This window comes from Phyllobates terribilis, unplaced genomic scaffold (assembly GCF_046119375.1).
Source record: "Phyllobates terribilis strain yellow unplaced genomic scaffold, ASM4611937v1 Scaffold_10__3_contigs__length_209671492, whole genome shotgun sequence".
Classification (NCBI taxonomy): Eukaryota; Metazoa; Chordata; class Amphibia; order Anura; family Dendrobatidae; genus Phyllobates; species Phyllobates terribilis.
Genome location: NW_027362770.1, coordinates 147,990,072 through 148,099,120, shown reverse-complemented (window position 1 = coordinate 148,099,120; position 109,049 = coordinate 147,990,072). Strand labels below are relative to the sequence as shown.

Sequence of the window (109,049 nt, the reverse complement as noted above, 5' to 3'; positions counted from 1 at the left end):
ACTGCACCATACTGTTCCAGTGATCGGGATCATTTCTTATTTATGGTCTGTACCGAGGGGGGAAGTGTCAGACTTTAGTGAGTGAGCAGCGCCCCCTAGGTTAAAAAAAATCATTAAAAATTGGTTTTAATAAAATCTCTACTACTGTATATCAGATTAAAAAAAAATCTTAATTAATGGCTCCAGTCTTATTTACTTAAAGTGGCATTAATGAAAAAAATCAATGGGGTGGGATATAAAACGACGACTGGCGAGGGTCCGATGGCAGCGAGCCCCACAGATCCCGAGTGCCCCAGTCCCATAATAAAGTGGTCACATACACGGGCATAAAGCAATAAGGTCTACAGAAAAAAATAAGGAACAGGCCGCTTGGTTGTTTTCCCATAGACAGGCGTGCACAACCATTTATTGGGATCATGCATCTCCATTCAAGGAATTGATAGTAGCCCCCCAATAATAGGACCCCACTAACCCTAGATTCATAGCGTACTGTCTCTAGGAGGAAAAGCATTACACGGGGTGTTTAGGATGTGATCTCACCAAGAATAGACAGAAGACGACCCTGCCGATGTAATGATGGAAACACTAATACAAGTCAGTGCATTATATTATAGGCTGGTAAAGAAAAAGCAGCCAATGGCGCCCTCTTGTGGCCATTATTGGAACCTGTAAAATTAGTTCACAATTTCCAAGTAAAGACTAAATTAAAGGCGGTAACAATTATGTTTATTTATTCACTTTTTTTAATAGGGATATGTGATTTAAACTTTAGAATTAATTTATGAAGTCCAGGCACAAGCAGCCACGGGGGGGGGGGGGGGTTTAGAGGACCGTGTGAATTCGGTAGTCAGTAATCGACAGCAGCATCTGAAATGGTTAAACAGCAGCGATCTGAGCTAGCTCCGGTTGCTGCTGGCTGCATAACACAGCCGGTGTCCGCTCCGTACACCAGTACTTGACCTATGACGTTGATATTATACATAGGTTTAGGCTTAACTCTGGATTCAAGAAGCAGAGCTGTAATGTAAAGCATGGGGGGTGGGGGGACTATAGAATAAAAGCCAAAAAAAGTGAATTTAACAATAGCGTAACACTGCACGATCATGTAATCACTGGCTAGACATGCCGTATCATCAGTGTTTCTCATCAGGACTGCTGGAATTGCCGGCGGTCAGATCTAATATGCCTAAAATGTGTTCAATATCCCAGCAGCGCCCCCACAGAAGAAATCTGGTATTACACCGTGCCCATTAAAATCGGTACTTTCATTAGCTGACCTGACTGCCGGACCCACCTTGAATATAATGGCGATGGGGATGTCTTCGGACAAGGTGTTGTGCTTCAGGTAGAATCGGCCCTGTTTCACCACCAGGTTGGTTCTGCTCTTCTTCTCGTGGGTAGAGCTGCACAAGACGGAGAGAAAATACAATAAAGACTAATGCGGAACAAAAAACACTAAAATCCAGAGATTTCCTCAATAGACAAGCACCTTAAAGGCAAGAAATTTACCACCCACGGAGAAGAGCAGTGTGGACTCTTCTCCACCATGGCTGGTGTGAAGCTGCGCCCTCAGATCACATGCACACTAGTGTTAGCGAAGAAGGAGGTGAGTGAAGAAGTGCCGGGAGTGATTTGTGATCTGGCTCCTGTTAATCAGACCCCATAAAACAAGATTGTTACGCACATGTCCCGGATCCGGGCTTTGCTTCTCTCACCCCGATCCGCTAAATTCTGTGGAGCTCCACGTCAGGCTTTGCAGATGGCCCAATGTGACGTTCTGCCTGCCTCTATATAAGGCTCAACAAGACACACACCTGTGTATTGGGGTTAAGACTTCAGCGCTACTAAGGCCCCGTCACACTTCGCGATGCTGCATAGATCCCGACAACGATACGACCTGTCAGGGATCGTTGCTGCGTCGCTATGTGGTCGCTGGTGAGCTGTCAAACAGGCAGGCTCACCAACGATCAGGGGAGCAGCGACATCGTGGAAAGAATCTTTCCACGATGTCCTGCTCCTGGTTACCAGCCTGCTGAAGCAGGAGCAGGCTGGTAACCATGATAAACATCGGGTTACTAGGAGCGCGTGTGCCCCTAGTAACCCGATGTTTAACATGGTTACCAGCCTGATCGCTGCTCCCGCTGGTCACACACAGCGATGTGTGCTGACCAGCGGGAGAGCAACGACCAAAAAAGGACAGGACACTTTGCAGCGATCAGCGACCTCACAGCAGGGGCCTGATCGCTGCAAAGTGTCACACACAGCGACATCGCTGGTAAGGTCGCTGTTGCGTCACCAAAACCGTGACACATAGCAGCGATCTCGCTATTTGAGACGGGGGCTTAAGACTCATTTTGTGGGTACACCATGACCTGCTCTGCTGGCTGTATGTGGTCTTCTGGGCGTCTCCTGCCTGCGGTTTACAGCTTTCCAGCTGCCTGTCCATATAGTCTTCTGGGCGTCTCCTGCCTGCAGTTTACAGCTTTCCAGCTGCCTGTCCATGGTCTTCTGGGCGACTCCTACCTGCGGTTTACAGCTTTCGAGCTGCCTGTGACTCGCCCCCTGGGCCGTGGGGCACTCGGATCCGGGCAATAGGGAGACGATGGGGGTAGTAGTGGCGACCCGGTTCCGTGGCTCAGGGTGGTCAGGCCAATGGTAGTCTGCTATGCGCTATTGATAATGTCCGACTACGCCACCCGTGGATTGCGGTTATTAGGAACCGCCGCTGCATGCAGACCGCTGGGGCTGACGAGGTGTGCAGCTAGGGTAGTGTGACTCCCCACGGGAAGAGTGCGGCCCCAGGGCAGTATAATGGATGGTGGGAGTGATGGTGGTGAGAGTCCCAGTACCGGTAGTGCTGGAGGCGCGAAGGAGCACACAGACAATAGGTTGCAGTCCAGGGTCTTTACTGAAACAGGTAAACTGACCCATAAACAGTCCCAGCTAGGAGGGGACCTGGATGTCTGAGAGCAACGGGGAAATTGGCCCTGGTCAGGGTGAGGGTGTAGGCCTACCGTGCTTTCTGAGCTCCTTCTGGCTATCTCCTCGTTATAGGATAACAGCCCACGTTTCCAAGCTTTCCGTGTATTCTCGCCTGTATGGCCTGCGACGTGGGTTCCTTTCTGCTCCCAGCCTTGTACTGCTTTACTGGTCCCTTCGGTTGTGGCAGGGCCTCCAGGCTTCTTAGGCCAAGGAATATACAGTCCCTTGCGGACTGGTTCTCTGCTGGAGGATGTAGAATCCTCCCAGCCTCAGACACCAAAGTCTGGTAAAGTCAGTCTCTTATCTGCCAAGACAGGCTTGCTTCGCCTCTTGTCTCTGGCTTGTGGCTCTCCTCCTGCCACACTTCCTCTTAGGTGCAGTGCAACTGTCTGTCCCTGCTCCGCTCTGGGACAAGTCTCAGTGCTGAGACAGGCCATCAAGTTCTCTCTAACCCTGCCCCCAGCACCAGCTTTTATAGGGGCAGCCTGCTCCCCCTACTGGCCTGAGACAGGAGGTACTGCATGCTAATGTTCCCCTGACTAGAGAACCTCCCCCTTGCTCTCAGACACAGCTTTAATTACACTTGTGGCATCCAGGCCAGGGTGACACATTCCCCCCTAGTGAAATTCAGTACTCCGGGACTAAACAATAAACAAAGACAATATGCATAACAATAAAACATTAATAGACAGACGACGCACAAATTGAGTTCTTAAGGTCACAGTGTGGCTGTGACCGGGTGTCCATATCACCAGCACAACGGGGAACCTTAACCAGGTGGGGGTCTGTCCTACCCCAAGTCCTGCACAGTCTTAGTTCCTTCCTTGGTTAAGCTCCGAACGCAGTCCATAAAAGGTCTCGGTTATAAATAGTCCATAACCTATGAGTCCTTACGGTAACTGCAAGAAACTGAAACACAGAATTACCAAACAAGCATGTAACTAGGCAAACATTTCAACAGTTGGTAACAGGGTTGTTTACAATTTTAGTACACTCTATATTTTCCAGCGAGCGGGTATCTGCCCCTTTGTGCTCCTGGTTGACCTACGTAGCCCACTGTCTGGTGGTGGACCAACCTGGCTTTCCCCACTAGCGTTAGGGGTACAGCTGCCAGCTGGGTGTACAGGTAGGGCTGGCAGCTGTCTGCGGGTCCTTTGGCTTACCGCAGGCATGGCAGGCTCACTGTCAACAGAGGGTTGACTCTCCTGAGCTGCTGGTACAGGCTCTTCTGCCTCTGGAACTGCTCGCTCCTCTTCACCTTCTGGCTCTGGTGTTGGTTGTTGCTGTGCCGGTTGCAGGAAATGCAGGACGGGTACCACTATGGCATCATTTATGCGAGTCCAGGACTGAGGGAACTCTCCGAGAATGGTGCTGATCATTTCTTCCTTGTCCTCTGCGGGTTCAAGGTCACTCTGATCCTCTTCTGCACTACGGAGTTGCTCGGGGCACCTTTTGAGGTGGTCTCTGGAGACGACACTAGTGGTTTCTCCTCCGTCCTTGGTGATTACGCACACCTTTGGGTTGTCGTGATCAGACTGCAGTACCGTGTAGGGTTCCCTTTCCCACTGGTCGTCCAACTTATGTAGCCTTCTCTTCCGCTTCAGGACTTGCTCACCAGGTTCTAGGGGACCAGCAGGGGCGTGTTGGTTGAAGAGTCTTTCTTGCTTCTCTCTCACCTGGGCCAGGCTCTTCTCCACACTCTCCTGCACCTTCTTGTACTGCAGTTGCCTTTCCGTATCCCAGTCCGCATCCGGGGAGGTGTCCTCAGGTGTTAGGACTCCCATCTCCAGGTCTACGGGCAGCTTACCTGGTCTGGCTCGCATCAGGTAAGCCGGGGTGCAGTTGGTAGCATTCACCGGGATATGATTGTATAAGTCTATCAGGTCCGGCAGTTTTTCTGGCCACAGGCTGCGTTCCTCCAGGGGCAACGTCTTCAGGAGATCGATAACTATATTGTTCATCTTCTCACACATCCCGTTGGTTTGTGGGTGGTAAGGCGTTGTCCGAATCTTCTTACAGCCATAGAGGTTGCAGAACTCTTGGAAGATTTCAGCCTCGAACGCTGGGCCCTGGTCTGTCAGGACCTGTTCCGGATACCCGTGTGGACGACAGAAGTATTGCTGGAAGGCTCTGGCCGCTGTTTGGGCTGTCAAGTCTTTTACCGGGACCACCACGAGAAAACGGGAATAGTGGTCCACGATTGTCAGGGCATAGATGTATCCTGACCGGCTGGGAGCCAATTTGACATGGTCCAGAGCTACCAGCTCAAGAGGCTGCGTGGTGACGATGGGCCTCAAGGGTGTCTTCTGGCTGGTGCGGTCCTTCCTCCTTAGGTGACAAGGGCCACAGTCTCTGCACCATTTTTCAACAGCTCCTCTCATGCCGACCCAAAAGAACCTTCCTCTTAGCAGGAACTCCAGTTTCTTCTAACCGAAGTGTCCCGCTCTGTCATGGTAAGCCCCCAAGACCATAAGCTGCATCTCGCATTGGGACCACGACTTGCCAGGTCAGCTCGTGCGTCCGGTGGTTGACAATCCTTCTGCACAACTTGCCTTCGTAGAGGAACAGCTTGCTCTTCTCTTTCCATAGCTGCTTGGCTTCCTCTGGGGCATCTGGATCTAAGCGGGCATCTTCCCGGGTCAGCAGATCTTTCACCAGGCGGATTGCAGGGTCACTATCTTGGGTCTCGGCCCAGCTGTGGTGAGGTAGGGGATTGATCATCACGGTTGTTAAATCCTCCTCCTTCACGCGGTGGGAGTATTGAGCGGCTCCATACCGGTGAAACGCGGGGAGTTCTACCTCCTCCAGCTCTTCTGGGTCTTCGTCACCTTCAGGTAAGTGAGGCATCCTTGATAGGGCGTCAGCGTTGGCATTGGTTTTGCCGGCCCAGTACTTGATCACGAAGTCATAGTTGGAGAGACGGGCCATCCACCACTGTTCTAGGGCACCCAGTCTTGCATTGTCCAGGTGTGTCAACGGGTTGTTGTCCGTGTTCACGGTGAACTTTGCGGAGGCCAGGTAATGCTTGAAGCGTTCCGTCACGGCCCACACCACCGCCAAGAATTCTAGCTTGAAGGAGCTGTAATTCTCCGGGTTCCTCTCGGTGGGCCTCAGCTTCCGGCTGGCGTACGCGATCACCCTTTCTCTGCCCTGTTGGTTTTGGGACAGTACGGCTCCCAGTCCCACATTACTGGCGTCTGTGTGGAGAATGAAAGGCTGGCCATAATCAGGGTAGGCCAGGATCTCATCCCCCGTGAGGGCCATCTTTAGCTGGCGGAAGGACTTCTCTTCCGGTTTATCCCACTTGAAGGGTGGCTTTTGACTTCGGGACTTAGACTGTCCGATCAGGAGGTCCTGCATAGGAGCTGCCATCTTAGTGAACCCGGGGATGAACCTTCGGTAGTAGCCTACCAACCCCCGAAACTGTCTCACCTCTTTGATGTTCGAGGGGCTTGGCCAGCTCTTGATTGCCGTGACCTTGTCAGGGTCGGGGGCTACTCCTTCCGCGCTTACCACGTGCCCTAGGTACTGGACCTTTGGTTTCAGCAGGTGACACTTCGATGGTTTCACCTTCAGGCCATAGCCTGCCAGGGCTTCGAACACCTCGGCCAGGTGCTTCAGATGGTCCTCGTAGGTCTTCGAATAGACGATCACGTCGTCCAGGTAAAGGAGGACCGTCTCGAAGTTTCGGTGCCCTAGACAGCATTCCATCAGCCCCTGGAAGGTCCCTGGTGCGTTGCAGAGCCCGAAGGGCATACAGTTGAATTCGCTCAGTCCCATCGGGGTGGTGAAGGCGGTCTTCTCCTTGTCAGCCTCTGCCACAGGAACCTGCCAGTACCCGCTAGTAAGGTCCAAAGTATAAAAGAAGTTAGCTGATTTTAGTGCGGCTAAAGACTCTTCTATTCTAGGCAGCGGATATGCGTCTTTGTGGGTGATACGGTTGATTTGTCTATAGTCCACGCACATTCTCATGGTGCCGTCTTTCTTTTTCACCAGAACCAAGGGGGCTGCCCAGGGGCTACAGCTATCTCTAATGACCCCAGCTTCCTTCATTTCTCTTAGCATGCCCTTTGCGTTCTGATAATGTGCAGGGGGTACAGGTCTGTGTCTCTCTTTTATTGGTGGGTGGCTCCCTGTGGGGATGTGGTGTTCTATCCCCTTTACTCTGCCGAAGTCCAGCGGGTGCTTACTAAAGACTCTCTCGTACTCCTGTACCACCCGGTAGACTCCTTGTTTTTGGTGCAGGGGAGTGGAGTCAGCACCCACATGGAGTTTCTGGCACCAGTCCTCCTTTTGTTTCTGGGAGCCATTACCCTCCGCCTGAGGAGATGGAGGCAAGGGTTCCACGGCCCTGATAGCTTTGTGTTCGACAACAAACAGTTTGGCGAGTGTAGCGTACCTGGGTAAGTGTACTTCCCTCTCCCCAATGTTGAGGATGCGGACGGGCACCCTCCCATGACGGACATCAACCACCCCCCGGGCTGTCAAAATGGTGGGCCTGCTGTCCGAGTACACGGGTTCTACCATGGCTTGGTAGTCTCTACCTCTCAACCCGATTGCAGTCCGACACCAGATCATCATTTCACTTTTGGGAGGCATGGAAATGGGGAATGGGTCACTCAGTCTTACGCTACCGATCTCACCACCAGACAGTTCTACCTGCTGCCGTCTCATCAGGGCTTTTATCTCCTTGTTGAGGACTCTCTGTTGGCTGGAACTAGCATTCACTGCCACCTGTTGTAGAATTACAATTACCTCTGAAAGACAATTTTCAATTACGTTAGTACCCACAGTTATTTTAGGGTGACTTTCACGACGGTCAATGTCCACAATAATCACTCCCTGTGCCGGTAGTTCAACTTTACCAATTTTAATGGTCATCTCCTTGAACCCCATCTGCGGCACGGGTAAGCCATTACTGGCGATGATGCTCAAGTTACTGTCTGGATACCGTGTGATATCAGCATCAGTCCAATACTGCTTAAAAAGTACATAAGGGATAGTGGTTACTTGTGACCCAGTATCCAGCAAGGCGCTCATGGGGATACCGTCCAGCACCACGGGTAAAACCGGGTGCCCCCCAACGTACTTATTACGCCAATTGTAAGGGCCTGGTGATCTTATGCCTGGGGGTTGGCCCTCTGCCCCAGGTTGGACCCGTTTAAATTACAGTACCTGGAAATGTGTCCGGGCTGGTTGCATCAACGGCAAATGGGCTGTCCATCCTCTGCATAGCGGTCTGTGGGCCTCCCTCGGAGCGACGGGATCCTCCTCTGTCGACGCCACGGGACATCCTCCGGACTTGAAGCCAGCTCGATGGGTCTTGACGGGTCCACTTGGAACGCTCCTGGTCAGCTCCTGGACTTGGTGGTGCAGGTCTTTCGACGGGGCTTGGTTCAGGGCCTGTGCATCAGCCCCCACGGGATCCATAGAGGAGGGCGCCGCCTCCTGGTGGTTGGTGAGAGCAGGGCGCCGGGGGTTTATAGCGCCACTGGTTGCAGATTCACGGAGCACCCTTATGGCCCTGTCCTTAAATTGGGCAAAGGTCAGGTCGGGGTTCTGAAAGAACATGAGGCGCAGTTGGGCCCTGTGGGCGCTAGACAGCAGACCTTCTATGAATTGTTCTGTTAGCAGCTTATCCGTTTCCTGCACACTGCCAGGGTCAGTTTGTTGAATAGCCCTCAAGGCTTCCTGCAAATTTAGGGCATAGTCTCTGATGCTGTCCTGTGCCCGCTGATTACATCCATAGAACCTCATTTTAATTTCAGCGGAGGTACGTGTGTCAAAGGTACCCCGCAGCCGGGCCAGAATACCCTTCACAGTCCTTTTCTCCTCAGTGGGCCATGATTTTACCTCCCTTTGGGCTGCGCCAGTTAACTGCCCTGTTAGTATGCTGACCTTCTGTTCCTCTGTCAGGGGGTAGACTTGGAACAAACTGTACAGCCTTTCCTTAAAGTCAGTTAGGGCATGGGGCTCCCCTGAGTACTTGGGCAGCCAGGCCGCTCCAGGGATGTAGGGCAGGGAAAAGGGCATCACCGCTGCTGCAGCTGCGTTGGTGGTAGTGGGCGCCTCTGTGTCCGACATCTTCCTCCCCCCTAGTTAAGCGTGGCCTACCTTCCAACGATCCTCTTCTGTAGGCCGCGGCTCCGCTGCTGCTGCTCTGGACGAGGACCTTGCGTCGCGTCCTGATGACGTCAGCGTCGCTCTCTCTCCCTTCCAGGACCTTGCGCAGCGTCGGTGCGTGGGGCGGAGCTTCGGGTCTCGCGCGCTTTCGGCGTCCACGCCCCTCTTCTTCCTGCTCGGCGTCCTGAAGATGGCGTCCGATGGCGGGAAGCAGCTGCGGATGGCGGGAAACTTCGCAACAGGTAAGTTACAAAAGTCTTTTTCAGGCACGCAGTACCCGGTGGTTGCGGGCACGAAATCCTGCCGACTACGCCAAAGCTGACTCGCCCCCTGGGCCGTGGGGCACTCGGATCCGGGCAATAGGGAGACGATGGGGGTAGTAGTGGCGACCCGGTTCCGTGGCTCAGGGTGGTCAGGCCAATGGTAGTCTGCTATGCGCTATTGATAATGTCCGACTATGCCACCCGTGGATTGCGGTTATTAGGAACCGCCGCTGCATGCAGACCGCTGGGGCTGACGAGGTGTGCAGCTAGGGTAGTGTGACTCCCCACGGGAAGAGTGCGGCCCCAGGGCAGTATAATGGATGGTGGGAGTGATGGTGGTGAGAGTCCCAGTACTGGTAGTGCTGGAGGCGCGAAGGAGCACACAGACAATAGGTTGCAGTCCAGAGTCTTTACTGAAACAGGTAAACTGACCCATAAACAGTCCCAGCTAGGAGGGGACCTAGATGTCTGAGAGCAACGGGGAAATTGGCCCTGGTCAGGGTGAGGGTGTAGGCCTACCGTGCTTTCTGCGCTCCTTCTGGCTATCTCCTCGTTATAGGGTAACAGCCCACGTTTCCAAGCTTTCCGTGTATTCTCGCCTGTATGGCCTGCGACGTGGGTTCCTTTCTGCTCCCAGCCTTGTACGGCTTTACTGGTCCCTTCGGTTGTGGCAGGGCCTCCAGGCTTCTTAGGCCAAGGAATATACAGTCCCTTGCGGACTGGTTCTCTGCTGGAGGATGTAGAATCCTCCCAGCCTCAGACACCAAAGTCTGGTAAAGTCAGTCTCTTATCTGCCAAGACAGGCTTGCTTCGCCTCTTGTCTCTGGCTTGTGGCTCTCCTCCTGCCACACTTCCTCTTAGGTGCAGCGCAACTGTCTGTCCCTGCTCCGCTCTGGGACAAGTCTCAGTGCTGAGACAGGCCATCAAGTTCTCTCTAACCCTGCCCCCAGCACCAGCTTTTATAGGGGCAGCCTGCTCCCCCTACTGGCCTGAGACAGGAGGTACTGCATGCTAATGTTCCCCTGACTAGAGAACCTCCCCCTTGCTCTCAGACACAGCTTTAATTACACTTGTGGCATCCAGGCCAGGGTGACACACCTGTCCATGGCCTCCTGGTCGTCTCCTGCCTGCAGTTTACTGCTTTCCAGCTGCCTGTCCATTGTCTTCTGGGCGTCTCCTGCCTGCAGTTTACAACTTTCCAGCTGCCTGTCCGTGGTCTTCTGGGCGTCTCCTGCCTGCGGATTACAGCTTTCCAGCTGCCTGTCCGTGGTCTTCTGGGCGACTCCTGCCTGCGGTTTACAGCTTTCCAGTTGCCTGTTCGTGGTCTTCTGGGTGTCTCCTGCCTGCGGTTTACAGCTTTCCAGCTGCCTGTCCGTGGTCTTCTGGGCGACTCCTGCCTGCAGTTTACAGCTTTCCAGCTGCCTGTCCGTGGTCTTCTCGGCGTCTCCTGCCTGCGGTTTACAGCTTTCCAGCTGCCTGTCCGTGGTCCTCTGGGCGACTCCTGCCTGCGGTTTACAGCTTTCCAGCTGCCTGTCCGTGGTCTTCTGGGCGTCTCCTGCCTGCGGTTTACTGCTTTCCAGATGCCTGTCCATAGTCTTCTGGGCGACTCCTGCCTGCAGTTTACAGCTTTCCAGCTGCCTGTCTGTGGTCTTCTGGGCATCTCCTGCCTGCAGTTTACAGTGTCCCAGCTGCCTGTCCCTGGTCTTCTGGGCATCTCCTGCCTGCAGTTTACAGTGTCCCAGCTGCCAGTTCTTGGTCTCCTGAACGTCTCCCATCTGCCTGCAGCTTCCAGTAACTCCGCTAACCTGTTTCCCGCATTACACGACGCCCATGGTCTTTGTAACCACCCGGACCTTGGGCTTAGAGGATCCACCTCACCTAGTGAGTTTAACAAATCTTCCTGTAATTGTATTTTTCCTCTATTACTACTCCTGGAAATTTGGTTAAAAAACAAAAACAAACCTTGATTACTAGGTGATACCATTATGTTAACTGGTGCAGCCAGCCATGTCCAAACATGTACAGATAAATCCCATTGACAAGAATGGTAATAATCGGTTGCTAATTTAATCACATATTTCCAGGAGGGATAAAAGAGGAACGGTAAAACAAGGAGTTGTAAGAAAATAAACACCTGAATTGATATTTCATGGGGAAATAATCAATAAAAAAAAACAAAACAGAAGAGCTGCTGCAATTTACAGGGCCAGTGTTGTGCATGAGATTTTTAGAAATCTCAGGTACATGCAGTGGAGAAAATCCAGAGCATAAATGGATCATAACTACAGTTGATATCTGTCAATTTATGGTAAATCAACTGGAAAGATTTTGACATGAACTTAACCGCGAAATGGCTGCTGTATCTACAGAGGGAGATCTGTGAGTGTGAACAAACCCACTTACTTTAAATACCACATCGGGTCTGCATCACTCGTCACCTTTTCATTTGCTTTCATTATTTTTTTAATCTGGTAAAGAAAAAGGAAAATCGTTAAAAAAAACACAACACAGAAAACAGCAAGCAAACGTGATCACCGAGAGGATTAGCAGTCTGGAGTGAAAGTGATTGTAAACTTTTGCCCAAAATCTGGATAACCCCTTTAAGGCAAACTTCTTTAAAGGGGACATCTCACTTTTTCTTTCTATGTAATATTATTTAAGGGATTTACAGCTCCTCTATACTTGGGTTCACATTTCCTAATCAATATATATATATTAGATTTAATATTATTTATATTTGTATTAGCATTATTTGTATGTATATTAGTATTATTTATACTAATATAAGTAGTAATATAAATAAAGATACTAATAAAAATAATAATAATAATAATATATAAAATAAATATTAAATAATAATAATATTAAACATAAAATATACTAATATAATATTAAATGCACTACTACATTAATAATATACACACTATTAAATGAATAGGTTTTCTGACGCTTTTCCAATTCTATAGGAAAGTCTATCGGAAAAACCCCAGGAAAAAAATGCCACACCCAGAGAAGGAAGAATTTTGAAGTAAATCATCATAATCCACCTAAAAACTTTGAGGCAATATCAGAAAACCATCTTTGTTGTCCTTCACAGCAAATCAAAGTTACATAAATCCCCCCCCCCCCCCCATCCTTGTATATATATATATATTTTTAATGATTTGTTATAGTAGCTATCAACAATCTGGGATCAAGTGAGGGGACACTTCTTATTAATAGTTCAGTAGACAACCCCTGATTGGTGATTTTTCTAAATAACCAATTAGCAGAAGTGGTTGTAAGGGTCTGAAACATTCCCAGAAATAAAAAAAAACAACTTTCTAGCAAAAGTGGAGCCCAAACTTCCGGGTTGTGGGTATATTGCACCACCAGGTCTCCACCACAAGCCGAGCTCCATTACCATTTTCTTCACCGATGTAACAGCAACAACCTACCTCCACATTGATGAAATAGTTGAATGAATCTATGTGCTGCTTCACCAGACCCTTCACCTGAAAAATCAAAAGAAAACAACACGTTATTTGGGGCTCATCCTTGCGCGGACCTGCAGCGCTGCAAACTGCACACTTGAGTTAAAAAAAAAAAAGTACATGGCGCTGGATACGTTTTTTGGAGGGATTTTCTTTGCAGTGGCGTGCTGTTGAGAAGAATGCAATCTGATGCAATAATATGAACAAAAATGGAACAAGAAAAGGTAAACGGCTCCAGCAGGGGGCGCTAGGCCTCTTTGGTCTCCGTAGTGTAGATGAAGCTCTCTCAGCAGTAAAAATGCTGCATTTTTATGGTGCTTTTTAAAGCGGTTTTATTTTTATGTGTGGATTAAATGTGTTATTTTTTTTTGCACTACATGTTTAATAAAGTTAGATTTATTCATCAAAAATGCAGCAAAAAATGCAACAACTTCTCTGCTGTGGGGGGTTTTCTGCAAGTTCTCATGCATGAAAAAATGCTGAAAAAGAATTGACATGCCGCAGATTTTAAACACTCAAATTCAGTGAGGGAAAAAAAAAGCGTGCGCACACAGGATTTCTTCCATCTAATAGCTTTTGCTGGAATTTTAAAACGCAGCTTCTTCATAACGCAGTAAAAAGAAACACTGAGTGTGAACATAGCCTTAGGAAAAATAAGGCAAAACGATCTTAAGCATGTCGAATCTAGATGAAAAAAAAAAGTGGTGGTTTCCATTTTTAACTCTTTATGGAATCTTTAGTCATGGAGATATTTTTCTAAACAATTTCAGAATATAAGAAACTTACCTTTAAAAAAGCCGGCAGCAATTTCCATTTTTTCTGCAAAAGAATAAATATTCAATATTAAAATAATGAAAGGCACAAAATACAGGAAGCCGTCTTATTGGAGATACTGTCGCCCAACAGATCAAAATTACCGGTAACATTTTGATTACTAACTTAAAAAAAAAAAAAAAAAAAATATTTATGCCCTTCATCATTTTAGCAGTCATAATTACTTTTATATTCTCTTAGCACAAACATTTTTTTTTTCAGCACAGGGTCCGTATATATATATATATATATATATATATATATATATATATATATATATATATATATATATATATATATACACACACTGCTCAAAAACATAAAGGGAACACTTAAACAATAGAATATAACTCCAAGTAAATCAAACTTCTGTGAAATCAAACTGTCCACTTAGGAAGCAACACTGATTGACAATCAATTTCACATGCTGTTGTGCAAATGGAAATTATTGGCACGTGGAGGCCGCACACAATACTGAGCCTCATTTTGTCCTGGGAGGACTCTGCTGAGGTTCCTGTACTGAGCTGTGTGCACACCGTGTGTCCTGGGAGGACTCTGCTGAGGTTCCTGTACTGAGCTGTGTGCACACCGTGTGTCCTGGGAGGACTCTGCTGAGGTTCCTGTACTGAGCTGTGTGCACACCGTGTGTCCTGGGAGGACTCTGCTGAGGTTCCTGTACTGAGCTGTGTGCACACCGTGTGTCCTGGGAGGACTCTGCTGAGGTTCCTGTACTGAGCTGTGTGCACACCGTGTGTCCTGGGAGGACTCTGCTGAGGTTCCTGTACTGAGCTGTGTGCACACCGTGTGTCCTGGGAGGACTCTGCTGAGGTTCCTGTACTGAGCTGTGTGCACACCGTGTGTCCTGGGAGGACTCTGCTGAGGTTCCTGTACTGAGCTGTGTGCACACCGTGTGTCCTGGGAGGACTCTGCTGAGGTTCCTGTACTGAGCTGTGTGCACACCGTGTGTCCTGGGAGGACTCTGCTGAGGTTCCTGTACTGAGCTGTGTGCACACCGTGTGTCCTGGGAGGACTCTGCTGAGGTTCCTGTACTGAGCTGTGTGCACACCGTGTGTCCTGGGAGGACTCTGCTGAGGTTCCTGTACTGAGCTGCGTGCATACCGTGTGTCCTGGGAGGACTCTGCTGAGGTTCCTGTACTGAGCTGCGTGCACACCGTGTGTCCTGGGAGGACTCTGCTGCAGTTCCTGTACTGAGCTGTGTGCACACCGTGTGTCCTGGGAGGACTCTGCTGAGGAGCTGGTGTTCAGCGTGGTGCTCTGAGGACTGATGCTGATCCGGAGTGGACTGAGGTGGGGAGAACTGACCATGTGAATGAATGTTGTAGAGGCATCCAGGGGGCTGTGTGGCTGGTGCGAGGAGGCATGGGCTTTGTAGAGGGGCATCCAGGGGGCTGTGTGGCTGGTGTGAGGAGGCATGGGCTATGTAGAGGGGCGTCCAGGGGGCTGTGTGGCTGGTGCGAGGAGGCATGGGCTATGTAGAGGGGCGTCCAGGGGGCTGTGTGGCTGGTGTGAGGAGGCATGGGCTATGTAGAGGGGCATCCAGGGGGCTGTGTGGCTGGTGTGAGGAGGCATGGGCTATGTAGAGGGGCGTCCAGGGGGCTGTGTGGCTGGTGCGAGGAGGCATGGGCTATGTAGAGGGGCATCCAGTGGGCTGTGTGGTTGGTGCGAGGAGGCATGGACTATGTAGAGGGGCATCCAGGGGGCTGTGTGGCTGGTGCGAGGAGGCATGGGCTATGTAGAGGGGCATCCAGGGGGCTGTGTGGCTGGTGCGAGGAGGCATGGGCTATGTAGAGGGGCATCCAGGGGGCTGTGTGGCTGGTGCGAGGAGGCATGGGCTATGTAGAGGGGCATCCAGGGGGCTGTGTGGCTGGTGCGAGGAGGCATGGGCTATGTAGAGGGGCATCCAGGGGGCTGTGTGGCTGGTGCGAGGAGGCATGGGCTATGTAGAGTGGCATCCCAAGGGCTGTGTGGCTGGTGCGAGGAGACATGGGCTATGTAGAGGGGCATCCAGGGGGCTGTGCGGCTGGTGCGAGGAGTCATGGGCTATGTAGAGGGGCATCCAGGGGGCTGTGTGGCTGGTGCGAGGAGGCATGGGCTATGTAGAGGGGCGTCCAGGTGTTAGGGTGAACACTTTGGTATGTTCACTCGTTGCCTGCTCCTGGCCTAATGGATATGATCAAGTGCATGCAAGAAAGAATAACCTCAGACACACACACACACTGTCGGATGTAAGCTCTCCTTGATCAGCTATGGCACAGCTCCAAGTGTCTTTATTCAACCCGAACATAGACTTATATAAACACTCTATGTGGGCTCGGTTAGCCCAGAATGTGAGTAACCAGCTGTATTGATTGGTTAGTCCAGGGGGCGTGGTCCATGAGGTCATCAGGGGTGTGATCCATGAGGTCATCAGGGGGTGTGATCCATGAGGTCATCAGGGGGCGTGATCCATGAGGTCATCAGAGGGAGCGTAGTCCATGAAGTCATCAGGGGGAGCGTAGTCCATGAGGTCATCAGGGGGAGCGTAGTCCATGAGGTCATCAGGGGGGCATAGTCCATGAGGCCATCAGGGGGGCGTAGTCCATGAGGTCATCAGGGGGAGCGTAGTCCATGAGGTCATCAGGGGGAGCGTAGTCCATGAGGTCATCAGGGGGAGCGTAGTCCATGAGGTCATCAGGGGGGGCGTAGTCCATGAGGTCATCAGGGGGGGCGTAGTCCATGAGGTCATCAGGGGGGCGTAGTCCATGAGGTCATCAGGGGGGCGTAGTCCATGAGGTCATCAGTCATGGGGCTGTGAGGCTCGGGTGAGGGGCATAGGGTATGTAGAGGGGCATCCAGGGTGCTGCGTGGCTGGTGGGAGGGGCATGGGGTATGTAGAGGGGCATCCAGGGGGCTGCGTGGCTGGTGTGACGGGCATTGGGTATGTAGTGGGGCATCCAGTGGGCTGTGTGGCTCGTGTGAGGGGCATGGGATATGTAGAGAGGCATCCGGGGGGCTGTGTGGCTGGTGTGAGGGGCATTGGGTATGTAGGGTGCTGCGTGGCTGGAGTGAGGGGGCATCCAGGGGGCTGTGTGGCTGGTGTGAGGGGGCATGGGGTATGTAGAGGGGCATCCAGCGGGCTATGTGGCTGGTGTGAGGGGGCATGGGGCATCCAGGGGGCTGTGTGGCTGGTGTGAGGAGGCATGGGATATGTAGAGGGGCATCCAGGGGGCTGTGTGGCTGGTGTGAGGAGGCATGGGGTATGTAGAGGGGCATCCAGGAGACTGCGTGGCTGGTGTGAGGGGGCATGGGGTATGTAGAGGGGCATCCAGTAGACTGCGTGGCTGGTGTGAGGGGGCATGGGGTATGTAGAGGGGCATCCAGGAGACTGCATGGCTGGTGTGAGGGGGCATGGGGTGTGTAGAGGGGCATCCAGTAGACTGCATGGCTGGTGTGAGGGGGCATGGGGTATGTAGAGGGGCACACAGGAGGCTGCGTGGCTGGTGTGAGGGTGCATGGGGTATGTAGAGGGGCATCCAGGAGACTGCGTGGCTGGTATGAGGGGACATGGGGTATGTAGAGGGGAATCCAGGAGACTGCATGACTGGTGTGAGGGGGCATGGGGTATGTAGAAGGCTATCCAGGAGACTGCGTGGCTGGTGTGAGGGGGCATGGGGTATGTAGAAGGCTATCCAGGAGACTGCGTGGCTGGTGTGAGGGGACATGGGGTCTGTAGAGGGGCAACCAGGGGGCTGCGTGGCTGTTGTGAGGAGGCATGGGATATGTAGAGGGGCTTCCTGGGGACTGTGTGGCTGGTGTGAGAAGGCATGGGCTATGTAGAGGGGCATCCAGGGGGCTGTATGGCTGGTGTGAGGAGGCATGGACTATGTAGAGGGGCATCCAGGCGGCTGTGTGGCTGGTGTGAGGAGGCATGGGGTATGTAAAGGGGCATTCATGGGGCTGCGTGGCTGGTGTGAGGGGGCATCCAGGGGGCTGGTGTGAGGAGGCATGGGCTATGTAGAGGGGCATCCAGGGGGCTGTGTGGCTGGTGTGAGGAGGCATGGGCTATGTAGAGGGGCATCCAGGGGGCTGTGTGGCTCATGTAGGTGGCATGGGGTATATAGAGGGGCATCCAGGGGGCTGGTGTGAAGGGCATGGGGTATGTAGAGTGGCATCCAGGGGCTGCCTGGCTGGTGTGAGGAGGCATGGGCTATGTAGAGGGGCATACAGGGCGCTGGTGTGAGGGGGCATGGGGTATGTAGAGGGGTATCCAGGGGACTGTGTGGCTCGTGTGAAGGGCATGGGGCATGTAGACAGGCATCTGGGAGAGTGCGTGGCTGGTGGGAGGGGGCATGGGGTATGTAGAGGGGCATCCAGGAGAGTGCGCGGCTGGTGGGAGGGGGCATGGGGTGTGTAGAGGGGCATCCAGGAGGCTGCGTGGCTGGTTTGATGGGGTATGTAGAAGGGTATTCAGGAGACTGCGTGGCTGGTGTGAGGGGGCATGGGGTATGTAGAAGGGTATCCAGGAGACAGCGTGACTGGGGTGAGGGGGCATGGGCTATGTAGAGGGGCATCCGGGTGGCTGGTGTGAGGAGGCATGGGCTATGTAGAGGGGCATACAGGAGGCTGTGTGGCTGGTGTGAGGAGGCATGCGCTATGTAGAGGGGCATTCAGGGGGCTGTGTGGCTCATGTGAGGGGCATGGAGTATGTAGAGGGGCGTCCAGGGGGCTGTGTGGCTCGTGTGATGGGCATGGGGTATGTAGAGGGGCGTCCAGGGGGCTGTGTTGCTTGTGTGAGGGGCATGGGGTATGTAGAGGGGCATCCAGGGGGCTGTGTGGCTTGTGTGAGGGGAATGGGGTATGTAGACGGGCTGGTGTGAGGGGCATGGGGTATGTAGTGGGGCATCCAGTGAGCTGGTGTGGCTGGTGTGAGGGGCATTGGGTTTGTAGAGGGGCATCCAGGGGGCTCTGTGGCTTGTGTGAGGCGCATGGGGTATGTAGAGGGGCATCCAGGGGGCTGTGTGGCTCATGTTAGGGGCATGGGGTATGTAGACGGGCTTGTGTGAGGGGCATGGGGTATGTAGAGGGGCATCCAGTGAGCTGGTGTGGCTGGTGTGAGAGGCATTGGGTTTGTAGAGGGGCATCCAGGGGGCTCTGTGGCTCGTGTGAGGGGCATGGGGTATGTAGAGGGGCATCCAGGGGGCTGCGTGGCTGGTGTGATGGGGTATGTAGAAGGGTAACCAGGAGACAGCGTGGCTGGTGTGAGGGGGCATGGGCTATGTAGAGGGGCATCCGGGTGGCTGGTGTGAGGAGGCATGGGCTATGTAGAAGGGCATCCAGGGGGCTGTGTGGCTGGTGTGAGGAGGCATGCGCTATGTAGAGGGGCATCCAGGGGGCTGTGTGGCTCATGTGAGGGGCATGGGGTATGTAGAGGGGCATCCAGGGGGCTGTGTGGCTCATGTGAGGGGCATGGGGTATGTAGAGGGGCATCCAGGGGGCTGCGTGGCTGGTGTGAGGGGCATTGGGTTTGTAGAGGGGCATACAGGGGGCTGTGTGGCTCGTGTGAGGGGCATACAGGGGGCTGTGTGGCTCGTGTGAGGGGCATCGGGTATGTAGAGGGGCATCCAGTGGGCTGTGTGGCTCGTGTGAGGGGCATTGGTTATGTAGAGAGGCATCCAGGGGGCTGTGTGGCTGGTGTGAGGGGGCATCCAGTGGGCTGTGTGGCTCGTGTGAGGGGGCATGGGGTATGTAGAGGGGCTTCCAGCGGGCTGTGTGGCTGGTGTGAGGGGGCATGGGGCATCCAGGGGGCTGTGTGGCTGGTGTGAGGAGGCATGGGATATTTAGAGGAGCATCCAGGGGGCTGTGTGGCTCGTGTGAGGAGGCATGGGGTATGTAGAGGGGCATTCAGGCGGCTGCGTGGCAGGTGTGAGGGGGCATCCAGGGGGCTGGTGTGAGGGGGCATGGGGTATGTTGAGGGGCATCCAGTAGACTGCGTGGCTGGTGTGAGGGGGCATGGGGTATGTAGAGGGGCATCCAGGAGACTGTGTGGCTGGTGTGAGGGGGCATGGGGTATGTAGAGGGGCATCCAGTAGACTGCGTGGCTGGTGTGAGAGGGCATGTGGTATGTAGAGGGGCACCCAGGAGACTGCGTGACTGGTGTGAGGGGGCATGGGGTATGTAGAGGGGCATCCAGGAGACTGTGTGGCTGGTGTGAGGGGGCATGGGGTATGTAGAGGGGCATCCAGGAGACTGCGTGACTGTTGTGAGGGGGCATGGGGTATGTAAAAGGGTATCCAGGAGATTGCGTGGCTGGTGTGAGGGGGCATGGGGTATGTAGAGGGGCCTCCATGGGACTGGGTAGCTGGTGTGAGGGGGCATGGGGTATGTAGAGGGGCATCCAGGGAACTGTTTGGCTGGTGTGAAGGGGCATGGGGTATGTAGAGGGCCTCCAAGGGGCTTCGTGGCGGGTGTGAGGTGGCATGGGCAATGTAGAAGAGCATCCAGGGGGCTGTTGTGAGGGGGCATGGGGTATGTAGAAGGGTATCTAGGAGACTACGTTCCTGGTGTGAGGGGGCATGGGGTATGTAGAGGGGCATCCAGGAGGCTGCGTGACTGGTGTGAGAGGGCATGGGGTATGAGGACGGTGGCCGACACAACCTCCTTAAAGACTATAGCATGCCATTTTAAAATCTGTCATGGAAGAAATCCTAAAACATTTATGGCACGTGGTATTGATGTCACCCATAGTGGCATTAGGGGTGGAAATGTAAAAAAAAACTTCTGGCTCAAAGGGAAACCAAATGGATAGTGGAACTGGGAACAATGACGCCAAATGGCCTTAATGAGGCCCTGACCTGGCTTGTGTGAGGGGGCTTGGGGTATGTAGAGGGGCATCCAGGAGACAGCGTGGCTGGTGTGAGGGGGCATGGGGTATGTAGAAGAGTATCCAGGAGACAGCGTGGCTGGTGTGAGGGGGCATGGGGTATGTAGAGGGGCATCCATGGGACTGCGTGTCTGGTGTGAGGGGGCATGGGGTATGAAGACGGGCATCTAGGGGTCTGCGGGGCTGTTGTGAGGAGGCATGGGCTATGTAGAGGGGCATCCAGGGGGCTGTGTGGCTGGTGTGAGGAGGCATGGGCTATGTAGAGGGGCTTCCAGGGGGCTGTGTGGCTGGTGTGAGGAGGCATGGGCTATGTAGAGGGGCTTCCTGGGGGCTGTGTGGCTGGTGTGAGAAGGCATGGGCTATGTAGAGGGGCATCCAGGGGGCTGTATGGCTGGTGTGAGGAGGCATTGGTTATGTAGAGAGGCATCCAGGGGGCTGTGTGGCTGGTGTGAGGGGCATTGGTTATGTAGAGAGGCATCCAGGGGGCTGCGTGGCTGGTGTGAGGGGGCATCCAGGGGGCTGTGTGGCTGATGTGAGGGGGCATGGGGTATGCAGAGGGGCATCCAGCGGGCTGTGTGGCTGGTGTGAGGGGGCATGGGGCATCCAGGGGGCTGTGTGGCTGGTGTGAGGAGGCATGGGGTATGTAGAGGGGTATTCAGGCGGCTGCGTGGCTGGTGTGAGGGGGCATGGGATATGTAGAGGGGCATCCAGTAGACTGCGTGGCTGGTGTGAGGGCATGGGGTATGTAGAGGGGCATCCAGGGGGCTGTGGGGCTTGTGTGAGGGGAATGGGGTATGTAGGCGGGCTGGTGTGAGGGGCATGGGGTATGTAGAGGGGCATCCAGTAGACTGCGTGACTGGTGTGAGGGGGCATGGGGTATGTTGAGGGGCATCCAGTAGACTGCGTCGCTGGTGTGAGGGGGCATGGGGTATGTAGAGGGGCATCCAGGAGACTTCATGTCTGGTGTGAGGGGGCATGGGGTATGTAGAGGGGCATCCAGTAGACTGCGTGGCTTGTGTGAGAGGGCATGGGGTATGTAGAGGGGCATCCAGGGGGCTGTGGGGCTTGTGTGAGGGGAATGGGGTATATAGGCGGGCTGGTGTGAGGGGCATGGGGTATGTAGAGGGGCATCCAGTGAGCTGGTGTGGCTGGTGTGAGGGGCATTGGGTTTGTAGAGGGGCATCCAGGGGGCTGTGTGGCTCGTGTGAGGGGCATGGGGTATGTAGAGGGTCATCCAGGGGGCTGTGTGGCTAATGTGAGGGGCATGGACTATGTAGAGGGGCATCGAGGGGGCTGGTGTGAGGGACAAGGGTTATGTAGAGGGGCATCCAGGGGGCTGCGTTGCTGGTGTGAGGGGCATCCAGGTGGCTGCGTGGCTGGTGTGTGGGACATTGGGTTTGCAGAGGGGCATCCAGGGGGCTGTGTGGCTCGTGTGAGGGGCATTGGGTATGTAGAGGGGAACCAGTGGGCTGTGTGGCTCGTGTGAGGGGCATGGGGTATGTAGAGAGTCATCCAGGGGGCTGTGTGGCTGGTGTGAGGGGCATTGGTTATGTAGAGAGGCATCCAGGGGGCTGCGTGGCTGGTGTGAGTGGGCATCCATGGGGCTGTGTGGCTGGTGTGAAGGGGCATGGGGTATGTAGAGGGGCATCCAGCGGGCTGTGTGGCTGGTGTGAGGGGGCATGGGGCATCCAGGGGGCTGTGTGGCTGGTGTGAGGAGGCATGGGATATGTAGAGGAGCATCCAGGGGACTGTGTGGCTGGTGTGAGGAGGCATGGGGTATGTAGAGGGGCATTCAGGCGGCTGCGTGGCTGGTGTGAGGGGGCATCCAGGGGGCTGGTGTGAGGGGGCATGGGGTAAGTTGAGGGGCATCCAGTAGACTGCATGGCTGGTGTGAGGGGGCATGGGATATGTAGAGGGGCATCCAGGAGACTGCGTGGCTGGTGTGAGGGGGCATGGGGTATGTAGAGGGGCATCCAGTAGACTGCGTGGCTGGTGTGAGAGGGCATGGGGTATGTAGAGGTGCACCCAGGAGACTGCGTTCCTGGTGTGAGGAGGCATATGATATGTAGAGGGGCATCCAGGGGGCAGTGTGGCTGGTATAAGGGGGCTTGGGGTATGTAGAGGGGCATCCAGGAGACTGCGTGGCTGGTGTGAGGGGGTCATGGGGTATGTAGAAGGTTATCCAGGAGCCTGCGTGGCTGGTGTGAGGGGGCATGGGGTATGTAGAGGGGCATCCATGGGACTGCGTGTCTCGTGTGAGGGGGCATGGGGTATGTAGAGGGGCATCTAGGGGGCTGCGTGGCTGTTGTGAGGAGGCATGGGATATGTAGAGGGGCATCCAGGGGGCTGTGTGGCTGGTGTGAGGAGGCATGGGCTATGTAGAGGGACTTCCAGGGGGCTGTGTGGCTGGTGTGAGGAGGCATGGGCTATGCACAGGGGCTTCCTGGGGGCTGTTTGGCTGGTGTGAGAAGGCATTGGCTATGTAGAGGGGCATCCAGGGGGCTGTATGGCTGGTGTGAGGAGGCATGGGCTATGTAGAGGGGCATCCAGGCAGCTGTGTGGCTGGTGTGAGGAGGCATGGATTATGCAGAGGGGCATCCAGGAGGCTGTGTGGCTGGTGTGAGGAGGCATGGGCTATGTAGAGGGGCATCCAGGGGGCTGTGTGGCTGGTGTGTGGAGGCATGGGCTATGAAGAGGGGCATCCAGGGGGCTGTATGGCTGGTGTGAGGAGTCATGGGCTATGTAGAGGAGCATCCAGGTGGATATGTGGCTAGTGTGAGGAGGCCTGGGCTATGTAGAGTGGTATCCAGGGGGCTGTGTAGCTCGTGTGAGTGGCATTGGGTATGTAGAGAGGCATCCGGGGGGCCATGTGGCTGGTGTGAGTGGCATTGGGTATGTAGAGGGGCATCCAGGGGGCTGTGTGGCTGGTGTGAGGGGCATGGGGTATATAGAGGGGCATCCAGTCGGCTGTGTGGCTGGTGTGAGGGAGCATTGGGTATGTAGAAGGGGCATCCAGGGGGCTGTGTGGCTAATGTTAGGAGGCATGGGCTATGTAGAGGGGCATCCAGGGGGCTGTGTCGCTGGTGTGAGGGGCATGGGGTATGTAGAGGGGCATCCAGGGTGCTGGTGAAGGGCATTGGGTACATAGAGGGGCATCCAGGGGGCTGTGTGGCTCATGTGAGGGGCATGGGGTATGTAGAGGGGCATCCAGGGTGCTGTGTGGCTCATTTGAGGGGCATGGGGAGTGTTTAGGGGCATCCAGGGGGCTGATGTGAGGGGCATGGGGTATGTAGAGGGGCATCCAGGGGGCTGTGTGGCTCGTGTGAGCGGCATGTGGAATGTAGAGGGGCATCCAGGGGGCTGATGTGAGGGGCATGGGTTATGTAGAGGGGCATCCAGAGGACTGTGTGGCTCATGTGAGGGGTATAGGGTATGTAGAGAGGCATCTGGGGGGCTGTTTAGCTGGTGTGAGAGGGCATGGGGTATGTAGAGGGGCATCCAGGGGCTGTGTGGCTGGTGTGAGGGGGCATGGGATAAGTAGAGGGGCATCCAGGCAGCTGTCTGGCTTGTGTGAGGAGGCATGGACTATGTAGAGGGGCATCCAGGAAGCTGGTGTGAGGGGGCATGGGGTATGTAGAGGGGTATCCAGTGGGCTGTGTAGCTCATGTGAGGGGCATGGGGTATGTAGAGAGGTATCCAGGGGGCTGTGTGGCTGGTGTGAGGGGCATTGGATATGTAGAGGGGCATCCAGGGGGCTGTGTGGCTTGTTTGAGGGGCATGGGGTATATAGAGGGGCATCCAGGGAGCTGTGTGGCTGGTGTGAGGGAGCATTGGGTACGTAGAAGGGCATCCAGGGTGCTGTGTGGCTGGTGTGAGGGGCATGTGGTATGTAGAGGGGCATCCAGGGTGCTGGTGAGGGGCATTGGGTATGTATAGGGGCATCCAGGGGGCTGTGTGGCTCATGTGAGGGGCATGGGGTATGTAGAGGGGCATCCAGGGGGCTGGTGTGAGGGGCATGGGGTATGTAGAGGGGCATCCAGGGGGCTGTTTGGCTGGTATGAGTGGCATGTGGAATTTAGAGGGGCATCCAGTGGGCAGGTGTGAGGGGCATGGGGTATGTAGAGGGGCATCCAGGGGGCTGTGTAGCTGGTCTGAGGGGGCATGGGGTATGTAGAGGGGCATCCAGGGGGCTGTGTGGCTGGTGTGAAGGGGCATGGGGTATGTAGAGGGGCATCCATGGGGCTGTGTGGCTGGTGTGAGGAGGCATGGGATATGTAGAGGGGCATACAGGGGTCTGTGTGGCTGGTGTGAGGGGGCATGGAGTATGTAGAGAGGCATCCAGGGGGCTGTGTGGCTGGTGTGAGAAGGCATGGGATATGTAGAGGGGCATCCAGGGGGCTGTGTGACTAGTGTTAGGGGGCATGGGGTGTGTAGAGGGGCATTCAAGGGGCTGCTTGGCTGGTGTAAGGGGGCATGGTTTATGTAGAGGGGCATCCAGGGGCTGGTATGAGGGGGCATGGGGTATGTAAAGAGGCATCCGGGGGGCTGTGTGGCTGGTGTGAGGGGCATTGCATATGTAGAGGGGCATCCAGGGGGCTGTGTGCCTGGTGTGAGGGGCATGGGGTATATAGAGGGGCATCGAGGGGGCTGTGTGGCTTGTGTGAGGGAGCATTGGGTACGTAGAAGGGGCATCCAGGGGGCTGTGTGGCTGGTGTTAGGAGGCATGGGCTATGTAGAGGGGCATCCAGGGTGCTGTGTGGCTGGTGTGAGGGGCATGTGGTATTTAGAGGGGCATCCAGGGCGCTGGTGAGGGGCATTGGGTATGTAGAGGGGCATCCAGGGGGATGTGTGGCTCATGTGAGGGGCATGGGGTATGTAGAGGGGCATCCAGGGGGCTGTGTGGCTCGTTTGAGGGGCATGGGGTATGTAGAGGGGTATCCAGGGGGCTAGTGTGAGGGGCATGGGGTATCTAGAGGGGCATCCAGGGGGCTGTTTGGCTGGTGTGAGTGGCATGTGGAATTTAGAGGGGCATCCAGTGGGCTGGTGAGAGGGGCATGGGGTATGTAGAGGGGCATCCAGTGGGCTGTGTAGCTGGTGTGAGGGGGCATGGGGTATGTAGAGGGGCAACCAGGGGGCTGTGTGGCTGGTGTGAGGGGGCATGGGGTATGTAGAGGGGCATCCAGGGGGCTGTGTGGCTGGTGTGAGGGGGCATGGGGTATGTAGAGGGGCATCCATGGGGCTGTGTGGCTGGTGTGAGGAGGCATGGAATATGTAGAGGGGCATCCAGGGGGCTGTGTGGCTGGTGTGAGGGGGCATGGGGTATGTAGAGGGGCATCCAGGGGGCTGTGTGGCTGGTGTGAGAAGGCATGGGATATGTAGAGGGGCATCCAGGGGGCTGTGTGACTAGTGTTCGGGGGCATGGGGTGTGTAGAGGGGCATTCAAGGGCCTGCGTGGCTGGTGTGAGGGGGCATGGTTTATGTAGAGGGGCATCCAGTGAGCTGGTGTGAGGGGGCATGGGGTATATAGAGGGCCATCCAGGAGACTGCGTGGCTGGTGTGAGGGGGCATGGGGTATGTAGAAGGGCATCCAGGAGACTGTGTGGCTGGTGGGAGGGGGCATGGGGTATGTAGAGGGGCATCCAGGAGGGTGCGTGGCTTGTGTGATGGGGTATGTATAAGGGTATCCAGGAGACTGCGTGGCTGTAGTGAGGGGGCATGGGGTATGAAGAAGGGTATCCAGGAGACTGCGTGGCTTGTGTGAGGGGGCATGGGCTATGTAGAGGGGCATCGAGGTGGCTGATGTGAGGAGGCATGAGCTATGTAGAGGGGCATCCAGGGGGCTGTGTGGCTGGTGTGAGGAGGCATGGGCTATGCAGAGGGGCGTCCAGGGGGCTGTGTGGCTTGTGTGAGGGGCATGGGGTAAGTAGAGGGGCGTCCAGGGGGCTGTGTGGCTCGTGTGAGGGGCATGGGGTATGTAGAGGGGCGTCCAGGGGGCTGGTTGGCACGTGTGAGGAGCATGGTGTATGTAGAGGGGCTGGTGCGAGGGGCATGGGGTATGTAGAGGGGTATCCAGGGGGCTGTGTGGCTCGTGTGAGGGGCATGGGGTATGTAGAGGGGCATCCAGGGGGCTGTGAGGCTCATGTGAGGGGCATGGGCTATGTATAAGGGCATCGAGGGGGCTGGTGTAAGGGGCAAGTGGTATGTAGAGGGGCATCCACGGGGCTGCGTGGCTGGTGTGATGGGCACGGGGTATGTAGAGGGGCATCCAGGGGGCTGCGTGGCTGGTATGAGGGGCATTGGGTATGTAGAAGGGCATCCAGTGGGCTGTGTGGCTCATGTGAGGGGCATGGGGTATGTAGAGAGGCAACCGGGGGGCTGTCTGGCTTGTGTGAGGGGTATTGGGTATGTAGAGAGGCATTCAGGGGGCTGCGTGGCTGGTGTGAGTGGGCATCCAGTGGGCTGTGTGGCTGGTGTGATGGGGCAAGTGGTATGTAGAGAGGCATCCAGTGGGCTGTGTGGCTGGTGTGATGGGGCATGGGGCATCCAGGGGGCTGTGTGGCTGGTGTGAGGAGGCATGGGATATGTAGAGGGGCAACGAGGGGGCTGTGTAGCTGATGTGAGGAGGCATGGGGTATGTAGAGGGGCATCCAGGGGGCTGTGTGGCTCGTGTGAGGGGCATGGGGAATGTAGAGGGGCATCCAGGGGACTTGTGTGAGGGGCATGGGTTATGTAGAGGGGGATCCAGGGGGCTGTGTGGGTGGTGTGAGGAGGCATGGGATATGTAGAGGGGCATCCAGGGGGCTGTATGGCTGGTGTGAGGGGGCTCGGGGTATGTAGAGGGGCATTCAAGGGGCTGGTGTGAGGGGGCATGGTGTATGTAGAGGGGCATCCAGGGGGCTGTGTGGCTTGTGTGAGGGGGCATGGGGTATGTAGAGGGGCATCCAGGGGGCTGTATGGCTGGTGTGAGGGGGCATGGAGTATGTAGAGGGGCATCCAGGGGGCTGTATGGCTTGTGTGAGGGGGCATGGGGTATGTAGAGGGGCATCCAGGGGGCTGTGTGGCTGGTGTGAGGGGCATGGGGTATATAGAGGGGCATCCAGGGGCTGTGTGGCTGGTGTGAGGAGGCATGGGCTATGTAGAGGGGCATCCAGGGGGCTGTGTGGCTCAAGTGAGGGTCATGGGGTATGTAGATGGGCATCCAAGGGGCTGTGTGGCTCGTTTAAGGGGCATGCGGTATGTTGAGGGGCATCCAGGGGGCTGGTGTGAGGGGCATGGGGTATGTAGAGGGGCATCCAGGGGGCTGTGTGGCTCTTGTGAGGGGCATGGGGAATGTAGAGGGGCATCCAGGGGACTTGTGTGAGGGGCATGGGGTATGTAGAGGGGCATTCAGGGGGCTGTGTGGCTCATGTGAGGGGCATTGGGTATGTAGAGAGACATCCAGGGGGCTGCGTGGCTGGTGTGAGGGTGAGCCAGGGGGCTGTGTGACTGGTGTGAGGGGCATGGGGTATGTAGAGGGGCATCCAGGGGGCTGTGTGGCTGGTGTGAGGAGGCATGGGATATGTAGAGGGGCATCCAGGGGGCTGTGTGGCTGGTGTGATGGGGCATGGGGTATGCAGAGGGGCATCCAGGGGGCTCTGTGGCTGGTGTCATGAGGCATGGGATATGTAGAGGGGCATCCAGGGGGCTGTGTGGCTGGTGTGAGGGGGCATGGGGTATGTAGAGGGGCATCCAGGGGGCTAGTGTGAGGGGGCATGGTGTATGTAGAAGGGCATCCAGGAGACTGCGTGGCTGGTGTGAGGGGGCATAGGGTATGTAGAAGGGTATCCTGGAGACTGCGTGGCTGGGTGAGGGGGCATGGAGTATGTAGAAGGGTATCCGGGAGACTGCTTGGCTGGTGTGAGGGGGCATGGGCTATGTATAGGGGCATCCAGGTGGCTGGTGTGTGGATTCATGCGGTATGTAGAGGAGCATCCAGGGGGCTGTGTGGCTGGTGTGAGGAGGCATGGGCTATGTAGAGGGGCGTCCAGGGGGCTGTGTGGCTCATGTGAGGGGAATGGGGTATGTAGAGGGGCGTCCAGGGGTCTGCGTGGCTCGTGTGAGGGCCATGGGGTATGTAGAGTGGCGTCCAGGGGGCTGTGTGGCTCGTGTGAGGGGAATGGGGTATGTAGAGGGGCTGGTGTGAGGGGCATGGGGTATGTAGAGGGGCATTCTTTGGGCTGGTGTGAGGGGCATTGGGTATGTAGAGGGGCATCCAGGGGGCTCTGTGGCTCGTGTGAGGTGCATGGGGTATGTAGAGGGGCATCCAGGGTGCTGTGTGGCTCATGGGAGGGGCATGAGGTATGTAGAGGGGCATCCAGGGGGCTGGTGTGAGGGGCATGGGTATGTAGAGGGGCATCCAGGGGGCTGCGTGGCTGGTGTGAGGGGCATGGGGTATATAGAGGGGCATCCAGGGGGCTGCGTGGCTGGTGTGAGGAGGCATGGGCTATGTAGAGGGGCATCCAGGGTGCTGTGTGGCTGGTGTGGGGAGGAATGGGCTATGTAGAAGGGCATCCAGGGGGCTGTGTGGCTGGTGTGAGGAGGCATGGGCTATATAGAGGGCCATCCAGGGGGCTGTGTGGCTGGTGTGAGGAGGCATGGGCTATGTAGAGGGCCATCCAGGGGGCTGTGTGGCTGGTGTGAGGAGGCATGGGCTATGTAGAGGGCCATCCAGGGGGCTGTGTGGCTGGTCTGAGGAGGCATGGGCTATGTAGAGGGGCATCCAGGGGGCTTTGTGGCTCGTGTGAGGGGCATGGGGAATGTAGAGGGGCATCCAAGGGGCTGGTGTGAGGGGCATGGGGTATGTAGAGGGGCATCCAGGGGGCTGTGTGGCTCGTGTTAGGGGCATGGGGTATGTAGAGAGGCATCCGGGGGGATGTGTACCTGGTGTGAGGGAGCATGGGGTATGTAGAGGGGCATCCAGGGGGCTGTGTGGCTGGTGTGAGGAGGCATTGGGTATGTAGAGGGGTATCCAGGGGGCTGCGTGGCTGGTGTGAGGGGGCATCCAGGGGGCTGTGTGGCTGGCGTGAGGGGCTTGGGGTATAAAGAGAGGCATCCAGGGGGCTGTGTGGCTGGTGTGAGGGGGCATGGGGTATGTAGAGGGGCATCCAGGGGGCTATGTGGCTGGTGTGAGGGGCATGGGGTATGTAGAGTGGCGTCCAGGGGGCTGTGTGTCTCGTGTGAGGGGCATGGGGTATGTAGAGAGGCATCCTGGGGGCTGTGGGGCTGGTGTGAGGGGCATTGGGTATGTAGAGGGGTATCCAGGGGGCTGTGTGGCTGGTGTGAGGGGGCATCCAGGGGGCTGTGTGGCTGGTGTGAGGGGGCATGGGGTATGTAGAGGGGCATCCAGGGGGCTGTGTGGCAGGTGTGAGGGGGCATGGGGCATCAAGGGGGCTGTGTGGCTGGTGTGAGGAGGCATGTGATATGTAGAGAGGCATCCAGGGGGCAGTGTGGCTGGTGTGAGGAGGCATGGGATATGTAGAGGGGCATTCAGGGGGCTGCGTGGCTGGTGTGAGGGGGCATGGGGTATGTAGAAGGGCATCCAGGAGACTGCGTGGCTGGTGTGAGGGGGCATGGGGTATGTAGAGGGGCATCCAGGAGACTGCGTGGCTGGTGTGAAGGGGCATGGGGTATGTAGAGGGGCATCCAGGAGACTGCGTGACTAGTGTGAGGGGGCATGGGGTATGTAGAAGGGTATCCAGTAGACTGCATGGCTGGTGTGAGGGGGCATGTGGTATGTAGAGGGGCATCCATGGGACTGCATGGCTGGTGTGAGGGGGCATGGGGTATGTAGAGGGGCATCCAGGGGGCTGCTTGGCTGGTGTGAGGGGACATGGGGTATGTAGAGGGGCATCCAGGGGGCTGAGTGACTGGTGTGAGGGGGCATGGGGAATGTAGAAGGGCATCTAAGGGGCTGTGTGGCTGGTGTGAGAGGCATGGGGAATGTAGAAGAGCATCCAGGGGGCTGTTGTGAGGGGGCATGGGGTATGTAGTGGGGCATCCAGAAGGCTGCGTGGCTGGTGTGATGGGGCATGGGGTATGAGGACGATGGCCAACACAACCTCCTTAAAGGCTATAGCATGCCATTTTAAAATCTGTCATGGGAGAAATCCTAAAACATTTATGGTACGTGGTATTGAGGTCACCCATAGTGGCATTAGGGCTGGAAATGTTAAAAAAAACTTCTGGCTCAAAGGGAAACCAAATGGATAGTGGAACTGGGAGCAATGACGCCAAATGGCCTTAATGAGGCCCTGAGCGTCACCCCATTTCTTTAATAGATATAATTTTTGTGCTATTTTTATTTGTATGTGTTGATTTTAATTTGTTTTCTTTGTCATTTGTAACTTTCTCCCTCCATAGTCTATATGAACCATCTATATGGATCACCTACATATGGTTAATCAATATGAGGCTACTACGAGCAACAATTAAATTGGATCAAGAAAATTGATTTTCGTACTGACAGAATCGTGTTGCAATTATAGGAAAATGATACTGCTTACTCTAACACATTTTTGCATTATTAAGTAGTTGCGTTACTATACTTGTCTAAATGCGTTGCTGTGTTGTTCTCTTTGGCGAGCGCGTGGGTGCTGTGCCTCCCCTTGCCTCTGCGTCATGCACGGCATCTGCATGGTGTCTGCGCATGTTGGGGGCCATGGCAACGTGTCCTGGTTCCCTGTCATGTGTGGTTCACCTTGATGGCCGTGCGTGACGCATCTGGCTCGGGCGATTCAGCCCCGAGGAAGCCATAGGATATACCACGCGAAACACTCATTGGGGTCCTTGTTTATTCTGGGTGCTGATCTAATATGGGTAAGAGTGCAATATAATTCTTTAGCATTTTTTCATAGGGCACTATAGGCCATATGGCACGTGGTACATATCCATAGTGATGAAATATGCCATAATTTTGGACCAGTGCATAAATGCCTTGAATACGAGCACTTCTTGCACTTTGTCCCAATAGATATTTAACATCTATTATTATGTTGTATATGTGTCACCCAGTTTGGTTGTCTGTGTTTCGTCCTTTTTAATCATGTTTTGTCTTTTCTGTATATTGTTTACAATAAAGTTTTTTGATTCTTTGCCATATACTCTGTATTTGGTTTGTTTTTGCTATATAACAGCAGAAACAAGTCCGGGGACGCCTCCCGCCAGAGAAAATATAGAAATAGTCCTTGGATGAGTTCAATGGATCCAGCAGATGAGGGACACGACACAATCCCACGTGGCAGCTTCCATCAATCCATACAAACCACGAGGGTCTGGCCACAGCCTGAGACCCTCCAGTGTCGGGAGGCACCACGCAACTGACTGGGCCAAACATGAGTCTATTGTTCTGTCTACTGGGATCAGCCCCTGGATGGGGGAAGGGTTCACACCCACTAGATGCAACAAGAGATGTTGACCTAGGCCTGATTACATTACAGTCCATGAACACAGGCCGGGGGAGGGACACGCTGTTAGGCTGTGTGCCCACGATGCGTTTAAGCTTGTTTGCAGCTTTAAAAAATCATGGTAGAAGGCCTGCCATGTTCCCCAGTGATAATCCGTGCTGTGCACATGCTGCGGAAATTTCCACTGTGGATTATCATTGTGGAAAAATACACAGCATGTCCATTAATTTTGCGGATACGCAGCGTAATTGCCGTTATTCAATTGCATTGAAACGCATATTATCCGTGTGCGCACATTTGCACACACGGATAATATGGTTTTCTATGTGCCGATGGTACCCTGGTGTGGAGGACAGGAGACTCTCCTCCGGACCCGGGTACCATAGAACCTGTGAAAAAAAGAATAAAATAAATATCATATTTACCTTCTGATGGCCCGCGGTGTGCTTGTCTTCTCTTGCCGGCAGATCGCGGTGGACTGAAGGACCTGCGCTGACGTCATTTAGTCATGTGACGGCAGGTCCTTCAGTGCAGTACACCGCAAGCTGCCGGCAAGCCAGGACGGAGCGAAGCAAGACTCCGGGGGCCATCAGAAGGCAAGTATAGATTTATTTTTTACCATTCTTTACGGTCACACTATATAAATCCATGCCGGTTGCATGGATTTATATAGTGTGACCAAGCACTTTCCAAGTGATGCTAAAATCGCTTGGAAAGCGCTTGACAACCCGCATGCGGAAATGCAAGTGAAGAACGCTTCACATCCGCATGTCCCTGGCAGGAAATCTGCATGTACAATCCGCATGTACACAATCCGCATGTACAATCCGCATGTACACAATCTGCATGTACAATCCGCATGTACACAATCCGCATGCACAATCCGCATGCACAATCCGCATGTTCAATCCGCATGTACAATCCGCATGTACACAATCCGCATGTACAATCCGCATGTGTTTTTTCTGTCAGGGAGATGCAGAAACGCTCAGGAAAAAATCCTGAGCATTTCTGCATCGTGGGCACATAGCCTTACACCCCTTACACTAAAGCAGGTTACATTACATAGAGTACATGAACACAGGCAGGAGAGGGACACAGTTACAGTCATATTGGATAAAACATAAGTTGCTGAGGTTAGGACCACCAGGGACCCCAATGTTACTTAAGAAAGACTATGTCCATGTTTAATAAAATAATTTTCACGTATGCATAGCACAGGTCTGTCTGTCCATTCATGGATACTGTATGGGACTAATAAAAATAGGCCATCACAGCACTCGGCTATGTCACTTATGTACATAAATGCATACAAAATATTAACTACTCGAGCTAAATAGCTGCATTGTCACCTTAAAGAACTATGCACCTGATTAATGTCTTGATGAGAGGGCGGGGGTGAAGGACGCAGCTCCTGATTCATTAAGAGACATATTCATCAGAGGTGTCTGATGGCTGGACAGCGCCTCCATGCTATGCCACTTACTGGAGTAGGATTTGTAGCGACCACCGCCGCTCATGATGAAGTTGCCAAACAGCAGTCATCACAACCCTGCCCACTTACCAATAAAAATGCCATTAGAAAGCAAAAAGTTGCAACGTTTTTACATAGTCTTCAGTTGCATCCAAATTATACGATTGAGCATTTTATAACAGAATTCTGGAGTAAAAACTGTGATGAATAGGGTCCTATGGGTTTTGTTCTGTTTAAGCTGAGTTGATGCAGGTCTGTGCTATGACGTCAATTCAAGTTAAGAAACCCTTTTATCTACAGGTGCATCTCACTAAATTAGAATATCATTAAAAAGTTACTTTGTCAGTTCTTCTATATAAAAAGTGAAACTCATATATAGAGTCATTACAAACAGTGATCTATTTCATGTGTTTATTTTTGTTAATGTTGATTATTGCTTACAGCCAATGAAAACACAACAGTCATTATCTCAGTAAATTAGAATACTTTTATAACAACTTGAAAAATTATTTTAAAATCTGAAATGTTATCCTGAAATGTATGGTCAGTAAATGCCCTCAATACTTGGTCGGGCTCCTTTTGCATCAATTACTACATCAATGTGGCAATGTGGCATGGAGGCGATCAGCCTGTGGCACTGCTGAGGTGTTATGGAAGCCCAGGTGGCTTTGATAGCAGCCTTCAGCTCGTCTGCATTGTTGGCTCTGGTGTCTCATCTTCCTCTTGACAATACCCCATAGATTCTCTATAATAGATTCTCTATGGGGTTAAGGTCAGGCGAGTTTGCTGCCAACCAAGCACAGTGATACTGTTGTTTTTACACCAGGTATTGGTACTTTTGGCAGTGTGGACAGGGGCCAAGTCCAGCTGGAGAATGACATTTCCATCTCCAAAAAGCTTGTCGGCAGAGGGAAGCATGAAGTGCTGTAAAATGTCCTGGTAGACCGCTGCGCTGACTTTGGTCTTGATAAAACACAGTGGACCTACACCAGCAGATGACATGGCTCCCCAAACCATCACTGATTGTGGAAACTTCACCCTAGACCTCAAGCAGCTTGGATTGTGGCCTCTCCACTCTTCCTCCAGACTCTGGGACCTTGCAGAGTGTGTCAATGACTGCCTTTTGGACATCTGTCAAGTCAGCAGTCTTCCCCATGATTGTGGAGCCTACTGAAACAGACTAAGGGACCTTGTTAAATGCTTAGGAAACCTTTGCAGGTGTTTTTTCTTAATTATTCTAATTTACTGAGATAATGACTTTTGTGTTTTCATTGGCTGTAAGCCATAATCATCAACATTAACAGAAATAAACACTTGAAATAGATCACTCTGTCTATAATGACTCTATATACTATATGAGTTTCACTTTTTGTATTGAAGAACTGAAATAAATTAATTTTTTGATGATATTCTAATTTAGTGAGATGCACCTGTATTATTAGAATTATCACACCAGTACACCTGTTTTCTCATTTGCAAGATTTAAGTAAACCTTGTATGATATCTTTTTCATTTGTGAATGTCCTTATACTTTCAAGCAGAACCTAGACACCCCACAATGCAATAACCCATCGATCACTATAAGCCCTCTGTTTTCCATGGATATCCATATTATGGACTGTGTATACGTTTCTTATGCCTGAACTGCGCACCCCTCGGTGAAGACAGTGAGTTTTTTTGGGGGCAGCTTATGGTCGTCTCAGGATATGAACACCCCCGGATCTGCTTGAAAATATCAAGTTGACCCTTCAAGTCACTGTCTTGTAAATCTTTATCACTTCTCCACAGAATAAGTGATTGGTCTGAAATCACTCAGGGTGTAAAGAGACTCTGTCATCACAGAATAACTAATCAAACCAATCGCAGCCCCTAAGTGTATCATGGCACCCTGTATTTTGATTGGCAGCTGTAGCTTTATAGACTTGAGCGGGGGTCTCAAACATTTGGCCACCTTGTGGCACGTCAGCACTTTTTCAGTGGAACATATTGCAGGCGCCGTGCACAGACAAGCTCTTTGCTCAGCTATACCAATGCCAACTGTGGGGCAATCACAAGCCAGCAGCTAATGTCTGCAGGGGACCAGGATGGGAACAGGACTAGATGATGAGGATCAGGATCCTGACATTACTGCAAAGAGACATTACTACAAAAAGGGGACCAGGAAGGGACACATTACTACGAGATAGGGAGCCGAATGGTGAGATTGCTACAAGAAGGGGACCAGGTTGGAGGATATTTCTACAAGATGGCCATGATGGGGGCAAATAAAACTAGATGAGGACCATGATGGGGGACATAGGCACAAGATAGGGACTATGATGGGGACATTACTACAAGATATTGGCCAAAATTACTATATGGCGCTAATAGTAAGATCGTATTACAAAAAGAGGCTAAAATGTAAAAGAAAACAAAAAAAATTCTAAACATTGGCTTAAATTTTTTAGTGCCAATAAAAACATTTTTATAAATAAACTAAAATAAAGCCAACAAAGTGCACACTTGTTATCGGTCAACTGTAATAACCCAAGCTATAAATTATTATACCCCATAACAGAAAATAAATAAATCTGCAAAAAATATTATCAACAAGTGATCAAAAGGTGTATACAACCCCTGGCAAAAATTATGGAATCACCGTGCTCAGAGGATGTTCATTCAGTTGTTTAATGTTGAAAAAAAGCAGATCACAGACATGGCACAAAACTAAAGTCATTTCAAATGGCAACTTTAGGGCTTTAAGAAACACTAAAAGAAATCAAGATTAAAAATGTGGTACTCAGTAAGGGTAATTTTTTTCAGACCAAGGAAAAAGATTATGGAATCACTCAATTCTGAGGAAAAAATTATGGAATCATGAAAAACAAACACACAAAAGAACACTCCAATATATCACTAGTATTTTGTTGCACCACCTCTGGCTTTAATAACAGCTTGCAGTCTCTGAGGCATGGACTTAATGAGTGACAAACAGTACTCTTCATCAATCTGGCTCCAACTTTCTCTGATTGCGGTTGCCAGATCAGCTTTGCAGGTTAGAGCCTTGTCATGGACCATTTTCTTCAACTTCCACCAAAGATTTTCAATTGGATTGAGATCCGGACTATTTGCAGGCCATGACATTGACCTTATGTGTCTTCTTTCAAGGAATGTTTTCACAGTTTTTGCTCTATGGCAGGATGCATTATCATCTTGAAAAATGATGTCATCATCCCCAAACATCCTTTCAATTGATGGGATAAGAAAACTGTCCAAAATATCAATGTAAACTTGGGCATTTATTGAAGATGTAATGACAGCCATCTCCCCAGTGCCTTTACCTGACATGCAGCCCCATATCATCAATGACTGTGGAAATTAGCATGTTCTCTTAATGTAGTCATCTTTATAAATCTCATTGGAACGGCACCAAACAAAAGTTCCAGCATCATCACCTTGCCCAATGCAGATTCGCGATTCATCACTGAATATGACTTTCATCCAGTCATCCACAGTCCACGATTGCTTTTCCTTAGCCCATTGTAACCTTGTTTTTTTCTGTTTAGGTGTTAATGATGGCTTATGTTTAGCTTTTCTGTATGTAAATCCCATTTCCTTTAGGCGGTTTCTTACAGTTCGGTCACAGACATTGACTCCAGTTTCCTCCCATTCGTTCCTCATTTGTTTTGTTGTGCATTTCCTGTTTTGGAGACATATTGCTTTAAGTTTCCGGTCTTGACGCTTTGATGTCTTCCTTGGTCTACCAGTATGTTTGCCTTTAACAACCTTCCCATATTGTTTGTATTTGGTCCAGATTTTAGACACAGCTGACTGTGAACAACCAACATCTTTTGCAACATTGCGTGACGATTTACCTTCTTTTAAGAGTTTTATAAATCTCTCCTTTGTTTCAATTGACATCTCTCATGTTGGATCCATGATTCATGTCAGTCCACTTGGTGCAATACCTCTCCAAGGTGTGATCACTCCTTTTTAGATGCAGACTAACGAGCAGATCTAATTTGATGCAGGTGTTAGTTTTGGAAATGAAAATTTACAGGGTGATTCCATATTTTTTTCCTCAGAATTGAGTGATTCCTTAATTTTTTCCCTCTGCTTGGTCTGAAAAAAATTACCCTTACTGAGTACCACATTTTTTATCTTGATTTCTTTTAGTGTTTCTCAAAGCCCTAAAGTTGCTATTTGAAATGACTTTAGTTTTGTGCCATGTCTGTGATCTGCTTTTTTTCAACAACATTAACCACTTCGCGCCAGAGCCTGTTTTTGCCTTCTTGACCGGGCCAATTTTTTCAATTCTGACCACTGTCACTTTATGAAGTAATTACTCTGGAACGCTTTAATGGATTCCCCTGATTCTGAGATTGTTTTTTCGTGACATATTGTACTTCATGATAGTGGTAAAATTTCTTCGATATCACTTGTGTTTATTTGTGAAAAAATTGGAAATTTGGCGAAAATTTTGAAAATTTTGCAATTTTCAAATTTGAATTTCCATGCCCTTAAATCAGAGAGATATGTCACACAAAATAGTTATTAAATAACATTTTCCACATGTCTACTTTACATCAGCACAATTTTGGAACCAAAATTTTTTTTTGTTAGGAAGCTATAAGGGTTAAAAGTTGACCAGCGATTTCTCATTTTTCCAACAAAATTTACAAAAACATTTTTTTAGGGACCACATATTATTTGAAGTGACTTTGAGGGGCCTTTATGACAGAAAATAACCAAAAGTGACACCATTCTAAAAACTGCACCCCTCAAGGTGCTCAAAACCACATTCAAGAAGTTTATTAACCCTTCAGGTGTTTCACGAGAATTTTTGGAATGTGGAAGAAAACAATGAACATTTAACTTTTTACTTTAGACCCAATTTTTTTATTTTCACAAGGGTAACAGGAAAAAATGGAATACACAATTTGTAGTGCAATTTCTCATGAGCGCGCTGATACCCCATATGTGAGGGAAAACCACTGTTTGGGCGCACTGCAGGGTTCGGAAGGGAAGGGAAGGAGCGCCATTAGACTTTTTGAATGTAAAATTTGTTTGAATAATTAGCAGACGCCATGTCGCATTTGGGGAGCCCCTGATGTGCCTAAACAGTGGAAACCCCCCACAAGTGACACCATTTTGGAAACTAGACCCCTTAGGGAACTTATCTAGATGTGTGGTGAGCACCTTGAACCCAAAGATGCTTCACAGAAGTTTATAATATTGAGCCGTAAAAATAAAATTTTCACATTTTTCCCACAAAAAATGTTTTTCATTCCCTAATTTTGCATTATCATAAGGATGACAGGAGAAATTGCACCATGAAATTTGTTGTGCAATTTCTCCTGAGTACGCCGATACCCCATATGTGGAGGAAAACCACTGCTTTGGTGTACAGCAGGGTTCGGAAGAGAAAGGAGCGCTATGTTGGCTGGGATAGGTTGCAGACACCATGTCACATTTGAAGAGTCGCTGAAATGCCGAAACAGCAGAAACCCCCACAAGTGACCCCATTTTGTAAACTACACCTCTCAAGGAATTCATCTAGGGAAGTAGTGAGTATTTTTAAATTTTTAAATTTATACCATTGGGCAGTGAAAAAAACATAATTATATTTTTACCACAAAAAAATGTTTTACCCTCAAATTTTACATTTTCACACAGGGCAATGGGTAAAAATGGTGCCGAAATGTGTCACACAATTTCTTCTAAAAATGGCAATACCCCATATGTGGCTGTATCGTACCGCTTAGCCATACGGCGAGATCTGGGAGGGACGGAGCAATATTCGACAATTGGAGAACAAATTATTAAAGAATAGGCATTTGGATTTGGGAGCACAACATTTTCTGAATTTCTTTTGGGGGGCAAGGGCCATTTCGCTTTTCCAGAGCCTTTCTGCTACCAGTAACTTGGAATATTTTTAACAGATGACGGACCTGAGTGGGGACTAGCTTTTTTTGAGGACTGAGTTGAAGCTTTTATTGGGAACATTTTACGTAACATTTATCCGGCGCTCGAGGCTGAGCACTTAAATCGGAGTTTCCATCTAAATTTCCAAGTGATGTAATTCAAATGAAACCCCTGCGGGATCCATTCACTGTAATGAGGCAGCAGAGTTACTCTGGACTCCGTCTGGCCTCTGTTTAGCGGTGTCCTTTTTTTCAGAAGTGCACAAAACTGTGGCCAACCGCACTTTTATGCACGCCTAAAAAAACTGACACTGTGGGATCACAGGCCAGATGGCATCCACAGCGGCCTATATCTGCCTCATTACAGGGAATCTTCCGTCATGTGTTCCGTCTGAATCACGTATTTCAGAGATTTACACGGAAACTCTGGTGTAAGTGCTCAGCGCAGAGCGCAGGATAAATGTGAGCAGAGCCTTACTGGGATCTTTGGGAGACATAATAAACAAATCAGTAGCAGATGAAGAATTGGTTTTATTTATTTTTTATGCCGTTCCTCGTGCAGTATAAGTGATGAGATTACTTTATTCTTCGGGTCGGTGCGATTACAGAGATACCAGATTTATATTGGGTTTTTATGATTGACAGCTGTCACACACTAAGAGACGCTTTTTTTTGCAAAATCTAGTTTTTGCATCGCCATATTTTGAGAGCTATAATTTTTCCATATTTCGGCCGACAGAGTCATGTGACGGTTTGTTTTTTGCGGGACGAGTTGACATTTTTATTGGTACCATTTTTGGGTACGTGACATTTTTTGATCGCTTTCTATTCCGTTTTTTGGGAGGTAAAATTAACAAAAACCAACAATTCAGGAATTGTTTTTTGAGGTTTTTTTTTATGCCGTTCTGCATGTGGTAAAAGTGATAAGGCAGCATTATTCTTCGAGTCAGTACGTTTACAGCGATACTACACTTACTGTATATTTTTTTTATGTTTTGGCGCTTTTACACAATAAAACAATTTTATAGAAAAAATATATTTTTTTGCATCGCTATAACTTTTGTATTTTTCGGCTGATGGAGCTGTATGGCGGCTTTTTTTTTGCAGACGTTTTCAGCGGTACCATTTTTATTTCCATTTTGCTTTTTGATCGCATTTTTTTCCACTTTTTGTTTGGCGATATGATGAAAAAGCATAGCTTTTTGCTCCGTTTTTTATATATTTTTATTACGGTGTGCACAGAAGGAGTTAATTAGTGTGACAGTTTTATAGATCAGGTTGTTTCAGACGCGGCGATACCAAATATGTGTACTTTTTTTGTTTTTGCATAAATATACGGATTTATTGGTTTAATATTTTATTTATTTATTTTTATTTATTTTGTGATTTTTTTTTAACAGTTTGAAAACATTTTTTTGACATTTTTACTTAGTCTCTGTATGGGACATTAATTTTTTTTTCTAATCACTGATCTCATGCAATGTAATAGACATGTATTGCATTGGATTACATCTTTGCTGACAGTTTTACACTGTCAGTCTCCTGCTAGAGTTCAGCTGCAGGTTAAGCCTAGCAGGACACCATATATGGCAGATCTGGAGGCGGTCATGTGACCTCCAGCTGCCATAACAACGGAAGGTCCTGGAAGATATCAGGGGGCCGTCGGAGAGGTAAGTTGACGACTCCCTCTCCTCTGTCTTCTATATGCCGCGATCACTATAGATCGCGGCATATAGAAGATAGCAAAGGGTTAACATCATTGGGACCTGATCCAATCAGGTCCCGATGATGTCCCCTGTCAGAGCTATCGCTCTGCACCGGAACCGCAGCGCTTGCAGGACCCTGGGGGTCCTGAGCGCAGTGGGACCACCCACCGTTTTTAAACATCGGCGCTGCACAGAGCCCAGGCAGCGCCGACGTTTATGTACAGTGGGCGGTCCTGAACCGGTTAAACAACTGAATGAACATCCTCCAAGCCCATAATTCCATAATTTTTGCCAGGGGTTGTAGAATGGAGTTTCTGTACAGAGGACGTCCTTATACACAGTACATTGTGCCTACAAATCATACAAATCATGGACCTCAGTGCAGCAGCTCAATCTTGTCATCTCTGTACTGAGACATATAGATTGGAGTTGCTGCAGGGTGTTTTATTATTTCTTGGCAGACATACAAGATTACAGCCACAATTCATGAAGAAACAAATTTTGCATGCCAGTATTAATAAAAGGTGAGAGGTAGAAAGCTGGGCCACTTTTTTTTTTGTTAAATTAAAAAATTAGTTTTTTTTTTATATTATCAGTTTTCATAGTTTAAAAACTTACACAAAGCTCTGATTGTTCATGTTTGACAAAATGTTACTTTTCTTGTCTGTCCACCAGTCCTGGTCAGCACCAGCATTTTGAAGAGCAGGTGGACATTATCATAATTTACATCACAAAAGTGGCAAAAATGATCACATAAATGTTGTCTAGCTCGGCCCACTCTTCAGAAATGTCGGTGCTGTGGCTGGGACTGGTGGAAATACAGTAAAAGTCAAATTCGGGCAAAACTGAACAATCAGTGCTGTGTGTAATTATGTATGTCACAAAAAGTAACAATACATCCATCCATTTATAATTCCTATGCCACTAGATTGGAATCTATGAGGAGCTCCTGGAATTAACTCCATCCTGGAGGTTTCAGTCATGAGCCGTCTAGATTGGATTTGATCCTATGAGGACATCGCTCCAGCAACTCCATTCTAGTCAGGTCAGCAATGAACTGTACAGAATAGAGGCTACAGGGAGATCATCTAAAAATCCACTCCGATCTAGACGGCTCACTAGTGAATCAGCTAGAATGCAGTTGCTAAAATGAGGTCCTCAAAAAATCCACTCCGATCCAATGTTGTAAATTATGAGGACTCTGTTGTTGCGCTCTGTTACGTTATTCCCCACGTAAAACTGAACGATCAGTGCTGTGTGTGATTATTTATATTACAAAAAGCGATAATAAAATGCAAGTTTGATTAATCATGAAAATAATTAAATTTTGCCCTTTGGAAATACGTAATAAATATAACAGTTTGAGCAAGTACTTAAAAAATAAAAACATGAAATCATTAGAATTATAAAGCTGATCTATATCTACAATGTGTGTACATTCCAATTCCACTACAGTGCAGGCTGTGAGGATCCGGGAATCTGCTCCATTCTGGACATTGGAGGTGATTTTTTGAGGAACATCACTGTAGAAACTGAACTGTCTAGAATGGAGAAGCTGCAGAGAGATCATCAAAAGATCAACTCCGATCCAGTCACCTCACCAGTGAATCAGCTAGAGTGGAGATGCTGGAATGAGGTCCTCAAAAACATGTGACTACAGTGAGGCCTCAAAAATTCAACTCCGATCTAGTCACCTCACCAGTGAACCGTCTAGAGTGGAGATGCTGGAATGAGGACCATAAAATATCCACTCCGATCCAGTCACTTCAGTAGTGAGCCGCCTAGAGTGGAGCTGATAAAATGAGGCCTCAAAAAATCACCTCCAAACTAGACGGCTCAATGGTGAATCAGCTAGAATGGAGTTGATTGTTTGAGGACCACAAATAATCAACTCCAAACTAGATGCAACCATGGGAACAGATGAAGTGTGCACCCTAAAAAATCCTCCCACCACTGCAGGCGGCTGTCAACGAAAGTTCCGCCACTACAGTCACGGCCCATCCCCCTCAGAGGTTACCTGGTGGCCATCTTTGTTAAGGGCAAGATTCATAAAGGACACATTGAATGAAATCATAGCTATAAAAAAAACATAGACACCATCTGTATTATCGGGCGAACATGGCAATTAAGTATTAAACAGTGAGGTTGTGTGTTATACCGGGCCGCCAGCCATACTAATGGCTGTATAACATTGTACACCTGTTAATCACGATGTTGACTCCACCCTTTGTTGCATATTTTGTCGAGAGACGTGAATTACGTTATGAGGAAAGTGAAAAATGTTATGAAAATTAATATGTAACAATATAGACATCTAATATGAGCTGCAAACGCGAAGAAAGAAAGTTTGGTCCAAATCTTCCCCCGTCCCCACAGCCTCCAGCTGCTGCTCTGTGGATTGTGTCTGGCTGCCACATAGACAGGGAGGGATTGTCTGCAGCAGAGGCTGGGAGGGGGGTTAATAACCACAGCTGCCATTTTCTGTATCATAGCAACACAGTTTTCTCATTTTTTTTCCAAGTTACACTCGCTTTGTAAACTTTCGAAACTTTTTCAAAACTTCTTTTTTTTAGGATCCCTGTTATCCGGCTGTGATGATGTTGTAGCCGGCTGGTCATTCCTATAGGGACAAAATATTTGTATAGATTTACTTATTGCTAAAGAAAATCCCATAATGACGAGTGAAGTGAAGCAAAGGAAGAAAGAAGCTTCTCCGTGCACCAAGGACACAGCGGGATCGGGGCAGCGGTCTGCGGATGAGAAGGCGAAGAAGGTCGGGGATCACTTTCTAGTTCCGGGCAGCGGATCCTCATATCTTGATTTCCGGACGGCGCTGTGCTCCTTGTGTCTGGCAGTGTGACGTATACCATGATCCTGCCATAGTCTATCTATAATAATGAGAGAGAGAATGTTTTAAGGCCATTTTAACTGAGGAACTTAAATCATCAATACCGGGTGCCGCCTCTGGAGACCCCAAATTACTCTCCTGTTGCTCATATTCGGTTTTCAACCCATCAATCTGCTGTTTGTGTCCTTCTAAGGCGCTTTTCATATCTGCTTGTAATTTTTCAAAATCAGAAGCCACGCTCGGGAGGACTGCAATGGAAGATTTTAGCTTATCTACATCTTGGAATAACGCTTGTTGAGTTTTTTTCAGTGTCGATAGGGTTTCGGATCCTTCAGGGCTTCCTTGTTCATCAGACGAAGAAAGGGGCTTCAACCCAGTGATACCTTCTTCTACGGCATTCAATCTTCTGTTGAGTTCTTCAAAATTGGGCTGTAAAGTTCCTAGAGAAAACGATTGACTATTCAGCTCCTTCACTGAACCTTCCAGAGGTTTTAATCTCAGCTCAATGCCATCTCTGTTCGTCTTAATTTCTTTAAGTAAATCATTGTTAGCTGAGATGTAGTTACCCTCCATCTCTTTGACGGAAGATGAAATTTGATCAAATTCATTGAGGACTTTGGCAAGTTCTTCTTTCAGGCTCGAATCTTCATTGCTCATAGTCTTCTCCATCATGTTCTTTACCGCCACCATTTGTTCCTCCACATTTCTCTTTAAGTTCTCCTGTTCGTTCTTGAGAATCTCAATTTCATTACTGTTGGCAGTAACAGAGTTTACATTTAAGGCATTTTTCATTAACCAGTCAATCGACTCTTCTTTAGATTTAAATGAGGATTTTAATTGAGACTCGAGATCCTTCAAGGCCTTCACATCTTCGTTAATTGCATTTAAGTCTCCTAAAGAAGCTATTTTGGCCTTCACATTGTTAATTTCCTCCTGGCTTGACTTCTGTACCTCGGTAAGATCAGATAGATCATCATTTATTGAGTGGTTTAATTCTGTAAATTTTTCCTGCAAGGTTTTGTCAAAGAGGTCAAGATCCCGTTTTCCTTGGTCTTTTACATCTTGGATGACATTCGACAGATCTTTCTGCAGCTTCTTAAGGACGACACCAACAACATCCAGTTCCTTTTTGCAATTCTTGTTAGAAGTGTCGTGTCTTTGCTGCTTTTCTTGAATATCTTTTGAGATAAATTCAACTCTTCCAACAGTTTTTTCAAGTAAATCGACCTGAAATGAAAAATTTGAGACTGTAAATTTCCTACAACTTGGGCAAAGATTTAGTCTGCCCTAGCCCTGCATCTTAACACACTGATCCAGCCTTCCGCTGGTCACCAATACATATACTCTACCGGCCCCAGTTACCTGTGCCTAGGACTATTTTATTTACTTTTTTTCTTTTTTTTTTTTACTATGGGCCTAAAAACTCATAGGCAAACAGTTGCCAACTACCTGCCTGTTCTACCCGGCGTTGGCTCAGAGCGGTCACCAACTGCTCCTGCCAATGATTCAGCTGCTAAATGTCAACAGAATAGCTCTTCCAGTTTGCTCTGTTTATGGGGCATGACTGCCTACCTCATGCTGATTGACAGCCGGCTCTCCGCAGTTAGGCAGTGGGGAGCTGGCTGTCAATCATCATGATGTCGGTAGTCACACCCCATAAACAGAGCAGAGTAGAAGAGAAGCCGCTGCTCTGTTGAAATTACGTCTGTGGACAGGTTTGTGACCGCTCTGTGCCGACAGAGATTGAAACCAAACAGATAGTTAGCAACTATCGGCCTGTTAGTTCTTAACCCCAAAGTAAAAAAATTTAACCAGTCCCAGATAACCTCTTTAAATATTAGATAACAGAGCACAAGAAATGTTTCCACTTTTTTTTTTTTATTGCAGAAGCAAAATACTACATTTAGAGTACTTAGCACAATTTTTTTAGAAGCAACTCCCTAGGGCCTAGGCTCTCCTTTATCGAGGCTAATGTAATATTGTACACTTCTTACCTCTGGCAATGGTTAAAAGAATTAGAAAAATGGTTGCAGGGTTAGGAGATGGTCAATAAGTGAATTAGTTTTTTTTTTAACATTCATAGTTTTATGCAGAACTGGATTGTCTCATTATGGAATATTGTGTCCCGTTCTGAACACCCCATTTTTAAAAAAAGACATTGAAAAACTGGAGCAAGTTCAGAAAAGAGCTACCAGGATGGTGAACGGACTGCAAACTATGTCCTACGAGGAACGGGTAAAGGATCTGGGAATGTATAGCTTGCAAAAGAGAGGAGACTTAATAAGCTGTCTACAAATTTCTGTATAGACAGTATAGAGGGATCATCCTTCTTCTCATTTGCACACAGACACGAGAAGCAATGGAATGAAACTGAAAGCAAGAAGATACAGATTAGATATTAGAAAAAAAACTTTTTGACAGTGAGGGTGATCAATGAGTGGAATAGGCAGCCACGAGAGGTGGCGAGTTCTCCTTCAATGGAAGTCTTCAGACAGAGGCTGGACAGACATCTGTCTGAGATGGTTTAGTGAATCCTGCATTGAGCAGGGGGTTGGACACGATGACCCTGGAGGTTCCTTACAACTCTAACATTCTATGTTAAATTGGTAAAATTATAAAGGGCTTGTAATAACAAGTAACTATACAATTTATCTGTTATTAAGAATCTTCTCCATTCTCAAGAACAGAGGGATTTTTTCAAATCCTACAGTTTACTACACATTGTTTACTTATGTTTTCGGCCACCTCTGCTGTTATAAGTGTCCGGTCTCTTAGTCAAGGACAGTAGCGCTTGCAAGCTCTATGCTTTAGAGGTTGCCCTCAAGCTGACCGGATCAGTCATCTAATTCTGCATGGGCAAAACTGCTACTGTTTGAAGTGTCAGAGACCACAGGGTTCTGGCCAGCAGCTCAGTCAACTGTTAATTATCAGGAGTCCAATGACCCACGGCAAACGGGAAACCAGGAGGCAGGAGAGAGGTGCGATTCTGAAGATGGATAGTGAGGAACATGCTACATTGTAAGAGGTGAAATCCACAGTGCAAGTGTGAAAATCGGCAGCAATGTTGTCTTGTATGGACCATAGCTCCTCACCTACCACCACTGGCGGTCATGAACAGTAGAAGACCCCTGTGCAAGAACAGTATATGAGCTCTTTTGCATTCCAATAGATCAACACAATGCACAATTCCACCTGCTTTGGAGGTGGAAAAAGCCCACCTTACTTCTTGGGTCCCCGTGAGACTGCACCAAAGATATGTCCGCCCCCCCAGGTCCTTCATACCCATTAGATATCTTGTTTGGCTGGCTAATAGCAGCCATCTTACAATAAACAAATGTTCGGCAGAGCGCTCGCATATTCTCTATGAGAGCGGCGCAACTAGGCTCATCGGCAGCGGCATACCCCCGCGCAGGGCCGTATTTGCCCTTAGGCACTTGTAGGCACGTGCTTAGGGCGCCGGAATTCGGGGAGGGCGGCGCATGAGCGTGTTTTTTTTCGTGTGGTTTTTTTTTTTTTGGTTCGTGCCCCGAGCCGGCCGGGTGGCTCCCCCCCCCCCGGTCATCGCGCCCATAGGCGGATTATAATGAGGGCAATCCGGGGTGTCTATAGCCGGATTGCCCTCATTATATGTGCGGCGCTGCTGCACATACAGGCAGAGAGTGGCGGGGGGGCCCCCGGACCGCTCCCCCAGTAGCGGCGCACGGCCGCTGCTTCTTCTCCGGCCGGGCCAGCACTGCAGCAGTTAACTTCCCTGTGTGCTGGCCCGGCCGCGTCACAGCTAGTAGACACGGCCCTGTGCGTGGCCGTGTCTCCTAGCTGTGACGTCACGCAGTGCACGCCCGGCCTGCAGTGCTGCACCGGAGAGGACTGGAGCCGAGCCGGCGGATGGTGAGTCTGTGTGTGTGAGAGAGTGTGTATGTGTGAGAGTGAGTGTGTGTATGTGTGATTGAGTGTGTGTGTGTGTGTGTGTGTGCAGGCAGATATTATTGTGTGATGTCTGTTTATATGTATTTTTGTGTTTCAAATGTGTTTATGCGTGTATGTATATGTCTGTATATGTTTGTGTGTGCGTGACTGCGTGCGGCCTCCCGCTGTGTATAGATGGCACCGTGCGGCCTCCTGCTGTGTATAGGTGGCGCCGTGCGGCCTTCCGCTCTGTATAGATGGCGCCGTGTGGCCTCCTGCTGTGTATAGATGGCGCTGTGCGGCCTCCTGCTTTGTATAGATGGCGCTGTGCGGCCTCCTGCTGTGTATAGATGGCGCTGTGCGGCCTCCTGCTGTGTATAGATGGCGCTGTGCAACCTCCTGCTGTGTATAGATGGCGCTGTGCGGCCTCCTGCTATGTATAGATGACACTGTGCGGCCTCCTGCTGTGTATAGATGGCACTGTGTGGCCTCCTGCTGTGTATAGATGGCGCCGTGTGGCCTCCCGCTGTGTATAGATGGCGCCGTGCGGCCTCCCGCTGTGTATAGATTCCTACGTGCGGCCTCCTGCTGTGTATAGATGGCTACGTGCGGCCTCCTGCTGTGTATAGATGGCTACGTGCGGCCTCCTGCTGTGTATAGATGGCTACATGCGGCCTCCCGCTGAGTATAGATGGCTACATGTGGCCTCCTGCTGTGTAGATGGCGCTGTGCGGCCTCCCGCTGTGTATAGATGGTGCCATGCGGCCTCCCGCCGTGTATAGATGGCGCCGTGTGGCCTCCCGCCGTGTATAGATGGCTACGTGTGTTCAATATTGAGTCATACAATTAATGTAAGGTTATTTGCCCACGATGCAGAAATGCTTCAGATTTTTTTTGAGCGTTTCTGCATCTCCCTGGCAGAAAAAAACGCATGCGGATTGTACATGCGAATTGTACATGCGGATTTTACATGCGTTTTTCCTGCCAGGGACATGCGGATGTGAAAAGTTCTTCACTTGCAATTCCGCATGTGGGTTGACAAGCGATTCTAGCATCACTTGGAAAGTGCTTGACAACTTGGTCACCCTATATAAATCCATGCAGCCGGCATGGATTTATATAGTGTGACCGTAAAAGAATGGTAAAAAATATAAAAATATATATATAATAACCTTCTAATGGCCTGCCAACGTCAGCGGTCGCATGACCCGTCACATGACTAAATGACGTCATCCTTTTCAGGGGGCCGGGGGCCATCAGAAGGTAAGTATGATATTTATTTTTATTTTATTCTTTTTTTTTACAGGTACTATGGTACCCGGGTCTGGAGGAGAGTCTCCTCTTCTCCACACCCGGGTACCATCCACACATTGAAACACATGGATTCTGCATGTACAGATGCAGTGATGCGGATTACAATGCAAGTCAATGGCGGCGAAAACGCCGCGCTTCCGCAAAATAATTGAGCAAAACCTACAAAAGACAAAAATATATCTCATACCCTACCATCATTATATATAAATGTAAAGCAAAGTTGCATAATAAATATAGGGTACTTAGTGAACTATTTTTGATCAAAAAAAGTATACAAGCCGTTCCACCAGCGGCAAGGTGACCCTAAATTGGGACGGTACCTATACTGTCTATATTAAAAACCTTACTGTATATCAAAGTTGAAGTAATGCATATAAAAGGGTAGACAAATAGGACCGGGTCCCAACTCCAGACCACCCAGGCCCGTGGTAAGCTACATATATACTAATCAGCTCAACAAAGGGGATGCCACACCCTTAAATTGCACAGAATGCAAACAAGACAAAAAACCAAGCAATGTGAACTGAGGTCTAAGATGGTAGACATGCAAGAAATAGGAGCATGTTCACACTAGCAAAAAGAAGCAAAACCTACAAAAGACAAAAATATATCTCATACCCTACCATCATTATATATAAATGTAAAGCAAAGTTGCATAATAAATATAGGGTACTTAGTGAACTATTTTTGATCAAAAAAAGTATACAAGCCGTCCCACCAGCGGCAAGGTGACCCTAAATTGGGACGGTACCTATACTGTCTATATTAAAAACCTTACTGTATATCAAAGTTGAAGTAATGCATATAAAAGGGTAGACAAATAGGACCGGGTCCCAACTCCAGACCACCCAGGCCCGTGGTAAGCTACATATATACTAATCAGCTCAACAAAGGGGATGCCACACCCTTAAATTGCACAGAATGCAAACAAGACAAAAAACCAAGCAATGTGAACTGAGGTCTAAGATGGTAGACATGCAAGAAATAGGAGCATGTTCACACTAGCAAAAAGAAGCAAAACCTACAAAATCCGCAAAATAATTGGTAGTGCTGTGGATTTTTCCACAATAATAATCCGCAGCGGAAATTTCCGCAGCATGTGCACAGCACATGCGGATTATCATTGGGGAACATGGCAGACCTTCTACCAAGCGTTTTTTAAGCGTTTCTGCAGCAGAATTGCTTAAAAAACGCATAGTGGGCACACAGTCTAAAAAAAAATATTATAATTAATATTGTGCAAAATTAATTTCATGTGAACTATCACATGATCTATCACAGGGGATCATGTGACATGTGATACATCAGGTGTGTGTGTGGGGGGGTGCGCCTTCTAAACTGTCCGGGGCCATTGCTACTCTTAATCCACCCCTGATCGTGCCCTCTCGCCCTCCGGTCATGCTCACCCACCTCACCTCTCTAGTCTGCTCTGCTGCTGCGATCTGGAAAGAAGAGGAGGAGCCCGGGCACTTGAAGTTCCCGCGGAGGCCCGGGCAGCACATCGCTGGCGGCGGATCATCTCAGCAGGCAGCGCCGGTAATTGTGTCCTGTTGTGATGTGCCATTGCGCCGACACTGCCACTCGGGCCGTGGTGCCGGTGCATGATGCTGGCTAAGGAGCTGCCACTTCTGCAGACAGTCTGCTCTGCAGCATAATTGATGATGGCGGGCGGCAGGCGGGATCATAGTTTAGGCGCAGACGCGCAGTCAGCAGCTGCCGCCGGTACTGTGTTCTGTGCTGTGCACAGACAGTACAGCAAGCGGGCAGCAGTGCCAGCCTGACAGAGCCCAGACTGCCTGAGTCTCTGACTAGTCTCAGACTCTGAGGAGTCTGACTAGTCTTTGACTGTTGTCACTGGTCAGACATGATGGCAGGCAGCAGCAGGGAGGGACACAGTGGGGTCTGAATCCCAGACATGGGCTACATCAGGCACTGCAGCATTGCATATGGGCCATATGCAATGCTGCAGTGCCTGCTGCAGCCCAGTTCTGTGTGGGCCGCTCCCATCCCCCCCACCCCCATATACAATGCTGCAGCCCTGTGGTCTGTGTGGGCTGCTCCCATCCCCCCCACCCCCATGTGCAATGCTGCAGCCCTGTGGTCTGTGTGGGCCGCTCCCATCCCCCCCACCGCCATGCAATGCTGCAGCCCCGTGGTCTGTGTGGGCCGCTCCCACCCCCATGTGCAAAGCTGCAGCCCTGTGGTCTGTGTGGGCTGCTCCCACCCCCCTCCACCCCCATATGCAATGCTGCAGTCCTGTGGTATGTGTGGACCGCTCCCACCCACCCCCACCCCCATATGCAATGCTGCAGCCCTGTGGTCTGCGTGGGCCGCTCCCACCCCTCTCCACCCCCATATGCAATGCTGCAGTCCTGTGGTATGTGTGGGCCGCTCCCCCCCCCACATGCAATGCTGCAGCCCTGTGGTCTGTGTGGGCCGCTCCCATCCCCCCCACCCCCATATGCAATGTATCAGCCCGGTGGTCAGTGTTGGCCGCTCCCATCCCCCCCACCCCCATATGCAATGCTGCAGCCCTGTGGTCTGTGTGGGCCGCTCCCATCCCCCCCACCCCCATATGCAATGCTGCAGTCCTGTGGTTTGTGTGGGAAGCTCCCACCCCCCTCCACCCCCATATGCAATGCTGCAGTCCCGTGGTATGTGTGGGCCGCTCCCCCCCATATGCAATGCTGCAGCCCTGTGGTCTGTGTGGGCCGCTCCCACCCCTGCCACCCCCATATGCAATGCTGCAGCCCTGTGGTCTGTGTGGGCCGCTCCCACCCCCATATGCAATGCTGCAGCCCTGTGGTCTGTGTGTGCCGCTCCCACCCCCCTATGCAATGCTGCAGTCCTGTGGTATGTGTGGGCCGCTCCCCCACCCCCATATGCAATGCTGCAGCCCTGTGGTCTGTGTGGGCCGCTCCCCCACCCCCATATGCAATGCTGCAGCCCTGTGGTCTGTGTGTGCCGCTCCCACCCCCCTCCACCCCCATATGCAATGCTGCAGTCCTGTGGTATGTGTGGGCCGCTCCCCCCCCGATATGCAATGCTGCAGCCCTGTGGTCTGTGTGGGCCGCTCCCCCCCCCATATGCAATGCTGCAGTCCTGTGGTCTGTGTGGGCCGCTCCCATCCCCCCCCACCCCCATATGCAATGCTGCAGTCCTGTGGTCTGTGTGGGCCGCTCCCATCCCCCCCACCCCCATATGCAATGCTGCAGTCCTGTGGTATGTGTGGGCCGCCCCCCCCCATATGCAATGCCGCAGCCCTGTGGTCTGTGTGGGCCGCTCCCATTCCCCCCCACCCCCATATGCAATGCTGCAGTCCTGTGGTCTGTGTGGGCTGCTCCCATCTCCTCCCACCCCAACCTTTTATATGTGCTACAAGGAATGGGGGGGGAAACTCTCCTTTTAGTGATCATAATAGGAAAAGATGTAGATGACAGAGGACATCCCGTTGGCCTATGGTCTTTAAACTACTGGAAGGGGGAACTGTTTTTTAAACAATGTTTGAGAACAGAAAAATGGTTTGACTTCTAAACTTCTGTGTGTCATGTCAAATCATAAACTGAGATTTTAGTTTTTTTAACGCTTTGGGGGTGACACATATGTAATAACGTATTTATGAGCTGCCGAGCTAACACTATAAAACCTATAAAATCTGAAATAACCGAATTGATTAGATTTTAGGTTCAGAGAACTTGTGGTGCCAGTTTGATTTTGTTTAATAACCGGACAATAAAAACTTCTGTACAAAAGCAAATTACCTAATGACCAAGGCTGATGGGGTACGTAGCTCACAGGAGAACTATTTAGGTGTATGCGGAAGGAAAAATGACGACGAGAAACTGAGTTTAGTTCTTTGCCGTCTGTGAGCTACAATCAAATTACTAACGGAGGGATTTCTTATTTATAAAATATATCCTAGACAGATAGATAGATGATAGATAGATGATAGATAGATGATAGATAGATAGACAGATAGATGATAGATAGATGATAGATAGATGATAGATAGACAGATAGATAGATGATAGATAGATAGATGATAGATAGATGACAGATAGATAGATGACAGATAGATAATAGATATATAGATAATAGATAGATGATAGATAGATGATAGATAGATAATAGATAGATAATAGATGATAGATAGACAATAGATAGATGATAGATAGATAATAGATATATATATAGATAATAGATAGATAGATAATAGATAGATAATAGATAGATAGATGATAGATAGATGATAGATAGATAATAGATAGATAATAGATGATAGATAGATAATAGATAGATAGATAGATGATAGATAAATGGATAGCTAAAAAAAATGGAAGCAGCACTTCATTGGGGCTCAGCAACGTTTCGGTTCTTTTGAGAACCTTTCTCAAGCTTAGATAGATAGATAGATAGATAATAGATAGATAGATAATAGATAAATCAAAAGAGGAAAAAAGTGAAAAGCAGTACTGATCCAAACTTTCACATCTCTAGTCCACTGGAACATAACATGCAAATCATACAAACTTAAAAAAGATAGATAGATATAATAGATAGATGATAGATAGATGATAGATAGATAATAGATAGATAGATAATAGATAGATAGATGGTAGATAGATGATAGATAATAGATAGATAATAGATAGATAATAGATAGATATATAGATGATAGATAGATAATAGATAGATTGATGGTAGATAGATGATAGATAATAGATGATAGATAATAGATAGATAGTAGATAGATAAGAGATAGATAGATGATAGATAAATAATTGATAATAGATAGATATATGATAGATAATAGATAGATAAGAGATAGATGATAGATAATAGATAGATAGATAGATGATAGATAATAGATAGATAATAGATAGATAGACGATAGATAATAGATGATAGATAATAGATTGATAATAGATTGATAGATAATAGATAGATAACAGATAGATGATAGATAATTGATAGATGATAGATAATAGATAGATGATAGATAATAGATAGATGATAGATAATAGATAAGAGATAGATAATAGATAGATAGATAATAGATAGATAGATGATAGATAATAGATAGATGATAGATAATAGATGATAGATAATAGATAGATAATAGATAGATAGATAATAGATAGATGATAGATAATAGATAAGAGATAGATGATAGATATAGATAGATGATAGATAATACATAGATTATAGATAGATAAGAGATAGATAGATGATAGATAATATATGATAGATAATAGATAGATAATAGATTGATAATAGATTGATGGATAATAGATAGATAACAGATAGATGATAGATAATTGATAGATGATAGATAATAGATAGATAATAAATAGATGATAGATAATAGATAGATGATAGATAATAGATAGATAATAGATAGATGATAGATAGATGATAGGTAATAGATGATAGATAATAGATAGATGATAGATAATATAGATGATAGATAAGATGATAGATAATATAGATGATAGATAATATAGATGATAGATAATAGATAGATAGATGATAGATAATAGATAGATGATAGATAATATATATATATATAGATAATAGATAAGATAGGTCATAGATAGATAATAGATATATAGATAATAGATAGATAGATAATAGATAGATGATAGATAATAGATAGATGATAGATAATATATAGATAATAGATAGATGATAGATAGATAATAGATAGATGATAGAGATAGATAATAGATAGATGATAGATAGGTAATAGATAGATATATAGATAATAGATAGATGCTAGATAGATAATAGATAGATAGATGGATAATAGATAGATGATAGATATATGATAGATAGATATGAGATAGATGATAGATAATAGATAAATGATAGATAATAGATAGATAAGAGATAGATGATAGCAACAGTACATGTGAAAAAGACTTAGGTATACTAATAGATCATAGACTGAACATGAGTCAACAGTGTGATGCAGCAGCAAAAAAGGCAAATACAATTCTGGGATGTATTAACAGAAGCATACAGTCTAGATCAGGGTTCCCCAACTCCAGTCCTCAAGGCCCACCAACAGGTCATGTTTTCAGGATTTCCTTAGTATTACACAGGTGATAATTGCATCACCTGCACAGGCAATAATTCCATCACCTGTGCAATACTAAGGAAATCCTGAAAACATGACCTGTTGGTGGGCCTTGAGGACTGGAGTTGGGGAACCCTGGTCTAGATCACGTGATTTCATTATTGGTCTTTACTCCTCTTTGGTCAGACCTCATCTGGAATACTGTGTACAGTTTTGGGCACCACATTTTAAAAAAGACATAGACAAACTGGAGCAAGTTCAGAGAAGAGCGACCAGAATGGTGACTGGTCTGCAAACCATGTCCTATGAGGAACGGTTGCAGGATTTGGGAATGTTTAGCTTGCAAAAAAGAAGACTGAGAGGAGACTTAATAGCTGTCTACAAATATGTCAAGGGCTGTCACATTGTAGAAGGATCATCTTTATTCTCATTTGCACAAGGAAAGACTAGAAGCAATGGGATGAAACTAAATGGGAGGAGACACAGATTAGATATTAGAAAAAACTTTTTGACAGTTAGGGTGATTAATGAGTGGAACAGGCTGCCACGAGAGGTGGTGAGTTCCCCTTCAATGGACGTCTTCAAACAGAGGCTGGACAGACATCTGTCTGAGATGATTTAGTGAATCCTGCTTTGAGCAGGGGGTTGGACCAGATGACCCAGGAGGTCCCTTCCAACTCTACCATTCTATGATTCTATGAATAGATAGATGATAGATAGATAATAGATATATAGATAATAGATAGATGATAGATAATTGATAGATGATAGATAATAGATAGATGATAGATAGATAATAGATATATAGATACTAGATAGATGATAGATATATGATAGATAGATAATTATGAGATAGATGATAGATAATAGATGATAGATAGATAATAGATAGATAATAGATAGATAGATAGATATGGGATAGATAGATAATAGATAGATGATAGATAGATAATAGATAGATAAATGATAGATAATAGATGATAGATAGATAATAGATAGATAGATATGAAATACATAGATGGTGGGGGTGAGTGATCCCGGTAGATGGCACAGAGGATTGCTGGGATGGCCGGCGGTGATTTGAGTATTATCAGCCTCTTGCGCTTTCTTTCCGGTCCGCAGGAATCCGGCATTATGTGAGGACACGCATGCTCAGCTGAATCCCTTTTGTTGTTGTTTTTTTTTTCTCACAGAACAGCTCGCCTGGTGATCCTCCGCACAGAACTGCTAACTCAGAATATTTTGCTGTCGCGGATCTCTTTCCTCCACAGTGGTGTCAATGACAATGTAACGGGGCTCAGGGTGGCAGTCATGGGCGAGCATCGCTTCTTTGACACCCGGGCCCGCTACAGGAAATAGTGCACTGTGTGGCTGCATGCACAACGATGTTTTGAGATCTGAGATCTCCACAGTCCCTGTTAATGCGCTGGGTGCAGAACTGTCCCGTTTAACCCTCTCAGTCAAGAAGCCAAACCAGCTGTTATAAACAGTGTTCTTTTTATGCACAGTCAAACAGGTGAACTTAGAGTAACAGGTTATGCATTCTCCATCACTTGCCACACAGTACTCAGGCTCCATTCTCAGAGTTACAGTCTGCACTTTGTTTCTGGTAACAGGTGCGGCACAGTAGTGAGGAGAGGTCTTAAATGCCTGCATTTTCTTAGGGGTAGAGTCATACAGGTCCACGTGTGTCGCTTTGCCCTGATCCCCTGTGTCCTGCTTATATCAGTCCCAGGGGCCGCTCGTAGAGACCTGCTCCCTGTTTCAGTACCCACAGCAGGGCGATGCCTTGTCCCAAGGTTCTTTTCTCGCTGGACAGTACATTTCCTGGACTTCTAAGCTTTGCTCCTGCAGGTTTCCCCACTTGCCTGTGTCGTCCTGCTGCCTCTGTAACTAGATCCTTGTCCTCATGAGCCTTGTAGTTCCACACCAGGAACAATCTGTCTTTACTCTTTCTCTTACTTTTCTAGACTGACTAAAATGGATCCCTTCTCCCAGAAGCCACAAAGCTCCCTCCCACTATGGGCTGTACTTCTAATTAACCCTCAAACTGTCTGTGTATCTGATGTCTGTATCTGGGCAGATTTCACCTACACTCTATACCAGAGTGAAAAGAAAAAGAGAGTGACATCTTGTGGCCTCCGGTCAACACTGCAGTCCATAGGGAAATAACCATTAAATACATAGCAGTAACATGCATGTAAAATACATTCAACCAACAGAAATATCAGAGGAGTGAGATGCCATCCTCACCACCCTTACAACAACAGGCCAAGGGACAATTGCTATAGTAACGGGCCCCGGCAAACTTTACTTTTTGTTAGGAGCGAAGTCACCGACCGCAGCTGTGAAATTACCATTCGGCTGAATAATTAGATCAGACGGGAAAAGGATGAGCCGTACAATGAAATATAGTGATCTAAAGAAAGTCATTAAACAGATTATACCGATGGCCGCCTACTGTGCCCCGTCACAGGGAGGAGAGCACCAGCACTTGTTGCTTCCATTACTTTATGAGAGCGCCCCAAAAAGGCCTAAAGTGCTCAAAAATGTGAATATACTCAAGATTAGCCTTATAATAACACTTCACTAGGCAAAAGTTACTAAAAAAATTACACAATTAACTGTATTTTTTCTTTATTAGGACCGCACATTACTTGACGCCATGTGGCCTGTTTATATATATATATATACATACACATTTATATGGATAGTGTACGTATATATATATGTATATAAATAAGTATATATATATATATGTGTCTGTGTTGTGTATACATATGTGTGTGCATATATATATATAAATGTATGTGTGTATATATGTGTGAATAGTGAATGTGTATATATGTGTGTGTGTATATGTGTGTTTGTGCGTACATATATATATAGATGTGTGTGTGTGTGTGTGTGTATATATATATATATATATATATATATATATATATATATGTATGTATTTATATACAGGTGTGTATATATATATATGAGTACATATATATGTGTGTATATATATGTGTATGTATATATGTGTATATATATATGTGCGTGTGTGTGTGTGTATATATATATAAATATATGTGTGTATATATGTGTATATATATATATGCGTGTGTACAGTACAGACCAAAAGTTTGGACACACCTTCTCATTTAAAGATTTTTCTGTATTTTCATGACTTTGAAAATTGTACATTCACACTGAAGGCATCAAAACTATGAATTAACACATGTGGAATTATATACTTAACAAAAAAGTGTGAAACAACTGAAAATATGTCTTATATTCTAGGTTCTTCAGAGTAGCCACCTTTTGCTTTGATGACTGCTTTGCACACTCTTGGCATTCTCTTGATGAGCTTCAAGAGGTAGTCACCGGAAATGGTTTTCACTTCACAGGTGTGCCCTGTCAGGTTTAATAAGAGGGATTTCTTGCCTTATAAATGGGGTTGGGACCATCAGTTGTGTTGTGCAGAAGTCTGGTGGATACACAGCTGATAGTCCTACTGAATAGACTGTTAGAATTTGTATTATGGCAAGAAAAAAGCAGCTAAGTAAAGAAAAACGAGTGGCCATCATTACTTTAAGAAATGAAGGTCAGTCAGTCCGAAAAATTGGGCAAACTTTGAATGTGTCCCCAAGTGCAGTTGCAAAAACCATCAAACGCTACAAAGAAACTGGCTCACATGAGGACCGCCCCAGGAAAGGAAGACCAAGAGTCACCTCTGCTTCTGAGGATAAGTTTATCCGAGTCACCAGCCTCAGAAATCGCAGGTTAACAGCAGCTCAGATTAGAGACCAGGTCAATGCCACACAGAGTTCTAGCAGCAGACACATCTCTACAACAACTGTTAAGAGGAGACTTTGTGCAGCAGGCCTTCATGGTAAAATAGCTGCTAGAAAACCACTGCTAAGGACAGGCAACAAGCAGAAGAGACTTGTTTGGGCTAAAGAACACAAGGAATGGACATTAGACCAGTGGAAATCTCTGCTTTGGTCTGATGAGTAGAGATGAGCGTTGTTCTACTCGAACTGTTCGCCAATCTCAAATTCGAGCTGTTTTGGGCGGTGTTCGAGCCGTTCGGCGAACACGAACGATTTGAGAAAAATTCGGCTGTTCGAGGTTATGTTCGATAACTGTTCGTGCACCAAAATCATAACTGGATTTTTTCTCAGTAATGATGAAAATTAATGTTAATACGCAGTTTCAGTGTACAGCGGGGTAGGGGGAGGGGCAGGGGATGATCTCTGCAGGAATAATGAAGATCTCCATTTTTTTTTCTCTTTCCCGCATTTACAGTGGGGAGGTGCAATCTGTCAGCCTATCAGCAGCGCACACACGGAGCGAAGTGCTTTTTTTCACACAAGCAAGGGCAAGTGTCATTGGCAGTGTATGTCACATGTCCTTGCCCTATAAGACCAAGCCATTTTCCCCGTCGCCACCATTTTCTCACTGCTGCAGCTGCGTGTTAGACGGCACCGCTGTTGCTGTGTGCGCTATACCTTGTTAATTTCAAGCCAATTTTCGCACAAATCTACAGATAGCTTGGGAGTAGGGAATAGTTGTGATTGCAGTCCTTTTAAGGACTAGGTTACAGCATTTCCTACGACTTTTATCAGGCAGGTCTGTGCTCTTAAATAGATAGGTTGTGGGAGTAAAGACTAATTGTAATTGGAGTCCTTTTCAGGACTAGGTTACATCAGTTCCTATCAGTTTTTGCCAGGCAGGTCTGTGCCAGTGCTGTGCAAGTTTTTTTCACAGCATTTGGCTGAATCTAGCAAAGCTAATCCTTTTTGGCTTATTGCAGAGTGTGTTAGTCAGTGGAGTAGCCTATCTGTGTTGCAAGATACACCACCTGTGTATAGAATACCAATTTTTTACTGCACCTAGTGAAGTAAAATCTTTTGGGCATAGCATCATTCTATTAGTCCATCTATACTGACCTCCATCAGGTTGCAAATTGAATATAATTTTTTTCTGCATCTAGCTCTGAAAAAATATTTGGCCTTCTAGCAGTGTGTGGGACTTTCTCTATTAGTCCATCTATACTGACCTCCATCAGGTTGCAAACTGAATATATTTTTTTCTGCATCTAGCTCTGAAAAAATATTGGGCTTGTAGCTGTGTGTGGGACTTGTTCTATTAATCCATCTATACAGACCTCCATCAGGTTGCAAACTGAATATAATTTTTTTCTGCATCTACCTCTGAAAAAATATTTGGGCTTCTAGCTGTGCGTGGGACTTGTTCTATTACTCCATCTATACTGACCTCCATCAGGTTGCAAATTGAATATAATTTTTTTCTGCATCTAGCTCTGAAAAAATATTGGGCTTCTAGCTGTGTGTGGGACTTGTTGTATTAGTCCATCTATACTGACCTCCATCAGGTTGCAAACTGAATATATTTTTTTCTGCATCTACCTCTGAAAAAATATTGGGCTTCTAGCTGTGTGTGGGACTTGTTCTATTAATCCATCTATACAGACCTCCATCCTGTTGCAAACTGAATATAATTTTTTTCTGCATCTACCTCTGAAAAAATATTTGGGCTTCTAGCTGTGTGTGGGACTTGTTCTATTACTCCATCTATACTGACCTCCATCAGGTTGCAAATTGAATATAATTTTTTTCTGCATCTAGCTCTGAAAAAATATTGGGCTTCTAGCTGTGTGTGGGACTTGTTGTATTAGTCCATCTATACTGACCTCCATCAGGTTGCAAACTGAATATATTTTTTTCTGCATCTACCTCTGAAAAAATATTGGGCATCTAGCTGTGTGTGGGACTTGTTCTATTAATCCATCTATACAGACCTCCATCAGGTTGCAAACTGAATATAATTTTTTTCTGCATCTAGCTCTGTAAAAATATTTGGCCTTCTAGCAGTGTGTGGGACTTTCTCTATTAGTCCATCTATACTGACCTCCATCAGGTTGCAAATTAAAAATAATTTTTATCTGCATCTAGCTCTGAAAAAATATTTGGGCTTCTAGCTGTGTGTGGGACTTTTTCTATTACTCCATCTATACTGACCTCCATCAGGTTGCAAATTGAATATAATTTTTTTCTGCATCTAGCTCTGAAAAAATATTGGGCTTCTAGCTGTGTGTGGGACTTGTTGTATTAGTCCATCTATACTGACCTCCATCAGGTTGCAAACTGAATATATTTTTTTCTGCATCTACCTCTGAAAAAATATTGGGCTTGTAGCTGTGTGTGGGACTTGTTCTATTAATCTATCTATACAGACCTCCATCAGGTTGCAAACTGAATATAATTTTTATCTGCATCTAGCTCTGAAAAAATATTTGGCCTTCTAGCAGTGTGTGGGACATTCTCTATTAGTCCATCTATACTGACCTCCATCAGGTTGCAAATTAAAAATAATTTTTATCTGCATCTACCTCTGAAAAAATATTTGGGCTTCTAGCTGTGTGTGGGACTTGTTCTATTAGTCCATCTATACTGACCTCCATCACGCTGCAAATTCAAAATAATTTTTTGTCTGCATCTAGCTCTGAAAAAATATTTGGCCTTCTAGCAGTGTGTGGGACTTTCTCTATTAGTCCATCTATAGTGACTTCCATCAGGTTGCAAATTAAAAATAAATTTTATCTGCATCTAGCTCTGAAAAAATATTTGGGCTTCTAGCTGTGTGTGGGACTTGTTGTATTAGTCCATCTATACTGACCTCCATCAGGTTGCAAACTGAATATATTTTTTTCTGCATCTACCTCTGAAAAAATATTGGGCTTGTAGCTGTGTGTGGGACTTGTTCTATTAATCCATCTATACAGACCTCCATCAGGTTGCAAACTGAATATAATTTTTTTCTGCATCTACCTCTGAAAAAATATTTGGGCTTCTAGCTGTGTGTGGGACTTGTTCTATTAGTCCATCTATACTGACCTCTATCAGGTTGCAAACTGAATATAATTTTTTTCTGCATCTAGCTCTGAAAAAATATTGGGCTTCTAGCTGTGTGTGGGACTTGTTGTATTAGTCCATCTATAGTGACCTCCATCAGGTTGCAAACTGAATATATTTTTTTCTGCATCTACCTCTGAAAAAATATTGGGCTTCTAGCTGTGTGTGGGACTTGTTCTATTAATCCATCTATACAGACCTCCATCAGGTTGCAAACTGAATATAATTTTTTTCTGCATCTAGCTCTGAAAAAATATTTGGCCTTCTAGCAGTGTGTGGGACTTTCTCTATTAGTCCATCTATACTGACCTACATCAGGTTGCAAACTGAATATAATTTTTTTCTGCATCTAGCTCTGAAAAAATATTTGGCCTTCTAGCAGTGTGTGGGACTTTCTCTATTAGTCCATCTATACTGACCTCCATCAGGTTGCAAACTGAATATAATTTTTTTCTGCATCTACCTCTGAAAAAATATTTGGCCTTCTAGCAGTGTGTGGGACTTTCTCTAGTAGTCCATCTATACTGACCTCCATCAGGTTGCAAACTGAATATATTATTTTCTGCATCTACCTCTGAAAAAATATTTGGGCTTCTAGCTGTGTGTGGGACTTGTTCTATTAGTCCATCTATACTGACCTCCATCAGGTTGCAAATTGAATATAATTTTTTTCTGCATCTAACCCAGCCAATAGTTTTGGCCTAATACCACAGTTTGGTCACTCAGCTCTGCTCGGTTCCCATCCATTGTTTTTTTGTGCAAACAACTCCAGAGTTGTGAATTAGTTAACCACCAAAATGAGTGGAAAAAGGCCTGCTGCTGGTGGAAAGGGGAATAGGCGTGTTGGAAAGGGGAAAAAAGGTTGTGTCCGTGGGGTAGGTGTTAAAGCAACAGTAACATCTGCAGAAGAAAGACCATCTTCCAGCCAAACTAAAATGTCTACTTCTTTTAGCGGACAATGTGATAAGATCCCTTTCTTACGGCCACGCCAGTCGCTACAAATTCCAGATGAGGCACAAAAACAGCAGGTGCTTCAACGGATATCAAGTGCTCCTTTAAGTGGGCTCTCCTCCACATCAATTTCAACATCACAAATACTCCAGTCCTCAAAGGTGTCACCCCAATCGCACTTGCTTCCTCACAGCTCCCAAATCTCCAGCTGCCCATCTGAGTATGAGGTAGAACAGATGGTTGAGTCTGCAGAGCTGTTTACTCATACTATAGCCTGGGAATCAGAGGTCGACTCCAGCGCTTCTGTGAATCCAGACGAGGAAATGATCTGCACTGATGCCCAGAATCTTTATGAGTCGGATCCAGGACCAGACGCAGAAGGTTCTGACCATAATGTAGACCCTCATTCCCAAACTGTAACTCCTGTTGGTGGAGACAATGAGGAAGACGATGATGAGACTCAAATACCTGATTGGAGCGACAACTTTAGTTTTTTGTCAGGGCAGGAACAGGTTGGCTCTGAGGACGACGGGTGTGATAACGCACAGGGTGATGATGATGAGGTTGGAGATCCCACTTACTGTCAACCCACAGTCAGCCAAGAGATGAGGTCAGCAGAGGAGGTGGAGGAAGATGCTAGTGACGACGAGGTCAGGTTGCGCCTTCCTGGACAGAGACGTAGTACTGGAAGCACGTCAACTTCTGCATCCTCAAACACAACTCTGCCTCTCACCACAAGTCGTGGTGGCTCTTCAGGTCGCATGGGTGCTAAGCCTTGCATAGCCTGGGCATTTTTTCAGATCGATAAAGATGACCCAACTCGTGTTATCTGTAACATTTGTCAGCAAAAGCTAAGTAGAGGCCAAAAAATACATAGTTTGAGTACTTCATGCATGAACCGGCACATGGACATGAAGCATAAGTTGCAGTGGGAAGCTCAGTGTGCTACAATGCGGCCTAGCCGGCTGGGCCAACCACCGTCTGCCATATCTTGTGCATCCGCGGCCTCTTCATCCTCTGTGACTGGGGGGACAGCAGTCACACCTGTTTTGGGGCGCAGACCTGCCACCTCTTTACCCGCAACAGCCAGCGTGATTGGCAGGTCATCATTTTCTTTGGAGGTGGTAACACCAGCTGGTGTTGAGCGCTGTCCGACATCGATAGCACTACCTTTGGATCAAGGCAACCTAACATGTCCGCCTGCATCTTCCTCACAGACCGGCAGTTTGCCGGGGACACCCTTATCAACCCCGTCTAAGCACAATAGCCAGCCCTCGGTCCCTCAGATGTAGACAAGTAAAAGACCATTTCCTCCTAGCCATGAGAAAGCTAAGAGGTTGAATTTCACCATCTGCAAGCTCTTGGCTACAGAAATGCTGCCTTTCCGCCTGGTGGACACAGAGGATTTTCGAGACCTTATGTCCGTCGCAGTGCCCCAGTACCAGATGCCCAGTCGGCACTGCTTCTCAAAGAAAGGTGTGCCTGCGCTCCACCAGCATGTCGCACACAACATCACCGCTTCTTTGAGAAACTCTGTGTGTGACAGGGTGCATTTCACCACAGACACTTGGACGAGTAGGCATGGACAGGGGCGTTACATGTCGCTGACTGGGCACTGGGTAACTATGGTGACAGCAGGACAAGGGGCTGCTGTCCAAGTCTTGCCGTCCCCACGAGTTGTGCGTCAATCCTCTTTATGTCAAAGTTCCTCCACTGCTTCTGCCTCCTCAACCTACTCTCAGTCTTCCACCTGCACCCAAAGCCTGTCTGGTCATGCCACAAGCTTTCTAACTGCGCAGAAGGGATCCTGCACACCTCCTTACTATGCTGGCAGTAGGGCTCAACGTCATCAGGCGGTTTTTACTTTGAAATGTCTGGGAAATGTGAGTCACACAGCTGAGGAGTTGTGGTCAGCTCTGGAGAACCAATTTCATGAATGGTTGTCTCCACTGGACCTGAAACCAGGGAAGGCCGTGTGCGACAATGCTGCAAACCTGGGTGCGGCCCTTCGCCGGGGCAATGTCACACACGTGCCTTGTATGGCTCACGTGTTGAACCTGGTTGTCCAGCAATTTTTAGCCCACTATCCCAGACTAGATGGCCTTCTGCAGAGGGCACGGTCGCTGTGTGCTCACTTCCGCCGTTCGCATCCCGCAGCTCAGCGACTTACATCTCTACAGAAGTCGTTGGGCCTGCCACTTCACCGGCTAAAATGCGATGTGCCTACCCGGTGGAATTCAACTCTGCACATGTTGCAGCGGCTATGGCAGCACCGACAAGCCCTGGTGCAATACGTTCTGACGTATAGCCTGGGCCAACGAGATCCAGACGTGGGGCAAATCACGCTGGAGGAGTGGTCTCAGATCAGGGACCTATGCACCCTTCTGCACAGTTTTGAAATGGCGACGAAGATGTTTCGTGCTGACGATGCCATTATCAGCATGACTATTCCGGTGATTTACATGCTGGAGCACATGTTAAACAGAATTCGGAGTCAGGTGGTGGCACAAGAGGAGGTGGAGGAAGTAGAGGAGGAGGAGTTGTATGCGGAAGGGCTAACATCTGCAAGGTCCAGATGGTCGGCAGCACCAAGGTGGCAGGCATGTGAGGGTGGGGGAGATGGTTTTACCAGGGCGCATGGTAGCAGCCAAACTTGTGAGGAAGGTGCAGGAGCCCAGGAAGAAGTGGAGGACGAACTGATGGAAGACTCATCAGATGAGGGAGACCTTGATCACATTTCTGTTGTGCGAGGTTGGGGGGAGAGGACAGAGGAAGGAAGCATGATTGTTACCTCGCCACCAACACAACAGGGACTTGGTGCTCCTGGATGCGCAACACACATGAGTGCCTTCTTGCTGCACTACCTGCAACATGACCCTCGAATTGTGAGAATTAGAAATAATCCTGACTACTGGGTTGCCACACTGTTAGATCCCCGGTACAAACATAAATTTGCAGAAATTATTCCTGCCATAGAAAGGGATGCACGCATGCAGGAGTATCAGCAGAGACTGTTGCAGAATCTTGCATGTGCTTTTCCACAAAACACCAGTGGTGCACGTAGTGAATCTCACAGTTCCAACTTGCCAACCGTGGGACTGTCAAGTGTTCAGCACTCAAACCATAACAGAACCACAGTATCTGCTGGTAACATCAATTTTGCGCAATCATTTCACCACTTTTTTAGCCCATCCTTTGCAAGGCCACAGGAGACAAGAAGTCTGACACATAGTCAACGCCTAGAGACGATGGTACAAGAGTATCTCCAAGTAAACATTGAAGCCATGACTGTGTCACTGGACCCTTGCTCTTTTTGGGCTTCCAATCTGGATAAATGGCCGGAGCTAGCCACTTACGCCTTGGAGATCTTGTCATGCCCCGCAGCCAGCGTTCTGTCTGAACGTGTGTTCAGCGCTGCTGGTGGTGTGCTGACAGATAAGCGCACGCGGCTCTCCACTGATAATGTAGACAGACTCACGTTCATAAAGATGAACAAATCATGGATCCGAAACGACTTTTCTACCCCTGTGTCATCCTGGGGAGAGTAAAAGATGGATGATTGGTTAAAATCACCCTACCAACCGTTTTAAGCTTTCAAATTACTAATCATGTTTATCTGTATCTTGGCTGGAAAATAATTTGGGCTTTGTAGCAGTGTGCAGCACTGATTCTATTAGGCCATCTATAATAAGCTCCACCAGATTTAAAATTACTAATCATGTTTATCTGTATCTTGGCTGGAAAATAATTTGGGCTTTGTGCAGTGTGCAGCACTGATCCTATTAGGCCATCTATACTAAGCTCCATCAGATTTAAAATTAATAATAATTTTTAGCTGCATCTAGCCCGGAAAATAATTTTGGGGCTCCGAGATGCGCAAGACACATAAGTGCCTTCTTGCTGCACTACCTGCAACATGACCCTCATATTGTCAGAATTCGAAGTAATCATGACTACTGGGTTGCCACACTCTTAGATCCCCCAAACTTTTCGATCAACCTTTTCATTTTAATAAAGACCAAAAAAATTGTCATTTTTGAAATTATAAGCATTAGCAGGTTATTAGAAACTGAAATCAAACAGTTTTCAACTCAAAACTTTATTCTAGGTGATGTTACATTTTCACATAGGACCCCTTGTTCGAAAGGAGCTTCTGAACTCTCTCGTCCATTGAATTTGTCAGGTTTTGGATGGTTTCTGCTTCAATTGTTTTGCATGAGGACAGAATACCCTCCCAGAGCTGTTGCTTAGATGTGAACTGCCTCCCGCCATCATAGACACACCTTTTGATGATGCTCCAGAGGTTCTGAATGGGGTAGAGGTCAGGGGAGCATGGGGGTCACACCATAAGTTTGTCCCCTTTTATGCCCATATCAGCCAGAGATGCAGATGTTTTATGTGCAGCATGAGATGGTGCATTATCATGCAAAAAAATTATCTTGCTGTGAAATACACGGTTCTTCTTCTTGAACCATGGCAGGAAGTGCTGTTTGAGAAAATCCACATACATTATGGAGTTCATCTTTAGCGCCTTCAGGGATCCTAAAGGGGCCGACAATCTCTCTCCCCATGATTCCAGCCCAAAACATTACTCCACCTCCTCCTTGTTGGAGCTGTAGCCGTGTTTGCGTGGGGTGTCCATCAACCAGCCATCCTCCACTCCATCCATCTGGACCATCGAGCGCTGCACGGCACTCATCCGTGAACAAAACAGTTTTGAAATCAGTCTTCATGTAATGTTTGGCCCACTGGAGCCGTTTCTGCTTGTGTGAAGTGGATAGAGGAGGTCGACAGGATGGCGTACGCACAGCTGCAAACCTCTGAAGGACCCTGCATCTTGTTGTTCGGGGGACGTTGGAGGCACCAGCAGCTTCAAAAACTTGTCTGCTGCTATGACAAGGCTTTTTTGCCGCTGCTCTTTTAACCTGACGTAATTGCCTGTAGGAAAGAGTCCTCAATTTGCCCTTATCAGCACGCACACGTGTGTACTGTGAATCAGCTACATACTTCTTGATTGCCAAGACACTTCATCCTGATCATCGCACAATGTTGATTGTAGTCATGCCTTGACCTAAACACTCCACAATTTGTTGCTTTTCAGCAGCCGACACATCCTTTTTCTTTCCCATTTTGGCAGAAAATGTAGGCTGCTTAATAATGTGAGACAGCCTTCTTAAGTAGTCTTGCCTTTCATTGGACACACCTGCCAAACTAATTAGCACAGGTGTCTGCAATTGCTTACAGTGATATAAAGAGCCCTGACACACATCACCATCAATGAGTTTAACTGACAAACAAACAAATTCTTCCCTTATCACTCCTAAACACTTTTTGCATAATAATTTGGAACACAGTGTACATGTGCTTTTCCACAAAACACCAGTGGTTCACGTAGTGAATCTTACAGTTCTAACTTGCCAACCGTGGTCTGTATGGAGTTGTTCAATAAAGGGCCCAAAATTAAGATAACATAGATGGGAGAGGTCTCTATGAATAGGAATTCCTAAGTATTTGATACCCTGTGAGGGCCAGGCAAAGGGAAAGTTGGACTGGATGGAATCCTATATGGATTTGGGGAGGGAGACATCGAGGGCCTCAGACTTCGCTGCATTGATTTTAAAATTTGACCATGTAACAAAGTGATCTATTTCAGCCATAACAGCATGGATGGATATATGTGATTGAGTGATATATACTAGGACATCATCAGCAAATAGAGAGCACTTGTACTCGGTGCCTCCCACCTCAATCCACCTAATATTGGGGTTATGGCGAATTGATGAGAGCAGGTGCTCCGTCACTAGGATGTATAAGAGAGGGGACAGAGAACATCCCTGCCTTGTCCCATTGGTGATTGTGAAAGGTGATGAAAATGTTCTGACGCGCCCCCTGGGCCTTGGGACACCCGGAGCCGGACCCTTTTTGGTGGATGCTGGTGGTTGTAGTCTCCGTGGCGGCGACCCGGTTCCGTGGCTCAGGGCGGTCAAACCAGTGGCGGAACTATTTATGTGGTTTTGATGTTTAAATGTCCGACTACGCCACCCGTGTATTGCGGTCAGAGTGAACCGCCGCTCCAGGGCAGACCGCTGAGGCTGGTGTTGTGGGTGCAGCAGAGCGTAGCATAACTCCCCACGGGAGGAGTATAGCCTCAGGGCAGTGTATGCGGAGGATGGGGGTGATGGTGCAGGGCAGCAGCAGTAACGACACGGAGTCAGTGATGCAGTCCAGGGCCTTTACTCACAGTTCTTATTATCCAGACCACGTCTACAGGTAACGGCTGCCCACGTCGTACTGTGCTCACCAGGTGAGGGGCTCATACAACTCCCAGATAACTTTGGAGCGCTTCACAGGACCCCCTTTGTGTGTCCTTTGTCTGGCCTTTCTTACCAACCCTTCTGTCCGGCTGCCTCGGGCCTCCTCTTGGTAAACTTGGCGCCAGTTTCCCTGACCCTATGTGGTGCCTTCCTAGCGGGTGTAGCGAGGGGCTGCGCCACATAAAATGTCACAGCCTCCTGTATCTAGCTGAGGGTCGTTTCCTGCCTCCACTAGTTTCGGGGACCGGTCTCCCCCTTTGGCCTGACCCCTCCACGCAGGTGGATTCGGGCGTGCGGTGGCGACTCGCCCGTCCGCACCCCTGGGATCCCTTCGATCCTCGTTCCTGGAGCCTTCTCCGCTCCTCTTCCTTCCTTCTCCCTCTTCCAGGCCTGGGCCTCTGTTACTAGGCCCGCCTCCAGAGCAGAGCTCATGCAGAGCCCCTGCTCCCTGCCACTTCTGCTCAGACTTCTCTGCACTGAACTAAGACGGTGCCCACCTTTTATACTCCCTTCTCAATGCACCCAGGAACTGCTTCCTCCCTGCTCCTGCACTACAGGGTTCCCCTTCCTCAGTGTTCCCTCCCCCCACTCCAGCCAGGGACAGGGACTGTCGTGCCCATCTCAGGGGCATATTGGTCGCCCTGCCCCACGGCAATGTGGTGTAATGCATGCAGGTGTCGGGTCCTGATTAGTGTTGAGCCACCCCCGTAGTGTTCGAGTTCGGTTCGGTTCGTCGAACACCCGTGTGTTCGCCGAACTGTTCGTCGAACTGTTCGTCGAACACCTTCGAACACCATTAAAACCAATGGCAGGCAAACAAAAACACATAGAAACACATAGAAAACACCTTCAAAGGTGTCCAAAAGCTGACAAACTGCTCAGAAGACATAACTAACACATGGAAAAGTGACAAGTACATATAGTCATGCGAAAATAAAAGAGGTGGAGGAGTAAAAGGAGGGGGAGACACAGATATAGGCATGTCATGCCCTTCTAAAATCCAAAAAGTGAGAAGCCGACACGGCCAGTCCGCTCCTGCCCGTGCCACCTCCGTGTCGCCGGGTTTGTGCCAGAGCCGCGGTGAACCCTGATGGCCAGCCCCCCTCTCCCAATACTGGTGCCTGTCCGCTGGTGGGTCGAGCGAGCCTCCCTGTGGTGGAGGCAGCTCTAAGCTTTTTAATTTAAATTGTCTCTCTAATTTGAATGAATACACTTTAAATCCATTTACAAGGATCTATTGGAGGGCAAGTCTCATGCCAGCAGCCGCGTAATTCCAGCTCCAGTAGCGTCCACTAAAGCTGCTGCAGTTAAAAAGCTTTCATAAGGATCGAGCTCGGCTGTCCACCGCAAGGCATCCTACTGCCAGTCCCAGCCCCTATGCCTTGGGGTGCCTCCTGATGCTCTTCACTAAGTATCCCGTGGTCCCGAAGCATTTCCTTTGAAAAAATTAAGTGTCCAAACTACAGGTGGTGTAGCTTGCTTAACAGCCGGGATAATCCGCTGACTAGCAGACACTGCTACTAGGCACAAAGTATTTCCTGGGCTAGATGCAGTTAAAAATTTGTAATTAGATACTCTCGTTGGATGCTGAGAAAGCATTCCATAGAGTCTCCTGGCACGCCATATATGATTCTCTTAAAAAGCTTGGGGTAGGGGTCTAGGGGACCCTTTTATAGCCAAAATCACAGCCCTGTATCACAATACGTCACCTAGGCTGAAGATAAATGGAACTGTAGCACCCTGAGGGCTCGGTTGCTACAGACGTATTGCACCTCACCCAGAGGTGTGATATCTCACTCTCAGGTAAGGATGGAGTGTGGATCAGGACCCGACACCTGCATGCATTACATCACTTTGCCGTGGGGCAGGGCGACCAATATGCCCCTGAGATGGGCACGACAGTCCCTGTCCCTGGCTGGAGTGGGGGGAGGGAACACTGAGGAAGGGGAACCCTGTAGTGCAGGAGCAGGGAGGAAGCAGTTCCTGGGTGCATTGAGAAGGGAGTATAAAAGGTGGGCACCATCTTAGTTCAGTGCAGAGAAGTCTGAGCAGAAGTGGCAGGGAGCAGGGGCTCTGCATGAGCTCTGCTCCGGAGGCGGGCCTAGTAACAGAGGCCCAGGCCTGGAAGAGGGAGAAGGAAGGAAGAGGAGCGGAGAAGGCTCCAGGAACGAGGAATGAAGGGATCCCAGGGGTGCGGACGGGCGAGTCGCCACCGCACGCCCGAATCCACCTGCGTGGAGGGGTCAGGCCAAAGGGGGAGACCGGTCCCCGAACTAGTGGAGGCAGGAAACGACCCTCAGCTAGAAACCGGAGGCTCTGACATTTTATGTGGCGCAGCCCCTCGCTACACCCGCTAGTAAGGCACCACATAGGGTCAGGGAAACTGGCGCCAAGTTTACCAAGAGGAGGCCCGAGGCAGCCAGACAGAAGTGTTGGTAAGAAAGGCCAGACAAAGGACACACAAAGGGGGTCCTGTGAAGTGCTCCAAAGTTATCTGGGAGTTGTCTGAGCGCCTCACCTGGTGAGCACAGTACGACGTGGGCAGCCGTTACCTGCAGACGTGGTCTGGATAATAAGAACTGTGAGTAAAGGCCCTGAACTGCATCACTGACTCCGTGTCGTTACTGCTGCTGCCCTGCACCATCACCCCCATCCTCCGCATACACTGCCCTGAGGCTATACTCCTCCCGTGGGGAGTTATGCTACGCTCTGCTGCACCCACAACACCAGCCTCAGCGGTCTGCCCTGTAGCGGCGGTTCACTCTGACCGCAATCCACGAGTGGCGTAGTCGTACATTTAAACATCAAAACCACATAAATAGTTCCGCCACTGGTTTGACCGCCCTGAGCCACGGAACCGGGTCGCCGCCACGAAGACTACAACCACCAGCATCCACCAAAAAGGGTCCGGCTCCGGGTGTCCCAAGGCCCAGGGGGTGCGTCAGAACATTTTCATCACCTTTCACAGTCACCAATGGGACAAGGCAGGAATGTCCTCTGTCCCCTCTCTTATACATCCTAGTGACGGAGCACCTGCTCTCATCAATTCGCCATAACCCCAATATTAGGTGGATTGAGGTGGGAGGCACCGAGTACAAGTGCTCTCTATTTGCTGATGATGTCCTAGTATATATCACTCAATCACATATATCCATCCATGCTGTTATGGCTGAAATAGATCACTTTGTTACATGGCCAAATTTTATAATCAATGCAGCGAAGTCTGAGGCCCTCGATGTCTCCCTCCCCAAATCCATATAGGATTCCATCCAGTCCAACTTTCCCTTTGCCTGGCCCTCACAGGGTATCAAATACTTAGGAATTCCTATTCATAGAGACCTCTCCCATCTATGTTATCTTAATTTTGGGCCCTTTATTGAACAACTCCATACAGACCACGGTTGGCAAGTTAGAACTGTAAGATTCACTACGTGAACCGCTGGTGTTTTGTGGAAAAGTACATGTACACTGCGTTCCAAATTATTATGCAAAAAGTGTTTAGGAGTGATAAGGGAAGAATTTGTTTGTTTGTCAGTTAAACTCATTGATGGTGATGTGTGTTAGGTCTCTTTATATCACTGTAAGCAATTGCAGACACCTGTGCTAATTAGTTTGGCAGGTGTGTCCAATGAAAGGCAAGACTACTTAAGAAGGCTCTCTCACATTATTAAGCAGCCTACATTTTCTGCCAAAATGGGAAAGAAAAAGGATGTGTCGGCTGCTGAGAAGCAACAAATTGTGGAGTGTTTAGGTCAAGGCATGACTACAATCAACATTGTGCGATGATCAGGATGAAGTGTCTTGGCAATCAAGAAGTATGTAGCTGATTCACAGTACACACGTGTGCGTGCTGATAAGGGCAAATTGAGGACTCTTTCCTACAGGCAATTACGTCAGGTTGAAAGAGCAGCGGCAAAAAAGCCTTGTCATAGCAGCAGACAAGTTTTTGAAGCTGCTTGTGCCTCCAACGTCCCCCGAACAACAAGATGCAGGGTCCTTCAGAGGTTTGCAGCTGTGCATACGCCATCCTGTCGACCTCCTCTATCCACTTCACACAAGCAGAAACGGCTCCAGTGGGCCAAACATTACATGAAGACTGATTTCAAAACTGTTTTGTTCACGGATGAGTGCCGTGCAGCGCTCGATGGTCCAGATGGATGGAGTGGAGGATGGCTGGTTGATGGACACCCCACGCAAACACGGCTACAGCGCCAACAAGGAGGAGGTGGAGTAATGTTTTGGGCTGGAATCATGGGGAGAGAGATTGTCGGCCCCTTTAGGATCCCTGAAGGCGCTAAAGATGAACTCCATAATGTATGTGGATTTTCTCAAACAGCACTTCCTGCCATGGTTCAAGAAGAAGAACCGTGTATTTCACAGCAAGATCATTTTTCTGCATGATAATGCACCATCTCATGCTGCACATAAAACATCTGCATCTCTGGCTGATATGGGCATAAAAGGGGACAAACTTATGGTGTGACCCCCATGCTCCCCTGACCTCTACCCCATTCAGAACCTTTGGAGCATCATTAAAAGGAGTGTCTATGATGGCGGGAGGCAGTTCACATCTAAGCAACAGCTCTGGGAGGGTATTCTGTCCTCATGCAAAACAATTGAAGCAGAAACCATCCAAAACCTGACAAATTCAATGGACGAGAGAGTTCAGAAGCTCCTTTCGAACAAGGGGTCCTATGTGAAAATGTAACATCACCTAGAATAAAGTTTTGAGTTGAAAACTGTTTGATTTCAGTTTCTAACAACCTGCTAATGCTTATAATTTCAAAAATGACCATTTTTTTGGTCTTTATTAAAATGAAAAGGTTGATCGAAAAGTTTGGGGGATCTAAGAGTGTGGCAACCCAGTAGTCATAATTACTTCGAATTCTGACAATACGAGGGTCATGCTGCAGGTAGTGCAGCAAGAAGGCACTTATGTGTCTTGCGCATCTCGGAGCCCCAAAATTATTTTCCGGGCTAGATGCAGCTAAAAATTATTTTTAATTTTAAATCTGGTGAAGCTTTAGTATAGATGGCCTAATAGGATCAATGCTGCACACTGCTACAAAGCCCAAATTATTTTCCAGTCAAGATACAGATAAACATGATTAGTAATTTGAAAGCTTAAAACGGTTGGTAGGGTGATTTTAACCAATCATCAAGCTTTTACTCTCCCCAGGATGACACAGGGGTAGAAAAGTCATTTCGGATCCATGATTTGTTCATCTTTATGAACGTGAGTCTGTCTACATTATCAGTGGAGAGCCGCGTGCGCTTATCTGTCAGCACACCACCAGCAGCGCTGAACACACGTTCAGACAGAACGCTGGCTGCGGGGCATGACAAGATCTCCAAGGCGTAAGTGGCTAGCTCCGGCCATTTATCCAGATTGGAAGCCCAAAAAGAGCAAGGGTCCAGTGACACAGTCGTGGCTTCAATGTTTACTTGGAGATACTCCTGTACCATCGTCTCTAGGCGTTGACTATGTCTCAGACTTCTTCTCTCCTGTGGCCTTGCAAAGGATGGGCTAAAAAAGTGGTGAAATGATTCCGCAAAATTGATGTTACCAGCAGATACTGTGGTTCTGTTACGGTTTGAGTGCTGAACACTTGACGGTCCCACGATTGGCAAGTTGGAACTGTGAGATTCACTACGTGCACCACTGGTATTTTGTGGAAAAGCACATGTAAGATTCTGCAACAGTCTCTGCTGATACTCCTGCATGCGTGCATCCCTTTCTATGGCAGGAATAATTTCTGCAAATTTACTTTTGTACCGGGGATCTAACAGTGTGGCAACCCAGTAGTCAGGATTATTTCTAATTCTCACAATTCGAGGGTCATGTTGCAGGTAGTGCAGCAAGAAGGCACTCATGTGTGTTGCGCATCCAGGAGCACCAAGTCCCTGTTGTGTTGGTGGCGAGGTAACAATCATGCTTCCTTCCTTTGTCCTCTCCCCCCAACCTCGCACAACAGAAATGTGATCAAGGTCTCCCTCATCTGATGAGTCTTCCATCAGTTCGTCCTCCACTTCTTCCTGGGCTCCTGCACCTTCCTCACTAGTTTGGCTGCTACCATGCGCCCTGGTAAAACCATCTCCCCCACCCTCAAATGCCTGCCGCCTTGGTGCTGCCGACCGTCTGGACCTTGCAGATGTTAGCCCTTCCGCATACAACTCCTCCTCCTCTACTTCCTCCACCTCCTCTTGTGCCACCACCTGACTCCGAATTCTGTTTAACATGTGCTCCAGCATGTAAATCACCGGAATAGTCATGCTGATAATGGCATCGTCAGCACTAAACATCTTCGTCGCCATTTCAAAACTGTGCAGAAGGGTGCATAGGTCCCTGATCTGAGACCACTCCTCCAGCGTGATTTGCCCCACCTCTGAATCTCGTTGGCCCAGGCTATACGTCAGAACGTATTGCACCAGGGCTTGTCGGTGCTGCCACAGTCGCTGCAACATGTGCAGAGTTGAATTCCACCGGGTAGGCACATCGCATTTTAGCCGGTGAAGTGGCAGGCCCAACGACTTCTGTAGAGATGTAAGTCGCTGAGCTGCGGGATGCGAACGGCGGAAGTGAGCACACAGCGACCGTGCCCTCTGCAGAAGGCCATCTAGTCTGGGATAGTGGGCTAAAAATTGCTGGACAACCAGGTTCAACACGTGAGCCATACAAGGCACGTGTGTGACATTGCCCCGGCGAAGGGCCGCACCCAGGTTTGCAGCATTGTCGCACACGGCCTTCCCTGGTTTCAGGTCCAGTGGAGACAACCATTCATGAAATTGGTTCTCCAGAGCTGACCACAACTCCTCAGCTGTGTGACTCACATTTCCCAGACATTTCAATGTAAAAACCGCCTGATGACATTGAGCTCTACTGCCAGCATTGTAAGGAGGTGTGCAGGATCCCTTCTGCGCAGTTAGAAAGCTTGTGGCATGACCAGACAGGCTTTGGGTGCAGGTGGAAGACCGAGAGGAGGTTGAGGAGGCAGAAGCAGTGGAGGAACTTTGACATAAAGAGGATTGATGCACAACTCGTGGGGACGGCAAGACTTGGACAGCAGCCCCTTGTCCTGCTGTCACCATAGTTACCCAGTGCCCAGTCAGCGACATGTAACGCCCCTGTCCATGCCTACTCATCCAAGTGTCTGTGGTGAAATGCACCCTGTCACACACAGAGTTTCTCAAAGAAGCGGTGATGTTGTGTGCGACATGCTGGTGGAGCGCAGGCACACCTTTCTTTGAGAAGTAGTGCCGACTGGGCATCTGGTACTGGGGCACTGCGACGGACATAAGGTCTCGAAAATCCTCTGTGTCCACCAGGCGGAAAGGCAGCATTTCTGTAGCCAAGAGCTTGCAGATGGTGAAATTCAACCTCTTAGCTTTCTCATGGCTAGGAGGAAATGGTCTTTTACTTGTCCACATCTGAGGGACCGAGGGCTGGCTATTGTGCTTAGACGGGGTTGATAAGGGTGTCCCCGGCAAACTGCCGGTCTGTGAGGAAGATGCAGGCGGACATGTTAGGTTGCCTTGATCCAAAGGTGGTGCTATCGATGTCGGACAGCGCTCAACACCAGCTGGTGTTCCCACCTCCAAAGAAAATGATGACCTGCCAATCACGCTGGCTGTTGCGGGTAAAGAGGTGGCAGGTCTGCGCCCCAAAACAGGTGTGACTGCTGTCCCCCCAGTCACAGAGGATGAAGAGGCCGCGGATGCACAAGATATGGCAGACGGTGGTTGGCCTGGCCGGCTAGGCCGCATTGTAGCACACTGAGCTTCCCACTTCAACTTATGCTTCATGTCCATGTGCCGGTTCATGCATGAAGTACTCAAACTATGTATTTTTTGGTCTCTACTTAGCTTTTGCTGACAAATGTTACAGATAACACGAGTTGGGTCATCTTTATCGATCTGAAAAAATGCCAAGGCTATGCAAGGCTTAGCACCCATGCGACCTGAAGAGCCACCACGACTTGTGGTGAGAGGCAGAGTTGTGTTTGAGGATGCAGTTGTTGACGTGCTTCCAGTACTACGTCTCTGTCCAGGAAGGCGCAACCTGACCTCGTCGTCACTAGCATCTTCCTCCACCTCCTCTGCTGACCTCATCTCTTGGCTGACTGTGGGTTGACAGTAAGTGGGATCTCCGACCTCATCATCATCACCCTGTGCGTTATCACACCCGTCGTCCTCAGAGCCAACCTGTTCCTGCCCTGACAAAAAACTAAAGTTGTCGCTCCAATCAGGTATTTGAGTCTTATCATCGTCTTCCTCATTGTCTCCACCAACAGGAGTTACAGTTTGGGAATGAGGGTCTACATTATGGTCAGAACCTTCTGCGTCTGGTCCTGGATCCGACTCATAAAGATTCTGGGCATCAGTGCAGATCATTTTCTCGTCTGGATTCACAGAAGCGCTGGAGTCGACCTCTGATTCCCAGGCTATAGTATGAGTAAACAGCTCTGCAGACTCAACCATCTGTTCTACCTCATACTCAGACGGGCAGCTGGAGATTTGGGAGCTGTGAGGAAGCAAGTGCGATTGGGGTGACACCTTTGAGGACTGGAGTATTTGTGATGTTGAAGTTGATGTGGAGGAGAGCCCACTTAAAGGAGCACTTGATATCCGTTGAAGCACCTGCTGTTTTTGTGCCTCATCTGGAATTTGTAGCGATTGGCGTGGCCGTAAGAAAGGGATCTTATCACATTGTCCGCTAAAAGAAGTAGACATTTTAGTTTGGCTGGAAGATGGTCTTTCTTCTGCAGATGTTACTGTTGCTTTAACACCTACCCCACGGACACAACCTTTTTTCCCCTTCCCAACACGCCTATTCCCCGTTCCACCAGCAGCAGGCCTTTTTCCACTCATTTTGGTGGTTAACTAATTCACAACTCTGGAGTTGTTTGCACAAAAAAACAATGGATGGTAACCGAGTAGAGCTGAGTGGCCAAACTGTGGTATTAGGCCAAAACTATTGGCTGGGTTAGATGCAGAAAAAAATTATATTCAATTTGCAACCTGATGGAGGTCAGTATAGATGGACTAATACAACAAGTCCCACACACAGCTAGAAGCCCAATATTTTTTCAGAGGTAGATGCAGAAAAAAATATATTCAGTTTGCAACCTGATGGAGGTCAGTATAGATGGACTAATACAACAAGTCCCACACACAGCTAGAAGCCCAATATTTTTTCAGAGGTAGATGCAGAAAAAAATATATTCAGTTTGCAACCTGATGGAGGTCAGTATAGATGGACTAATACAACAAGTCCCACACACAGCTAGAAGCCCAAATATTTTTTCAGAGGTACTGTAGATGCAGATAAAAATTATTTTTAATTTGCAACCTGATGGAGGTCAGTATAGATGGACTAATAGAGAAAGTCCGACACACTGCTAGAAGGCCAAATATTTTTTCAGAGCTAGATGCAGAAAAAAATTATATTCAGTTTGCAACCTGATGGAGGTCTGTATAAATGGATTAATAGAACAAGACCCACACACAGCTAGAAGCCCAATATTTTTTCAGAGGTAGATGCAGAAAAAAATATATTCAGTTTGCAACCTGATGGAGGTCAGTATAGATGGACTAATACAACAAGTCCCACAAACAGCTAGAAGCCCAATATTTTTTCAGAGGTAGATGCAGAAAAAAATATATTCAGTTTGCAACCTGATGGAGGTCAGTATAGATGGACTAATACAACAAGTCCCACACACAGCTAGAAGCCCAATATTTTTTCAGAGGTAGATGCAGAAAAAAATATATTCAGTTTGCAACCTGATGGAGGTCAGTATAGATGGACTAATACAACAAGTCCCACACACAGCTAGAAGCCCAATATTTTTTCAGAGGTAGATGCAGAAAAAAATATATTCAGTTTGCAACCTGATGGAGGTCAGTATAGATGGACTAATGCAACAAGTCCCACACACAGCTAGAAGCCCAAATATTTTTTCAGAGGTACTGTAGATGCAGATAAAAATTATTTTTAATTTGCAACCTGATGGAGGTCAGTATAGATGGACTAATAGAGAAAGTCCGACACACTGCTAGAAGGCCAAATATTTTTTCAGAGCTAGATGCAGAAAAAAATTATATTCAGTTTGCAAGCTGATGGAGGTCTGTATAAATGGATTAATAGAACAAGACCCACACACAGCTAGAAGCCCAATATTTTTTCAGAGGTAGATGCAGAAAAAAATATATTCAGTTTGCAACCTGATGGAGGTCAGTATAGATGGACTAATACAACAAGTCCCACACACAGCTAGAAGCCCAATATTTTTTCAGAGGTAGATGCAGAAAAAAATATATTCAGTTTGCAACCTGATGGAGGTCAGTATAGATGGACTAATACAACAAGTCCCACACACAGCTAGAAGCCCAATATTTTTTCAGAGGTAGATGCAGAAAAAAATATATTCAGTTTGCAACCTGATGGAGGTCAGTATAGATGGACTAATACAACAAGTCCCACACACAGCTAGAAGCCCAAATATTTTTTCAGAGGTACTGTAGATGCAGATAAAAATTATTTTTAATTTGCAACCTGATGGAGGTCAGTATAGATGGACTAATAGAGAAAGTCCGACACACTGCTAGAAGGCCAAATATTTTTTCAGAGCTAGATGCAGAAAAAAATTATATTCAGTTTGCAACCTGATGGAGGTCTGTATAGATGGACTAATAGAATGATGCTATGCCCAAATGATTTTACTTCACTAGGTGCAGTAAAAAAATTGGTATTCTATACACAGGTGGTATATCTTGCAACACAGATAGGCTACTCCACTGACTAACACACTCTGCAATAGGCCAAAAAGGATTAGCTTTGCTAGATTCAGCCAAATGCTGTGAAAAAAACTTGCACAGCACTGGCACAGACCTGCCTGGCAAAAACTGATAGGAACTGATGTAACCTAGTCCTGAAAAGGACTCCAATTACAATTAGTCTTTACTCCCACAATCTATCTATTTAAGAGCACAGACCTCCCTGATAAAAGTCGTAGGAAATGCTGTAACCTAGTCCTTAAAAGGACTGCAATCACAACTATTCCCTACTCCCAAGCTATCTGTATATTTGTGCGAAAATTGGCTTGAAATTAACAAGGTATAGCGCACACAGCAACAGCGGTGCCGTCTAACACGCAGCTGCAGCAGTGAGAAAATGGTGGCGACGGGGAAAATGGCTTGGTCTTATAGGGCAAGGACATGTGACATACACTGCCAATGACACATGCCCTTGCTTGTGTGAAAAAAAGCACTTCGCTCCGTGTGTGCGCTGCTGATAGGCTGACAGACTGCAGCTCCCCACTGCAAATGCGGGAAAGAGAAAAAAAAATGGAGATCTTCATTGTTCCTGCAGAGATCCATCCCCTGCCCCTCCCCCCACCCCGCTGTACACTCAAACTGCGTATTAACATTAATTTTCATCATTACTGAGAAAAAATCCAGTTATGATTTTGGTGCACGAACAGTTATCGAACATAACCTCGAACAGCCGAATTTTTCTCAAATTGTTCGTGTTCGCCGAATGGCTCGAACACCGCCCAAAACAGCTCGAATTTGAGATTGGCGAACAGTTCGAGTAGAACAACGCTCATCTCTAGTCCTGATCCACACTCCATCCTTACCTGAGAGTGGGATATCACACCTCTGGGTGAGGTGCAATACCTCTGTAGCAACCGAGCCCTCAGGGTAATACAGTTCCATTTATCTTCAGCCTAGGTGACGTATTGCGATACAGGGCCGTGATTTTGGCTATAAAAGGGTCCCCTAGACCCCTACCCCAAGCTTTTTAAGAGAATCATATATGGCGTGCCAGGAGACTCTATGGAATGCTTTCTCAGCATCCAACGAGAGTATCTAATTACAAATTTTTAACTGCATCTAGCCCAGGAAATACTTTGTGCCTAGTAGCAGTGTCTGCTAGTCAGAGGATTATCCCGGCTGTTAAGCAAGCTACACCACCTGTAGTTTTGACACTTAATTTTTTCAAAGGAAATGCTTCGGGACCACGGGATACTCAGTGAAAAGCATCAGGAGGCACCCCAAGGCATAGGGGCTGGGACTGGCAGTAGGATGCCTTGCGGTGGACAGCCGAGCTCGATCCTTATAAAAGCTTTTTAACTGCAGCAGCTTTAGTGGACGCTACTGGAGCTGGAATTACGCGGCTGCTGGCATGAGACTTGCCCTCCAATAGATCCTTGTAAATGGATTTAAAGTGTATTCATTCAAATTAGAGAGACAATTTAAATTAAAAAGCTTAGAGCTGCCTCCACCACAGGGGGGCTCGCTCGACCCACCAGCGGACAGGCACCAGTATTGGGAGAGGGCGGCTGGCCGTCAGGGTTCACCGCGGCTCTGGCACAAACCCGGCGACACGGAGGTGGCACAGGCAGGAGCGGACTGAACGTGTCGGCTTCTCACTTTTTGGACTTTAGAAGGGCATGACATGCCTATATCTGTGTCTCCCCCTCCTTTTACTCCTCCACCTCTTTTCTTTTCGCATGACTATATGTACTTGTCACTTTTCCATGTGTTAGTTGTGTCTTCAGAGCAGTTTGTCAGCTTTTGGACACCTTTGAAGGTGTTTTCTATGTGTTTCTATGTGTTTTTGTTTGCCTGCCATTGGTTTTAACGGTGTTCGAAGGTGTTCGACGAACAGTTCGACGAACAGTTCGGCGAACACACGGGTGTTCGACGAACCGAACCGAACTCGAACACTACGGGGGTGGCTCAACACTACTGATGAGTCCAAATTTGAGATCTTTGGTTCCAACCACCGTGTCTTTGTGCGACGCAGAAAAGGTGAACGGATGGACTCTACATGCCTGGTTCCCACCGTGAAGCATGGAGGAGGAGGTGTGGTGGTGTGGTGGTGCTTTGCTGGTGACACTGTTGGGGATTTATTCAAAACTGAAGGCATACTGAACCAGCATGGCTACCACAGCATGTTGCAGCGGCATGCTATTCCATCCGTTTGCGTTTAGTTGGACCATCATTTATTTTTCAACAGGACAATGACCCCAAGCACACCTCCAGGCTGTGTAAGGTGTAAGGTCAATTTGACCAAGAAGGAGAGTGATGGGGTGCTACGCCAGATGACCTGGCCTCCACAGTCACCAGACCTGAACCCAATCGAGATGATTTGGGGTGAGCTGGACCGCAGAGTGAAGGCAAAAGGGCCAACAAGTGCTAAGCACCTCTGGAAGACCATTTCTGGTGACTACCTCTTGAAGGTCATCAAGAGAATGCCAAGAGTATGCAAAGCAGTCATCAAAGCAAAAGGTGGCTACTTTGAAGAACCTAGAATATAAGACATATTTTCAGTTGTTTCACACTTTTTTGTTAAGTATATAATTCCACATGTGTTAATTCATAGTTTTGATGCCTTCAGTGTGAATGTACAATTTTCAAAGTCATGAAAATACAGAAAAATCTTTAAATGAGGTGTGTCCAAACTTTTGGTCTGTACTGTATATATATATATATATATATATATATATATATATATATATATATATATATGTGCGTGTGTGTATATATGTATATATGTGCGTGTGTGTATATATATATATGTGTGTGTGTGTGTGTGTGTACAAGTCAACTTTTTGAACACCTATCTACAGATTATATATATATATTCTGTAGATACAGTAGATGTTCAAAAAGTTGACATTTTGTTTAAATTAGTACTTTACTCCCCCCAAAAAAATATATATAGGCTTTTCTTTCACTTTACAGTCGGGTGTATATATATATATTTTTTTTCGTTTTTAAGTATTCATAGAAGGAAGAGTAAAAAATGAGTCGTCCATAAATGGGAAAAAAAAACTATCAAAGGCTCAAAACTCTGTATTTAGGTTTGTAGTGCAAGTCTATAGGGTCACTGTGGATGTGGGATGGTGAATGGCATGAAAGTGGTGTATGGACTTTTCACTGGGTCATTGTAAGCATAGATGGGATTCTTTCTTCAAAAAATTGCAAAATTGGGGAAAAAATATAATATGTCAGCAACGCTAATGTAATACTCTACACATTCTTCTAAGTACACTTGATATAGCTATTAGTGTTGAGCCACCCCCGTAGTGTTCGAGTTCGGTTCGGTTCGTCGAACACCCGTGTGTTCGCCGAACTGTTCGTCGAACTGTTCGTCGAACACCTTCGAACACCGTTAAAACCAATGGCAGGCAAACAAAAACACATAGAAACACATAGAAAACACCTTCAAAGGTGTCCAAAAGCTGACAAACTGCTCAGAAGACACAACTAACACATGGAAAAGTGACAAGTACATATAGTCATGCGAAAAGAAAAGAGGTGGAGGAGTAAAAGGAGGGGGAGACACAGATATAGGCATGTCATGCCCTTCTAAAATCCAAAAAGTGAGAAGCCGACACGGCCAGTCCGTTCCTGCCCGTGCCACCTCTGTGTCGCCGGGTTTGTGCCAGAGCCGCGGTGGACCCTGACGGCCAGCCCCCCTATCCCAATACTGGTGCCTGTCCGCCGGTGGGTCGAGGCCCCCCACGGTGGGGGGGGAGTAACATCTGCAGAAGAAAGACCATCTTCCAGCCAAACTAAGATGTCGACTTCTTTTCGTGGACAATGTGATACGATCCCATTCTTACGGACACGCCCATCGCTACAAATTCTAAATGAGGCACAAAAACAGCAGGTGCTTCAACGGATATCAAGTGCTCCTTCAAGTGGGCTCTCCATCACCTCAATTTCAACATCACAAATACTCCAGTCCTCAGAGGTGTCACCCCAATCGCACTTGCTTCCTCACAGCTCCCAAGTCTCCAGCTGCCCATCTGAGTATGGGGTAGCACAGATGGTTGAGTCTGCACAGCTGTTTATGACTCGCCCCCTGGGCCGTGGGGCACTCGGATCCGGGCAATAGGGAGCGATGGGAGTAGTAGTGGCAACCCGGTTCCGTGGCTCAGGGTGGTCAGGCCAGTGGTAGTCCGTTATATTGATTATGTCCGACTACGCCACCCGTGGATTGCGGTTATTAGGAACCGCCGCTGCATGCAGACCGCTGGGGCTGATGAGGTGTGCAGCTATGGTAGTGTGACTCCCCACGGGAAGAGTGCGGCCCCAGGGCAGTATAGTGGATGGTGGGAGTGATGGTAGTGCTGGAGGAGCAAGGAGCACACAGACAACAGGTTGCAGTCCAGGGTCTTTACTAAACAGGTAAACTGACCCACAAACAGTCCCAGCTAGGAGGGGACCTGGATGTCTGAGAGCAACGGGGAAATTGGCCCTGGTCAGGGTGAGGGTGTAGGCCTACCGTGCTTTCTGCGCTCCTTCTGACTATCTCCTCCTGATAGGATAACAGCCCACGTTTCCGAGCTTTCCGTGCTTTCTCGCCTGTATGGCCTGCGACGTGGGTTCCTTTTTGCTCCCAGCCTTGTACGGCTTTACTGGTCCCTTCGGTTGTGGCAGGGCCTCCAGGCTTCTTAGGCCAAGGAATGTACAGTCCCTTGCGGACTGGTTCTCTGCTGGGGGATGTGGAATCCTTCCAGCCTCAGACACCAAAGTCTGGTAAAATTAAGTCTTTTCTCTGCCAAGACAGGCTCTCTTCGCCTCTTGTCTCTGGCTTGTGGCTCTCTCCTACTGCCACACTTCCTCTTAGGTTACAATGCAACTCTCTGTCCCTGCTCCACTCTGGGACACGTCTCAAAGCTGAGACAGGCTTTCCAGTTCTCCCTAACCCTGTCCCCAGTACCAGCTTTTATAGGGGCAGCCTGCTCCCCCTACTGGCCTGAGACAGGAGGCATTGCATGCTAATGTTCCCCTGACCAGAGAACCTCCCCCTTGCTCTCAGACACAGCTTTATTACACTTGTGGCATCCAGGTAGGGTGACACATTCCCCCCTAGTGAAATTTAGTACTCCGGGACTAAACAATAAACAAAGACAATATGCATAACAATAAAACATTAATAGACAGACGGCGCACAAATTGAGTTCTTAAGGTCACAGTGTGGCCTGTGACCGGGTGTCCATATCACCAAAACAACGGGGAGCCTTAACCAGGTGGGGGTCTGTCCTACCCCAAGTCCTTCACAGTCTTAGTTCATTCCTGGGTTAGGCTCCGAACGCAGTCCACACAAGGTCCCGGTTATAAAAAGTCCATAACCTGTGAATCCTTATGGTAACTGCAAGAAACTGAAACACACTATCAATAAACATGCAGGTAACTTTGGCAAACATTTTAACATTTTGCAACAGGGTTATTTACAATCTTAGTACACTCTATATTCTCCAGCGAGCGGGTATCTGTCCCTTTGTGCTCCTGGTTGACCTCCTTAACCCACTGTCTGGTGGTGGACCAACCTGGCTTTCCCCACTAGCCTTAGGGGTACAGCTACCAGCTGGGTGTACAGGTAGGGCAGGCAGCTGTCTGCGGGTTCTTTGGCTTACCGCAGGCATGGCAGGCTCACTGTCAGCAGAGGGTTGACTCTCCTGGGCTGCTGGAACAGGCTCTTCTGCCTCTGGAACCGCTTGCTCCTCTTCACCTTCCGGCTCTGGCGTTGGTTGTTGCTGTGCCGGTTGCAGGAAATGCAGGACAGGTACCACTATGGCATCATTTATGCGAGTCCAGGACTGAGGGAACTCTCCGAGAACGGTGCTGATCATTTCTTCCTTGTCCTCTGCGGGTTCAAGGTCACTCTGATCCTCTTCTGCACTACGGAGTTGCTCGGGGCACCTTTTGAGGTGGTCTCTGGAGACGACACTAGTGGTTTCTCCTCCGTCCTTGGTGATTACGCACACCTTTGGGTTGTCGTGGTCAGACTGCAGTATGGTGTAGGGTTCCCTTTCCCACTGGTCGTCCAACTTATGTAGCCTTCTTTTTCGCTTTAGGACTTGCTCACCAGGTTCTAGGGGACCAGCAGGGGCGTGTTGATTGAAGAGTCTTTCTTGCTTCTCTCTCACCTGGGCCAGGCTCTTCTCCACACTCTCCTGTACCTTCTTGTACTGCAGTTGCCTTTCCGTATCCCAGTCCGCATCCGGGGAGGTGTCCTCAGGTATTAGGACTCCCATCTCCAGGTCTACGGGCAGCTTACCCGGTCTAGCTCGCATCAGGTAAGCCGGGGTGCAGTTTGTAGCATTCACCAGGATATTGTTGTATATGTCTATCAGGTCCGGCAGTTTTTCTGGCCACAGGCTGCGTTCCTCCAGGGGCAACGTCTTCAGGAGATCAATGACTATATTGTTCATCTTCTCACACATCCCGTTGGTTTGGGGGTGGTAAGGCGTTGTACGAATCTTCTTACAGCCATAGAGGTTGCAGAACTCCTGGAAGATTTCAGCTTCGAACGCTGGACCCTGGTCTGTCAGGACCTGTTCCGGATACCCGTGTGGACGGCAGAAATATTGCTGGAAGGCTCTGGCCACTGTTTGGGCTGTCAAGTCGTTTACCGGGACCACCATTAGAAAACGGGAATAGTGGTCCACGATTGTCAGGGCATAGATGTATCCTGACCGGCTGGGAGCCAATTTGACATGGTCCAGAGCTACCAGCTCAAGAGGCTGCGTGGTGACGATGGGCCTCAAGGGTGTCTTCTGGCTGGTGCGGTCCTTCCTCCTTAGGTGACAAGGGCCACAGTCTCTGCACCACTTTTCCACAGCTCCTCTCATGCCGACCCAAAAGAACCTTCCTCTTAGTAGGAACTCCAGTTTCTTCCAACCGAAGTGTCCCGCTCTGTCATGGTAAGCCCCCAGGACCATAGCTGCATCTCGCCTTGGGACCACGACTTGCCAGGTCAGCTCGTGCGTCCGGTGGTTAACAATCCTTCTGCACAACTTGCCTTCGTAGAGGAACAGCTTGCTCTTCTCCTTCCATAGCTGCTTGGCTTCCTCTGGGGCATCTGGATCTAGGCGGGCGTCTTCCCGGGTCAGCAGATCTTTCACCAGGCGGACTGCAGGGTCACTATCTTGGGTCTCGGCCCAGCTGTGGTGAGGTAGGGGATTCATCATCACAGTTGTTAGATCCTCCTCCTTCACGCGGTGAGAGTGTTGAGCGGCTCCATACCGGTGAAACGCGGGGAGTTCTACCTCCTCCAGCTCTTCTGGGTCTTCGTCACCTTCAGGTAAGTGAGGCATTCTTGATAGGGCGTCCGCGTTGGCGTTGGTTTTGCCTGCCCGGTACTTGATCACGAAGTCATAGTTGGAGAGACGGGCCATCCACCGCTGTTCCAGGGCACCCAGTCTTGCATTGTCCAGGTGTGTCAATGGGTTATTGTCTGTGTACACGATGAACTTTGCGGAGGCCAGGTAATGCTTGAAGCGTTCCGTCACGGCCCACACCACCGCCAAGAATTCGAGCTTGAAGGAGCTGTAATTCTCCGGGTTCCTCTCGGTGGGCCTCAGCTTCCGGCTGGCGTATGCGATCACCCGTTCTCTGCCCTGTTGGTTTTTGGGACAGTACGGCTCCCAGTCCCACATTACTGGCATCTGTGTGGAGAATGAAAGGCTGGCCATAATCAGGGTAGGCCAGGATCTCATCCCCAGTGAGGGCCAACTTTAGCTGGCGGAAGGACTCCTCTTCCGGTTTATCCCACTTGAAGGGTGGCTTTTGACTTCTGGACTTGGACTGTCCGATCAGGAGGTCCTGCATAGGAGCTGCCATCTTAGTGAACCCGGGGATGAACCTTCGGTAGTAGCCTACCAACCCGAGAAACTGTCTCACCTCTTTGATGTTCGAGGGGCTTGGCCAGCTCTTGATTGCCGTGACCTTGTCAGGGTCGGGGGCCACTCCTTCCGCGCTTACCACGTGCCCTAGGTACTGGACCTTTGGTTTCAGCAGGTGACACTTCGATGGTTTTACCTTCAGGCCATAGCCTGCCAGGGCTTCGAACACCTCGGCCAGGTGCTTTAGGTGGTCCTCGTAGGTTTTCGAATAGACGATCACGTCGTCCAGGTAAAGGAGGACCGTCTCGAAGTTTCGGTGCCCTAGACAGCATTCCATCAGCCGCTGGAAGGTCCCTGGTGCGTTGCAGAGCCCGAAAGGCATACAGTTGAACTCACTCAGTCCCATCGGGGTGGTGAAGGCGGTCTTCTCCTTGTCAGACTCTGCCACAGGAACCTGCCGGTACCCGCTAGTAAGGTCCAAAGTAGAAAAGAAGTTAGCTGATTTTAGTGCGGCTAAAGACTCTTCTATTCTAGGCAGCGGATATGCGTCTTTGTGGGTGATACGGTTGATTTGTCTATAGTCCACGCACATTCTCATGGTGCCGTCTTTCTTTTTGACCAGAACCAAGGGGGCTGCCCAGGGGCTACAGCAGTCTCTAATGACCCCAGCTTCTTTCATCTCTCTTAGCATACCCTTGGCGTTCTGATAATGTGCAGGGGGTACAGGTTGGTGTCTTTCTTTTATTGGTGGGTGGCTCCCTGTGGGGATGCAGTGTTCTATCCCTTTTACTCTGCCGAAGTCTAGCGGGTGCTTACTAAAGACTCTCTCGTACTCCTGTACCACCCGGTAGACTCCTTGTTTTTGGCGCAGGGGAGTGGAGTCAGCACCCACGTGAAGTTTCTGGCACCAGTCCTCCTTTTGTTTCTGGGAGCCATTACCCTCCGCCTGTGGAGATGGAGGCAAGGGTTCCACGGCCCTGATAGCTTGGTGTTCGACGACAAACAGTTTGGCGAGTGTAGCGTACCTGGGTAAGTGTACTTCCCTCTCCCCAATGTTGAGGATGCGGACGGGCACCCTCCCATGACGGACATCAACCACCCCCCGGGCTGTCAAAATGGTGGGCCTGCTGTCTGAGTACACGGGTTCTACCATGGCTTGGTAGTCTCTACCTCTCAACCCGATTGCAGTCCGACACCAGATCATTATTTCACTTTTGGGAGGCATGGAAATGGGGAATGGGTCACTCAGTGTTACGCTACCGATCTCACCACCAGACAGTTCTACCTGCTGCCGTCTCATCAGGGCTTTTATCTCCTTGTTGAGGACTCTCTGTTGGCTGGAACTAGCATTCACCGCCACCTGTTGTAGAATTACAATTACCTCTGAAAGACAATTTTCAATTATGTTAGTACCCACAGTTATTTTAGGGTGACTTTCATGACGGTCAATGTCCACAATAATCACTCCCTGTGCCGGCAGTTCAACTTTACCAATTTTAATGGTCATCTCCTTGAACCCCATCTGCGGCACGGGTAAGCCATTACTGGCGATGATGCTCAAGTTACTGTCTGGATACCGTGTGATATCAGCATCAGTCCAATACTGCTTAAAAAGTACATAAGGGATTGTGGTTACTTGCGACCCAGTATCCAGCAAGGCGCTCATGGGGATACCGTCCAGCACCACGGGTAAAACCGGGCGCCCCCCAACGTACTTATTACGCCAATTGTAAGGGCCTGGTGATCTTATGCCTGGGGGTCGGCCCTCTGCCCCAGGTTGGACCCGTTTAAATTACAGTACCTGGAAATGTGTCCGGGCTGATTGCATCGACGGCAAATGGGCTGTCCATCCTCTGCGTAGCGGTCTGTGGGCCTCCCTCGGAACGACGGGATCCTGCTCTGTCGACGCCACGGGACATCCTCCGGACTTGAAGCCAGCTCGATGGGTCTTGACGGGTCCACTTGCAACGCCTGGACGGTCCTGGTCAACGCCGCGACTCTCCTGGTCAGCTCCTGGACTTGGTGGTGCAGGCCTTTCGACGGGGCTTGGTTCAGGGCCTGTGCATCAGCCTCCACGGAGTCCATAGAGGAGGGCGCCGCCTCCTGGTGGTAGGTGATAGCAGGGCGCCGGGGGTTTATAGCGCCACTGGTTGCAGATTCACGGAGCACCCTTATGGCCCTGTCCTTAAATTGGGCAAAGGTCAGGTCGGGGTTCTGGAAGAACATGAGGCGCAGCTGGGCCCTGTGGGCGCTGGACAGCAGACCCTCTATGAATTGTTCTGTTAGCAGCTTATCGGTTTCCTGCACACTGCCAGGGTCAGTTTGTTAAATAGCCCTCAAGGCTTCCTGCAGATTTAGGGCATAGTCTCTGATGCTGTCCTGTGCCCGCTGCTTACATCCATAGAACCTCATTTTAATTTCAGCAGAGGTACGTGTATCAAAGGTACCCCGCAGCCGGGCCAGAATACCCTTCACAGTCCCTTTCTCCTCAATGGGCCATGATTTTACCTCCCTTTGGGCTGCGCCTGTTAACTGCCCTGTCAATATGCTGACCTTCTGTTCCTCTGTCAGGGGGTAAACTTGGAACAAACTATACAGTCTTTCCTTGAAGTCAGTTAGGGCATGGGGCTCCCCTGAGTATTTGGGCAGCCAGGCCGCTCCAGGGATGTAGGGCAAGGAAAAGGGCATCACCGCTGCTACAGCTGCGTTGGTGGTAGTGGGCGCCTCTGTGTCCGACATCTTCCTCCCCCCTAGTTAAGCGTGGCCTACCTTCCGACGATCCTCTTTTGTAGGCCGCGGCTCCGCTGCTGCTGCTCTGGACGAGGACCTGGCGTCGCGTCCTGATGACGTCAGCGTCGCTCTCTCTCCCTTCCAGGACCTTGCGCAGCGTCGGTGCGTGGGGCGGAGCTTCGGATCTCGCGCGGTTTTGACGTCCACGCCCCTCTTCTTCCCGCGCGGCGTCCTGAAGATGGCGTCCGATGGCGGGAAGCAGCCGCGGATGGCGGGAAGACGGCAGAAGACGGCGGTAAACGGTCCAAGATGGCGTCTAATGGCGGGAATCGGCTCCGGATGGCGGGAAACGACTCCGGACGGCGGGAAACGGTCCGAGATGTCGTCTGATGGCGGGAAACTTCTCCACAGGTAAGTTTACAACAGTCTTTTTCAGGCACGCAGTACCCGGTGGTTGCGGGCACGAAATCCTGCCGACTACGCCAAAGCTGACTCGCCCCCTGGGCCGTGGGGCACTCGGATCCGGGCAATAGGGAGCGATGGGAGTAGTAGTGGCAACCCGGTTCCGTGGCTCAGGGTGGTCAGGCCAGTGGTAGTCCGTTATATTGATTATGTCCGACTAGGCCACCCGTGGATTGCGGTTATTAGGAACCGCCGCTGCATGCAGACCGCTGGGGCTGATGAGGTGTGCAGCTATGGTAGTGTGACTCCCCACGGGAAGAGTGCGGCCCCAGGGCAGTATAGTGGATGGTGGGAGTGATGGTAGTGCTGGAGGAGCAAGGAGCACACAGACAACAGGTTGCAGTCCAGGGTCTTTACTAAACAGGTAAACTGACCCACAAACAGTCCCAGCTAGGAGGGGACCTGGATGTCTGAGAGCAACGGGGAAATTGGCCCTGGTCAGGTTGAGGGTGTAGGCCTACCGTGCTTTCTGCGCTCCTTCTGACTATCTCCTCCTGATAGGATAACAGCCCACGTTTCCGAGCTTTCCGTGCTTTCTCGCCTGTATGGCCTGCGACGTGGGTTCCTTTTTGCTCCCAGCCTTGTACGGCTTTACTGGTCCCTTCGGTTGTGGCAGGGCCTCCAGGCTTCTTAGGCCAAGGAATGTACAGTCCCTTGCGGACTGGTTCTCTGCTGGGGGATGTGGAATCCTTCCAGCCTCAGACACCAAAGTCTGGTAAAATTAAGTCTTTTCTCTGCCAAGACAGGCTCTCTTCGCCTCTTGTCTCTGGCTTGTGGCTCTCTCCTACTGCCACACTTCCTCTTAGGTTACAATGCAACTCTCTGTCCCTGCTCCACTCTGGGACACGTCTCAAAGCTGAGACAGGCTTTCCAGTTCTCCCTAACCCTGTCCCCAGTACCAGCTTTTATAGGGGCAGCCTGCTCCCCCTACTGGCCTGAGACAGGAGGCATTGCATGCTAATGTTCCCCTGACCAGAGAACCTCCCCCTTGCTCTCAGACACAGCTTTATTACACTTGTGGCATCCAGGTAGGGTGACACATTTACTCATACTATAGCCTGGGAAACGGAGGTCTGCTCCAGAGCTTCTGTTAATCCAGATGAGGAAATGATCTGATCTGATGCCCAGAATCTTTATAAGTCGGATCCAGGACCAGATGAAGAAGGTTCTGAGCATAATGTAGACCCTTGTTCCCAAACTGTAACTCCTGTTGGTGGAGACAATGATGAAGATGATGATGAGACTCAAATACCTGATTGGAGCGACAACTTGACTTTTCGGTCAGGGCAGGAAGAGGTTGGCTCTGAGGACGACGGGTGTGATAACACACAAGGTGATGATGACGAGGTTGGAGATCCCACTTACTGTCAACCCACAGTCAGCCAGTCGATGAGGTCAGCAGAGGAGGTGGAGGAGGATGTGACTAGCCCTGGGGATGGGGATGACTCGGTACCCGGGCATTTGCCTGGCCTTGGGGATGTCGCGGTGGTCGGCTCCCTGGCCCGTACCCTGGGGTCTCTCTTTAAAAGGGTGGATAATTGTTAATTTTATAAGAGTTCATGACGCCACCTGTGGTATCTGGTGACAAGCACCAGCGCTGCAGCAGTCCACTGAGGCCGGTGATAAGGCAGCTCGATGGTATAGCTCCCCACAGGTGGACCTAGGTCTCAGGGCAGCGTATGCAGGGGGAATGCAGGACAGGCGAGACCCAGCTGGGTCAGAGCAAGAACGAGAACGGACACGGTAGTCACTTCAGTACCTTTTACTGGTGGAAATTCAGGCACATCCCGGAGCACTCTAGGGTGAAGGGTGCATATCAGGATCCTCCCCAATGAGCGGGTGTAGGGCCTCCTGTTTCTTGCCTCTGCGTAGTAAGTTTCTGACCTGCCTGGAGCTAGGCCTAACTTTGTCTCTGTCCTGCGCTGGCTGACCTTGTGGTAGGGCCTTCTCTTGGAGTTCACGCTCCCAGTATGCGGGGCCTAAGCGTCTCCTGGCTCTGTTACATATCAGCACCTTAGCGACCCTGGGACTTGTAGTTCTCCAGGGATTCCGGTTATGCCTTACTGGGTCATAGAGATACCGGTAAGCTCGGATCCTGTGTCCGGTAAATGCTTCGGGGTGAGCTGGTTAAGCTCCTCTGCCCCTTATGTACTAACTCGCCACTCGCCTTCGGCCTACTCGGGCCCTCACTAGGCTATACACACTAACGGCAGCTTGCCGCGCTTCACTGATCTTACGGCACTGGCACACCTTAAGCTCTATCTGGGCTCCCTGAATCTAGCAAGCAGGAGCCTCGTGCTCCACTGCTGAACTATTAACTGCGTTCTCTAGACTAGACTGAGCTCCACTGCAGACTGACCTCTCTTAGGCTTCTCTACTGCAGGAACTCTTCAGAGGAACTGAACTGCCTAGCTCCACCTTCCCTATTTATATCCCTAACGGGCTCCTTCTGCTGGTCTGAGGTGGAAGGTGGAGATGTGTGAATGTTTATGGGGGCCTCTTGTGGAGGATTCCATCAATGCACTCTTCTAGGATCTGTGATACCAAGCGCAGCGGGGCATCACAGATGCTATTGACGACGAGGTTAGGTTGCGCCTTCCTGAACAGAGACGGAGTACTGGAAGCACGTCAACAACTGCATCCTCAACCACAACTCTGCCTCTGACCACAAGTCGTAGTGGCTCTTCAGGTCACATGGGCTCTAAGCCTTGCATAGCCTGGGCATTTATTCAGATCGATAAGGATGACTCAACTCGTGTTATCTGTAATATTTGTCAGCAAAAGCTAAGTAGAGGCCAAAAAATCCATAGTTTGAGTACTTCATGCATGTACCGTCACATGGATATGAAGCATAAGTTGCAGTGGGAAGCTCACTGTGCTACAATGCGGCCTAGCCGGCTGGGCCAACCACCGTCTGCCCCATCTTGTGCATCCGCAGCCTCTTCATCCTCTGTGACTGGGGGGACAGCAGTCACACATGTTTTTGGACGCAGACCTGCCACCTCTTTACCCGCAACAGCCAGTGTGATTGGCAGGTCGTCAGTTCATTGGGAAGTGGAAACACCTGCTAGTGTTGAGCGCTCTCCGACATCGAGAGCACCACCTTTGGATCAAGGCAACCTAACATGTCCGCCTGCATCTTCCTCACAGACTGGCAGCTTGCCGGGGACACCCTACTCAACACCGTCTAAGCACAACAGCCAGCCCTCGGTCCCTCAGATGTGGAAAAGTAAAAGACCATTTCCTCCTAGCCATGAGAAAGCTAAGAGGTTGAATTTCACCATCTGCAAGCTGTTGGCTACAGAAATGCTGCCTTTCCACCTGGAGGACACAGAGGATTTTCAAGACCTTATGTCCGTCACAGTGCCCCAGTACCAGATGCCCAGTCGGCACTACTTCTCAAAGAAAGGTGTGCCTGCGCTCCACTAGCATGTCGCACACAACATCACCGCTTCTTTGAGAAACTCTGTGTGTGACAGGGTGCACTTCACCACAGACACTTGGACGAGAAGGCATGGACAGGGGCGTTACATGTCGCTGACTGGGCACTGGGTAACTATGGTGACAGCAGGACAAGGGGCTGCTGTCCAAGTCTTACCGTCCTCACGAGTTGTGCGTCAATCCTCTTTATCTCGAAGTTCCTCCACTGCTTCTGCCTCCTCAACCTCCTCTCGGTCCTCCACCTGCACCCAAAGCCTGTCTGGTAATGCCACCTGCTTTCTAACTGCGCAGAAGGAATCCTGCACACCTCCTTACTATGCTGGCAGCAGGGCTCAACGGCATCAGTGTTTACTTTGAAATGTCTGGGAAATGTGAGTCACACAGCTGAGGAGTTGTGGTCAGCTCTGGAGACCCAGTTTCATGAAAAGTTGTCTCCACTGGACCTGCAACCAGGGAAGGCCATGTGCGACAATGCTGCAAACCTGGTGCGGCACTTCACCGGGGCAATGTCACACACGTGCCTTGTATGGCTCATGTGTTGAACCTGGCTGTCCAGCAATTTTTAGCCCACTATCCCGGACTAGATGGCCTTCTGCAGAGGGCACGGTCGCTGTGTGCTCACTTCCGCCGTTCGCATCCCGCAGTTCAACGACTTACATCTCTACAGAAGTCCTTGGGCCTGCCAGTTCACCGGCTGAAATGCGATGTGCCGACACGGTGGAATTCAACTCTGCACATGTTGCAGTGACTGTGGCAGCACCGACAAGCCCTGGTGCAATACGTTCTGACGTATAGCCTGGGCCAACGAGATCCAGAGGTGGGGCAAATCACGCTGCAGGAGTGGTCTCAGATCAGGGACCTATGAAGTTGACGCGCCCCCTGGGCCATGGGGTACCCTGAGCCGGGCCGGTAGACGCTGGGGGTTGTAGTCACTGTGGCGGTGACCCAGTCCGTGACCCAGGGCGGTCAATCCAAGGGTAATTTGTATATATGGATTTTATAATGTCTGACTATGCCACCTGTGGAGTGCGGCCAAAGGGGCCGTCGCTGCGGAACAGTCCTCTGAAGCTGGTGGTTTTGCAGCAACGGTATTATTACTCACCACAGGAAGAGTGTAGCTTCAGGGCAGTGTGGGTGGATGATGGTGGTTGTAGTGCAGGGAGTCAGTAATGAACACAGAGTCCGTGTGATGCCTTCTCAAGATATTACTCACAGTTGTTGTAGTCCAGATTACAGGTACCAGAGCAATCTCCCCCGTCGTGCTGTGCATACTCAGTGAGGGGCTCAGTCCACCCCCAGATAGCTCCGGAGTACTTAGCAGGACCCCCTTCTGTGTGTCCTTTCTCTGGCCTTCTCCCTGCACCTCACACCCAGTGACACTTCTATCCGGTATCCTCGGACCTTGGCGGGTGACGTGTGTTCCGTCCCCTGGGTCCTATGTGGCTACCTTCTTAGTGAGACTGGTGTGGACTTTGGCCTGCAGTACATGAAATGCAGCAGCCTCCGGTTTCTAGTTGAGCCTTGCTGTTTCTCCGCTAGTTGAGGGACCGGTTCCCCTTATCTGGCCTGACCCCTCTACCTCCTGGTAGCAGCGGGAGTACGGGTGGCCTTCTGCACGGCCTGTAACCGTAGGGTCCCTTCGGTTCCTGGAGCCTTCCAGCTCCCACTCCTCTCTTCTCTCCTTCAGTCCTGGGCCTCCCAGGCTAGGCCCGCCTCCGGAGCAGAGCTCATGCCTAGTCTCTGCTCCTGTCACTTTTCCTCCTCTGTCTGGCTTGCTCTTTCTAAGATGGCTTCCTATTTATACTCTCCTTGTCATGTGCTCCCCTAAGCTGCTCCCCTAAGCACCCACTACATAGGACCCTCAAACCAGCTAGGGACCTGGGACTGTGCTCTCCCTTAGGAGCAATCTCGCCCTACCCCCACTGCGGGTATGTGTTGGATGCAGGAGTCAGGGTCCCGAGCCATACGCCTTCCTTACCTGAGGGTGAGATACCACACCTCTGGGTGAGATGCAGTAACTCTGTGGCGACTGAAGCCTCAGGGGCGCCACACACCCTTCTGCACAGTTTTGAAATGGCGACGAAGATGTTTAGTGCTGACGACGATGCCATTATCAGCATGACTATTCCGGTGATTTACATGCTGGAGCACACATTAAACAGAATTCAGAGTCAGGTGGTGGGACAAGAGGAGGTGGAGGAAGTAGAGGAGGAGTCGTATGCGGAAGGGATAACATCTCCAAGGTCCAGACGGTTGGCAGCACCAAGGCGGCAGGCATGGGAGGGTGGGGGAGAGGGATTAACCAGGGCGCATGGTAGCAGCCAAACTGTTGAGGAAGGTGCAGGAGCCGAGGAAGAAGTGGAGGACGAACTGGCGATGGGCATGGAAGACTCATCAGATGAGGGAGACCTTGATCACATTTCTGTTGTGCGAGGTTGGAGGGAGAGGGCAGAGGAAGGAAGCATGATTCTTACCTCGCTACCAACACAACAAGGACTTGGTACTTCTGGATGCGCAAGACACATGAGTGCCTTCTTGCTGCACTACCTGCAACATGACCCCCGGATTGTCAGAATTCGAAGTAATCCCGACTACTGGGTTACCACACTGTTAGATCCCCGGTACAAAAGTATATTTGCCGAAATAATTCCTGCCATAAAAAGGTATTGACGAATGCAGGAGTATCTGCAGACGCTGTTGCAGAATCTTACATGTGCTTTTCCACAAAACACCAGTGGTGCACGTAGTGAATCTCACAGTTCTAACTTGCCAACGGTGGGAATGTCGAGTCTTCATCACTCAAACAGTAACAGTAACACAGTATCTGCTGGTAACAGCAATTTTGTGGAATCGTTTCACCACTTTTTTAGACCATCCTTTGCAAGGCCACAGGAGACAAGAAGTCTGACACATAGTCAACACCTAGAGAGGATGGTACAGGAGAATCTCCAAGTGAACATCGAAGCCATGACTGTGTCACTGAACCCTTGCTCATTTTGGTATTCCAATCTGGAATAATCGCCGGAGCTCGCCACTCACGCCTTGGAGATCTTGTCATGCCATGCAGCCAGCGTTCTCTCTGAACGTGTGTTCAGCGCTGCTGGTGGTGTGCTGACAGATAAGCGCATGCGGCTGTCCACTGAGAATGTAGACAGACTCACGTTCATAAAGATGAACAAATCATGGATTCGCAAGGACATTTCTACCCCTGTGTCATCCTTGGGAGACTAAAAGCTTGGGGATTTGGTAAAATCACCTCACCAACCATTTTAAGCAACAGTGGGGCAATTGATGCCACTTAACCCTAGAACGCATGACCATAAAAATCTACACTTTCACATACCTGGGGCCCTTTAGGCCCGTGTGCAAATAACATGGAATAACTCAAACTCAAATGACAAACAACTATATACATGAAGAATACCTAGAGTTTCAAAATTCTAACTAAAGTAATCTTGCAGAAAATAGAAAACAATTAACTGGGCGGGCCTGCAAGGCCACAGGTATGCGTTCTAGGGTTAAGTGGTGTCTGTGCCACAATTTTGGGAGTCCCCTTGCTGTGTCTTACGTGACGTTGGCATCGTCAATTCCAGGTGGGTTGGGTTGCTCCAAATCTTCAGTGTCTGCTAGTCAGCGTAGAATTTTTAACTGCATCTAGCCTAGGCAATACTTTGGGCGTAGTAGCCCAGCTGCGAAGCAAGCTGCACCGCCTGTGTATCTAATAAGAATTTTTAAATGAATCTAGCCTAGGCAGACTGTGGGAACCCCCAACCAAACCCAGACGCTCAGCCCCCCTACCGCCCCCCTTTCATGGACAATACAATAATGTAACTCTTACAACTGGATGGGTGAGGATCGGTCACAGCTTTATTAACTCTTTATACTCATTCCATTAGAAAGGCATTTTATTTCTAAAATAATTCAGCTTGTTGCAGCATGCCCTGGGTCCCCACTCCGGCAAGTTGGCCAACAAGTGTAACTCTCCAACATGTCCTTTCTATTTCCAGGCCACGGAGGATCCAGCGTACTCGTATGCAGGACTCTGACCCCCACCCATCACTCTTAATGCTTGTTCCACTCCGTCCTGGAGTCCTGACAGGAATATGTCCAGTCCAATATCTATTAAGTGAACACCGTCGGGCCGTATGAGGCCTGCTTTATCTCCTTCCAGTTGTCGGTGTCGTATCACTACACCGCCTCTGTCTCTTCTAAATTTTGCCATCCGAATATTTATTACCCGCCTTGTCCATTCGATGGCCGTGATGTCTCGCGCACCTTGCCATACCGCTATCGGCACAATCTCTGACCATACTATAGCTAATTTTGTGAAAAATTCTCTGAAGCGCTCAGTGTCTAGTTTCATTATTGCCATTAGTTATGCGCTCTTGTGATGACCTAGGTTGTTTCCCCCGGCCTGTATAACTAAGATGACCGGACCTCTTGCCTCTCTCCCTACCTTGATTACCTCCATTAGTACCTGTGGCCATAGCAGGCCTCTAATACCTCTCCAGTTGAAATATGTGTTATGAAACTCTAATTTCCTCCCGCCTGGGCGGACTTTCGCCCTTTTTTGTACCCAATATATATACGAGTGGCCTATCACTCACACTGTTGGCTTAGCGTCACCTGTAAAAGAAACAAACCACGTTAGGATAACAAGTCCGGTCTTATGTATCTCGCCAAACACGTGGATCGCCATCTCCCTATCCTCTGAACTTCCGTTTCTGACAGTCCTGCTCTTGCTGCTTCCGTGGCCGCACCTATGCGGAATGAGTGTGTCCTCTAATCTTTGGGGTGGTTCCCTGCCGATGTTATGCATTTATTAAATATAGCTTGGAACAGGTATCTTGATAATGGCGTTCCATCAATGTGTGATAGGAAGAAATTACTTTGTGATCTGATGGTTAGATATGTTTTTACTATTGTTACCCGACTCAGTGTACCGTTTGTGGGTTGTAGAAGTACCCAAGTACCCCTGCCCGCTGGAACCGTTTTCGATTCGTGTATGCGTAGACGTATTGCATTATTGGCTATGACTACGTCCTGGTGTAATAAGCCTCCACTGGTGGTAATTTTGGATTGAGGGACTAATTCGCTTATACATAGCGCCCCGAAGAAGGCGATCACAAATGCAGTAGACATTAGTGTTGCTTCAAATTGTGAGTGTCATGTTAATGGTGTTAGGGATATGATGTGAGAAATCAGTTTTAGTGACACGGGACGGGACGTCTACATTCCTGACTTGGCTGACCCCTTTTCCACCCTTTTATTTATTGTCTGATGATGAATCTTTGTCACATCTCCCCAATTCAGTAGTTGGAAGTGAAATGCTACTCCGGTCAGACACCGCTGCGCTGACGCTCCTGATATGCCCCTCATCATTAGCTGGTGGAGAAATTCTATGGTGACTTGTGATCTGGCTTGTTCACATTGGTCAACCCGTCTGCCTGCTACTAGTCGTGTCCACACTTCCCATGCCTTACCGTATGCTTGCCACGTTGACGGGGCAACTGACGCTCTGATTAATGGCATCAACTATTCGCCACTAGATCCCATAGGGAGGGTGGGCAACTGTTGCCCGATGGGTGGGCGTTGTGGAAGAGCTCTGTGAAAATCTGCCAATTGAATTGTTATAAAGCGTTAGCAGCAGCTTTATACCCCTCAGCATAGTGGCTAGCGCGGACCCATACATTGTGTTTTAGGCACAGGAATGCTAGCCTGCGTAGTAGGCCTAGCACTGGGAGAGACGATGATGCCATCTTATTAATGCAGTGCGCTAGGCTGGTGTTTTGTGTTATGAAGCGTATATTTTTGTTAGCCAGGCGCGCGCCCCATATTTCTATTGCTACCACTATTGGGAAAAATTATTTTCAGGGCTAGACTCAGCTAAAAATTATTATTAATTTCAAAGCTGGTGGAGCTTGGTATAGATGGCCTAATACAATGAGTCCCACACACTGCTAGAAGCCCAAATATTTTTTCAGAGGTAGATGCAGATAAAAATTATTTTTAATTTGCAACCTGATGGAGGTCAGTATAGATTAACTAATAGACCCAGTCCCACACACTGCTAGAAGCCCAAATATTTTTTCAGAGCTAGATGCAGAAAAAAATTATATTCAATTTGCAGCCTGATGGAGGTCAGTATAGATGGACTAATAGAACAAGTCCCACTCACTGCTAGAAGCCCAAATATTTTTTCAGAGCTAGATGCAGAAAAAAATGATATTCAATTTGCAACCTGATGGAGGTCAGTATAGATGGACTAATAGACCAAGTCCCACACACTGCTAGAAGCCCAAATATTTTTTCAGAAGTAGATGCAGAAAAAAATTATATTCAAATTGCAACCTGATGGAGGTCAGTATAGAAGGACTAATAGAACAAGTCCCACACACTGCTAGAAGGCCAAATATTTTTTCTGAGGTAGATGCAGAAAAAAATGATATTCAGTTTGCAACCTGATGGAGGTCAGTATAGATGGACTAATAGAACAAGTCCCACACACTGCTAGAAGCCCAAATTTTTTTTCTGAGGTAAATGCAGAAAAAAATGATATTCAGTTTGCAACCTGATGGAGGTCAGTATAGATGGACTAATAGAACAAGTCCCACACACAGCTAGAAGCCCAAATATTTTTTCTGAGGTAGATGCAGAAAAAAATGATATTCAGTTTGCAACCTGATGGAGGTCAGTATAGATGGACTAATAGAACAAGTCCCACACACTGCTAGAAGCCCAAATTTTTTTTCTGAGGTAGATGCAGAAAAAAATGATATTCAGTTTGCAACCTGATGGAGGTCAGTATAGATGGACTAATAGAACAAGTCCCACACACTGCTAGAAGCCCAAATTTTTTTTCTGAGGTAGATGCAGAAAAAAATGATATTCAGTTTGCAACCTGATGGAGGTCAGTATAGATGGACTAATAGAACAAGTCCCACACACAGCTAGAAGCCCAAATATTTTTTCAGAGCTAGATGCAGATAAAAATTATTTTTAATTTGCAACCTGATGGAGATCAGTATAGATGGACTAATAGACCAAGTCCCACACACTGCTAGAAGCCCAAACATTTTTTCAGAGATAGATGCAGATAAAAATTATTTTTAATTTGCAGCCTGATGGAGGTCAGTATAGATGGACTAATAGAGAAAGTCCCACACACTGCTAGAAGGCCAAATATTTTTTCAGAGCTAGATGCAGACAAAAAATTATTTTGAATTTGCAACGTGATGGAGGTCAGTATATATGGACTAATAGAACAAGTCCCACACACTGCTAGAAAGCCAAATATTTTTTTAGAGCTAGATGCAGAAAAAATTATATTCAGTTTGCAACCTGATGGAGGTCAGTATAGATGGACTAATAGAACAAGTCCCACACACTGCTAGAAGCCCAAATATTTTTTCAGAGCTAGATGCAGAAAAAAATTATATTCAATTTGCAACCTGATGGAGGTCAGTATAGATGGACTAATAGAATGATGCTATACCCAAAAGATTTTACTTCACTAGGTGCAGTAAAAAAAATGGTATTCTATACACAGGTGGTATGTCTTGCAACACAGATAGGCTACTCCACTGACTAACACACTCTGCAATAGGCCAAAAAGGATTAGCTTTGCTAGATTCAGCCAAATGCTGTGAAAAAAACTTGCACAGCACTGGCACAGACCTGCCTGGCAAAAACTGATAGGAACTGATGTAACCTAGTCCTGAAAAGGACTGCAATTACAATTAGTCTTTACTCCCACAATCTATCTATTTAATAGCACAGACCTGCCTGATAAAAGTCGTAGGAAATGCTGTAACCTAGTCCTTAAAAGGACTGCAATCACAACTATTCCCTACTCCCAAGCTATCTGTATATTTGTGCGAAAATTGGCTTGAAATTAACAAGGTATAGCGCACACAGCAACAGCGGTGCCGTCTAACACGCAGCTGCAGCAGTGAGAAAATGGTGGCGACGGGGAAAATGGCTTGGTCTTATAGGGCAAGGACATGTGACATACACAGCCAATGACACATGCCCTTGCTTGTGTGAAAAAAAGCACTTCGCTCCGTGTGTGCGCTGCTGATAGGCTGACAGATTGCACCTCCCCACTGTAAATGCGGGAAAGAGAAAAAAAAATGGAGTTCTTCATTATTCCTGCAGAGATCCATCCCCTGCCCCTCCCCCCACACCGCTGTACACTCAAACTGCGTATTAACAATAATTTTCATCATTACTGAGAAAAAATCCAGTTATGATTTTGGTGCACGAACAGTTATCGAACATAACCTCGAACAGCCGAATTTTTCTCAAATCGTTCGTGTTCGCCGAACGGCTCGAACACCGCCCAGAACAGCTCGAATTTGAGATTGGCGAACAGTTCGAGTAGAACAACGCTCATCTCTAATAGCTATTAAACTAGTAGCACAGGTATAATAAGAAATATATAACTATTGGGGGGGGGTAGCTTATCAATATCAGATATTAACCATCACCACTAGTACAAATAAATGATTTAACATTTAATATTAAACGGTATTTTTAGATTCTATACGGTATAAAAATATATCTCTTTTCAATTCCTTTTTTAAATTTACTATATATTTCTATTCCAATTATATCCAACGAAAGAGGATTGATCCCAGGCAGCAGGTGGATTAAGATAAAAAAGATTAAAAAAAGTTACTACTAAACAATAATAATAACTTAAAAAATGGCTTAGCTATTTCATTAATATATACAAGGATCTAAAAAAGTTTACAGCCGTTACTGTAAAAAGTAATTCATAGAATACCAACATGTTTCACAAAATTGTCCGCCAGGATCCACAAAAAAGTTTATAGGCTTTACTGTAGAAATACATTTTAGAGAAAAGATAAAATAAATAAAAATAATAATAAAAAAAAATATATATATATATATAATTATATATATTTCTTTGCATATATATATATATATATATATATATATATATATATACATTATATATATATATTTTTATATCTTTTTATATTTTTATTTATATGTATAAATATATATATAAAGATAACTATGTAAATAAATATATATAAAAAATATACCATTATGTATATATTTTATTATTTTATATATATATATATTTATTTTATATATACATATATATTTATTCTATTATATATATATATATATATATATTATTTATATACATATATAATTATTTTATATACACATATAATTATTGTTTTATTTTTTTTTATTTAAGAATTGTATGTGTGTGTATATATATATAAAAATAAATTCTAGTATACCCTAGCCACCACGTGCCCCCTGGTAAGCTGGTATTAGTTGGGTTTTATACATGCCTACAAGTATTTTTTTTAATAATTCAAAAACAATATTGAAAAAAAAAAAAGTTTCCCAGGAAAAGTCGGTAATGAAAGTAACCCCGGAGCGCAACTGGTTAATTAAGCCCAAACTTTCACTAACCTGTGGAATCCATGTCTGGTTCCTCCAATAACCCACGATGCATGATCTTCCCATGGGCAGAACAGAAGACCAAAATCCTACGGGATGTGAGACCCCCTATCTCAAGTGAAGGGAGCAAGGAGTGAAAATGAACACTTGGTAAATCCAGCAGGGCAGAGACAGACCAGTCACAATGTTTGCTGATGTTGCATGGGAAAAAGCATCATTTTATAAGAGCCCTGATGGGAGACATGTCATTGATAGGCCAGGCTGCCTGATGAATGGCTGGTAGTCAGATGGGGATGTGGCAAGGCTCTCTGTGAAGCCCATTGTGGTGCTGTTTTGAATAATAAAGACTTTCCTCTAAAAAGGGGGGCTTAAATCTACGCAATCCCAGCACTTCAACCCCCCTCTTTTTCTATTATAAAACCTCTTTTTTTATTACTTATACTTCCACATGCTCGTCCTTGCCTTCTTTCCAAAAAGCCATGATTGCCCTACACAAATCAACACTAAAAAAAAACCTGTATCACCGGATACTCGCTGCCATTAATAAGACAAAAAAAAAAAAAGTGCCGAAAATGTAATAATTCACGCCGGGCGCCGAATATCTGCACATTACAAGTATACAGCAAAATGCAACATAAAAAGTACAAAAGTAAAAAGAGTGAAAAGTTCTATTTACCAACTTTGAGAAATGTTTTTGAGATTCCGGGGACTTCTTCTCCCGGGTCTTTGTGGCAGGTGATAATCTCGGTTTGGCACATTTTTGAAGGTAGAAGAGTTTTTTTTTTAAGACTTGGAATTAGATGTTAGAAGTGAAAAGCCAGGGCTTTGGGGCAATGATAAAGTGGCTGTTTTTTTGTTTTTTTTTAGGAAGGAAAATCTGTGATTAGAATATGAATAGAACTCCAACGGGGAAAGAGAAAAGAGATTACAGATGAATTGCTTTCACAGTGTATACTGGCAATGCTCCCTCCTCCGCAAACAGCAAACTATACCAGAGCTACACAGGAAACAAGGCAGCTCTCACTAAATCACTTTCCCTTACTAGAGATTTCGACGTACGATTTACTAGTCACTATTAGTACTATAATAATAATATTCTTCATCTGTCCATGGACTGATTGCAAAACCCTAGTTGGCATTCCTAATTAAACGAAAAAAAAAGCTTATTTCTCAAATGTATTATTTTTTTTCAGGTCGGGGCTTCCTCTCCTGCGGAAAGTTTCATGCACATGGTATTATTTTGGATGTGGCCGGGTGCCCATACTCCACCTTTTTCTAAAGAGACGCGTAGAGAATATTTAATTTTACTTTATTACAAAGTTATTACCCCATAAATGGATTGGTTGGTCCCATATAGCATTACTGTGTGCATGATTTTTTTTTAACCAAGATACAGATATGTTAATCATACCGACACCTTCGAAATGTGGTGCTGGAGAAGGATATTATCAATACCATGGACGACAAGAAGAAGAAACAAATCAATTTTGGGACAAATTAAGTCAGACATGTCACCCAAGGCAAGGATCACTAAGCTACGACTCGCCTACTTTGGACACATCATATGAAGAGAGCAATCACTGGGGAAGGACATCATGGTGGGAAGAAGAGAAGGAACAAGGCGAAAAGGAAGACCAGAAACCCAATGGCTTAATACTTTCAAGATAACGATGGAGAAGACCCTGGTGGACATATCTAGGCTTGCATAAGATTGAGATTCTTATGGATCGTTCATCCATCAAGAAGCCATGGCTCGAAATTGAGCCTAAGGCTGTTAAAAAAAAAAAACATAAAATGATATTGATGGAACTTGGATGTGTTTTGCAACTTTACCTCCTTGCAGAGCCATAAACAGGCCAAGACAATATGTAATGGGGCCTCCAACCATAAAGCAATTCACATTTAGTGTCAGCGACTACAGTCATCTCCAGTCACTTATATGGGATTAAGGCAAAGATTCACGTGCACTCTGTCAAATTCGGAGGTGCTGATGAAATAGGCATATGATGCCCAGTCACAATAATAAGTCAATTCATCACACACGTAGAGGATATTGATGCAAAATTCATTTATTACAGTCAAAATAAACAGGTTTTGTTATACCCAGTTTCCAAGAGTGACAGTAGTAGACGTTTCGGCCAGTTTACTCGGCCTTATTCATTTAGTCACTATTGTTGTTTGGTTATATTGAAGCCTGGACTGTAGTATTTCAGGGTAAAGGGCTCAGGGAGCTTCCCAAGAGGGAAGATGCCATAATAGTCTTAAATACAATGCTTGTGGTCCTGTAGCCTTTTGATGGCGTCCCTGGTAGTGAGTAGCGGTGGCGTGGGGGGTAGTAGCGGCGCTCCCGCGCCTTGCTGCAGTTCCCAGTTCCTGAAATACTACAGTCCAGGCTTCAATATAACCACTGGCCTGTCTCCTGTGAAAGCACAACCAACATTCAAAAGTGACCAAAACATCAGCCAGAAAGCATTGGTACTGAGATGTGGTCTGTGGTCCACACCTGCAGAACCACCCCTTTATTGAGGGTGTCTTGATAATTGCCAATAATTTCCATCTATTGTCTATTCCATTTGCACAACAGCATGTGAAATTGATTGTCAATCAGTGTTGCTTCCTAAGTGGACAGTTTGATTTCACAGAAGTTTGATTTACTTGGAGTTATACTCTGTTGTTTAAGTCTTCCCTTTATTTTTTTTTGAGCAGTGTATATAGCTCAGAACAAAGACACTAAAATAATATGAGGATTTTGTGGGACTTGAAAATGGATGACCTTTCCCGCAAACCCACCAATCAGCTGACTGAAGGTGCAACGAGGCGCTGAAAGAGGCACAGCTCCCTACATATATACATGAATGGTGAAGAACATGCAGAACCATTCATGGCTGTGCCACTTCCAGGATGCCACAGCACCTTCGCTCACCAGATCTGTCAGACCCCTACCGATCTGATATTGATAACTTATTCTAAGGATAGGTCGTCTAAACTTGTGTCTCTCAACAACATTTTAGGAAATATCCAGTTGTAGAACAAAAGTCAAGATAGAAGAGCTCAATTCTAATTAGTGTCCTTCTGGAGCAATAAGACCTTAAGCTGGTGCTATAAAAGGTTCTGCAGTCACATGATGCACTATTGTTCACCAGTAGTCCGTCTTGCCACTTACCGTATCAACAACCCACTAGTTGAATTTTCTTAGTATTACTGAATGGGCTTCAATAGACGTTGTATAGAAGGACTATGCATGAGGAGTCACCAGCACCATACATAGAGGTTGGGGTGACCAATAGCAAATATTTAAGGTTTATTCCCCTAATCACAAGTTATCCCCTATCAAAAGGATAGGGGATAACTTAAAATATAAAATCTTTTTGTCTCATCTCCTATCTCCTTTCCATTTTATACATATGTTTGCTGAAGGCCCCCATACACATTAGACTAACGTCAACTAAACCTGCCGATATCGGAGGAATTTAGCCAACAGTGTAATGTGTATGAGGGGGCCTCCAATAGATGATGTTGGGGAGAGAAGGATCCGGCGTGTATGATTTTGGACTGCAGATCCTTTTGTTCTTGGCAAGATAAGCCATCGCCAGTCGAATCTGACGGCAGCTTTCTCATAGAGGAGAAAGGAGCACTAGTGGCTCCTATTTTCGGAGCAGTCACGAGAAAGAGCTGTAGGCCAAATGATTGGCCAAACCAACCCCTTTATTTATTTTTTTTTAGAATAACCCAATGTTGGTATCATGTCTAGTTACAACAGGAAGTGTATCTTCTGTCTGTAGGGCTCCTTAAGTCATTATCACTTTCCTACTAATGACGTGGTGTTAAAGTGATGCCACTGCCTGGGGCTCATTAGGATCTCATTAAGGCTGACAGGTGCAGGCATGGAGCCAGAGCTCAGTCATTCTCCAGGGCAGGGGCTCGGCCACTTCTTTTTCCACATTACTGTAGGTGATGCCAAAACCTTTAAGCCAATTACTGCAAATAAAGGAGAGGCGTCGGACTATATCTGACCAGATCTTTTCCTCCCTGGAGTCAATGAATGAATGGAGAAGACTTTTCCCCTTATTATAGTGCAACAATCAAACAAGCAACAGATCACAATAGAAGACGTGTAAGTGACCATTGTACATGGGACCAGGGGAAGGTGGCCATATATTAATTCATCGTAAACTACTATGAAATAATCTTTGTATCTATCCATTGTTTGACAGACTGTCTATCTATACTCCTCAAAAATGAAATTGCAGCACCAAGAAGGAAAAGTCGTGGAATTATGGAAATCACAGGATGAATAGACATGTTACTGATCTACATCAAACATCTCAATTTATTAATAGTAGCAGGTTTAGGTCACCCAAGCAGGCGGCTCACGTAGCATGAGCAACACGAGGCCTGGCATTGTCGTGTTGAAGACTTCTCTTAGGACACCTTGGAGAAATGGCCATACAACTAGTTCCATGATTGAGTCATTCTGTCTTGCAAGCAAAATTAGACGTCACATATCAAGACTAAGGTCAAACAGCGTCTACACAAAGCATCAGAAGATGTTTCCATGACATTGGGCTATGGGCCAGATGTCTGGCTACAGGTGTCCATTGACCGAACGTCATCGCTCTAAAAGGTTATCATGTTGCAGAGCAAGTCGGCAATGGAGACTGGAATAGAGGTCTGTCCTCTTCAGCAATGAGTTCAGCTTTTGTTTTGGATGCAATTATACCCCAAGATTGGTCTGGAGACCACGTGGTCAACGCAGAAGAGGTCTTCACAAGGAAACGTCGCTCAATTCCTACTCCCAGGATTAGGGTGACCCCTCTAGTCTCTATTCCAGGTACAATAACAGCTCTGTGTTACATTGATTTGGTCTTGGAACCAGTGGTGCGGCCATTTCTTTAAAGTGTCCCAGGAGCCGTTTCTCAACATGAC

At 48.1% G+C, this 109,049-nt stretch overlaps 1 protein-coding gene and 1 pseudogene across 1 annotated transcript; both read right to left on the bottom strand.

The window, feature by feature from the left end:
* Nucleotides 1-15,003, bottom strand: part of LOC141164059 (DNA-directed RNA polymerase III subunit RPC2-like) — a 338,189-nt pseudogene extending 323,186 nt beyond the window's left edge.
* A 22,808-nt stretch (nt 15,004-37,811) lies between these two features.
* Nucleotides 37,812-104,430, bottom strand: LOC141164541 (cytoskeleton-associated protein 4-like). The gene is made up of 2 exons (XM_073649908.1): nt 104,136-104,430; nt 37,812-45,133 (listed from the first exon to the last, which is right to left on the bottom strand). The coding sequence occupies exons 1-2, from the start codon at nt 104,187-104,189 to the stop codon at nt 43,943-43,945; spliced, it is 1,245 nt and encodes a 414-aa protein (XP_073506009.1). The 5' UTR covers nt 104,190-104,430; the 3' UTR covers nt 37,812-43,942.
* Nucleotides 104,431-109,049: the final 4,619 nt, after the last annotated feature.

Bases quoted from the DNA above. Each gene is read 5' to 3' on its own strand.
- LOC141164541 (XM_073649908.1), bottom strand. From the start codon at position 104,189: ATGGGAAGATCATGCATCGTGGGTTATTGGAGGAACCAGACATGGATT. The intron at 45,134-104,135 runs GTTAGTGAAAGT...TTTTCATTTCAG, and splicing joins ACCAGACATGGATTCCACAG to GTCGATTTACTTGAAAAAAC.